At 49.7% G+C, this 142,283-nt stretch overlaps 3 protein-coding genes across 5 annotated transcripts; 1 reads left to right on the top strand and 2 right to left on the bottom strand.

Annotated features, from left to right (window-relative positions):
- Positions 1 to 39,783: 39,783 nt before the first annotated feature.
- LOC130044189 (chemokine-like factor) lies at positions 39,784 to 52,175 on the bottom strand. Of its 2 annotated transcripts, XM_056136819.1 has the most exons (4): positions 52,011 to 52,175; positions 48,848 to 49,006; positions 42,120 to 42,215; positions 39,784 to 39,956 (listed from the first exon to the last, which is right to left on the bottom strand). In XM_056136819.1, exons 1-4 carry the CDS (start codon positions 52,071 to 52,073, stop codon positions 39,870 to 39,872), a joined length of 405 nt encoding a protein of 134 aa, XP_055992794.1. In that variant the 5' UTR covers positions 52,074 to 52,175; the 3' UTR covers positions 39,784 to 39,869. The 2 variants fall into 2 exon arrangements, with proteins under 2 accessions (XP_055992794.1, XP_055992795.1); XM_056136820.1 differs by lacking the exon at positions 48,848 to 49,006.
- A 4,150-nt stretch (positions 52,176 to 56,325) lies between these two features.
- Positions 56,326 to 88,174, top strand: TK2 (thymidine kinase 2). Of its 2 annotated transcripts, XM_056136755.1 has the most exons (9): positions 56,326 to 56,405; positions 57,062 to 57,099; positions 63,371 to 63,445; positions 70,917 to 71,006; positions 72,841 to 72,914; positions 81,832 to 81,920; positions 82,662 to 82,741; positions 83,691 to 83,771; positions 84,840 to 88,174. In XM_056136755.1, the coding sequence occupies exons 4-9, from the start codon at positions 70,923 to 70,925 to the stop codon at positions 84,936 to 84,938; spliced, it is 507 nt and encodes a 168-aa protein (XP_055992730.1). In that variant the 5' UTR covers positions 56,326 to 56,405; positions 57,062 to 57,099; positions 63,371 to 63,445; positions 70,917 to 70,922; the 3' UTR covers positions 84,939 to 88,174. The 2 variants fall into 2 exon arrangements, with proteins under 2 accessions (XP_055992730.1, XP_055992729.1); XM_056136754.1 differs by lacking the exons at positions 56,326 to 56,405; positions 57,062 to 57,099; positions 63,371 to 63,445 and adding an exon at positions 70,402 to 70,480.
- A 16,366-nt stretch (positions 88,175 to 104,540) lies between these two features.
- On the bottom strand, positions 104,541 to 130,630 carry BEAN1 (brain expressed associated with NEDD4 1). The gene is made up of 7 exons (XM_056136121.1): positions 130,585 to 130,630; positions 129,627 to 129,730; positions 128,526 to 128,661; positions 128,227 to 128,448; positions 109,662 to 109,910; positions 106,758 to 106,899; positions 104,541 to 105,039 (listed from the first exon to the last, which is right to left on the bottom strand). The coding sequence occupies exons 1-7, from the start codon at positions 130,628 to 130,630 to the stop codon at positions 104,619 to 104,621; spliced, it is 1,320 nt and encodes a 439-aa protein (XP_055992096.1). The 3' UTR covers positions 104,541 to 104,618.
- Between the last annotated feature and the right edge of the window lie 11,653 nt (positions 130,631 to 142,283).

Below are 142,283 nucleotides of genomic sequence, written 5' to 3'. Positions count from 1 at the left end.
ATGTTGGAACTCTGGATTCTTTCTCTCATTTGAGTGAAGCGTGATACTCCAAGCATAACTCTTTTGATTCCTCTTTGAGAGACCTGAATAGCATTCTCATCCTGTTTTCGTAGAGCCTAGGTCTCTGAGGCGTATATTAATGTAGGAATAACAGTGGAATCGAAGAGATGTGTTCGGAGCTGGAGGTTCTTCATCCTCTTAGTTATTTCTTCGACGCTCTTGAAGGCATTCCAAGCCGCTCTCTTCCTCCTGCGCAACTCAGGTGCCAGGTCATTTGTCATGTTGACTTCTAGACCTAGGTACACATAACTGTTGCATTCAGAGATGGTCATTTCGTTGAAAGTGAATGGAACATCAGGAACAAGACTGTTTCTCATGAACATTGTCTTCGTGAGATTCGACCTTTCCACACTCATGGTCGAAGTCGGTCAGCATTTGTGCCGCTTGGCTGATGTTTGGTGTTATTAGAACAATGTCATCAGCAAAGCGAAGGTGGTGTAGTTGCCAGCCATCTATCTTCACTCCTATTTCTTCCCATTCCAGTCGTTGCATGACGTTCTCAAGGGTGGCACTGAAGAGTTTCAGTGAAATAGTATCACCCTGCCAAATTCCTCTCTTGACATGGATGACCACTTCTTTGTAGAATGGTGAGATCCTGGTAGTGAATCCGTAATACAGCTCACAGAGGATCCTGAGCTGTATTACGGGATGTATTGAGTTTGAATGCCCTAATTGGATAGGACTTCAACGACCACTTCCATCTCAACAGAATCAAAGGCCTTCTTTAAATCAATGAACGTTAGACAGAGAGGCATCTTGAACTCCCGAGAAACCTCAGTGAGCTTGGTTATCGTGTGGATATGGTCGATGGTGCTGAATCCTTTGCGGAACCCAGCTTGCTCGCATGGTTGTCCTTCATCAAGTGTTCTGCCAATCCTATTCAGGATGACTCGAGTGAACAGCTTGTAGATGACAGACAATAGGCAGATTGGGCGATAGTTGCCAATGCCGTGGATGTCTTCCTTCTTGTATAGTAGTACAGTCCTGCTGGTTTTCCATTGGGACGGAACCTTGCATTCAGACAGGTAGCGTGTGAAGAGCCGAGCCAGTGTATTGGTGAGTACTGACAGTAGGTTCTTCGGGTGTTCAGGTCTGACCTTGTCTGGGCCAGTTGCTCTTTGTTTCTTTACTGATGAGATGGCATGTCGAATTTTGGAAGGGAGAACATTGGGAACAACATATCTATCCTGCGGAATTTGGTATGTGAGCAGGTGGATGTGGCTATTAAAGAGATCTGAGTAGAAGTCATGAATAATCTTCTCCATTGCTCTTCTGGAAGATGTGATAGATCCATCAGGATGTCGGAGGGCAGTCATCTTGGTCTTGTAGTTGGTGAAGAACAAGTGGGATTTACGAAGTGTTTTCATGTTTGAGTCCCTGAGATAAATATTTAAAATTTTGGGGGGATATTATAGCACTGTGATTTACCAAGTTGTTCATAACACTGTTGTTTCAGGCATTAAATGTTCCTGATAGGATTAAACACCAATCCTATTAGGCGTGCCCTTCCCACACCAACCTCCCCAGTTCTTACCTAACACAGCCTGCAAACACAAGTAAATTTACTTCACATTGTTTGTTATAGTACAAAGGCAAATGGAATTATTAAAACTTAGATCAATAAGAGTCAGTTTGTGATGATTGCTAGATCTCACAATGATGTTATTAAGCCATTGTCTGAGAATCTGCCTTGCTACTTAGTGCTAACTGAGCCTTCCGTGTTATTGTTTAGGCTCATTGAGCTTGGTGAGCTTCTATCCAACTTTCTAATCAGATTTGCTCTGATCTTAGTAGGCTGACAGTACTATGAAATTTTGAGGTGTTGCACAATCCAGGAGCTATAGTTTTGGATCAATTTGGTGACTTGGCTGTTTGATGGAGGCCCAGTTGTGGAGCTTGGGTGTTTCAAGATTGGAGGTTGTCAGAGGTGGCTGCAGGCTGCTGTACCTTGGAGCATAAAGGGGAATATATCTGCCCCATTCTGAGAAGACCCCAGAGTTCTCAGCCGGACCAGTCTACTCAGATGATTTGGTGATACCGTGTTCTTTTGGAGATTTGATGCTCTGCCATTTCTCTGCCAGCAGATGGTGGGGGTGAGTGGTAGCTGCTGGGTTTTTTATGGCAGAGGCAGTTTGGAGGGATTTGGCCTGCCCCCAGTCTGAGAATACCCCAGAGTTTTCAGCCTGTAGACTGGTCCCACCTGGAAATGAGACAAAAATCTTTTTTTTTTTTAGTTTTTTTTTTATTGAATCACTGTGAGATATAGTTACAAGCTTTCGTGTTTGAGTTACAATCACACAATGATCAAACACCCATCCCTCCACCAGTGCACATTCCCCACCACCAATATCCCCAGTATACCCCCCCTTCCCACCCTCTCACCGCCTCCATGACAGACCATATTCCGAATATTCCCTCTACTTTGGGGCATTATGGTATACAATACAGATACTGAGAGGTCATCATGTTTGGTCCTTTATCTACTTTCAGCACACATCTCCCATCCCAACCGATTCTTCCAAACCCTCATTTTCTTAGTGATCCCTTATCTATTCCAGCTGTCTTCTCCCCTCTTCTCCTGAGGCAGGCTTCCAACTATGGAACAATCTTCCTGGCCCTTGTATCTACTCTCCTTGGGTGATGAGACAAAAATATTAACCTCCCTCATCTCACCCACTGGTCCAGCTTTTTTTTCAGTTTATAGGCTATACTCAGAGGTGTCCAAGGCTTACTCCTGGCTCTGAGCTCAGGGATCACTCCTGGCATGGCTCTGGTGACCATATGGGGTTCCAGGGACAGAACTTGGGTCCACCATGTGTAAGGCAAGCATTCTATTGCTGTACTATCTCTGTACATTCTTCATTTCTTAAACCAGTGCTTGCTTTTGCCACAGTGCATGCAGCCCCCTTGCCTAAGATGATCTTTATCCACCATGTTACCCACTTGCGTCTACTTGATCCACACTTGTCATCGTGCTGGGTCACTTCCTCACAGGCAGTTTTCCTCAGCTCTCCAGTTAGGTGAGAGACCTTGATTGGCTCCTGTTGCTTCTAACCACAGCAGTGCTCAAAGCCTGGGATGCAGTGAGGACCTGGCTTTCTGGAGGAAATGGGGTTAGGGGAGAGGTTGGGTTATATTCAGGGGTGATCAGGGGTTATTCCTGGTGGGGCTCAGGTAAACAGGCCTTAAAACCTGTACTGTTTTTCCAGGCCTAGTATGGTTTATTCCCAATTCCTTGGGAGGAATTAGATGAGGGCTTTAACACAGCAGGACCTGGTTCTCATTGTGTGTTCATTGACACTTGGTTCAGGACCCAATAAATAGTACAGCAAGGGAAGACGATATGCTTGCCTTGCTCACAGCTGATTCATATTCAATCTCTGGAACAACATTTGGTCTGTGAATCCCACTGGAGTGATCTTTGAACATCAAGTCAGAAGTAAACTGAAAAAAACTGGTATGTCCCTAAAAACCAAAATAAATTAAAAAATAAAATCATAGTACAGAACTGTGAGTAAACGGGCACACATTTGGGGTTAGATATCCTACTGTAACATTATTTCTTTACCTAGGTGCTTGCCTATTTAAAAGATCAAAAAAAATTTTGTTTTTGGATCATACCTAGTAGTATTCATGGCTTTTTATTTTTTTGGCTCTGACTCAGGGATCACTCCTCGTGGGTTCTGGGAACCTAATAAGGTGCTGGTGACCTTATAGGATCAAACCTGGGTTTACCACATGCAAGTACCTGCAAGTACCTACTGTACTATAACTCTAGTCCCTGAAACTTAACATTTTTCATAGCTCCTTTGCCCCTGTCTTCAGTCAGTGCTTTCCGGTCTCTGTTCCTAAAATAAATTCATTTTAATTAATTTAGATTTTTCTTTTTGACCAGGGATTAAACCCAGGTTCTCACACGTGTAAAGCTCTACTGCAGAATCACATCCATATCCTCTAATGTGTTTAATTTTGGGTGTCTTATTCTCTTTTGGGGGGTGTTTTATTCTTTTTTTTCATTCTCTTTTTTGACTCTGTTGTTGTTTTAAGTCCATATCTGGAAGCTCTCAGGGTGATTACTCCTGATGATTCCTGTCTCTGTGCTCTGAAATAACTCCTGGTAGGTTTGGGGATCATATGGGGTGCTGGGGAATGAATCCAGGTCAGCCTTAGGCAAGGAAAGCAACCAAAGCAACCAGCATACTGAAATATGTCTGCAGTCCCTTTCTTATTTGGTTTTATTTTTTATATGCACACACATGTATATACACTTATATATACACATATACATATATATACCTTAATAATTAATAACTACTCATCCCTGTCTTTATAACTTTTTTAATTGGAAGCATATGTTGTCCGATTTAAGTATGGCCACACAGGCTTTTAAAAAAATTTTTTTTGAATCACTGTGAGAGCATTACAAGGCTGTTCATAAGTGGGTTTCAGTCATACAATGTTCCAACACCCATCCCTCCATCAGTATAATTTCCCAGCACCAATGTCCCCAGTTTCCCTCTCACCCCCCAAAAAACAACCCCACCTCAGCCTGCCTCTATGGCAGACACCTCTCTTCTCTTTCTCTCTCTCTCTCTCTCTCTCTCTCTCTCTCTCTCTCTCTCATTTTAGGCATTATGGTTTGCCATACAGATGCTGAAAGGTTATTATGTATATCCCTTTACCTACCCACAACACTCAGTTTTTGTACAGAGTGAGCATTTCCAACTATTGTTGTCATAATGGATCTTCCTCTGTGTTGCCCACCAACCCACAGGCTTTTTATAATGAAGAAGTTTGCTTGAAATTTTTTAGCCTTGACTCCGAGTCTGTGTTTTCTCTGACTGTTACAATATGTCCCTTAGGCAGCAGAAAGTTGGGTTCAGTTTTCTGACCCGTCCTGCTACTTTGTCTTTTACTCGGTTTGCCCCTTGGGTTATGAAGGGATATTCAGTCCATTGACAGAGCCAGATTATTGGCATAGAGATTTTTTGCCACCTTTCTGCACCAATTAGGGGTGCCTGTGAAATTTATCTTGTCTGAATGAAGTCCCTTAACTGCCCCTATAAAGTGGAATTCAAGCCTATAAAGTCCTGGGCCAAAGCAATATTACAGTTGGGAGGGTATTTACCTTGCATGTGGCCTACCTGAGTTCGATCCCCGGCATCCCGTATGGTGCCCAGCACTGCAAGGAGTGCTCTCTAGGTCTGGTCCCAAAACAAGCAAATGAAAAAGAAATAAAATCCTTACTGAGGGCTGTCAAGCTGTTTAGTACTGTGGAGTCTTCTGAGCTGCTGTCTTCACTCACTCCACATTGCCGTGTTCTATGATTCCCTCCCCCGCTCCACTTTCTCTCTAGTGCAGTGTAGGGTTGAGTCTTCCTAATTTACCACTTGTACCCCTGCTAGAGAGCTCTCTGGAGGAACCAGCTGGGTGTTGTCTTCTTTCCCTGTTGAAGCTCTACCAACCACTTTTGTCGTTACTGATTAGTGTTTTGATTTATGGGCGAGGATTCCTATAGGCTTGCAGTGTCATTGACCTTGTCACTACTCTGTTGTAGTTTGAGGTCTTATGTTCTAACTCCCAGCCACAAGCCAGCTTTGTTCTATTTTGTGGAATAGGTGATTGGGGTTCAGGTCAAGCTATTGTTTGCACAGTGTGCTTGGGTATAGACAAGCCACTCCAGTGAGAGTTCAGTGCAAGAGCTGGAGTTTGCCCCTGGGCTGATGAAGAGGTAAAGTAGCTAATGGGGTCATGGGCGAGGTGCCCATTCCCAGCAGGTGTCAGATCTTTGCTGGGCTCTGCTCTCCCCAGGACTGGTGCTGAGGGTGGGGAATGTGCCCAAGCAAAGCTCCTCACTGGGCTTTGCTATTCTGAGCTGCGGGTGGGCCCAGGGATGGAACCTGGGCCTCCTATGTGCACAGCATGTGCTGTGCCCATTGAGCCATCTCTCTAGGCCCTGAGTAGCTGCTTGTCTTTAGTGTTTCCTCCATTCTAGGACTTCACAGAAACTCGATCTGATATGCCCCCATGTCTGGTTTCTCATTAGGTATAATGTGACATTTCTTCAAGCATTTCATCTTTTATCATGAATTAGTAATATTTTATTTTTGCAAATATAGAACAATTCATCCCTTTGAACATGTGTCCTCTTTTGAGCTTTTGGTGAGGTTGGGATTGGGCCACAATGGTGGTGCACCGGGGCTATTCCTGTCTCTGTGCTCAGGAGTGAGTCCAGGCTATGCTCAGGGGGCACCATATGTAGTGCTGGGCATTGACCCAGGGCTAGCTGCATGCAGCACTAGTACTGTCTCTCAGGCTCTCTTTCTAGCTCTTTGACTTTCCCATTCTGCTCCACCACTCAAGGTCAAGGTCAAGGTCTAGGTCTCAGGGAGCAGCTGCAGATCATAGTGAGGCTAGTGAGTTTTGAGTTTTTCTCTGCACTCTGCAACCACTCTTGCTTCCACTTGCTTTATGACTTCCTTAGACTGTCTGGTCAGTGTGGTGATGCCAGAGGTCACACAAGGCTAGGGCCGAGGGCAGACATGCCAGTTCCAGCTTGGCTATGTCACCCTCATTTCTTCCCTGCTGCCATCTTCTTGCCTGGAGGACAGGTATTGGCCTCTGTTCATTCTCTCCTTTTTGGGAGTTGAGGATCTTTCCTCATTGTTCTCACGAAACTGAGGACAAAGGTTCAGACTTTCCATGATAACCAATATCCAGTTGGCTTGAGGCTGCCAGTTACGTGAACACATACACACACACACACACACACACACACACACACACACACACACTTGCACAGACATTTTCCAGCTTGGCAGTTAAATGAACACATATAGTTTTCTTCCCGTACTTTTCTTGTTTTTTAAAATTAAATCACAGAATAATGTCTGCCATGGAGTAGAGGAAGGATGGGAAGGGGGGACGTATACGGGGGATATTGGTGGTGGGGAAAGTGCACTGGTGGAGGGATGGGTGTTTGATCATTGTGTGATTGTAACCCAAACATGAAAGCTTGTAACTATCTCACAGTGATTCAATAAAATTAAAAAACAAAACAAAAAAAATTAAATTAAATCACAGAGACTCACAAATGAATAATGGAGAAGAACAGCACCCCACAGATATGCCTCCAGACCCCAAATATATAGAAAGTTTATAATTCGAGGAATGTGTGGTCACTTTCACAGCTGCAGGACACTTCACACTATTCATTGCAAGCAATACAAAATAAGTTATTTAACATCTGCCTAAGGGGCAGGCTGGGGTGGTGGTGGTAAGATTAAAAGTAATGGTGGTGGGAAGGGCAATGGTGGTGGGATTGGTGTTGAAATAATGAATGTAAACAATTATTGTGAACAATTTTATGAGAAGTTAAAAAGATAAAATAAAATTTTAAAAAGTAATGCAGAATTTACGCCTGCTTTAATCAGCTTAATCAGTGACTGAATAGCAGTACTCCTACATAACAAAAGGTTAAATCACCATGATACAGTTACAAATTTATTCATGATTGAGTGTCCTGAGTCTCAGTCATACAGTATTCAAACACCCATCCCTTTGCCATTGTACATTTCCTACCAAAAATATCCCCACTTTCCCTCCAACCTTCCTCCTACCCCATCCCTACAGCCTCCTTCTATGGCAAGCACTTTCTCTCTCCCTCCCTACCACTTTCTCACTCTCTCCCTCTTTCTCTCTCTCTCATGCATTGGGGCTCCAGTTTACACCCAAATACACCTTTTACCCTCCCTTTATTCTTATTTACCAGTTATCACTAAATATAAACACATACATACCATACCACTCATGCATGGTGTATACCACACACCACACCACACACACACATCACATCATCACACCACATCACATATATCACACTGTCATACACACACATAATCATAAATGCAAAGTCCCAATTCCAGCAAGAACTGTGGCTGGTGGCTTACTTGAAGCTTACCCGGCTTCCAGGGAACAGTCCCCAGTTCCTCCTTCTGCTCTTCCCTCACCCAGCCTCACTCTGGTTCTTGGAAGTCTTGAGCTCTGAGGAGAGATCCCCAGATGCTTCCAGGTGAGTGTATGAAGGCCACAGCCATGCTTCTTCCAAAGGGATGGATTTGATACTTCTCCAAACTGTGGGACATGCAAGAACCGTGGAGTGCCAGGCCCTGCTCTATCCCCAGCACTTCAGACTCTCCCAGCACCACTCGGTGTGAATCTGGTGGCCCCTGAGTACCACCAGTGGGTTGATATCTCTCACACCACGAACTGCCAGGTATGGTCCCTACAACATTTGTCATATAAAAAAAGAAACCCAAACTGGAGATATAGCCTAGTGGTGAAGCACTTATCTTGCTTGGGGAAGACCTGGGATCCATCGCAGCCTCCCCGCCACCCCTCAGAGAGCAACCTATGGGACTATCATATCTGGTTTCTTCTGACTCCTTTGGCAAGACAGTGTTAACAACTGACGTTACCCACATTGTTGGTCACTAAGCCCTCTGTGCCTTGCAGCCCATCTTTACCTTACCAGGTCACACTGCAGATTTGCCCCACACACCAAAGCTTTCAGAAGGCTTTGCTGAATGACAACAAATGTCTCCATCAATTTTAGGCTTAGAAATTCATTTACAGAGTTGTTTCTCCCAGGTGGTGATTAAAGGTAGCTATTAAAATTGAATGAATGAGACCCATTGTAATTACTGGTTTTGGCATATCGAATACACAACAGATAGCTTGCGAGGCTCTGCTGTGCCGGCAGAATACTCTCGGTAGCTTGCCAGGCTTTCCGAGAGGGATAGAGGCTTTTGGGGCGACCTCTAATCGCCCTCGTAGGTGTTACCATATTTGAACCCTATCAAATATGGTACGGCCACCCACCTGCCAGATGGTCAGACTTCTTCATCAAGATCATGAATGATCAGTTTGAGGCTCTTCGTGTTCCTAGAGCAAACAGATGCCATTGGGCTACACTAGCACGCGACAGGGACAAATGGAGACGTTACTGGCGCCCGCTCGAGCAAATCGACGATTAACGGGAAGTCGAGTGATCAAGTGATCAAGTGATTAAAATTGAAAAGAAAGCCATGCTAGAAAGAAGACCAGGGAGACAGTAGAAATACACTGTTGTAAAGATCACTGTGATTTCTGAGAAGAGTCTCTTTTCTGTTACTTCTTGGGATTATTTTCTAGTCTTTGTGGAGCGACCAGGAAATTACCTTTCATATATTTTATGTTGAAGAATCTATACTGAAGACATGTGTCAATGGTAGTTAAAAATATAGCCACGCCAAGAAGGATCTGAAAAACACATGGATCCCTGTATTACTTTTTTCTCTTCACCCCCAAACTAGCACTATTTCCTTCTTGCTGTCACCTTTGATGCCCTTCCCTCCCTTAAACTACCAGACCCAGGGATAATAAATCTGGAATGTTCCTCTCCCAGAAGTGTGTGTGCGTGTGTGTATGTCTGTGTGTGTGTCTACATGCACATTGTCTAGGGATCAAACCCTGACCTTCATATATGAGACCTATGCTCCTCTGTGGACCGACCACCCCAGATATCCCTGGATTACACCTTTATTTAATTGACTTCGCCTTTTGATGCTTTTACCCATTTTAATGTTAAACATTGATTAATATCAAGATTTTGGCAAAGGAAAGAAGCCCTTTCCTATGTAGGGGAAAATTTTTTATCCTATAAAAGAGATGATTTCTGAGCACAAACAGCTCATCCAAGAAACTCACCACAGATGCAAGATAGGTATCTGAAAAGGGCTTTCCTTCTTCCACAGCTATAATTGTTATTCCCGATAGGAAAACAATAGCAGATAAACTATTGAGAATATCCTGCAAGGGAGAGGGAGAGGAGACAGAATTTTATTTATTTTTATTAGTGAAATACCATGAGGTACAGTTGTAGACTTACAAATTTCTGTGCTTGGGTTTCAGTTATACAATGATCTAGTACCCATCCCTCTACCAGTGCCCATTCTCTACCACCAATGATCCCAGTATCCCTCCCACTCCCCATCCCCCCATCCCACCCTGCCTCTGTGGCAGGGCATTCCCTTTTGTTGTCTCTCTCCTTTTGGGTGCTGTGGTTTGCAAAAGAGACATTGAGTAGCAATCATGTTCGGTCTATAGGCTACTTTCAGCATGCATCTCCCATACTGGGAGGATCCTCCCAACCCCCTTTATTTGGTGCTCCCTTCTCTATCTGAGCTGCCATTTCCCCTAGCATGTGTGGCTGGCCTTCAAGCCATGGAGTGAACCTCCTGGTACTTATCTCAGCTATTCTTGGTCGTTCGTCTCCTATTTTGTTACTTTATGTTCCCCAGATGAATGCAATCTTTTTATGTCTGGACGAGACAGAATTTGGTTGTTGCTGTTGATTTGGGTATGAACTTTTTGGTCAATGTGGAGGTGCTCAGTGCTACTACTATGGACTCTGCGCTTGGGGGTCTCTTCTAGCAGTGTGGAGGGAACTTTGTGGTGCCAGGGATCACCATGGCTCCTGCATACAAGCCATGTGCTCCAGCCTCTTGAGGCAATTCTCTAGCCTCCCCAGAGTCTTAATGAAAGCCCCTGTCTATCCTGATGTAGCACAAGTTGCTCCAAACTTTTCAAATTTTGGCCTGATTTTAAAACTGTTCTGTGGACAGGAAGGTGGCTCAAAGGTCTAGAGCATATACTTTGTGTGGGAGCCCAAGGATTGACCTGGAGTACCACCTCATCCATATGTGCAGCAGAGGCACTGGCTGTTTCCTGCCATCATGGGCTCTCTCGGCTACCAGCTCTGGGAGCAGCATTTGCTTGGGACTCATGTCTTCAATATGAGCCACTCCCTGTTGTGCCCAAGGAGGGAGAGCCAGAGGTACATTCCCAGACACGCCCAGCCTTTCAGTGCAGACCTGATGGTGCAGTGCTTGAGCCTGGCAGCTCTCAGGGGACACCAGGGCCACAGGGTCACATCGAGTGGAGTTTGGGGATCACAAGTGCTGGAGATTGAACACAACTCCTCCCACTCCTGCTAAGTATGTGGCTCTTGTACCTGAATACCCAGCCTCAGTTGTTGTTTTCCCTTCCACTCCTCATTTACATACGTGCCCAATTAGACAATGCAATGGCGTCCTCCTTGAGTCCCAACCAGAGATGTTCTCTCTCAGCGCTTGCTCTTCCCTCAACATCTGGGGTGGGCAATGTTGCTAGCAGGAGGCTCTGTTGGATGCTGCCCCCCACATGGATAGTTTGTGGCTGCTTCTTTACCTCTGCTCTCACCCCTCATTTCATCCTCGCTCTCCCCGCCCCTGCAAAAATCTCTCCTTGCAAGACTGCACTATGTCCTCCATCATAAGCTTCCCCTATCATCTCTCTTGGCTTCAGTCTTGGCCTGGTCCTTGATTTGTTTCCCTTTCTTCACTGACAATATCCAGCTCTTCCCAGTGTCACACAGCATGAGGATCTCCAGCACAGTACTGAAGAGCTGTGAAATAAAAAATGCTTCTAAAGTTCTGCCATGAGATACAAAGTTTAGTCTAGGTTTGTGTAGAAACCTCTTATTTATTTGATTTAGTGGCTCACCTGACAGTGCTCAGGGACTACTCCTGCTCAAGAGTCTCAGTGGTGCTCAGGGGACCAGGTGATGCTGGGAACTAGTCCCAGGCAAGTTCTATCCCACTGAGCCACATCCCTGGTTCTAGATACCAGTTCTGTATATGTGTGTATATGTGTGTGTGGTGGTGGGGTGGTGGGTGAGGATAAATGTTTTGGGTCATATTTGGAGGTGCCAGGGCTTATTCCAGGGTCTGTGTTCAAGGATCATTGCTTGCAGAGTTCAGAGGACCAACAGTGTTGCTGACAGTTGAACCCAGGTTGACTGCTACAAGGCAAATGCTTATCTGCTGTAGTCTCTCTCTAGGCCTAGATACCTATTATTAAGATAAGGACACTGCTTTACTTTCCAAAGGTTTTCTGAGCATTGTTAGCATTGAATATTTCTGAGTAATTTGTGTGGCTTTTGAAATGGTAAAATGATTTTTCCCTTTAAAGAAAGATGGTGCACGGAATGTGGCTGAGTGGTAGACCACATGCCTGGCATGTGTGAGGCACTGGATTACATCATGGGCACTGCAAAAATATGTCAAGCAAATCATTAGAAACAGCATTTTGTATACAGTCCCCAAATAGACTTAACATTTAAGTCTATTTAATTTTTATATCATTTGTTATATGTTTAATATTTAATTTATAAAGGATTTATAAATAGCAAACATCTTAGAATATTTTAACAATCTTCTCTGAGAATCTGCACATTAGAATATATGGCATTCCCAAAGTCTCCTAATTTTGTTATTTTTGGGTGGCCATATCTGGTGGTTCTCAGAGGCAAGTTTCTGTCTGTGCACATGAATCAGTGCTCAGGAGACCATGTTGTTCTAGGCATCAAACCTGCATGCAAAACGGACACTCATCCCCGTGAGCTATCTAACCAGACTCTTAATTTTTAAAAGTGCTGATTTGAAATTGTTATCTAATAAGTCTATATCTGTGCATCCTTAGAGACAGTTTCTCATCATTTTTTTTTCCATTCTAGGGACCATATTTTCTTTACATTATTCTTTGCTGAAACCCAAGCATTTTGCATATTTTAGTGTCATTACTCTGGAAACCAGATTCTAGCTTCTTCCCAGAGTTGGTTCGTCATTGGAAGTTAGTTATAGGAACTTGTGTGTTTATTGACTTTTTAAAATCTATTTTGTATAGAGACTGTATTCTTTCTCTTATTTGGTACCTGACATCTGTTTTATTAATTTTACAGTCAGGTAGAGATTAACATAAAATTTTCAATATCTTGGGAAGAGGAACAAAAGTATTTTTTATCAGTCTTTGCAGGACTTGTCGATGCTGAGGCCACTCCTGCACTGTCCAGGCTATGTGTAACTCTTAGCCTTCATCTGTTGATGGGCAGTGCCTAAAGTCTCCAGAAATTAAAGCTGAGATCCTTCTGAGACCTTCTCTGAGCAAGTTTTCAGTCCTGGGCCTGGACCTGGGCCTGGGCCTGGACTGGGATTCTGGGTTCCCTAGGAATGTGAGTGTATTTCAGAGCTCTTGATCTCCTACTCTCCTTAGACCTTGTGATTATTCCCCCCTTGAATTCTCTTGGGCATTGGGAGGCTGACAGGTATTCATTATACAGGGATTAATATTTATGGTCATTTGGAGGCATGAAGGAGTGCCTTGCTGCAGGAAGGGTTCTGGGCTTGGTGCTTGTACAAACCCACACCCTGTGTTTGATATAAAGCACAGGCACAGGGTTTGAGTCTCAGGCCTTTCTTGTGCTTCTCCTCTTCATGCTGGGGCAGAGATGAATTGTTTCTCAGGATGGTGGAGAACCTCACCTCTGCCTTTTCTCTGCGGAGTCACCTTTGCAGGATGCTGCTTCCTGTGAGCTTAGTGTTAAGTGCTAACTCTGCCTGAAACTCTGGCATAACCTCCAGATTGTGGAGCATAGACAAGGCCCTTTGCCCCTCCCCCCCCCCAATTCCCCACAGACACACACCTTCTTTCACTGTCTTCAACTCCGGCTGCTTCTTTTGGTCAGCTCAGTCCTTAGTTTAAGAACCAGCAGTTAATTTCTCATGGAGTTTAAGACAAATGCATCTGGACCATGTTGTGTTCTTTGGATTTTCCTTCTTGGTGGCTCTCTCTCTACCTCAAGCTCCATGGCTGGGAAATTGTCCTGACTTTCCCCCCAGAGTTTTATTTCACTCTCTTTCCTTTCTCCCCATACTGTCCCATTGAGAGCACCAGTTCTCTGAATCTTAATATCTTTATACAAGGAGGAAAGATAGAGAGTAGCTAGGGACTCAGAGGACAGACAAAGCTGGATTTGATTCCATTTTTAGTCACTAGATGAATTACCTGGAGGCAAATACTTGTCAATTAAACAGAAGCAGTGAGCAGGGGACTCTGTTGGCAGTTGAGTACATTAATAGAGAACTGGGAATCCTTGGGGCTTTGGGGAAGTGGGAGATAGTTGGGCCTGTTCTGTGGTTACACCAGTTATGGGCACATATTCATTCCTGTGAGTCTTTTGAGAAATGTTGGTGCATTTCATTGAATCCTCGGCAAGATTCTGGAGAGATCATTCCCAGTCCATCCCAGCACCACCAGCAGTGATCTCTGAGCTTAGAGGCTGGATATGCCCTGAGCACTATGCATGTGGCACAAAGCACCATCATCACCTCAAAAAAAAAGCCACCTGGAGAGATGATACTGTCCTTGTGTTTCTGAAGAGAAAACCGGTTGGAAATGGTTGGGCAACTTGACCAGCAAGTCCAATGCCAAAGGATAACTTGTTTTGGCTGAGCACCTTTGAAGGGAGCTAAGGCTGTTTTCAAAGCAATTAAGTAGAAATCCCATTTTACTGATTTATGGGAAGGTTTTTGTTTGAATTGTGAGGTGATCTCCCCCAGTCAGGGGAGGCAGTATCAGGGGCTGAAGGAAAAGCTGGTTGCTACCCCATCCTGACTCCAAGAAGTGCTGAACTCTCTTCCTTTGACTCCCATGTTAAGAGGGGTCCCATCCCCAAGTTGGTCATTTATGATTTTTTTGCTAGGTCCCCTGAACAGGATTATATGAGATTAGGGTCAGTCTCTTCCAAGTGTCAAACAAGAGTGAATTTACCCCAGTCACAGACACCCCTCCCCTCAACCCAAGCTTCACTTACAGAAACAGGCCATAGAATGAAGGTTAAGTATCTGTTCATGGCGAAGAAGTGGAGGAGGAGGAAAAAGATGAGGAATGATGCTTCCATCAGTATGACATCCGTGATGACAGGGTTTAGATTGACATCGCTGAACTTGGTATAGGCAGTCATCAGGCAGCCCTGCTGGGGTACATGCTTCTGGGCCAGGGCCAAGTGCTCTCCCCACTCCCGAGCCACTACTGGACCCCTAAAGACTCCCCCACCTCTCCCGCTCCACCTCTCCCGCTGGGATCCTCAGCGCCTCCCTTGCTCTTCCCCAGACCATCCCCACTCACTAGGGTCAGGATCTTGAGCTGGGCATGTCCCGTGTACCAGAACTCTTTGTTACTCTTTTTGAAATTCGTATAGTAGCGTGTATCTTCTGCGGGTGATTGCTGCCCCGCAACAGGTGGTGGAGGAGGTTCTTTGGGCTTTACCTCAGGGGGTTGTGCTTGGGTCTTCCCCGCAGCTGGAGGGCCCTTGGCAGCCTTCTTAGCATCAGGGCCCTTGGCAGCCTTCTTAGCATCAGGGCCCTTGGCAGCCTTCTTAGCATCAGGGCCCTTGGCAGCCTTCTTAGCATCAGGGCCCTTGGGATTCTCCGGAGGCTTTGTTGCCATCTGGACGCGGGGGGATCTAACGTTCTTAGGGGCAGCCCCGTCTCTTCTGCAGCCCCGTCAGGTCTGGCATCCACGGAGCCTGGTGTTCACCGACCTACTTCCAGGTCACCCGTGCCAACGGTTGGGACCAGCGAATGATGATGCTACCCTGCTTGTGTTCTAGCCAGGGCATGAGCTGCAATCCTCGCGCCAGCCCTTACCCCTTGCCCGGCCGGCGCCCCGCCCCCTGAACGGAGCCCCGCCCCTCCAGGTGCCCCGCCCCCTCCCGTGCTCCGCCCCTACCCCTTCCCAGGCCCCTTGCCCAGCACCCTAACCCAGGCCACACCCTGGCTCTGCCCAGTGGCCGAGGGCCCCGCAGAAGCTGGCACTAGAGAGCTTCTTCCCTTCACCCAAATACCAGGAGGCAGAAGCATTCTGATTGGGCAGACCAGATTTTATGACCACAGGCGGGTCCCAGTGGGTGAAGGAGGGGGGGTCCAGACTTGCGAGGCCAGCTCACTCATGGGGCGCTTCCTTGGACCCCTGAACCGAGGGGGCCAGTAAGGAAGTAAACGATGGGGCCTCCGAAGGAGGCTGCGAGGGAGCCCGCGAGAGATTCTGCGAGGAACCCACTGAGGGGACCATGGACAGTGTCGAGGGGCTGGACGCCAAACTGATGGAAAACTCCTTCGGTTTTTCTTCAAAGCAAAGCAGGTTTCTCAGTTTCTTTGTCACTTTCTTGGAGACCAAAAAGGCATGAATGGCACTCAGGACTGCTACTGCGATGCACAGACTCTGTGGGACACAAAACCCAAAGTGAGCATAACAGGCACATTGTGCCGCCCACCCAGAGAGGTCTGCCCTAACCCCCCTACGCTCGGCTGCAAACGCTGTTGGGTTCTGCTAGTCTTCCCCTAACTGCTTCCAATCACCCTGAGAAAAACAGCTTGGAAATGGCGGGCTTGATGGCAGGGATGACCTCCCCTGATGCCCAGTCACTGGACAAGATCCCAACAGGGCCCAGAGAAGTTTGGAGTCCTGAGGCAGTGGAAAGGTCTCTACTTACCCCTCCTATGTAGAATCCGGGTTCTCTTCTGTCTTGGCTCACTGTCACAATACCAACTACGGAAAGGAACACAGCTGTGATGAGATTATTGGCAAGATCCTATAATAGAGAATCGAAGACAGTCAATTTTATACCAATATGTAATATTTTAAATAATTTAGTCAATTATCTACCTAAGGGGGCTGGAGCGATAGCACAGTGGGTAGGGTGTTTGCCTTGCATATGGCTGACCCAAGTTCAGTTTTTCCATCCCTCTTGGAGAGCCCAGCAAGCTACGGAGAGTATCCTGCCCGCATGGCAGAGACTGGCAAACCACCCGTGACATATTTGATATGCCAAAAACAGTAACAACAAATCTCACAATGGAGACGTTACTAGTGCCTGCTCAAGCAAATTTATGAACAGCAGGAGAACAGTGCTACAGTGCTATCTACCTAAGGTATAGATATGGATGCTCCTCTCACCTTTTTTGGGTGGAGCTGAATTTTGGACCACATACAGTGGTGCTCAGGGCTTACTGCTGGTGTGCTCAAGGGAGCATATAGTGTGTCAGGTACCTAACTTGTCTTGATTGCATTTAAGACAAGCACATTAACCCCTGTACCATCTCTCTGGACTTCAGGATGGATACCTTTCTTTTATTTTATTTTATAAGGTAGTTCATAATATTTGATTACACTTAATATTCAAACGGCCGAGCCGGGTTTGATTCCTTCACCCCTCTTGGAGAGCCCAGCAAGCTATCGAGAGTATCTCGCCCACACGGCAAAGCCTGACAAACTACCCGTGGTGTATTCAATATACCAAACACAGTAACAACAAGTCTCACAATGGAGACGTTACTGGGCCCGCTTGAGCAAATCAATGAACAATGGGAGGACAATGCTACAATATTCAAACACCAATCCCACCACCATTACACTTTCCCACCACCAAATTTGGGATGTTTCCATCCCCAGCCCTAATCCCTAGCCCGAAGCACAACTGAATTAATATACTTTGTATTGTCTGTTATGAAAAACCGCTGAAAATGCTACAAAAAAGTATTCATAGAGGAAACAGTGTGAAGATTATTCTATTTTTGCAGGAGCCATTAAGACATTCTTTAGTATATCACTAACATGTTGTTAAAGGTTGAGTGATGTGAGCTTTCGTATATATATCTGAAAAGAGGTATATATGCATATATAAGTATGTATTTCTGTCTTCCTACTATTTGAACCCCATCAGATGTGGTGTGATACTTATGAAGAATAGGTAGGGAGTGTCCTATGATGTGTCGCGCGGCCCAGGAATATGTTCAATCATATGTGAGGTTCGGGTTGAGCATGTGGAAAGCGGCCTTGAGCATGGCAGCAGTTGGGTTCTGGAGGTTTTAGGCTTCTGGGGGGGGTCCCTTGGGGTAGAGAGGGCTCTCATCCGCCTCGTTCCGGGGCACCCCGAGTGAAACAGCCTGGCGCAGAGTCCGGTGGCATGGCTATGGTGACTGTCATGTTGTTCCTTCCTGGGAGAAAAAGCCATGTGATCTGGATGGTGGCTGACAATGAGATTATCTGGCATTGGCCTTTTTGATTTAATAGTTTGAGAAGCCGCGCCCGGCAGAGCTCAGGGTGTGTGTGTGTGGTGCCCAGCACCAGCCTAGAGCTTTACACATGGGCTCTACCGCTTGAATCATCTCCTCAGCTCCTAGGGGCCTTTTAATTCCATTTTATTTAATTTTGGGTTTGTTGTTGTTGTTGGAATAATGAGGTCTTCAGATGAAGAGGTGCCCAAGGAATCATATATGGTGTTGGGGATTTGAATTAGGATCAGCGGGATGCAAGGCAAGTGCCTTAAGCTCTGTCCTAATCTCTGATTTTCAAAAGCATTCCCTTGATTAAGCATCCCCGTTGGCTCTATAAGTCTTATATCTTCCAGAGAAGCATGGCTTCGTGTGGGTTTAAGGTCCTAGCTTCAATTATGTCCTTGGAAATATGATGGATTTCATTAAAGAATACTGTTTAGAAACTTGGACAAAATTTTCCAACTTTAATTCACACGTATCTTAGAGGGACAGGGATGTGGCTCAATGGTACAGTACTTGCCTTGTATGTGCGAGGCCCCCATTTAATTCATAGTTCAGCAAAAATTCAGACTTGTAGAGAAGAGAAGTTTGTGCCATAGAGGCAGCCTGGGGGTTGGGTAGGGGCAGCTAGTGGAGGGAGGAAAGTTGGGCATTCATGGTGGGAAATGTAGATTGGTGAAAGGATGGGTGTAGGAATATTATGTGACTGAAACCCAGTCATGAACAGCTATTTTAAGTGTGTATCTCAGGGAGATTTGATTTTAAAAAGAAAATTACTTTAAAAACAATTAGATTGTCATTTATTTATATACTTATTTTTATTCACAAAGATATTCATAGTTGAGTTTTAGATTTACAATGTCATAGCACTAGTCTCACCTTCTGTGCCAACTTCTCTTTCACCACCATGGGTAGGGAGTGTCCTATGATGTGTCGTGCAGCCCAGGAATATGTTCAATCATATCATCATCACCAGGTTGCCACACTGTCACCCGGCATGCCTCATTGACAGGCACATTTTATTTTTTATTGAATCACCATGAGATACAGTTACAGAACTTTCATGTTTGAAATAAAATAGCAATGATCTAAAACCCATCCCTCCACCAGTGCACATTTTCCACCACTAATGTTTCCAGTTTCCCCCCCCCCCACCATCCCAATGCTCCCTCACCTCTATGGCAGATAATTTCCCCCATATTCTCTCTCTACTTTTGGGCATTATGGTTTGCAATATAGATAGTGAGAGGCTATCGGGTTTGGTCCTTTATCTACTTTCAGCACACATCTCTCATCCCTCCAACAATTATTGACTTAGTGATCCCTTCTCTATTCCAGTTGCCTTTTCCCCCCAGCTCATGAGACAGGCTCCCAACTATGGAGCAATATTCCTGGCCCATGTGTATACTGTCCTTGCGTATCAGTCTCATAATAGCACAGTGGGTAGGGCGTTTGCCTTGCATGCAGCCAACCTGGTCAGCCCAGGTTCGATTCCTCCACCCCTCTTGGAGAGCTCGGCAAGCTATTGACAATATCTCGCCCGCATGGCAAAACCTGGCAAGCTACCCGTAACATATTCAATATGCCAAACACAGTAACAAGTCTCAAAATGAAGACGTTACTGGGCCCACTCAAGCAAATCGATGAACAACGGGAGGACAGTGCTATATTCCACAAATGAATGCAGTCATTCTACGTCTGTTCCTCTTTCTGACTCATTTCACTTAGCATGATACTCTCCATGACTATTCACTTTTAAGCAAATTTCATGACTTCATCTTTCCTAATAGCTGCATAGTATTCCATTGTGTAGATGTACCAAAGATTTCTTAACCAGTCATCTGTTCTTGGGCATTCAGGTTGTTTCCAGATTCTGGCTATTGTGAACAGTGCTTCAATGAACGTACAGGTACAGATGTCATTTCTACTGTGCTTTTTTGCACCCTCGGGATATATTCCCAGAAGTGGTATTGTGGGGTCATATGGAAACTCAATTTCTAGTTTTTAAAGGAATGCCCATATTGTTTTACAAAACTTTCCAGTCAGCATTCTCACCAACAATAAAAAAGAGTCCCTTTCTCCCCACATCCACACCAGCACTTGTTGTTCTTGTTTTTTTTGATGAGTGCCAATCTCTGTGGTGTGAGATGATATCTCATTGTTGTTTTGATTTGTATTTCCCTGATGATTAGTGATGTAGAGCATTTTTTCATGTGCCTTTTGGCCATTTGTATTTCCTTTTTGAGAAAGCTTCTGTTCATTTCTTCTCCCCATTTTTGATGGGTTGGAAGACATTTTCTTGTACAATTCTACTAGAGTCTTGTATATCCTGGATATTAACTCCTTATCGGATAGGTATTGGGTAAATATTATTTCCCATACCGTGGTCTCTCTCTGTATTTTGGTCACTGTTTCTTTTGAGGTGCAGAAGCGTCTTGGTTTAATGTAGTTCCATTTGTTTATGTTTGTTTCCACTTGCTTGATCAGTGATGTTTCATACTTAAAGATGCTTTTAGCTTCAGTGTCATGGGGGGTTCTGCCTACATTTTCCTCCATATACTTTGTGGATTCAGGTCTGATATTGAGGTTTTTAATCCACTTTGATCTGACTTTTGGACAGGCACATTTTTAAGCTTAGTTGTTGTAGTTTGGATCTCAGACTTTCAGTATTACTGACTCTGGTTGGATAGATAGTTATAACACTTCTCTATAGCCCCATGTGCTAGGCCCTCACCTCTGCCCCTGTTACTTCCTATCCACTTCTTGCTCCTACCCTTCCAGTTATACCCAAGTAGCAATGACTTCATCAATCCTCGCAGCTGCATAGTTGTTCATTGAGTATACCACACCTGCATCATTCACTTATCTGGTGTAGGATGCCTAAGTTGATTCCATATTTTAATTATTGTACCAAGTGCTGCGATGAATAATGGTGGCATGTCCTTTGGAATGAATGCTTTTGTTTTCTGGGGGTAGATGCTCAGGAGTGGAATTCTTGGGTCTTAGTTCTTATTTTATTGAGAAATATGCATACTGTTTTCCATAGGAGCTGAAACAGACAACATTCCCACCAACAGTTGATAACAGTTTCTTTTCACCACATTCCTGCCAACACATATTGTTCCAGTATTTTTTGATGTTTTTCCACCTCACTAGTGTGAGATAGTATCATATTGTCATCTTGATTTGGTTTTCTCTAATATAAGTGATTCCTCCGCCCCTCTCGGAGAGCCCAGCAAGCTACCGAGAGTATCTCGACCGCACGGCAGAGCCTGGCAAGCTCCCCATGACGTATTCAATATGCCAAACACAGTGTCAACAAGTCTCACGATGGAGATGTTACTGGGCCTGCTTGAGCAAATTGATGAACAACGGGAGGACCGTGACTGTGAATATAAGTGATAATGAGCACTTTTTTCATATACCTTTCACAAACCATCCATATGTCTTCTTCAGAAAATGTCTGTTCATTTCCATTCCCCATTTTTTAAAAAACTTTTATAAGTGAGACACCATGAGGTACAGTTGTAGACTTACAAATTTTTGTGCTTGGGTTTCAATTATACAATGATCAAATACCCATCCCTACACCAGTGCCCATTTCCCACCACCACGGATCCCAGTATCCCTCCCACCCCCCATCCCCCCCTTTCCACCCTGCCTCTGTGACAGGGCATTCCCTTTTGTTCTCTCTCTCCTATTGCTTTCCCCATTTTTTGGAAAATGCTATTGTATCTTTGTTGTTATTGATCTTTGTGTATATTTTATATATCCTGAATATCAACCCTTTAGCTGATGTGTTGGGTGCAAATATTTTCTCTCATCAGTTAGGTGATTTTTGTTTGTTTGTTTTTTAGCTTGTGTTCCCATTTGTTTATTGAAACTGTTGCCTTTGCTATTGGTATCTTATCATCAAAGAACTTTTTGAGGTCCAAATCTTGGAGGGTTCTGCCTATATTTTCCTAGGTATATTTTGTCAATTCTATCTGTTCTCAAGGTCTTTGACACTTTGAATTGACTTCTGTGTAAGGTGTGAGAGGCAGAGGAACACAGGCATGCAGGTCCCGGGACTGAGATCTCCAAGCCTGCTCGGATCGGGGCTGAGCATTCTCCACTCAGATCCTCCATCTTCCAGTAGGCAGGGGTCACACCCACCAACTGCCCCTGGCGCCAGGTAATCCCATCAATAGCCAAGACCCAGAGACTATAAAACCCAGCTCCCGGTATGCCTCCCACCCTCCCCCCCCCCCCCGCCTCTGTGGCAGGGCATTCTCTTTTGTTCTCTCTCTCTCCTTTTGGGTGCTGTGGTTTGCAAAAGAGGCATTGAGTGGAAATCATGTTTGGTCTAGAGTCCACTTTCAGCATACTTCTCCCATCCTGGGAGCATCCTCCCAACACCCTTTATTTGGTGCTCCCTTCTCTATCTGAGCTCCCTTTCCCCCTAACATGTGTGGCTGGCCTCTAAGCCATGGAGCAAACTTCCTGGTACTAATCTCAGCCATTCTTGGGTGTTAGTCTCCTATTTTGTTACTTTATGTTCCCCAGATGAATGCAATCTTTCTATGTCTACCCTTCTCTTTCTGACTCATTTCGCTTAACATGATACTTTCCATGTAGTACCACTTGTATGTAAATTTCATGACTTCATCTTTTCTAACAGCTACATAGTACTCCATTGTGGAGGGATGGGTATTTGATCATTGTATAATTGAAACCCAAGCACAAAAACTTGTAAGTCTACAACTGTACCTCATGGTGTCTCACTAATAAAAATTAAAAGAAAAAAAAACCAGCTTCCGGAAACGTGAATGCGGCCGCACAACATCTTATTATCTCCTTACTTTGGACAACCTGGCAGGCTACCGGATGTAGCCTGTCCACATGGCAGAGTCTGGCAAACTCCCCGTGACGTACCCAATATGCCAAATACCAGTAACAATGATGGGTCCCATTCTCCTAACCCTGAAAGAGCCTTGAATATGGCACTTTTTAAAAATCTCAGGGCTAGGATGAAGGAGACGTTACTGGTGCCTGCTTGAGGCAATCGAGGAACAACAGGATGATCGTGATCGTGATCGTAAGGTGTGAGAAACGCACAGGGTACAGGCTCAGAATTAAAGAATGGAAAACAACCATGCAAGCAACAGTAAGTTAAGAAAAGATGCTAGGGCAGCCATACTTCCATTAGACCAGCTAGCATCAGGCTGTGTGCAAGGCAAATGCCTTACCTGCTGTACTAGAGCTCCAGTTTCGTAGAGCAGTCATTTTGACAATATTGATTCTTTCAGACCATGAGCATGGAATATGTTTCCATTTACAAAAGTTTCCTACTTTGTATTTCTTACGTGATTTAAAGTTTTCATTATATACATATAATGGGATTTCTGGTGAGTAAGGTTTGTAAGTCCTCTCTTAAGTTTTGATAGAACTCACTGGAAATCCCACCTGGAGCAGGATTTTTGTTCTTAGGGAGGTTCTTTATTAATATTTTGATTTCCTTGCTTGTGTTTGTCCTGTCCAAGATTTCTACTTCCTTTTTATTCAATTTTTGAATGAGTACTTATTCTAAGAATCTATTCATTCCTTCTAGGTTGTCCATCTTAACAATGTTATCTTCATTGTAATGTCTCATAGTATTTTGAATTTCTGAGAAATCCCCCTTCATCTCCAATATTTGGATATTTTCTCTTTTTTCACTCATGAGTTTACCTAAAGATTTATCTATCTTATTTATTCTTTCAAAGAACCAGCTTCTGACTTTATTGATTGTATTGAATTATTTTTTTAATTTTTAATATTTTATTTTAATTTTTGTAGGAGTATTGCTATTTATTCAGCCATTGATTAGGCTGATTGAATTGGGCATGAACCCCACCTTACTTTTTTTCCCTTTTTTATAATTTTATTTATTGAATCACCACGAGAGCAGTTACAAAGCTTTTGGGTTTAAGTCTCAGTCACACAATGAAACACCGATCCCTTCACCAGTGCCCATTTTATGTCACTAAAAGCCCTAGTATATGCCTCATCCCACACCCTACCCCTACCTGTGGGGCAGATGATTTCCACATTACTCTCTCTACTTTGATTACATTCAATATTTTGACACCAGACCCACCATTATTATTTGGGTTTCTACCCCAACACTCAGATCTGCCGAAAAGGCAACAGTAGACAATTTGTTTCCTATTGCTGGTTATGAATAACATCTGATGTCCCGTGGCCGCAGTAGTGGTCACGCAATTTTGGAATTCCGAAATTTTAACAATTAAATCTAGAGAGATTTCTGCCAAAACCTGCTGGGTTCCAAGATTTGTTCCTGAGTCTCTTGGATCATGGCTGTTAAGCAGCTTGATCAGGAGCCAGAAAGGCCGTTTGTGGGGACAACTAGGGGTCTCCTTGAGGCGGGGAGGAAAGGGTTGACTCCACCCCCATCCCATGAGGCCCCATGTGTCTCATCAATGCGGGTCCAATCTTGACTGTCCAATGACCTCTGGAGGATGGTGGCCACCAAGCCACCCAGGTGGAGCAAGTGGAGGGACAATACCCTTTCCCCCTTGGGATGGCCTGTCACTGGTAAACTACTGCAGAGACCAGAAGCATTTCACCAAAAGTCGCTGGGTTCCAAGATTTGTTTCTAAGTCTCTGGGATCATGGCCATTAAGCAGCTTGATCAGGAGCCAGAGAGGTCGTTCATGGGTGGTGACTCAGGGTCTCGTTGGGGTGGGGAGAAAAGGGCCGGCTCCACCCCCATCTCGTGAGGCCCCATGTGTCTCATTACTGGGTGCCCAAACCTGACTGTCCAATGGCCTCTGGAAGATGGTGGCCACTGAGTCACCAAGGGGGAGCAGGCAGAGGGACAACACCCTTTCCTCCCTGGGGTGGTCCTGCGCCAGTAACCCATTGCAGGGACCGGATACATCTCTGCCAAAGCTGCTGGGTTCTGAGATTTGTCTCTGAATCTCTGGGATCATGGTTGTTAAGCAGTTCGATCAGGAACCAGAGAGGCCATGTCTCCAATTATATAGCTGAGCCGGAGGTGGTTTGTGGGTGTGTCTCCCACATACCTAACTTTTGGCCATTTACTTTCTTGGTAAACTTTGCCCCAAGTTTTTGGGATCTGGCCAAAGGCACAGCAGCAATTTTGGGGTACCTGGAAATCTGAAGGTGCCATCAGGCTGCTGATGCACTTGCCTCACAGGTACAGTGAATTCTTGGTTTCTATGTTATTGATTTATGATCTAGTTTTTTTCCCTTCTTTATACTACTTTTTGTGTGTTTTTGTTTTTCTTTCACCAGATTTTTGAGATGTGTGTCTAGGTTGTTGATTTGAGCTTACCCTACTTTCTTAATATAGGCCTACATTGCCCTAAAGTTTTGAGGAATCCTTTCATTTCCTCCTTGATTTTCTCTTTCATCCATTTGTTATTTTGCTGTGGTTTGTTCAGCTTTCAAATGTTGGAAGTTTTCTCCATCTTCTTTTTATGCTGAATTTCTACTGTCGTGTACTGTGGTCTGAGAGGGTACTTTATGTAGTTTTTATTTCATAAATTTATGCATGCTTGAGTTATGTTCTCATGTGTGATTCATCCTGAAAAATGTTTCATGTGCTCTAGAGAGACATATGACTCCAACTTTTGGGGGTTGGATGGCCCTACATATTTCCATTAATCCCATTTCTAGCATCTCACTTAGGGATCTTGTATCTTTGCTGAAATTTCATCTGGTTGGTCTGTGGGTCTTACTAAAGGTGAAAACAGAGTGTTGAAGTCTCCCATTACTGTTGTATTTCCATCAATGTGCTTCTTTATATTTGTGATTAGAAACTTTGTAAACTTTGCTGATTCTTAAATTGGTGCATAAATGTTAATAAGAGTTAGTACCTTAAGCTGTTGTCCCCTTAACCAATAAGTAGTGTCCACCCATGTCTCTACTTAGTTTAGGTCGGATGCTAGTTGGTCTAATGGAAGAATGGCTGTCCTAGCATTTTTTTCTTAATCTACTGTTGGCTTGCATGGTTGTTTTTCATTCTTTAACTCTGAGCCTGTACCCTGTGAGTTGTGGTATGTTTATTGTAGGCAGCAAACAGAGGGTTTTTTTTCCTGCTCCATCTGGCTACTCTCTGCCTTTTGATGGGAGTTCACCGACATTTAGAAAGATTATTGATATAAAGGGATGTGCTACCATTGTGTGTGCGTGTGGGTGGGCAGGGGTTAGTTATTTTTGCAAGTGGCCATTTGTGTTTTGTAAGAACAGATTTCAGCAGCCTTTGTGGACAGTCCCACATGTGCTTTTATTTTAGGAGTGTGGATGGGCCACAACAGGCAGTGCCCAGGGTCATTCCTGGCAGTGCTTGGACACCATAGGCAGTAGGTCTGCATTGCCCTAAATTCAGGGGCTGAACCAGTGTTGGCCTTCCCCTCAGGGAAGTGCCTTAACCCCTTTAGTAAGTTTCTCTCAAGTCTCTCCATCACATTCTTGAAGAAGGTATCTTTGGGTTAGCTCAGTAACCACTAATCCCAATTTAAGGTAAGGAAAAGTGGTATGTGGAATAGGCTTCACCCTGGAGTTAGGACCAGTCACACTGCAAACCAAGACTTGGTAAAAGCCTTTCAGCTACCCCAGGTGGTGGTGATGGTGGTGGTGGGGAGGCAGGGGGTGGGGGGAGGTATGTGGGTGTCTTATGAAAATTTCTCTTTGGACACTTGGTAGAGAATATTTACTTGTTCCAAGCATTATGCTTTTTCTTTAAACACCTTTTAATGTTACCTATTTAATTACTCTTTATCTTCATTGATTCCTAGATGGAAAAACTGAGATTAAAGTTCATACAGCTAGTGGAGTTTAAGAGGTAATATAGTGGTTAGGACACTTGCCTTGGATGCAGCTCACCCTGGGTTCAATCCCTGGCATCCCATATAATCCTTCAAGCACTGCTGGGAGTGATCCCAGAGTGCAGAGCCCAGAGTAAGCCCTGAACATCACTGGGTATGGCCCCCAAATGAACAAACAAATAAAGTTCATCCAGCTAGGATTTGGAGATATAACAAGGTTGAAGCCACTTGCCTTGCATGTGGCCTACCCTGTTTTGATCCTCGGTATCATATGACCCCTCAGTAGTCTGAGAACACTCCTCCTGCTGTCAAAGAGCTGGGTTTAACCCCCAGCAGTACGAGGTGTGCCCTATGCCTTCTCCCTCAAAAGAAAAGTTTATTCGGTTAGTAGGCAACCATGATCAAGAACTGGGTTCCCGTACATGAGGGCAAAACTGCAGCTCCTTGCTAGTCCGTCTGAGGTTGCAAAGCCGTAGACTCATCTTCAAACAGAATTCAACCAAATTGTGTTAGCTTTGGGAGTTTTTCAATTGGTCAGGAATAGGAAAGTGAAGAGTTTTGTTTCTGATAAACAGGTGATGACTCTGTATTCTATCAGGCTAGACGAGTCCATTGACTAAAATTCTGCCCTATCCATATGTGCTTTGGGGGTCTGTATGTTGATAATCTTTTAGAGAGGGTGGTTTGCAAAGAAGCATGTGCTTTTTTATAAGCAATGGGGCAAATATGCATTTCCTATGAATATGCTAATCAAAATGTTCTATAGGGGGGCTGAAAAGATAATATAGCAGCTACTGTGCTTGGCTTCCACATGCTGACCCTATTTCGACATCCAGCATCTCATATGGTCCTCTGAGCCCTGCCAGGACTAAGCCCTGAGCACAGAAACAGGAGTGTGCCGTGAAAACTTCCTGTTGTTGAGCAAAAACAAATAAAATGTTCTGTACAACATGCTAGAAAGCACCATACAGTGCTAATTGCCATAATGAAATGGAAAACAGGTGTGTGTATGTGTGTGTGTGTGTGTGTGTGTGTGTGTGTGTGTGTGTTGGGGGTAGGGAGAATATCCTATTCACAAAGTGTCTAACAATTATTCTGGGTATTAGATTAGTTTCACCCCTGGTACCGGAGCAACACCTTGACTGTCACAGCTCATTTCTGTCCTTGTTCTGTGGCCACCCTATCATTTTTACTTGAGAAGATTCTTTCTTTAGGACTGAGGCTTATATCCAAATAATGAAAACAAACACTTACGAATAAGGGCCAGTCTAAACAATACATCAGTTGGTGCAGGGCTAGCATGTCTATCATCGTAAACAAGAAAATGATGCCGATCTCCAGAATTGTGATCACAATATAGGATTCAGGGGCTTCAGAAATGATGAAGAAGATGGCAGCTCCTATAGTTAAAAACTGTGATAAAAATAACAGTGTTTTTAGTGCATACAGGTATTTTTCTTTAACGCATTAATTATATGATTAGACCATCATTGCATGCGTTGTTTTGCATGTGCATGTTCACACACATAAAAACACACACAAGTTGATTTCTTGTATATTTCCAGCAGGGAGGGGATTGTTGGGGCCATACCTGATAGTGCCCAGGGTATACTCGATGATTTATGCTCAGGGCTTACTTATGGTAGTGCTCAAGGGCTGTATATAATGCTGGGAATTGAATCTGGGTATAACACATGTAAGGCAAGTGTCTTAGTCCCCATACTATCTCTCCAGCACAATTTCTTACATCTTATAGAAGCCAAATGATGCATATGAAACTAATAAAAATGTACACACTAGAGAAAACTTTTAAGAAATGAAGTCGTTTCCCTCTACTCCTTGGATCCAACCGTCACCCTTTTCCTTAAAAGTAAACATTGTTATTAATTTACAATTCTTGTCATAGAGAAATATGTATACACTAGTAGAGTGAAATTTATATATATATATATTGACTAATAGAGTGATATATACTATCTGTATATACTAGTATATATATATACATACTAGATAGTATATACTAGTATATATGAGAGTATACTAGTATATACTAGTATACTCTCTCTCTCTCTATATATATATATATATCATGATCATGATCACGATCACAACCATCCTGTTGTTCGCCGATTGCCTCGAGCAGGCCCCAGTAACGTCTCCTTCGTCCTAGCCCTGAGATTTTTTTAAAAGTGCCATATTAAAGGCTTTTTCAGGGTTAGAAGAATGAGAACCATCATTGTTACTGGTATTTGGCATATTTGGTACACCACGGGGAGTTTGCCAGACTCTGTCATGTGGGCAGGTTACATTCGGTAGCCTGCCATTTTGTCCAAAGTAAGAATGTGATACTAAGATGTCGCGCAGCCACGAATGCGGCCACACGCTTCCGGGAGCTGGGTTTTATAGTCTCTGGGTCTTGGCCGTTGATGGGATTACACGGCGCCAGGGGGCTGTGTAATCCCGTGTAGCAGTCATATACTAAGACAAAACAAAATCAAAAAAGATAAAACTGAAGCTAGTAGTGGGAAAGAAGTGTTGAAATTCAGCACATACATAATCTTCATGCCGATCCCGGAGAAGCTGGCGGGAGCCCCGGGGAGAGTTCTCATATATATATATATATATATATATATATATATATATATATATATACACATATCTCATTATAGAGCAAGATATTTAAAGCAACTACTGATGCTCAAACACCACTTATTAGGACATAGTGAACTGATGTTTAAAGTTAACATATATTAAATCCTCAGAAGTATTCAGATCGAATCTGACACCCATCATCTGCAGCGCACCTTTTCCGGCCTGCTCTTCTCTGGGAAAGGGTTCTTGAGCCGAGCATGTGGCTCAGTGGGTGAGTCTTGCATGTGTGACACTCTGGATCTGTTTACTGATGATGTCAGTGGGGCCTTGGGAGCCACCAACATCACCAGCACCACATAGTTCCCTGGGCACTGCCGCAACTGACCCCCAAGCAAGAGCCTGCCAGTTTGCAGCCCTGCCAGTGTGTTGCCAGTCACTCTTTCTCTTTGGGGCCAGTGTTCAGCCACACCAAGCAGTGCTCAGGGGTCACTCCTGGTTCTGTGCTTACAGCTCATTCTTAGTGGTGCTGGGGATGGAACCAGGTTTGGCTGCGTGTGATGGCTCTCCAGCCCCAGTCAAACTCTTTTCTTCTTTTTAAGGTACACCTGGCTTCATTGGGGCTTACTCCTGGCTCTGTGGTCAGGGATCACTCCTTTAAGACTTGGACACCAAATGGGTGGTGGGATCACCCCAGGTTGGCTGCATGCAAGGCACGTACCTTACTCATTGTTCTGTCCTCTAACCCTAAAACTCTATCTTGACCTGTTATCATGTCTCTTGATGGAGTTTTCAAAAAGTGGCAGTGATGGGACCTTCGAAGTTTACCTTTTAATACCATTCTCACTTGTTTATGTCTCACATTTTTCCTGCTCAAAATCCCAGAACAATATCTGTAAATATTTTAATTTGAGCTGTTATATTTCATTTATATTTCGGAAAGATTTCACAATTTTCTCCTAACTCTTGTGGCCAAAAATCGGCATTACCAACACAGAGAGGAACTGAGGATTTGTAGTCAGCTATAAAATAAAATATCTCTAACTTTAGGCTTGGTGGATTCCTGCAGGTCTCCTGCTTCTTACATAACAGCGCCCCCAGGTGGCAGCAAGAGATTTCCCCACCCCCCACCCCACCCTGCCCTAATCGCAATTAGCCTGTGAAGACCTGAGTTACATGGTTCCCAAAACAAGACACCTGAGGATGGCTTTGCCTCATGCATCTCTTCACATGGTTTCTGTCTCAGCAATCTTTTTTTTTCTTTTTGGGTTACACCCGGCGATGCACAGGAGTTACTCCTGGTTCATGCACTCAGGAATTACTCCTGGCAGTGCTCAGGGGACCATATCGGATGCTGGGAATTGAACACCTAGGTCAGCTGTGTGCAAGGCAAACACCCTACCTGCTGTGCTATTGTTCCAGCCCCTGTAACAGCAATCTTAATATCTTGAGTTTGAAGTATGTATTTTCTAGGGCCAGGAATAGGGCTTAAGTGGTAGAGCACATGTCTAGCATGTGGGGGAGGGTGAGAAGGGGGAGGCACACCTACTGATGCTCTGCAGGAATTACTCCTAGCTGTGCTCAGGGAACCATATGGGATGCTGGGGTCAGCCACATCAAGACAAGTGCCCTACCTTCTGTGCTATCTCTCCCACCCAATGTCTACCATGTGAGGCCCACGTTCAATCCTCTGCACTGCAGTGTATACCCAAGTCTCCTAAAACCACTATTACAATTGCATATCCTGGGTCAGAGAGATCCGTCAACAGGGTGAAGACATGTATTGCATGCATTCAGGAGGCTTACAGGGCTTGTTCTGAGCACCAGGACATATTCCAAGCACAGAGCCTAAGTTGCTGCTCTGTATTGTGTCATGTGGCCTCCTACTACCCAAATAGAAGCATCTCCTTTGCTTACTGCTACAGTAGTATACAAAATACATCTTTCTTTATTCAGCCTGGATGTTGGATATTATCAGTCATTGTTATGGTTCTGAGATGCAAGTCAGCATCATAGTGCATGTCTTTCCATCTGCATTCTTTTTTTTTGTAGGAGTACTGCTATTTATTCAGCCACTGATTAGCTGATTGAATTGGACATGAACTCCACCTTAATTTTTTAATTTTTATTTTTATATTTATTTATTGAATCACTGTGGGAAAAGTTACTAAGCTTTCAGGTTTAAGTCTCAGTCATACAATGATCAAACACCTTTCCCTTCACCAGTACTCATTTGTCACCACCAAGAACCCCAGTATACCCCCCTCCCACTCCTCCAAATGCTTGTGAGGCAGATGATTTCTACTTAACTCTTCTCTACATTGATTACATTCATTATTTTGACAGAAGATGCACCATTATTGTTTAGAATTTCCCCCCAAACAATCAGAATTGCTGAAAAGGCTTTGTGAAATATTTTGTGTTCTATAGCTGGTTATGAGAATCATATAATGTCACACGGCCGCGATTTTGGATTTCTGCTAAGAGCCAGATAATTATGAGATTGGTTTCTGTGTGTCTGGTGTTATGGCCGTAACTCGTGACTCGGTAGGGCATGAAGGATGTGCCGGTACCGCCCCCCTTCCCATGAGACTGCAGTTGCCCCGTCACTGTCGGCTCATACCTGGCTTTCCTATAAGCTCTGAGGCTGTGGCCACCTTGCTGCCAGGGGGGAAAAAGGCGGAAGGGAGCAGCACCCTTTCCCTCCTGGGGAGGCATGGCACCATAGTTTAATGCATGGTCCATTCACTTTTCTTCTGCAAGCTGCTGGGCTCTGGACTAAGTCCTTTTGCCTCTGGAGCCATGGCCGTGCCAGAGAGCAGCTTGTGGGGGGCAACTCATGACCTCGGTAGGGTGTGAAGGATGAGCCAGTACTGCCCTCCTTCCCATGAGACTGCAGTTGCCTCATCACCGCTGGCTCGTACCTGGTTTTCCAATAAGCTCTGAGGTGGCAGCTACCTTGCTGCCAGGGGGTAAAAGGTGGAAGGGAGCAACACCCTTTCTCTCCCGGGGAGGCATGGCGCCATAGTTTAACGCATGGTCCATTCACTTTTCTGCCGCAAGCTTCTGGGTTCTGGATTAAGTTCTTTTGCCTCTGGAGCTATGGCCATGCCAGAGAGCCGCTTGTGGGGGGCAACTCGTGACCTTGGTAGGGCATGAAGGACGAGCCGGTACTGCTGTCCTTCCCATGAGACTGCAGTTGCCCTGTCACTGCCGGCTCATATCTGGCTTTCCAATAAACTCTGAGCCAGCGGCCACCTTGTATGCAGTCCAAGAGCATTTCTGCCAAAAGCCGCTGGGTTTCAAGATTTGTTTCTGAGTCTCCGGTATCATGGTTATTAATTAGCTTGATCAGGAGCCAGAGAGGCCGTTTGTAGGCAGCGACTCAGGGTCTCGTTGGGATGGGGATAAAGAGTCGGCTCCACCCCCATGTGGTGAGGCCCCATATGTCTCATCATTGCAGGCCCAAACCTGACTGTCCAGTGGCCTCTGGAGGATGGCGGTCACCAGGCCACCAGGGGGAACAGGCCAAGGCATGAAACCTATTCCCACCTGGAGTGGCCCAGTGCCAGTAAACTACTACAGGAACAGGATGCTTTTCTGCCAAAAGCCTTTGGGTTCCGAGATTCTGAGATTCTGGGATCATGGCCATTGAGCAGTTCGATCAGGAACCAGAGAGGCCTTGCCTCCAATTATATAGCTGAGCCGGAGGTGGTTTGTGGGTGTGTCTCCCACATACCTAACTTTTGGCCGTTTACTTTCTTGGTAAACTCTGCCCCAAGTTTTTGGGGTCTGGCCAAAGGCACAGCAGCAATTTTGGGGTATCTGAAAGTCTGACATTGCCATCAGGATGCTGATGCACTCGCCTCACAGGTACAGACTGACCTGCTGGCAGCACCATACCCCCTGCCATCTGCATTCTTAATGTTTATTGCAGCACTCTTCACAAAAGACAAAAATCTGGAAATAACACCAAATGCGTCCAAACAGATGAATGAATAAAGAAATTATGGTTCATCTATCGAATGGAATACTATGCAGCCACTAGGGAAAAACGGAAGTCATAAAATTTACTGATACATGGAAGACATGGAGAGTATCATGCTGAGTGAAATGAGTCAGAGAGAGAATGCAGACATAGAATGATTGCATTCACTTACAGGATATAAAGAAACACAGTAGGAGAATAAGACCCAAAGACAATATAAATGAAGGGAGGACTGGTCCTTTCTATAAAGTTTGCCACATAGGGAGAAGACAGAACAGAGAAACAAACACTATGATAATGACAGTGGGAAGTGATCACTCTGGAGAAAAACTGGATGCTAAAAAGACGTAAAGTGATATCCATCAGTAACAGTATTACTACTATTTTTTTCTTTTTTGGTCACACTCAGCGATGCTCAGGGGTTACTTTTGACTCTGCACTCAGGAATTACTACTGGTGTTGCTCGGGGGGCCATATGGGATACCGGGGATTGAACCTGGGTCGGCTGTGTGCAAGGCAAACGCCCTCCCTGCTTTACTATAACTCTGTCCCAGTAACAGTATTGTAAACCACAGTGCCTAAAGAGAAAAAAGAGGCAGACTGGAGGGCGAGAGAGAAACTGGGGACATTGGTGGAGGGAAGTGGACACTAGTGAAAGATAGGTGCTCCAACACTGTATGATTGAAACTCAATCATGAGCAACTTTGTATCTCAGGGTGATTCAATAATTTTTCTTATAAAGTGCATGTCTTTGGTGTAGGAGACCTGAGTTCCATCCCTGGCACTGCAGGAAATAAAATATCCCCACATTGGGGATATTTGGAAGAGGGAGATAGCTCAAAGGTCTAGGGCTATGCTTTTCAAGCAGTAGACACCAACACCCCATGGTCCCCAGTGCACCAGCCTGGGACTAGCCCACACAATACTAGGTGTACTTCCCAAACAATAAACAAAACAAACCACATTCTCCTTAAAACAAAAACTTTAGGTACAAAGAGTAATATAGGGGTTAAGGCACTTGCCTTGCATCCAGTTGACCCTATTAGAAACTCCAGAACCTCATTTGGGCTCCTGAGAACATACAGGGGTCATGCCAGAGCAAGATCCAGAAATAGCCCCTGAGCATCACCAGGTGTGGCCCAAAGGCACCAACAACAGATGCTAACTAAAATACAGTGACACCAAAGCATGGAGGAAAGGAGAGTTTTATTTTTCAGTGTCAAAGGCTGAGAGAAAAGCAAGCTGATAAAGAGTTCTGATTAGTTGCTTCTCTGCCCTTCTATTATAAACTCCAGTTTATAAACTTATCATCTAGTTCTTACTCTGGAGAACCTGGCAGGCTACCAAAAGTATCCTGCCCACACAGCAGAGTCTGGCAAACTCCCCGTGGCGTATTCAATGTGCCCAAAACCAGTAACAATGATGGGTCTCATTCTCCTGACCCTGAAAGAGCCTCTAATGTGGCACTTTTTTTTTCCCTTTATTTTATTTTTTTTTTTAAGTTGTAGATTTACAATTTTTTGTGCTTTGGTTTCAATTATACAATGATCAGATACCCATCCCTCCACCAGTGCCCATTTTCCACCACCATGGATAATATTCCTCCCACCCCCATCCCCCCATCCCCCCTGTCTCTGTGGCAGGGCAATCCCCTGTGTTCTCTCTCTCCTTTTGGGTGTTGTGGTCTGCAAAAGAGGTATTGAGTGGCAAACATGTTCAGTCCATAGTCTACGTTCGACATGCATCTCCCCTCCTGGGAGGATCCTCCAAACATCCTTTATTTGGTGCTCCCTTCTCTATCTGAACTGCCCTTTCCTCTAGGATACCCAACTGGCCTCTAAGTTATGGAGTAATCCTCCTGGTGCTGATCTCAGCTATTCTTGGGTATTAATCTCATACTTTGTTACTTTATATCCCCCAGATGAATGCAATCTTTCTATGTCTATCCCTCTCTTTCTGACTCATTTCGCTTAGCATGATACTTTCCATATTGTACCACTTGTATGTAAATTTCATGACTTCATCTTTTCTAAGAGCTACATAGTACTCCATTGTGTAGATGTACCAAAGTTTCTTTAACCAGTCATCTGTTCTTGGGCATTCAGGTTTCTTCCAGTTTTAATGTGGCACTTTTTAAAATCTCAGGGCTAGGATGGAGACGTTACTGGGGCCTGCTTGAGGCAGTGGAGGAACAAAAGGAAGACAGTGATACAGTTTATAAATATTTGCAACTGTACATTATTCTTGGTGGAGAATAAAAAAAAGTGTGACAATTAAAGTGAAAAAAAATTTCATTTTAATTGTCACAAGTAAAGCATCTGTTGTTGGTGCCTTTGGGCACTAAAACTCAAGAAGAAAGTGTGTCTTCCCTTGATTTCTAATGAATATTTATGTCGTGTTTGGGTAACACCAGTGGTTATCAGGGATTACGCCCAGCTCAGTGCTGTGGTGCTGAAGGGGAGGTCAGCTGCTTCCATGCTGAGAGAGTATGGTGGGGATCAACCCTGGGCCTCCTGCAGTGCCAAGCAGGTGCTTGTCCTTTGAGCTGTCTCCTGGTTTCCTTTCTAGTGTTTTTGTTGTTGTTGTTGCTGTTGTTTTCTTTTTGGGTCACACCAGCAACGCACAAGGGTTACTCCTGGTTCTGCATTCAGGAATTACTGGTGGTGCTCAGGGGACCATATGGGATGCTGGGAATCAAACCAGGGTCAGCCGCGTGCAAGAAAAACTCCCTACCCGCTATGCTATCGCTCCAGCCCCCTCTAGTGTTTTTATAAGTATCTCCCAGTAGAATACTGGTGTTTTTTGCATACAGATCTTTCTAATATATTTTACTTAATCTTAGATATTTTATTATTTTGATGACTAAGGAGAAATTTCTTCTATTCTAAATGCTTGCTTAATGATAAGAAAATTTTTAATTTATTTAACTCAAGAATCACTGTCTTGTCTCTGTTGTTCATCAATTTGCTCGAGTGGGCCCAGTAACATTGTGAGACTTGTTACTTGTTACTATGTTTGGCATATCGAATACCTCATGGTAGCTTGCCAAGCTTTGCCACGGATGAGATCTTCTCAGTAGCTTTGCCAGGCTCTCTGAGAGGGGCAGAGGAATCAAACTCGGGTCGGCTGTGTCGGCCTCATGCAAGGCAGATGCCCTACCCGCTGTGCTATCGCTCCAGCCCAACTCAAGAATAAGTCACCTAATTAAATTTCCCTTGGAAATTGTATCCCAAATGATTTTTCATTTTGTAGATCTATGTATGATCTGGAGATGTATGATTATCATATGACATGTGATTAACTGAAAGAGTGCATTATATATTTTATCCCTTTTCAAATGTTATTTCTTTATTCTGATTGTGAGAACTAATGGTGCCAGTGAAATACTGAATGATAGTAGTGATAGCATTTTCTTTGTCCCTCATTTTATCTTATTATTTTTTTCTTTTTATTTTTTGTCCCTCATTTTATTTACATAAATCTTTAAAAATAATTTATTTAATCTTTGGGTGACATCCAGAGTGCTTGGGGGCTATTTCCTGCTCTGTACTTGGAGCTCCAGGCAGTGCATAGGGACCATGTGGTGCCAGGGAAAGATTCCCAACCTCCCTGCCCTGCATCTGCAGAACCCTTTGAGAGGCAGGCTCCTTGGCCTGGTGCCTCACTTTAAGGGCAATTCTGTTGTTTATAGATAATATTGACTTTGATTCATTTATATAATGTAAATGAATTACCTTTGTATTGCTATTTTGTTGTTTCCCTCTGTCTCTGTCTCTCTCTGTCTCTCTCTGTCTCTCTCTGTCTCTCTCTGTCTCTCTCTCTCTAAGATCAGGGATGAATGTTCAATATTGTCAAATGTCTTTAGCACTCTTTTTTTAAAGTATGGGAATTTAAAAAGTACAGGTTATCCCAGAATGCACTGAAGTAATATACTCATTATTGTTTCTGAAGGAAATTGAAAAGCATCCAAATGAGAATGATATTTTGGCTAATCATCTGTCTCCCTAAGATCAGGAAATAAATCGTTGCTGTGGTTCAGGAGGTGAGTGTGAGCCTGATCACTCAGACTAGTGCTTGGAAGCTCTGCTTTAATGCTCATGTATATAATCCTGCAAAATTCATTCATTTATATTACAAGCTCCTGGCTCTGTTATGGGGATCACTCCCGCTGGTGCTCAGGTATCAAGCCCAGACTACCTGTTTGCAAAGTATGTGCTCAGGATGCAATGTATGAGCTTTCTCTCTGGCCCTCCTTTCTGAAAGCCATAAAAACTCACTGAAATGACCAGACCATAGGTTCCATCAGTTGATGTATGGGTCTCTGTGCACATGTAATTAGTCCTTTTCTCTTGTTTATCTGTCTTGAGTCATTAAGAAATTTTTTTCTATCATTCTTACAGACCTAGAAAGTGAAGATTACCTTCTTCCCCCAAAATATAAAACTTCTATTATTCTTTTACTTCTACTTTTTAAAATTTATAATATAGTTACTGTTGCGAACCATAATATGGTAAATACAGGAAATTAATAGTTATGATGGGCTGGAGTGATAGCACAGCGGGTAGGGTGTTTGCCTACCTGGGTTCCGACCTGGGCTCAATTTTTCCGTCCCTCTCGGAGAGCCCAGCAAACTACCAAGAGTATCTCACCTTCACGGCAAAGCCTGGCGTATTCAGTATGCCAAAACAGTAACAACAAGTCTCACAATTTGTTGTGAGATGTTACTGGTGCCCGCTAGAGCAAATCAATGAACAACAGGAGGACAGTGCAGTGCAGTACAGTGCAATAGTCATGGTGTTGTCATTCATATAGTTCATATATATGAACTATGCTCGAGAAGAATGTATATATATAAGAACTTATATATATATGAACTTTTTCATATAGTTTCAAAATTTTTAATGAATACTATCTGGTAATGAATTAACATTGTTGCTTTTGATACAATCAAAACTTCTAGTTTTAATTTTATTGTGCTCCATGTCACACTGACTTTACATATAAGACCCTGAGTTCCAGCCCAGCACCCCCACAAATAAAAAACCAAACACTGAAAACTGTTTTCCTGTTTTTTTAGAAAGATATTGGTAGGTTCTTTTATTGTTGTTTGTATTGTTTTATTTAGATTTTTCTCTATTCTGGGGTCATTTTTCTTCAATTGTATTTTCCTCATAAAACCATCATTTCATTCAGTCATTCGCATTTCCTTGTTTTACAGAATTCAGAACTCAGAGTTTTTGATTATTTTCCTTTTGAGGTTTCTAAGTTTAAATATTTATTTTCTTCCTTTTTCCTGAGTACAGTGACTAATGGTTTGCATACGTTCAAATATACAGCTTATATCATGTATTTAAACTGGTGTTTCATCAATTTTATTGGTTCTATTGTTCATCTACTCATTTCTGCTATAATAATTAATCCCCCAAATCCTTTAGTGAGATGAAACCTGAAACCTGAGCCATAGAAAGTGTGTGTGGGGGGGAAGGGTGTTTAGTAATAGAGTCATGGGGGTGGGGAGGAAAAGTAAGCCCAAAGAATTGCCTGGGGCCAGTGGGTGTGGGTGGGGCGTGTTCCCTGGGAATCAGGCCTGCTTCTGCTTACCCGCTCCACCCAGCTCTCTGCTCACCATCCTGAGGAGTTTCAGCAGTCCTGTGGGCCTGACGAGGAAACTTGAGATGTTCTTCAATACCGATTTACGGACTCGGGGCTGTCCAAGTGGCTCAACGCGCTGTGGGGCTGTGGGCTTGGGCTTGGTTGTGCGTGCTGGCATGGGTGGAGCCGTGTCTGCAGGCGTGGATTGTGCTGTGGCTGCTTCCTGGGGTGTTGGATTGGACCTGGCATGCTGCAATCCACCGTGTTTGACAGCGTCCCTGGGGGGATTCATGGTGGGCTCCCAGAGTTGGGTGATGCAGGAGCTCAGGACGCAGCCAGACCTGGGAAACAGCGCCTGACCCAGCGCCCCGCCCAACGGCTGCTGATCCCCGCCCCCTCACGCGCATCCCATTCTCAGAGCAGTTCAGACCAGACCATGCAGCACCCCAGTGCCACCCGGTCCGTGGCACTGCCGCTCAGCTTGGGGACAGACACCACCTCCCTGCAGCCCTCCCAACCTCCAAGCTGCCGACCAGAGGAGGTGGCTTCTAAGTCCCTCAAGGCTGCTCTGCACACTGATCTTGGCCTCTCAGGACTGTGAAGGGGATTAGCCCAGCCCTGGTGAAAGCTGCAATGCTCTCTTGGAAGTGACATTACTGGGTGAGCACAGAATCTGGAGTTCCCAAATCACGTGCCCCAGCTCCCCTCTAGAGATGAAAATGAGAACTGCAGCAGAAAGCAGGAGTGAGAACAAAGACACTTAATATATAGCATCAACTAAAAAGGAGAGTATAATCACAGCACTAATCATTTGTCATGATTTATTTTCTCTTAAGGACCACTTGGGTTCAGTCGAAGTTTCCGGTAGATAAGGGCCATGTCCACCATACAGAATACCGCAGCCACACACCCCGACACCTGCAAACAAAGCCGAGAGTCACTGCTGGGCCCATGGCTAGACTCCCTCATCCACACAGGACCTTACACTTTATTCATTTTGGTTTGGGATCTCACCCTGCCATGCTCAGGAATCATCCCTAGTAGTGCTCTGCGGACTATATGTGGTGTCTGAAATTGAACTGGGACTGAACTCATGTGAGGCAAGCACCTTACCCCCTGTACTATCTCTCTGGCCTCAATTTCTTTATTTATTGATAGTGTCAAAGATCAAACTCTGGGCCTCAGAAAATTATGCCTTGTTCCTTTTGGTTCAGAGTATAGGAATAAGATTATTCTTAAAGATACATGGAAGAGGGAGGGATACTGGGATCCGTGGTGGTTGGAAATGGACACTGGTGGAGGGATGGGTATTCGATAGCACAGCGGTAGGGCGTTTGCCTTGCACGCAGCCAACAGGGCCGACCTGAGTTCGATTCCTCCGCCCCTCTCGGAGAGCCCGGCAAGCTACCGAGAGTATCTCGCCCGCACGGCAGAGCCTGGCAAGCTACCCGTGATGTATTTGATATGCCAAACACAGTAACAATAAGTCTCACGATGGAGACGTTACTGGGCCCGCTCGAGCAAATCGATGAACAACGGGAGGACAATTACAGTGACAGTGACAGTGATAATTGAAACCCAAGCACAAAAATTTGTAAGTCTACAACTGTACCTCATGATGTCTTAAAAAAAAAAAAGATACATGGAAGAAATTGCTGTTATACTATCTTATTTCTAGAAGAGCTTCTATCTTTCATGATATTGCCAACAGTCTATTAACGGCCACGGAAACAATGGATTCTTACCTGTATGACCATTGTAACAGTCTGAAAGTGGTCCCTTCTCATAAGTAGCTATTTCTGGCCCCATCAAATAATTTAGAATTTCCAGTGAGGAATATCAGAAGAATATCAAGTGGAACTGTAAGTTACTGACTTTTTTTTTAATTATGGTGCCTTCCAGGGGAAAAAATCTGATTAATCTAATTTTCTCCTTTTCAAGCAATGCTCAAAATATTTGTCAGAAGACTTCCTATCACCATTTCCTGTCATGAGACATCTACTATACTTTATCTGAGGAAGAATCTGTACACAAAATAACTTGAGGGTACCAGAGAAGCAATACTTTGGGTAGGGCACTTGCCTTGCACACTGCTAATCTAAGTTCGCTCCCTGGCATCCCATCAGGTCCCAAATCCTCCCAGGAGTGATTCCTGAGTGCAGAGCCAGGAGTAATATATATGTATATGCCCATATATTCTATAATAAATGTATTTTGTTTATATATTATGTTTATATAAATATAAACCCACACATTCATATATGTATATATATTATTTTACCTATTTTTGCAGGGTTTATCTCAGAAGGGCTGGAGCAATAGAACAGTGGTAGGGCATTTGCCTTGCACGCAGCCAGCCCAGCTGAGCCAGGTTCGATTCCTCTGCCCTTATCAGAGAGCCCGGCAAGCTACTGACAGTATCTCACCCACGTGGCAAAGTCTGGCAAGCTACCTATGAGTATTCGATATGCCAAAACAGTAACAACAAGTCTCAAAATGGAGATGTTACTGGGCCTGCTCAAGCAAATCGATGAACAACGGGAGGACAGTGTATATTTTTTGTGTTTTGTCTCAGAATATCTGGTGATGTCCAGAGGCTATTCCTGGCTGTGTACTCAGGAGCGACCAGAGATTCCAACCAGGATTGCATCTGATGCATATGGCATCTGATGCCACATGTGGGGCAAGTGCCTTTCCCCTGTGCTCTCTCTCCATCCCTATCCCTTTAAGAGAGCTATTCATATTCATGTTTCACTTGAAATTCTTTCTCAAAGCTGTGCTGTGCCTGATTCCAGTAGCATATCTCCAGTCCAGCATAGCCTATCTCAAGCCTAGTCTAACTCCATGAGAAAAATACATAACGCTCCTATGAGAAAAATAAAATGTCTTTATTTGACTACCTTCAGTTTTATAGTGAACCTTATTTCTTCACAGACATGTGCTCACATGCAAAAATAAGACACTAAGTACAATGTATTGTAAACTGGTCTTGGAGCTCAAAGAACAAATATAGTATAGTTTCTATTCTTATGCCTATTATTTGAGTAACAAAATCTAAAGAAATAAAACACTGCCACTTACCCCTCCAAGAACTGTAATTGTTGTGTTTCCTGGTATCAGTGCCAACACAGATACAATCATTGTGAATATTGCTGATACCACTGAGTTGATAATATCCTGAAAACACAGAAGGATCAGCTTTATTTATTTTCACATTGATGTCCTCTGTGGTTGTGTTCAGATGCTTTTTTAAGCACTGTGCTTGGGATTACTCCTGGCAGTGCTCAGGGGACCATGTGGATCAGTTTTTTTATGAAGATCACACACACACACACACACACACACACACAATCATCTTCTTAAAGATATTGCAAGTTTCATTTAATTAAATGCATTTATTTGGTGTTTATCATTTTTGTTTTTTGGGTCACACCCGGTGATGCTCAGGATAACCACTGGCAGGGCTCAGAGGACCATATGTGGTACAGGGGATCAAACCTAGGTGAGCTGTGTACAAGGCAAGAGATTTAACTGCTGTACTATCTCTTTGGCCCTGCTGTTTATCTTTTTGTTTGTTCTATTTTGGGGTCATACCCAGTGATGCTCAGGGGTTAGTCTTTGCTCTGCACTCAGGAATCGCTCCTGGTGGTGCTTGGGAGACTATATGGGATGGTGTGGATCAAACCTGAATTGGCCACAGGCAAGACAAACACCGTTTCTCTGGTCCTCCTGGTGTTTATCTTTTAGGAAATCAAACTGCCACAGAAAAATGATGCTTCTACTGTATTTGGGCTACTATGATACCCAGTGCTTCTGGTGACTTCTGATATACCCATCTTTTAATCAACAGGTATAATTCTCTCTTACTTAACTGCAGTTGGAGGGAGATCCGACCTAGTTAGGAAAGTGGAAAATTATGAGGATGGCGGAAGATAGAATGGCATACTGGCAAGTTCGAATGCTCAATTTTAATAATGAGAGAAAACATGTTCATTGAACAACTTCATAGCGTTACTGTGATGTAGGTGGTCATTTTCAGGAAAAAAATCCCACCTGTCTGCAGCAACTGGCCAGTTTTAGTATTTCTATTGATGGAGTTCATTTATTGTATAAGTTCTTGCAATAAGGCATTTTCCTCCTAAACAGTGGCTTTAAGAGGTGTAACTTACATTTGAATGGTTGTATACAGAGCTTGGGAAAGGCAAATTATCTTTATTCTATAATAGTTTCTGTGCACTTGTAGCCAAATGCAGGTAGGTTGTGAATAGAAATATCAAACGATAGAGCTCTAGCAATTTAGCAAAGTTGTTTTAAAGAATATAGGAAGAGGAGGACAGACAGGACAAGAGTAGAGCCATCTTGCTCAGAATGGAGTTAATTGAAGGCAATATTGAGACTGGCTGTCAGTGCCAAACAATGGATATTTTTGGCATTGTGCTGGATATTTTGCTCGGCTTCCAGGCAGCAGGCCCCACCTCCACTGCCTGTCCAGGCAGTCCTGCCTCCTGAGATGATTTGTGCCTATGAAAGGCTTTGGATAAAAGTGGGGTTCTGGGATGTGAGATCTATGGGAGAGGTGTAGAGGTGTAAGGGGATTGAATATACCATCTCTGAAGCATCAATAGCTCTCAATAGGTAAAAGGTAAAGGCCCTCCCGTTGATCGTCGATTTGCTCGAGCGGGCCCAGTGATGTCTCCATTGGAGACTTTGTTGTTACTGTGTCTGGCTTGGTAGCTTGCCTGGTTCTGTGAGAGGGGAGAGGACGAAAACAAGTTTTTAGATTCAAAAGTGAACGTGGATTTGTCATGGAGTAGAACACAAATATGATTATTAAAAACTGGACATTTTATAGTAGGTACTCAGATATCTGTGCAAAGCCTGGACTGGGTCATTTTGTGTTTTCTGTCACTCGTGTACTAGAGGGAGCAGTCAGAAAAAGATTGTTTGACAGTCTGGGCTCTTTACTACAACTCTGGAATGCCAGAGCCTGTGACAGAGTCAACGGGAGCCAACCGAGCCCTTCCTGAGTAGCACAGACTGTGGCCCTCATAGAGGAGTTCCTCCACTGGAAGATTCAATTGTCTTTGTGTCCTCTTGCCCATTTCCCAGCTGTGCCCCACCCCCATTGCCTCCTGCCACTCTGCCATTCTCTTCTTTGCTGCCTCCAACTCAGTCATGGCCCAAATTACAGCCCTTTCCTTCCCTGCACTGCCTCTATTCATAGGAAATATCTGTATCTGTGACTCATTTTTCTCTCTATGTGATATGATTCACCACTTTTTTCTTCTTGAGTTTCCCTTCTACTCCTGTGCCAAGGCTAAATCCATCATTTTTTCTTTCTAAGGGGTAGCAGGATTTGGGCCACCCCCAGTGATGCTTAGGGATCACTCCTGATAGGGCTCAGGGGCTATAGGGATTGCTGGGGACCAAATTAGCCAAGGCAAGCACCTTACCCACTGCACTCTCTCTCCAGCCCCTAAATGCATACTTTGTGGGGTGGGGGAGGGAGAGGGAAAGGGCCATATTTTGGCAGTACTTAGTGGTCGCTTCCAGGAGTATCTGGGGGGCCATGTGGCCCTGGGAATTAAAATCAGGACTTCACATTGCAAAGCAAGTGCATCATCTCCAAATCACAGTCCCGGCCTTCCTTTTTGCACTGCTTTCCTCACTCCTGTGAATGGGGTCTCCCTTGAATTCTTCAGTCTCCTCCATGTTGGTATTTCCAGTTTTACTTTTTAGCTTGTTCTACTTTCTCTTCGAGCCAATTAGGTCAGTTCTGAAGCTCTTTTACTGTGTCACAAATTGAAGAGCACCAAAGCTGCAGTATACACACCACAGATCTGTTCTGAACATTTCATTTCTATCTGTATCTCCCATTAGTAGAGAAAAACCCAGTATTTCACAAACTGACTCCCATATGACTTGCCTGACCCCTGCTTAAACCTGTTCTTACCTCATTAGCCTATCAAGATAATGAAATAGAGAGTATCTTCGATCATCTTTAGTTACCCAGTTCTATCAATTCTACTTCATCAACACTCCCATTCTCTCCAGTCACTGTTATCAACTTAGCTCAGGCCTTTATTGTTTTCATGCCTGAATTATGCCAGCAAACTTTTCTGTGATCTCTGAGACTTACCTCTAGTTTTGTTCTTCAAACCATTACTGATAGTGCCACCAATGATTTAAATTATCAACTGAAGGACAGAGAGACAGTACAAGGGATTAAGGTGTTTGATTATCTTGCATATGGCTGATCCTGGTTTTGATCCCCAGCACAGTATATGGTCCCCTGAGCACAGAGCCACGAGTAAGTCCTGAGCACCACCAGGTCTGGCTTCAAACAAACAAAAAAACAAAAACATAACAAAGCACAAATAAAAACTGTTAAGTTGATGATTATGCCAAGATCATGCTACTCTCTTACTTAAAATGTTACAAAGTTTTCAATGGTCTTTTGGTTAAAACCCAGAGCAGGGTACAAAATCCTTGAAAGTTCAACAGCAAAAATACTCAAAATGGGGGCTGGAGCAATAGCACAGCGGGTAGGGCGTTTGCCTTGCACGCAGCCAACCCAGGTTCAATTCCCAGCATCCCATATGGTCCCCTGAGCACTGCCAGGGGTAATTCCTGAGTGCAGAGCCAGGAATAACCCCTGAGCACCACCGGGTGTGACCCAAAAAGCCAAAAAAAAAATACTCAAAATGAAAAAAAACTTTCCAAAATGAAGCCATTTATGAAGGGTAAAGTGTGTTTTTAGTTTATGCAAATTATTTTGATTTATATACTTTATGATAATCACTTTATATTGACAAAAATATCCTTGCCTGTTCTGACCTGCTCCCTACTGCCTCTCAGGTGTCCCTTGATCTTCACAATTCAGTATTCTAGCCGTTCATAGCTACCTTGCATGCCCCTTAGGATCGTGCACTTTCTCCCTTGAGATGCTCACACATACTGCTTCCCCTCCCAGGACTACCAAAGCCAGTCTGTGGCCCACTGCTCTCCATCCTCGGGGCCTCAGGATGAAGGTTTATTATGACTTTGTTCCCTTCCCTGGCTGCTCATCTCCTCCTCCTCCTTGGTATGCAGCTTATGGCACAGAACTGCTCACTGATCTTACTTCTTGGCTCCATTGAAAGCTACCCAGATGCAAGGCTTATATTCTGTCTGACAGACATACCCTTTCAAGAACCCAGGACTAGCAAATCCTTAACATCTTTTGAATAAATGATTTCATTAGATCAAGAGCAGGGAGGAATGCAGATTTCCTCACAGGGTATTAACTTAGCTGACTATATTAGCACCATTTCTGCAAGATTGAGTGTAAAAGTCTGACCTTCGAGGGATAGTATTTCAGCATGCTATAGTGATCTCTTCTGCCCCTTATTTATTTATTTATTTATTTATTTATTTATTTATTGCTTTTCTGGGGGAGATAGGCCATACTCAGCAATGTTCAGGGCTTACTCCTGGACTGGCACTCAGGAATTACTCCTGGCAGCTCTTGAGGACTATATGGGATACCTGAGTTCACCTTGTAAAAGCAGGTGCCCTATCCATTGTACTATTGCTCAGTTCCCCTTTAAATCTTGTTAAACTCAAGACTCCAAGTGTACTGCCTGTACAAGTAAAAAGCTCCAAAGAATTATTACCATTTAGAGCAAAGGCAATCCTAAAATGTGTCATTTTATCATCCCTTGAAAAATCAGAATGCAAGGAGCTACTACACAATTTTAAAAATACAAGGTGAAGAGGATATGGACCATATCCTTCAAGTAAAATTTAGATCAGCCCTTCCTGCATCTAAAATGGGATTATGTACTCTGAGGGCCAACTAAGGAAGGTGTTGCAAAGCTTCCCTTAAACCTCCCTCTAGGTAGAGTGGGAATTTAGAGGAGATCCATTTCCCAGTTTTTCCCTCTGAGGATTTTCCCAGTTTGTAATTAACCTGAAATGCTCCTCCTAGACTTTTAAAGGTGGCCTAGATGATAGCATCTGAAGTTACACTTATGTTTGAGAATTGCACTAATGTTTTCTCCTCTTAGGGGTCATTGGCTTGGCTATTAGCACTTAGGAACCGAACAGGAAGAGAGTGCAGCAGAGGAGGAAAAGCGAGCAGCCAGTTCAGCCAATGGCAGCAGAGGGTGAGTCTATGGAAATGAGGTGCTGGAGGTTAAACCAGAAAGAGAGGTGAAGTTGTTCAGTTTCTTCCTAGCAACAGCTTCAAGTGCAGGCTGAAGGGTCCTGTAAACCTTTACTAATATACCTTCAACTTGCCTATTTTTTTAAAAGTTTTTTGGCGGTAGGGGCACACCCAACCTTGCTTGGGGCTTACTCCTGGCTCTGCACTCAGGAATATACTCCTGGTAGTACTCAGGGGCCATATGGGATGCAGGGGATCAATTGCAGGTCAGTCACATGTAAGGCAAGCCCTCTACCCACAGTACTATTGCTCTGTCCCCATCAATTCGTCTATTTTGTTTCCAGACCATTTGGGCAGTTCTGACGGGGCAAACGCTGTGGATATGACAAATGAAGTTCATATGCTACTAAATAAGGTTTCCCAGATGAATTAAAAATGATTTATCATTATTGATTATAGGTATCTATACAAAAATCTGTGCTTCATATCCCAACATCACCAGGCATAGCTCCAAAACAGAGAAACAAACAAACCCAAACCAAAAGATTAGGTTGTGCTTTATTCAGTCTCCTGACTTTTGATTTTCCGAGCATAGCACAGCGGTAGGGCGTTTGCCTTGCACGCAGCCAATATGGCCAACCGGAGTTCAATTCCTCCGCCCTTCTCGGAGGGCCCGGCAAGCTACCGAGAGTATCTCGCCCGCACGGCAGAGCCTGGCAAGCTACCCGTGATGTATTCGATATGCCAAACACAGTAACAATAAGTCTCACGATGGAGACGTTACTGGGCCCGCTCGCGCAAATCGATGAACAATGGGAAGACCGTGACCGTTATTGATCAGAGATGTGCAAGATATAGATACTTGTATACTTGCCTCCAACTCTATTCCACAATTTTGAAGCCACATCAACACGCATTTAAAAAGATAAAAAAAAAAAACAGCAAATAACAAAGGAAAAGGGAGACAAAGAATGCTCTGTAATTTTATTAACCATGATATTTGGTTGTTGTTGGTTTGTTTGGAAATTGAAAGGTTAATTAGAAACCAGAGGGAAAGAGAAGGAAACTCCCCAACTGAGGAGGAACTTAGTACAGGACTAAGTTTAACTGTGATATTTTGTTTTGGGTGTTTTTTCATGCCCTACCCAGCTGTGTGCTCAGAGGACCGCGTGGGGCCGGGAATAGAAGCTGGGGCTCCTGCATGTGACTCAACCCATCTGAGTCAGATCCACAGCTATTCATCATGATCTTAAACTTTAGGGACCAGAGTGATAGTACAGCGACCAACCCAGGTTCAATCCATGATACCCCATCTTTGCCAGGAGTGATCACTGAGCAAGAGGAGCCAGGAATAAACCCTGAGAAATGCCAGGTGTGCCCCCAAACAATAAATAAATAAATAAATAAATAATTCTGGATGACCTAGCTTGAAGTGAGTTCTCCTGAAAGATCAGTCAGATCTACTTATAGGTACTAGTGGGAGGAAAAAATATGGTCAGTGGCTGTCCTGGGGAACATTCCGAGCATATGATCAGAGGAGAGAGTTCCTCCTTTTTAAGCCTATTGGAGAGGATCTTAAAAGCTTTAGAAACCAAAGTTTCTTTAAAGGTATCTTTACAGCAGGAAAAAGTCGTTAATGTTAATGATGAAACGAAATACTTACAAGCAAAGGCCAAAACAAACAGTCCATTAAGTGATCAAGTCTGAGCACATATAAAATTATGAAAAATAAAACAGCAGCTGCTTCAAATCCTGTGACAACAATGTATGGTTCAGGGGCTTGTGCCACGATAAAGAAGATCATAGATGTCACAGTCAGTGCCTATGAAGAAAAAGATTTACTCAGTTATTAAATACAAACTGAAGCTGCAAAATAACTAAATGAGTGTCTGCATATACACAACCATCGAAGGATCAGAATATCTGGTGTGCTGTGCACGCTTGCGTTTAGTGTGGGGCTTTGTAAACTTGGTCCACTCGCCACCCCTTCTCATCTGGGAAATTCTTACGTGGGTACATAGGTCTATACAATAGGTTTACAAACTAAAAATTTACTAATAACAGCATAAGAGAATTTATTTTAAAACAACATTTAAAGACTTTTTTGCAACTCCCACAATTTTATGTGACCCTATCCTTGGTTGTGACCCACTTTTAAAAAATAGGCTTTAGAGAGCTTGTGCATATGCAGACACTCATTTAGTTACTTTGCAGATTGTTTGTATTTAATAACCGAGGAAATCTTTAGTTTCCCTTTGTGTGTGTTTTTAAAAATTTTACTTAAATTTTTTTTAATTAAAAAAAATACATCATTGGGTTATGCTAGCACACGACAGGGACAAATGGAGATGTTACTGGCGCCCCCTCGAGCAAATCAATGAACAACGGGATGACAAGTGATACAGATGATTATTTTTTGGTCACATCTAGAGGTGCTCAGGGTTTACTCCTGGCTCTGCATGCAGGGATCATTCCTGGTGGGGTTCAGGGGGCCGTATGCAGTGCCAGAGATGGAACCTCTAAGTCACATGCAAGGCAAGTGCCTTACCCACTGTACTATTGCCCCGGCAACCCTAGGTAAATTTTTAAGCTAATCATATGTTAATTTAGTCAAAACCTTCCTCCATCTCCCAACCTGTCCCTCTGTGATTAGACACTTGTTTTGTTGATTCTGAATCCCTCAGGTACACACCTACCAGAGGGCACTGCGCTTTATTATCCTTGTGTCTTAAAACCTTCTTCCTTTAGGTATTCTCATTGCTACCTCACTGAATTATTGCTTTGATGGCATCTCAAGAAGGCCTAACCTCAATCCTCTTGCCTCCATATCCTCCCTGATCTGCCATTTCTTTTCTCATGGGTCAGAGCACCTGCTGCCTTCTAGAATATGGACATGATTCAGTCATAACGATTGTATTGACTATAAATTCTATGAGTGCAGCCATCTTGGTTTGTTTTCCCATTGCTCTTTCTCAAGGCCCTGGAATAATGCCTGGCCTGTGGCAGACTTTGCTGAGTTTGCTGAATGAAAAAAAAAATGCGATACTCAACATAAGAAGTGGATGCCTAAAGCCTGGCGTGTTTGGATTCCAGGATTTAGCTCAGGTGACTGTCTCTAAAGCATCAAGCTAAGTTCCTCTAGGAAGTTTCCTTATTTGTTTGGCTTTTTGGATCATACCTGGTGATGCTCAGGGGTTAATTCTGGCTCTGCATTATTGAACCACTCCTGGTGGGGCTCAGGGAACCATATGGGATGCTGGGGATCAAACCTGGGTCGGCCGCATTCAAGGCAAGCACCCTCCCCACTGTACTATTTTTCCAGTCTCCTGGAACTTCTTGACTTGACCTCTCTGTATCTCTTCCTTGGCTAGATGTCCCACACTGGGCACCAGCTCCCTCTTCTCATGAATTCCAGCTCTCTTCTCCTCTGCCTACAGAATCAGAAGTGTCTGCATTGACTGTTTTTCTTTCTACAAGTTTGAACTCAGATCTGGGTGTGCATTAAACACTCAAACTATTGAGAGAACCAATATGTCGAAAACAAAACCTTTCTCACCAAATCCTCTTTTCTTGCTCGAGTACTTTCTGTCAGTACTTGGGCATAAAAGCCCAACCTTCCTGGTGACTTCTTCCGTGATTATTTACTCCCAACTGAAGACACTGCTGCATCTTTTGTCATGTGTGATGCTACAGTTATTCCTCTAACTTCAGGCTTTGGGTGAGAAAAGAACTTTGGATGAGATTTGTTCTCCAACTTGAAGTTGGACTGGCCTATACAACAGAAGCACTACTGTGCCTGGTACTTTTGCTACTTTTGCTACCTGGGACATGCCTGTCTTCTTATGTGGCAATTTCATTTGGGGAACTTCCCAAATATAAGCTGATGCTTTCCCCAGGTCACCACTTATATCACTGTATCACTGTCATCCTGCTGTTCATCGAGTTACTCGAGCGGGCACCAGTCATGTCTCCATTTGTCCCAGCCCTGAGATTTTAGCAGCCTCTCCTTGGTCGTCTCTCCCAACGCTGCCGTATTGGAGGCTCTTTCAGGGTCAGGGGAATGAGACCTGTTATTGTTACTGATTTTTGGCATATCGAATACGCCATGGGTACTTGCCAGGCTCCACCTATAAAGAAAGAAAAGTACTGGACTGGAGAGACAGTACATTGTGTAGGGCCACTTGACTTGCACATGGCCGGTGACGTTGGAGAGAGGGGTCCTTCCCTAGCAATCCCAGGAGTGATGCCTGAGCACAGCCAGGTGTGGCCCCCAAAACAAAAAAGAGTTACTGTCTTCCTCTTTTCTCTTCTGGCATCTCTGGTCTCCTGGGATGATTTGCACTCTCCCCAGGGACCAGCCTACCTACCTCCAAATGACGATTCATTTCTCTGCAAAGAAGCAGAGGTTCCTCTTTCCAGAACTTAGTTCCGGAGCAGCACCAGCTCCTGCTCTGTCTGCTGCCCCGAAACAACCTGGAATCTCCTAGGACCTGGGTTCCATCTCGCTTCTTCCTACCGTAAGGACACTAGGCACCAGCCCCAAACTTAGTCTCTCTTGGTTTTTTTTTTTTTTTTTTTTGGTTTAAATCTTGTTGGCTTCTGAGTTATCCCACTCACTGTACGGGGGCAGTTGGTCTTGGTACCTCTGAGATGCTGCTTTCTGGGTATGCCGGTAACCTGGACCGGCAGAGCCTCTTTCTCTCCTTCCCCCAAGGTGCAGAGCCGAGTGCCCGGCCTCCTGGGCCTTGACAAGGCGACTGCAAGAGGGGGCACCCACTTTCGGGGCACAGTTCAGGCGTGATCGGGCCCTGCAGGTTGCCCCTTACCAGCCGCATCATCTTCATGCGTCCGTTCACGCTGAAACAGAAGGGCCGCAGCTTTCCTTTCATTGTTCGTTTCCCTTGCTTTCGAGGCTGCAGAACCTCCGCGCCAGCCTCTGAACTTCCCCTTAGGCTCGCCTCCAGCAGCCTGGCGGGTACGGTGGACCCAGCCTAGCCGCGCCGCAGTTCTCGCATCCCGCCTTCACGCGCGCATGCGCGCCCCGCCCCGCCCAGCTCAGCCGCGCACATGCGCACTGAGCTCGCGTCCTCGGCGGCTGCTGCCGGCTTGAGAATTAACGGGATTTCTACCCGCCCAGTGGGCATCGTGACAGTAGCCTTCCAGACCCAGAGACTCTTCCCTGCCAGGAACCGCCTGCGATGGGAAAGAGGGAGGAAGGACTCATGCTACCCCAGATCATCGGAGCATCTCAAATGCCACCTACTTAGGATGTCCCTGGCTCCCTGCATCCGGAGTAGCCACCATCGCTCCCTCTTATGTATTTTGTTATTATTAGGGTCCAGGGACTGGCTTTGTGCTTGGGGTGACCCCTGACTGCTACGGGGAAGAGCCGTATGCAGTGCTGGGGTGGAACCCAGGCTGGCTGCTTGCAAGGCATGTGCTTTATATCCTGTACTATCTCTCTGGCTCCTAGTTGATATTTTTATGTTTTGCTTCCCACTGGCGCATTCTGACCCATAGCATAGTGGCTCTTAATGGTCACGGTCACGGTCCTCCCGTTGTTCATCGATTTGCTCGAGCTGGCCCAGTAACGTCTCCATCATGAGACTTGTTACTGTGTTTGGCATATCGAATACGTCATGGGTAGCTTGCCAGGCTCTGCCCTGCGGGCGAGATACTCTCGGTAGCTTGCCGGGCTCTCCGAGAGGGGTGGAAGAATCGAACTGGAGTTGGCCATGTTGGCTGCGTGCAAGGCAAACGCCCTAATTCAACCCAGATTTCTCACAAGTGTCCTATGAAGCTATGGTTCCACCATCTTACAACTTTTTTGTTGTTGGGTGGGGGGCACACCTCGTGGTGCTCAGGATTTACTCCCGGTTCTATGCTCAGCGATCACACTTGGCAGTGCTCTGGGGACCCTATGGGGTTCTGGGGGCCCAACCAGAGTGGGTCGTATGCTAGCAAGAACCTTAATTATACAGCTGTCTTGCAACTATTCAGGAATATGTAGTAGGCCTGCTTTGATGTATGCCAACCAAAATAAAGTATCAAGGCTGCCTGGAGAAGAAGAAAAACAACGCTTTATTTTTCTGAGTTTAATGAGCCGACAGGAGGAAGGAACCAACCCAGAGAGAGTTCCCCTTCCCCTGTTCTGGGTTTCATTGTAAAGTAATTGTTAGAGTAACAAATCGTTTATCTTTAAGGGCTTGGGGCAATTGCTAACATCCTGGTTGCACAGGAATGCTTATTTTGAATTTGAAATTGTTGTCTCTGAACCAGGAACCATTCTATGAGTGAGGAAATGAAAGTGGAGCTATATATGATTTTTATTTTTGGTTAAGTGGCTGTTGGTCAGCAATTTGGCTATTGGTTTCTTCAAGTCCTTTCCTTGAGTGTGTGTGTGTGTGTGTGTGTGTGTGTGTGTGTGTGTGTGAAATTTAAATGTAAGTAGCCTGGGGTGACACTACTTTTCACAGCCCAATGGGGGCAGGCTTAAGCTCTGAAAATTCAACTTGTGCTCAACTTTATTTCACAAGTGATTGAGATTCGGTTTTGGATCACTTGGACATCACCCCGTATGTGCAGATTTCAGAATCCTTACTGTTCCAGCCATAGTCCATTCCACACAATTAACTGTGGCGAGCAGGTCCCTCACTCGCTGTTGAACTAATCCTGAAGTTGCCCTGTAGGTCTGCGATGCATATCACAGGAAGTACAAGAGCTGAGGTTTTCCGGTTACAGATGTAGAGGTGAAGTGGATGTTTTTCGGGTGATTTTCTTCACTCTAGGGACTCAAGAGGTGACTGCTACATATGCATCCCCAGAGAGTGCATGTACGAGCATGCACATACAGACACAGACACAGACACATAGACACACAGAGATAGAAGAGACAGACATGAGGTGGGATGTGGGGGAGGGAGGGAGACCTGGTGATGAGCTCTCAGGAAGTAATAAAACCAAGAGATGGAATTGAAGTTACTGTCACTATCCCTAAGCAGCTAAAAGCATTGTTGCTGGACCTATTTTGTGTACACAGAAACTGAGACATGATAAGACTTTAACTGGCACCAGTGCAGGTCTGGAAAAGGAGATTTCTCCCTCAAGAGAAATCTGAGCAGTATTAAGAACATTGAAGAGGGCCTTCGAAAGTTTCAAATTCTTCTTGACAGCCACCCTAGCAACAGGCTTATCAGGTAGAAAGTGCAGTTTGGGAGGAAACCTACAAAGTCAACGCAAATGCATGCCTCACCAGTTTGCATCTCCACCTGAGATGTGTACTCAGCTCTCTCTGCCCCGGGAGAAACCCACGTTCTCTCTTGAATACCCTTCTCCTCCTTCCCTCTCTCCCTCCCTCTCTCTCTCTCAGACACAGACACACACACACACACACACAGCCCTCTTCCTCAAAAATCTGTAAATAAAAGCTGCTTAACTATTCTAAAATTTGTTGTTTTGGGGCCCCACCCAGTAGTGCACAGAGCTCACTCCAGGTTCTAAGCTCAGGGCTTATTCCTGGCAGTGCTCAGGGAACCATGTGGGATTGAACCCCAGTTTGCCGTATACCAGGCAGATGCTCTACCCACTGTACTGCTGAAATTCTTTCCTCTGAAGCCAAGACAACAGACCCCAAATGCCTGGGTAAAACTAGGAATGACTCGTTTCCTGCAAAGAGCAATTCCTCATTCAACCTGAGTCCACAGTTCTCCAAGAAATCCGGTGGCAGGGGTCATCTCCCAGGCCACGCAGACCAAGTGGACATCAAGCGCAGCTTGATGGCTGCCTGGTGGGGCTGGCATGAAGTGAGCATTGTCAGCGCAGTGCAGGGGTCTCTCACTACAGCAAACTCAATCTGTCCTAAATTTCTCAGGCACTTCCTGGTGACAGAGGTGGGCAGAGGGAAGCAGCAGACTTCCTCCCCCAGGCTGCCATGTTTCTCCTCCCCACTTCACAGAAGCCACCTGGGCACCTTCCCTGGCAGCAACACCTTCGTGCTCCAAACACATCATCACACTTGGGCTGCATTTTAAAAATGACTGTGGAAGGGATCCACATACTTCCTCACTCCCCCTAATCCCTTCATTTGCGATGATGGTTGTGTCACGTACATTTCAAAACCCTAGTCATGTCATGGCTGGAGGGAGGGATAGCACAGCGGGTAGAGTTCGATTCCTCCGTCCCTCTCAGAGAGCCCAGCACGCTACCGAGAGTATCCCGCCCACATGGCAGAGCCTGGAAAGCTGGGGGGGAGGGGGGTGTTATTCGATATGCCAAAAACTGTAACAAGTCTCACAATGGAGATGTTACTGGTGCCCGGTGGAGCAAGCTGATGAACAACCGGAGGACAGTGCTACAGTGCTGCAGTCCTGTCGTGTCTAGCATATTTCCAATTCAGGCCACGGCTGTGAAGCAAGACTCCATGATAGCGGGTCACACTATACCCCACTCCCCAATGAAGGCTTCTGATCATTTTAATTGATTTGGGGGTGGGGCACACCAGGTGGGGTTCCATGCGCCCCTGGAGGGGTGGGCCAGGGAGGCTTATAAGAAAAGCACGATGGCAAAGTTTGTGATGCTAACACTACCCACACACAAACCCAGCTTAATTAATTAATTAATTGCCATGCCGGGGAATGGAACCCTGGGCCTCACACATACGGGGCAACTGGTATACCACTGAGCCATATCCAGGCTCCCCCGGCATCTGGCCGTTCTGAACTTAAGCGAGGAAGGGGCGGGGGTGAAAAAGTGGGCTGGGGGGGGGGGGTGTCGGGGGTCGGAATAGACGGCACGGCAGGGTGCTAAGGCGCAAAGGGCGGCCGTAAGGAATCGCGAAGCCCGGGTCTCACTGATCTCCGCCCGGCCTGGGCGGCGGGAGGCGGGTCCGGGCGAGCGCGGCGGCAGGAGGCGGGTCCGGGCGAGCGCCGCGGCGGCGGCGGGTCTCTTTAAGAGAGCGGCGGGCCGGAAAGGAAGCGGCGGCGCCCGCAGGACCCGCCCGCCGCCGCCCGCCATGCTGCTCCGGGCGCTGCGCGGGGCCGGGGCTCGGGTCTTCGCGCCGTCGGGTCCGGCCGGCCCCGCCGCCCCGCGCCGCCTGCGCGCGCACCTCCCGGCCCCCCAGCCCGGGCGCCGGCCGCGGGGTTTCAGCGCCCGTGGGCGTGGAGTGGGGCGGGGCGGCCTCGGCCCGCGCCCTGCCCCGACGCTGGGGTTGGTGGCTGCTGGGGGTAAGAGCCCCAAGGAACCCCCCGCTACCGACCGACCGGCGGGGTCGGCCCCACGCCCGGCCCCATTCCCCGGTCCCCGCAGGGTGGGTGGGCGCTGCAGTTAACCAGCCACGCGGCGGGATGTGGGGGGGGGGGGGCGGGCGGCTCCGGGTGCGGAGTGCCTCGGGGTTCACCCCTTTCTGGACGGGGACGCTGCCGCCCGTTCACTGAGCGCTCTGGCCCGAGCTGGTGCAGAGGCGCCTATTCTGAATCACCTGTGGGTGGGTGGGCACCCACGGCCTAGAGGAGACGCCCCAAATGCAAACGCCGCGACCGCCGCCGCCTTGTCCTGTGCCCGCGTCTCTGCCAGTTAACTTCTGTGCCCGCTTCTCGGAGAAGCCTGGCTCTTCCCTGGGAACTGAAAAAGAAGATCTGAGCACAGAGAAGGCGCAGATGTGCCACTGTCATATAAGCAGACCCCCCCCCCCCCCCACCACGGCGCCCCCTTCACCCCCGCCCCGCCCTCCCGCCTCCGGTATGGGGGAAGGGAGAAACTTTTCCTTGGGGGCTGACTGAAAACCGTGTGGATTTAGCACCTGGGGAGAAACACAAGTTCGAGCCTAGTTAAAAACTGATTTTTTGTTTTGTTTGTTTGGTTTGTTTTTTGTCTTTTGTAGATGAAGACAGAGGAAATGAGAAAGAAAAAAAGTCAGTGGTAAGTGATCTCTTTCTTACTCTCTTACACACACACACACACACACACACGCACACAGACCTCTCCAGAGACCATCTCTGTCGCCAGCTTCTTGCATGCCCCTCCTGAGTGCCTGCATATATGTGTTATGATCCTCTAGATCAGTATGGACTGAAAGCTTAAGGTTTGAGGACCAGTTTGTAACTTGCCAAGAGTTTGTAACAAGCTGTTTGTGGAAAGTTGGTCTCAGATTGGCTTTGCAGGTCGTGGCCTGTGTGTGAGGGACATGCTGTCCCCTCCCCTCAGAGTGGTGAACAAGAGAATCTAGACAGGTGGGACTAGAGCAGTGTCTGAGCTGCCAGCTCTGGGTAGCACCTGTGTCTGGCAGGAGAGGAAGTCAGAGGAGGGCCAGATGGGACAGGCCCGTGGTGATTTGGGGGACCTGTAACAAGCTTGCATCAGAGAACAGTGTTTCACCTGGAAGCCCTGATTGTTAAGGGAGCTGGAAGTCAGTGGGTCCTGTGGCTCGGCAGATGAGCAGGAAGAGCAGGCCGGAGCCCTGCAGATGGTGGGTGGAAGATTTGGACAGGCCCACAGGAACTGGTGTGACGGGAAAGTGAAAGTCTAGGTTGAACTGGAAGGACACTAACGCATGAACACACTGTTGATTATTTACTGTCCATCTCTGTGCCAGCCTGCCCCAGGTGTGGTCTGGTGTTCTCCCAGACATGGAGTCTGGCGGGGGTGGGGGTGAGGGTCTGCATTCAGGCCACCAGGATGACTCTTAATTGTCGGAATCCTCTGAGTTGCCCCGTGGACCTGGGAACCGGAGCGCTCCTGTCATTTGCAAGCTGTGGTCGGCGGGGAGATGGCAGGTATCACATGGTGGGGTGCCAGGGGACAGGAACTGGGGGAGCTTTGGAGAGCCTCAGGCCACCTGGGAGCCGGGGGAGAGAAGGGAGGAAGGGGCAGAAACCCTTGAGCAGAGTGAACTGCCAGCACACATCACAACAGAAGGAGATGTGTCCCCCAGAGAGGGAGCTGACAGGTGGGCGGCGGAAGTGCAGGTGGACTGGCGACTGTACTGAGCGGCTCTGGAGCACTTCACCTGGGATATGGGGTTTACTCTCGGGAAGAGGGTGGGACATGGGTCAGGCCAGCCTGGAAGCAGAGAGGCCAGCAGGGAGGGGCAGACGCCTTACCTCTGGACCCAGAACATGGGAGTCACTGGGGTACTAAGTCCAGGGCAAGGACTTCCAAGGGGTTGAGGGTGCTGGCTTGTCCTTATCCTACGTAGTTTCCTTTTTTGTGTGGAATAATTCTGTTGTGAATGGACCATGCTTCCCTTCTCTTCCCCCCCCCCCCCCCTTGCTTATTTGCTTTTTTGGCTACACCCAGTTCAGGACTTCCCCCTGACTCTGCTCAGGGATCACTCCAGGCAGTGCTCAGGAGGGACCACATGCAGTGCTGGGGATTGAACCCAGGTCAGCTGCGTGCAAGGCAGCCCCCTTAACCCTGCACTGACTCTCTGGGTCCGCACCAGGCTTTTTCTCAGGTATTCGCCATTGGCCATTGGTGCAGGTCTCGGCCTGCCTTGTCAGCATCTCTCCCAGGACAGTGTGTGTTTTGATTCCTCTAGCAGGGGCTTTGGAGGTCAGCCTGTCTGCCCCTGGAAAGACTGCTTCTCCTTCAGCATCCCAGACGATGGCGGTCTTGGGACGCTGTGGTTTTTACTTTCTCCTTTTCATTCTCTGTATTTCCGACTGTAAAAAAATACTGTAAAAAATACTTAGCTCCTGTTCTCAGAAAAGAGGAAAATGTTGCTGCCCAAAAGTCAGACTAGGAGAGGCCTCACGTCGCCAGGTTAGCTGTAGTCTTGAGCAGCTGGAAGGCAGGACTCAGTGCAGAGTGAAGGCGGGGGCGGGGGGGGGGGGGGTGCGTCATTGGCAGACTCAGATGCCACAACCGGCAGGTGTTTCCTGACCCACACATGGGGGCCATTTTTCCTGGTTTCCCCTTAGCCCTGCTACATTCTCTCATACACACTTTTTCTTGTGAACTCTGGTTGCTGGGCCTGACTCCCAAGTGCTTGGGCGGTTCCTCCGGCCAGCAGTTGGAAGACGCCTGCCAAGAAATCTGTACAGATAATAGCCACTGCCTGAGCGGAGTGGAAAGGCTTTCCTCATGGTCACAGGGTTGTGGGTGGTGGTTTTCACTTCCATCATTTTTTCTCTCTTTTCTTCAATGAGTATGCACTTCTCTTAAAAATCCCTTTTTTCCCCCCTATTTATTTATTTATTTATTTTAAATCAATGATCAAGATCCCAGACTAATCCTAAGTTAACAAGGTCACACATGTATATCACTGAATGTATATATACAATATCCATGTAGCAAAATTTAATTTTGGATCAATTCATTTTCAATAAGGCTTATGTAATTTGGATGCCTTAGCTCAGTTGCTTTTTTTTTTTAATTTTTATTTCTTTATTTATTTTTGCTTTCGGGATCACACCCAGCGATGCACAGGGGTTCTTCCTGGCTCTGCACTCAGGAATTACCCTTGGCGGTGCTCAGGGGACCCTTTGGGATGCTGGGGATCGTACCCGGGTCGGCCACGTGCATGGCAAAAGCCCTCCCACTGTGCTATGGCTCCAGCCCCTGAATTTTTTTTAAAGGTTCTTGGGAGTGTGTGTGTGTTAAAACCAGCTGTGCTCAGGGATTTCTCCTTACTGGCTGTAGGCAGGGGAGTGTTGGAGCCACCAGCTGTGCTCAGGGATTACTCCTGGCTCTGTGCTCAGAGACCCCTGCTGGAGGGATGCAGTGGGGAGCCTATGCAGAGTTGGGGGCTCATGCCTGGGTGCACCGCGTTGATGGCAGGCACCCTAACTCTGTACTATCTTTCCCATCCCACCCCTCACCCTCAGAAAGAACATTTTTAAAAGTCACACGGAGTCACGGAAATGGGGGAAGAGGTGGGCTGTGAAATGCCCCCCTGCCTATTTATTGAAGCAACAGCCGCCTTGCCTCACTAATGCCACATTAAGATGCCTTAATGGGCCCCTCGCAGGGAGATTTGAATTCAGCACTGTGAAGAGCTTCCAAGATTCTTTTTTTTTTTTGCTTTTTTCTGGGGTCACACCTGGCCATGCCCAAGGGCTCACTCCTGGTTCTGCACTCAGGGATCACTCCTGGCGGGGCTTGGGGGACCCTATGGGATGCCGGGGATTGAACCCGGGTTGGCCGCATGCGAGGCAAATGCCCTCCCTGCTGGGCTTTCGCTCGTTCTAAAGCCACTTCCACTCAGTAGCTTCCTAGTAATAGCGGGGCTGCCAGTCTTATGTCATCCGAGTGAAACATCCACCCCACGGGGGACCCACAAGCCACCTGCGTAGCGGCTGGCAAGGTGCAACTGGCATGGGTCTTGCTGGCCATAGCTCCAGGAGGCTCCGAGGGACATGGTGGGCACCTCCTGGCATCCGGGAGTGTGTGGGGGGGGAGCCCCTGGCCCCTCAGAGCCCTATTCGCGGGGCTCCCACCAGCTCCATCCCCCTGCTGGCTTGGCCTCCTGTGCACGCACAGACCGGGGGAGAACTGAACCTCAGTTGCTTTTTTAAAAAATTTTATTGAATCCTTTTTTTTTTTTTTCACCCAGCCTGTTCTCTCTGGAAAACCAGGAAGTAGCTTGGCTGAGCTGATCTTTCTTGTTTGTTTGGTTTTTGTTTTTTGGCCCACACCCAGTAGTGCTCAGAGGTTACTCCTGACTTTGTGCTCAGCAGCCAAGCCTGGCAAGCTCAGGGGGCTATAGGGAATGCCAGGATCGCCCCTGGGTCTGCTGCATACAAGGCATACACCTTAACCGCTGCACTATCTCTCCACCCTAGCTGAGATAATCTTTTTTTTTTCTTTTTTGGGGGTCACACCCAGCGATGCACAGGGGTTATTCCTGGCTCATCGACGATCACGACCATCCTGTTGTTCGTCGATTGCCTCGAGCAGGCCCCAGTAACGTCTTCTTCATCCTAGCCCTGAGATTCAAGGCTATTTCAGGGTTAGGAGAATGAGACCCATCATTGTTACTGGTATTTGGCATATTGGGTACGCCACGGGGAGCTTGCCAGATTCTGCAATTTTTTAAAAATTTTTATTTCTTTATTTATTTTTGCTTTCGGGATCACACCCAGCGATGCACAGGGGTTCCTCCTGGCTCATGCACTCAGGAATTATACCTGGCGGTGCTTGGGGGACCATATGGGACGCTGGGAATAGAACCCGGACCGGCCACATGGAAGGCAAAAGCCTTACCCGCTGTGCTATCACTCCAGCGCAACTATCACTCTAGCCCAACTGAGCTAATCTTAAGCCTTTGAATCCCAAGGATTTCATGGTGGGAATCAGAAGGGTGATTGATTTAATTGTTTTATTTATTGGGATGGTGGCTAGGTTGAATCAGACCTGGCAGTACTCAGGGCTCAGTCCTGGTAGGATTCAGGGGACCCTATGAGGTGTTGGGGATTGATCCTGGGTTGGCAGCGTGCCAGTGCAGCGCCCTATGCACTGACCTATCTCTGTCCTCTCCCACCTGCAGTCTCTCTGTTTTTGAAACTGTGGCTCCCGTTTTCTGCTTTTTCTTGGTGGGCAGTTTTTCTTCAGTCCTTCAGGACTGAGCTCCTTGACATGGCTGAGGGGGAGGCAGAGGGCCAAGCGGTTTGGAATGACAGGTGTCATCATCTTTGACTTTCTTCAGGGAGGTGCTGGGAACTGAACCCAGGACCTCACTCATACTGCTTAGCCACACCCATGGCCCAGACAACGGACTTCTTTCTGGTCCTGTCCTCGGGCACTCCTAGGGCACAGCTGGTACCAGAACGCGGCTGCAGTGGGCGCAGCACAGACGTCATGCTGTCTCTTCTCGGTCGTCCTGGAAGCAAGGACCCCAGAGAGGAAACGGTTGCTTTTTTTGGAAGGTCTTGAGCTGAGCATCACATTCTAGCAAGGGGCAGGAAAGAAAGGTCTGTGGCGAGTGTCTTGGTTGAGTGCGTCTCTCATTTTCTAGAAGAGGAAAAGCGTCCTCTTCAGGAGAATAGGAAAGTGGAAGCCAAATCTCTCCGTTCCCTGGTGGGCTCTGCCTCTTGTGGTCCCCTGGGAGTTGTTTTGTGGTTTGCGGTTGTAAAGGAGTGGGTGATGGGGTGTGAGGTTAGAGTGGGGTGGAGGATGCTGCCAGTGTTGGACGTGAGGTGGTTCAGCCCTCCTGACACCCTTTGGCCTTTGTTAGCAGGAAACCTGTGAGCAGGTGGGGGAGAGTTTGTCGGGGGCAGGCCACGTGAAAGGCCACAATCACCCCATGGGTTTTGTTTGGTTTTGCTTTTCGGGCCACACTTGGCAGTGCCCAGGGGCTGCTCCCCGTTCTGTACTTGGCAGTGCTGGGAGACTGTGTGGTTTGGGGATTGAATCCAGATATCTTGAGTGCAGGACCTGTGCTCCAGCCCCGGGCACCCCAGGGTTATGTGGGCTGTGACTGAAGCTCCTTTGCTGTCACCAGAAGGTGTGAATTCCAGCTCACCTGCCAGGCCTGATGCCTTGGCTCTCACCTACAGGATCCGCTTCTCTTTTGCCAGTTGCTCATGGTACGAGTTAACCTGTCGTGGGGCCTGCCTGGCACCCAGGTGCTTAACCCGGCCACCCTGGTCACTGCACAGAGCTCTAACGTCTCTTCCAGATCATATACTTGCTCCCCAGCCTCACAGCTGTTAGGCAGAGTGTGTTGGCTTGAAGTCAAGTAGTCTGGGGCGACAGAATGGATGGGCTGAGGTGGAGGAGGGCAGGCGAGGTGTGGTGGACAGTGTTTCCCAAAGTGGGTGACCACCCGCTACCCACTCTGAAGAGACCTTAGAATGACCTGGGTTGGGGAGGAGACAGTCGGAGCTTCTGATAGAGGGACAGGCACGGAAAGAAGGTCGATTTCCAGGGTTCACTGAATGATTTTGCTCTGAAAAGGGGTCAGTAGGCGGCCAGATAAGTTTAGGACCCTTAGGGGATCCCAAGGGGCTGACATAAGGGAGGTCTGTGTTGGAGGGCGGGTGGTCGTTTAAGAGGGAGGTTTATGTTATTATACTACGATTATTATGAGTGGTGGTACCTTGGCGGGGGTCCTGAGGAGAGCGTTTACTTTGTACTCTGAACTCTTGGGCTGACCTGCTTTCGCTTCTATTGAGCCCTTCCTTCGAAATAGTTCCCTGATGCTCCCTAAACAATTGGTGCCTGGTTCTAACTTGCTTTTGTCTTTTGCCAGATCTGCATCGAGGGTAACATTGCAAGCGGGAAGACAACATGCCTGGAATTCTTCTCCAACACAACAGATGTTGAGGTATGTCCATTTCCCTGGGCTCATCGGAACCCGCAAAAGCTTGATAGTGTAGTTGATAGAATACATAGACTGGCCAATAGAAATACAGTATGAATTGCAACTTCAAGCCTTATATAGAGGGTTCAACTTCTAGTAGCTTCAAAAGAAAAACAAAGGGCATTTTATTTATTTTTGTTTTATTTATTTAGTGTGGGGGGGGGTGCATCTGGCAGTGCTCAGGGCTTTCTTCTGGCTCTGCGCTCAGGGATCACTCCTGGTGGGACTTGGGGGACCGTATGGGGTGCTGGAGATGGAAACTGTGCCACATGCAAGTACCTTGCTTGCTGTACTACCTCTCTGGCTCCAAAAGAATGTTGTATCTAGCAAAATAGATATCTAATATTTTCCCGTTAACCTGAAATCTTACAAAAACCATCACGTAGCTCTCCTGTCATGTTTCTAGATGAAACTTTGGTTGTCTGATGGGTCATTTTCGCGGCAGCCTCTCTCCAGGGCTACTTTTTGGGACAGTGCAGGCCCAGAGCTCCCATTCTGGTTAGGAAAAGAATCTTTATGTGAGAAAGGTCAGCGACTGAGCATGGCCAGAGCCCACACCCAGGCAGGAGTATTAGTCTGCGTCACCTGTCATCATAATTTCTTGACCATTTGTAGTCTAATCCCTAAAAATTTATGGTCAGATCTCTAAAAAGTGCCCTACAGGTGATAAAAACCTATTTTTGCACAAGCCACTGACCCTTCTTCCTTGTTCTACACCTGAGTCTGTTGATGGCTTTTTTTTGTTATCATAGATTTATATACAAATTATATACAATTATATGATTTATATTTGTCATTTTTTTCTTTTTCTGTTTTCTACTTAACATGTGTTTGGTCTGGCAAAAAAAAAAAAAAGTAAGCAGCATAGTGGGCTGGAGCGATAGTACAGCATGTATGACTCTTGCCCTGAATGTAGCCAGTGTGGGTTCAATCCCAGACTCCACATATGCTACCCCGAGCTCTTCCAGGAGTGACCCCTGAGCGCTGAGTTAGGTGTAAGCCTTGTGCACCGCCAGGTGTGGCCCCAAAACAAAACAAAAAGGAAACAAAAATTAAGCAACATTAGAGGCTTGGGAGATAGCTCATAAGAGCTGGAGCTCATGATTTTTGCATGCAGGATAATAAAAAATAAAAGTGAACACTTTAGAGCCTTTATCCTGTGCGTGTCCCTCTCCTGCTTTGCAGAGAAGTATTGCCACAGGAGGCCTGAGTCTGCTGTCCTTAGGCTTGTCAGTGAAGCTGGCATGTGGGAGTTCCCGTCCTCCCCTAGCTGCTGGCTAGGCTCTCTGTGCCTGCCCAGATGCAGAGTTTTCACTTCACTGCTGTAAAGCAGGCCAGAAGGACAGTTGTGAGAAGCAGCACAGAGGTGTGAGGGGAGAGGGGAGGGGTTACTTCAAGGCCCTGTGCCTTGATCCTTCATGAGCCCTACAAGGCCCTAGGCAGTTGTGAGTCATCTCAAAGTCTTGGTCCCACAAGGACAGAAAGAGAGCACAGAAGTTAAGGTGCTTGCCTTGCTGGCTGGTTCAATACCCAGCACTGCATGGGCTCCTGAGCGCCATCAGGTGTGAGCCCTGAGCATGGGATCATGAGCATGGCTGGTTGTGGCCCCCACACAAAACAAAAAATCTTGACCTTGGTGGCATGAACATTTGCACCCTTCCCAGCACAAACCTAAACCCCAGGTTTTTTGAAGCCTAGGAAAAAGATTTGAGGGGCTAGCCAGAAGTCTTCAAACTTACCTGGCTTACTGCTCATTTTTCAGAATCAAAAGTACTCAGTACTCCTGGAAATCTGCCTTCTTAAAGCAAACTACAAGTCTGCCCCTCCTCCCCAGCCCCACAATTGCACTAGCAATTGTCTCAGTGGCCACCAGAGGGCAGGCTTGCCCACTTTGAAACCGGGCTTATACCCGTGTTCTGCCTGCCCTGCAAGATTGAACATGTGGACAGCAAAATAAAACATTGTTTTGTTTTGGAGCCACACCCCAAAGCCACACCATGCTCAGAAATCACTCTTGGAGGCCCTGGGGGACCATATGTGATGCTGGGGATTGAATCTGGGTCAGCCATGTGCAAAGCAAGTGCCCACTGTACTGCCTCTATGGCCCCTGAAAAATACATTGACAACAGTCAAAAGGTTTCTGAATGTGCAACAGCCAAAATCAATTCAAAATGAATCTGAGGTGTTTCTGGTAGTGCTCACTCACTCCTTGCTGGGGAAAAAGGGAAAAAGTTTAAAACCCCTTGGTTTAGACCAGAGATGGAAGACCTGGAAATGCCCAGTGGCGAACTGACCTGCATCTGAGGTCAAGCAGGGTGTTGGTGAAGCTGGTCCTCAGAGGGTAGGGCAGGCCCAGCGGGAAGAATGCCTCCAGCTGGGAGCTGCAAGGACAGGGCCGGAGAAATGTGACTGTTGGCCAGGAGATGGCGCCAAAGGCAGGCGCCCCAGCTCCAAATGGATGGTCTCAGATCATTGTATAACTGAAACCCAAGCACAAAAATTTGCAAGTCTACAACTGTACCTCATGTTGTTTCACTAGTAAAAATTAAAACACACACACACACACACACACACCAGAAGCAATTTCCAGCACTGAGCCCAGTAGCCCCTGAGCACGGCGGGGTGTGACCCCAATGCAGAGGTGCAGGTGAGGAAACGGAGACAGAGCAGGCTCCAGGGTCCTGGGCAGGCTCCTATGTGGCACTTGGGGTTTCAGGCGCCCTGACCTGTATACCTTTCCTGGCAGCTTCTCCCACCTCCATGCCCAGGGCCACGGGGTGAGGGGTGGAGAGCTGGAGAGATGGTATGGAGCCTGCTGAGAGGAACTGGAAGGACCCCTGAGGGCTTCCCAGGGCTGCTGAGCGGAGTTTATGTAAGAGGTGGGGAGCTCCTCTCAGTCAGTCCTGGAAGCCGTGGCTAGGGGGCACTGTGGCCTCACAGAGATTACACTCTGTCCGCCTACCACCCACCCTGGGCACCAATCTCGACTCTCCACCTTCCACAGCCCCTGAGCTCCTGGTGCAGGAGCGGCTGCTCTCTCATTCTCTGGTTTTGTTTTGTTTTTGTTTATGTTTTTGTTTTGGGGGGGGCGCACTCTCGGTGATGCTCAGGGCATCCTCCTGGCTCAGGGTTCAGGGATAATTCCTGGCAGGTTCAGGGTCTCATGTAGTGCCGGGGATCAAACCCAGGTTGGCAGCGTGCAAAACAAGCACCCTGCCTGCCGTACTATGGCCCCGGTCCAGATGGCGAACTTCTAATCCTTATAGTCATCAGCGTGGGCCTAGAGAGATAGTATAGGGGTTAAAGCATTTGCCTTGCACATGGCAGACACTCATTCGATCCCTGCACCACTTGGTCCCTTGAGCACTGCTGGGTGGTGGTCCAAACCCTCCCCCCAGCTCCTATTCCTGTTACCAAAAGAAATCCTCAAAACCCTAATCCTGCAGAGGAGAAAATAAATAAATAAAACCAACCCTGGGTTAGTGGTTTCTTGGGAAAGTAAATTAGTATAAAGTCTTGTTTTGTTTTTATATTTTGGTCTTCAGCCACATTTGGTGGCACTCAGGGATCCCTCCTGGTGGTGCTCATGATGTGCAGTGCCTGGGATGGAAACCCAGTCAGCCACGAGCAAGACGGTGTCTTTACCCCTGTGCTACTCTCCTGCCCCTTAAGCATGCTCAGAGAGGGCCTGGCCTGGCGTCCCCTGTCCCCCTAAGCCCTCTTGCCCCTCGGTCCCCTTTCATCCACAACTGCACCTGCGTGGCAGATTCTTTTAAAGGATATTTTATTTTTTATTTTTGGTCTCTGGGCCACACCTAGCAGTGCTTAGGCTAAGTTACACCTGGCTCCACACTCAGAAATGGCTCCTTGCAGGCTCGGAGGATCATAGGGGATTGAACTCAGGATGACTGCGTGCAAGGCAAGGTCCTGGATTGTCTCTCCAACCCGTACATGGCAGATTTCAGTGGGGCTGCCTCTCCTCCTGGAGATTTTGACGGCATTTCTTCACTTTCCTCCCAGGATGCCTTCTCAAAATGTGGAGAGGGCGGAGTGTTCCAGGGTGTTCAGCACTAGTGACATCAGTCAGTTCCAGTTTCCACCCGAGTTCCAGCTGTTTACATTGTGGAAAATGCTCTCCATAAGAAGGCAGTGGAGTAAAACTGTGTTAGTTAGTGGACAGGAGAGAGACCAGACGGAGCCTTATGAATGTGAGGAAAGAGCTGTGCACCCCAGCTGGGCGTGTTGACATTTTCCCTCCCTGCAGGTGTTAGCGGAACCTGTGTCGAAGTGGAGGAACGTCCGTGGCCATAACCCTCTGGTGAGTGGGTGGCTTCCTGGGAGAACCCCCAGTGCCCCGCAAGCGCCTGGGAGTGGCGGTGCTGACACATGGGCCTGAGCCTTCCCAAGATTCACTCATGATGGGCCCAGTCAAGGGAGGACAAGGAGCGGTTGGGGGTAATGGTGGCACATTGGTGTTTGAGGCTCAGGCTCTTGGGGACCTGGCTCAGGGCGTGCAGAGCTGGGCACCTGCTGTCGGCCCTCCCTAGCTGTCCCACCTGGTGTCCCTGTGGCTGCAGGGATGTCTCTCCCCTGCTGCCCTTTCTACCCCCTTAGCCTCTCCTGGGAAAAAGCCATTGGAACCCAAATTTCTGAGGCCAAGTGGGCCAGGACTTCCTCTAAGAAACGAGCCTCCTTGATATCCCTCTGAGGTATATATGGAGAGAATATATGTTTGCCAGTGCCCAGGGGCTGCCCCGTAACCCCTAACTTCCTTCCGTGTTCAGGGGTCCGGCTCTCGCTGCTAGAGCGAGAGGGGTGGATTCTGGATCTGCAGGAGGAAGCTAACGCGTGTTGGGTCCAGCCTTCAGCCCCGTGATGAAGGGGGTAGTTTTAGTTTCATTCTGCAGCAGAAATAAGTTCTCCCAGATCACACAGCTGGGCAGGGACATCTAGGTTTGAGCCTTAGGCTTGGGAGCTGGGCTGTCCCCGCATCCCCAGTGGTGCCCTTAGTGTCTCAGGGTCCGCCCAAAGCCAGGGCACCATCTGAGCAGCCCACAGTGGGTTCTCCTACAGCTTCTGGCTCTGGCCTCACGTGCCGTTGCTGTTCCTGACAAGGGGTAGCCTCCAGGCTCCTGCCCCTGGTTCCAGGGAAAGAAGGGGAGGAGAATACGATGAAATGTCTGCCCTGGTGCGGCGATCAGAGAGTGCTGGCAGGTGAGAGGATGTTAATATCACATCGACGTTGCTGTTGATGCAGAGCACTTGTGACACGTGAATGTGGTTTCACTAACACAAGTTAAAGCAGTGCCAGCATCAGTGTGCTCTAGCAGGCGAAAACTCCCAGAGTCTCTGAGTAAGGGATCTCAGAGATGTGAGAAGAATCTCACCAATACAGCTGTGGGAGAGGGTGGGAAGTCAACCCTTCTCTTGGGCCCAACGAAGAAGCCCGGCAGCAAGCCCATTCCCCAGGCACCAGGGCTGGGTGCTTAGAATCAGACAGCGGCCAGGGTGGAGGTGACACTTCAGAGGATACGGTCCCAGTCTCTGGACTCTGGGCCCCCTTAGCACAAAGAGCATTGCTTTGTCATGAAAACTAGAGTTAGATGTGTGTGTGTGCAAGTGTTGGCCTTCTTCTGCAGGATGAGGTGAAGGGAGGGATGAATTTCCAAGCAAGCTGACATTTCTTAGCCAGCCCAACAGGCAGCTCAGTGTGAGAGCCTGAGGATGTGGTGCTGCTTGGTCCCTGCATGCTGGGGATTTCCTGGGACACCTCCGTAGTGTGTGGGGGCCTCCCGAGGCTACACCTGGAGGTGCTTGGGGCTCTGCGGGACCTGGGGTCAGACTGGCAGTTGGCTGCATGCAAAGCATGTGTTTTAAACGTCTGTATAATCTCCTGTTAATCTCTCTGATTGTCCTCACTCCCCATTTATTTTGGTTTTGGGGCCACACACAACTGTGCTTAGGACTTACTCCTGGCTCTGAACTCAAGAATTACTCCTAGCAGTGCTCAAGGGACCATATGGGATGCCCAGGATCGAACCTGGCTCCATTGTATGTAGAGCATGCATCCTACTCATTGTACTGCCTCTGCTCCCTGGCCCTTATGTTTTATTTTATTTGTTTGTTTGTTTGGGAGCCACACCCAGTGATGCTCAGGGGTTACTCTAGGCTCTGCACTCAAGGATCACTCCTTTTGGTACTTGGGGGGCCGTATGGGATGCTGGGCGTTGAACCTGGGTTGGCCACATGTACAAGGCCAGTACCCTCACCCTACCAGCTATACTGTCTCTCTGATCCCTGGTCTCTGTTTTTTTAAAAGAAAGTTTTATTGAGGTAACATCATTTTATAATTTTATATATGTTACAGGCATATGGTATTACAAGAATTAGATTTTCTTTTGGAGAGCTTTGGGCCATACCCAGTGTTGCTCAGGGTATAGAGGTCACTCTTGGCAAGGAGTGGGGTGTCATAGATCAATTCTGGGTGGGCCACATAGAAGACAAATGCTTTAACCACTGTGCTATCTTTCTGGCCTCAGAATGAGATGGTTTTACAGCCTTCCACTCTGAACAGAAAAGCAAGATTGACATTTTAGCTTGATTTAAAGTAAAAATGTGCCTTTTAGGGACTAGAGAGATAATACAGCAGATAAAGCACTTGCCATGCACACAACCAACCTGGATTTGATCCCCCAATATCCCATATGGCTCCCTAAGCACAGATCCAGGAATAAGACCCAAGCACTGTTAGATGTGGCCCCCAAACCACCACCCCCCCCCCACCAGAAAACATCTTTTTTTTTTTGGAAAACGTCAGTTTTCTTTGACCCGGGTTCTCTCGGAGAGTGCCTGTGTGGGAGCATCTCTGCTAAGCTTGCTGAAATTCGCTTCCCTTGAGCTTAGGGAGTCTGTGGTTTGGCTTTCCCTGCAGAGCCCTGGGCTTTCACCACTTAGCTGGGAGGCAGTCAAGGAACAAAAATGATGAAGAGCGGAAGGATGGTAGCTGGGGGGAGGGCCTATGGAGGGTGTCTCTAATAGGTGGTATTTGAGCAGAGGCCAAGAGAGGCTTGAGCAGGGAAGCTCCTGTAGCCAGGAGGGGATCAGATGAAGGCGCTGCCTGTGCAGAGGCCCTGGGGGACTGCCTGGACCTGACCTGACCGTGCAGGGTGAGTGGCAGCGGAGTGGGAAGGTCTAACCGGCTCGCTTTGGCTGCTAGGCTGAGAACAGTCTGCAGGGGGCGCAGAGTGAACATTGATGGACCATGCCTCGGTGCTCTCTGTAAGCCCCCTGGAATTGTTCAGTGGGGCCTGCAATCATGTTGGCTTCATTTGTGCCCCAACCCATCCCCGTGGGGCTTTCCTGAGATGGTCAGCGGAGACAGAAGAGGCCAGGGTCCCAGGACAGTGTGTGAATGGCCTGCTTTGTGCTTCCGCAGGGTCTCATGTACCGGGATGCCTGTCGCTGGGGCCTCACGCTGCAGACCTATGTGCAGCTCACCATGTTGGAGCAGCACACACGTCCTCAGGTACACGCCAGCCTTCACATTTCTGCAAGTTCCAGAGAGAGACTTCACCTGAGGGGACTAGCCAGTTCGCCCTTCACTGCTTGGCCTCCTATAATCCTGGGTTCAAGGTCCATGTTTCTGTAGCTTCGAGAAGCTTCTTAATCACTCACCAAGCTCAGATAATGAGAACTTATTAGAATGTCACTTTGCTGGGGTCTTACCATTGTAATGCATTTCTTCCCAAAGCATGCAGCACCTGGGACCTGGTTACAAGTGTATGTTTTCTGGCCCCCACCTAGACCTACAGAGTCAGAAATTGTGGTGATGAGCCTTGACAGTATGTTTTTATTGAGCTCTTCAGGTGATTGGAATGCATGCTTGGTTTATTCCAGTGACTGAGAATTTACTGAGCCATCTAATCTATTGCCCTGGGGCTGAACACTGAGGGCAGATTCTGGAGGTAAAGACTTTTTTGGCTCATCTGGTCACATGTCCTGCCTTGGGCCAGTCAGGAGTTAGGGCAGATCTGCAAACATGTCTTGCGTGGGCAGGTGTCTCAGGGTGGAGAGGCTGCCCTGGAAGAAAGACTGGCTGAGGGGATCCTGGTTGGCCCCCATGGCTCAAACCTTCAAGCACAGCCTTGGAGATCCATACGGGAGGCTCTCGTTGAAGGAGATAGCTCCAGTTCGGCCAGCACAGCAGCTTTGCTGGGCTGGGCACAGCAGCTAATGACTACTATGCATCTCAGAAGTGGAAAGACAGGAGCAGAACTGCTCAGGTTTCTGTCTCCTTAGTGTCTGCCTAAACGATGCAGATCAGAGGGACTGGGGTCAGAATACCCCTCCTGGGTATGCCCTGTTTTTTGAAATGATTACAAGCCTAATTTTAGCCCTTACTTAAAATTCAAAGAACCAGATCCTCGAATACTGTTTAAATCAGCTAGTAGTTTTTCCTCTCATCATTTTGTTGTTCCAAAAGGATGTCTATAGGTGCCAGAGAGATAGTACAGCAGGTAGGGCACTTGCCTTGCACAAGGCCTACTGGGGTTTGAGTCCCATCTCATATGATCTCCCAGATCTGCCAGGAGTGATTCCTAAGCGCAAAGCCAGGAATAAGCTCTTGAGCACTGTTGTGTGTGGCCCCAAAACAAAATCAAAAATTGAACAGAGCGATGTTTTCAGAGGACCAGTTGTACATCTGGCTGTAGTGGGATGTGGCTGTTCTTCTGTTGAAGGAAATCTATCATGCAGGCAGAGGGAGAAGGATAAGGAAAGGTAGAGGAACAGGCAGAGCCGGAGTTCTTGCCTTTGAATCTCCCCGTGCTTTGCAGGCCCTGGGCCTGAGGTGGGGTGAGAGTGTTTGCTACCTGCTTCCCAGGGGAGCCCTGTGGGTAGCAATGCCACATGCTCCTTGACCCTTGGCACGGGCCGTCCCAGTGTTCCGGGGTTGCTTGAGGAGCACCTGCTCATGAGTTCCAAAGAGTCAGGCCCTCTGGTACTGCTGCGAGAATGACACCCAAACCCTGGGCCCCCTGGATTTCTGCTGGGGCACACGGGCACGTTGGCACCCTGTTTAGCTGCAGAGCTGTCATCACACTCTGTGGGACTGTACTAGAGCACGTACTCTAGCGTTCTCCGTGCCCACGATCCCGCTGAGCTGTGCGTGTTCTGACGGAGACTGCCCACCCCAGCTTCCTTGGAGCAGGGGAACCAGACTCAGTTCTGTGGTGACCATGACCTCCCTTAGCCTCTTCATTCCGGTACCCAGTGTGAACCAAAGCTGGGGCACCCACTGGCATTGCCCAGGGTTGCCGGCATCAGCCTGAGTTGATGAGGTATATTTTCTTTCTCCTCAGATGTCACCCGTGCGACTGATGGAGCGGTCGATTCACAGCGCGAGATACATTTTTGTTGAAAACCTGTATCGAAGGTACTGAGGATGTATTAAGCCATTCTTGGTTTGGGGGTTGACCCATCAGTGCTCAGGCACTGATCTTGGCTCCATGCTCAGGAGTGGCCCTGGGTGTGCTTGGAGGACTGTGTATGATGCTGAGGATTTGAACTGGGCTCAGCGGGATGCAAGACAAGCCCCTAAACCATTCTTAGAGTTTTTATTTTTGGCCTACCCCCAGTGGAGCTCAGGATTTACTCTTGGTTCTCTTCTTGGATCATTTCTGGCAGGGTTTGGGGACCTGTGGTATGCCTGGAATCATACCAGGAATAGTCATGGGCAAGGGAAGTGTCCTGCCCTCTGTAGGGTCACTCTAGCCCCAAACTATTTATTTTAAACACTAAGTAAAGGATGTTTGGAGGATTTGCTCGGGATGCGAGATGTGTGCTGAAAGTAGACTATAGACCGAACACAATGGCCACTCAGTACCTCTATTGCAAACCACAACATCCCAAAGGAAAGAGAGAGCAAAAGGGAATGCCCTGCCACAAAGGCAGGGCGGGGTGGGGGTGGGGTGGGGGAACAGGAGGGCTACTGGGATCATTGGTGATGGAAAATGGGTACTAGTGGAGGGATGAGTACTCGATCATTGTATAACTGAAACCCATGCACGAAAGTTTGTAAGTCTGCAATTGTACCTCATGGTGTTTCACTAAAAAAAAAAAAAAAAAAATTCAAAGGTGGAAGGAAGAAAGGAAGGAAATAGGAACTTGTGGGACCACAATGGTAGTACAGCAGGTTGACACTTGCCTTGTACATGGACAACCCGGGTTCGATCCCTGACATCCCATATAATTCCCCCCAAGCACAGCCAGGAATAGCCCCTGAGTACCACTGTACCACTGGGTGTGACCCAACACCCCCCCCACCCCCTCCTGGTCCTCTAGACTGGCTCACTGATGTATCTTGGGGGGACTGGCTGGTCTAGGGTAGCCCCCTTCGCCTGATTGTTGGGAGTGATTTAGCTCTCTCCCTCTTGCCTTTTGGCATTTTGGGGACCCTCAAGCCCAGTGAACCTCTGCCTCATACTAACATCCCACAGGCCATCACAGGTCCCTCAAGCCCACCCAGAACTGAGAGGTGGGTGACATGGCTGACTGGGGGTGATTGTATGGGCAAGCATGGTGCTTTGGGAGTCTGGGGGGGGACACTTCTGTTGTGGTCTCCACTAGAAACTGCCTTGCTCTCATGGGCTCAGAGTTGTCATAAACCCGTGACCCTTTGTGCCAGCACTCAGCTGCTGAGTGTCTGGGCTCTCGGGGAAGTGGGCCTCAGTCTGCTTTCCGAGCCCCACTTCTGGGTTTCTGCATACCTTGTCCTCCTTGCCCCACTCTGGTTCCCCCCCCCCGCCCCCGGAGGTTGTTGCTGAGTTTCTGGGTGCTGCTGCCACTCCCTTGCAGAGCTGGTGCTCGTGGCTGGCAGCCTTTCATGCTGTGCACGGAACACTGTCATCTCAGCTGCCTTCCTAAATGCCATGCCCTTCCCTGAATTTCCCACTCTAGAGGGATTAGTCCCCATGAACCCAGAGCCTCACACGTACAAGGCATGTGCTATGCCTCAGAGCTGCACCCCAGGCTCAAGACAGTTTTCTAGTGGGGTCAAATCGTATGGAGCACTTAATCTTTTGCCATTTCTGATGGTGTAAAAAAAAAGTCGGTTTTGTGTGGTTCATTTCTATAATCGGATGTTATGTATCCCCGCAACTGCCCATCTACACATGGGGGTACAGACCTTGTGGATTGGTTCCAGCGCTCATTTGCGATTGAGTGATGATGTGCCTTGGCTGCTCTGGGTTAGCAGGACTCCTCTGGGCTCTCAGCAGCACGAGACCGGTGCCAGGCTCCGGCCGCAACGCCCAGACTCCCAGGCTCCTTTGGAGACCACTGAAAAGGCTTGTCCCGTGAGTTCTCTCAGGGCAGGAGCTGGGCTGGGCCTGCGCTGGGTGCCCGAGGAAGCGCTTCCCTGCGGGGTTGCCTACCCTTCTTCTTCATGGCCTGTGTGTGGCCTGAGGTTTTGGTTTTGGGGGAGTGTTGCTGAGTTCTTGTTTCAGGGTGTCTGGGTTCTTGTTTCAGGGTGCAGGCAAGGGGCAGCCCTGACTTACACAGGATTTCCTTTTGGAGACCCTGAGAAAAGTGCTCAGCCCGAGCAAAAAGAAGTGCCTAATGGAGGGAGGTCCGAGTCACGGCCTTCCTGTGGCTGCTGTCCTGACACAGCCCAGTGCTCAGTGTGGAGAAAGGAGACATTTTCTAGAAGTTTCCGTGGCCTGAGCCCATTCACTACCCTCTGAGCCAAAGCCAAACAGAGCCTGGAATTGGGTTGGGCTACACTCTTGCCATTCCTCTGGGGCTGTTCAGCTGAATCCTGGGAGCCACTTGATGAAACATGTGAGGTGTCAGCTTCTGCCTGGGCCCCAGTGCTCTGGAACCCTAAGGTGGGCTGTCTTCTCTGAGGATCGCCAGAACAGCCTGAATACTACAGTTGTAGCCCATGCCAGAGCGCTGAGCTCCCTAAGCCCTTAACCTTTCAAGCCTCAAACATGGAAGAAACTGCCCCCTAGGGAGAGACCCACCTCTCCCCATCAATGCCTAGTGGGTTTGAGGTAGGCAGAATGTCAGAGCCATTATGGCCCCAGGGGACATGCCAACAGCTGAAGATCCCACAGCCTCTGTGGTGTGGGCATGGGGCGGGAGGTGGGAGAGGAGAACGCTGAAGGATGCCAGAAGCTGCGCAGTGATTGTGTGGCTTGAGCACCGCAGGCTGCTCAGGGGACACAGGAAGCCTTTGCGGCTCGCTGCCTTGTGGTGTTTTCTAAGAACAGCAGTGAGGGGGCAGGGGCCTGGCAATGACTCACCGAGGTGGGCCAGGGACAATGATTAAGACTGTTCACTGACTGGCGTGGCCTGGGGTGCTGCCCCCGCTCGATCCATCCCTGGGCCTGAGTCATGGGCTGTCCTTGGGCTGAGGCCGTGGAGGCAGTGGGTGGAGAAAATCCCTTGGTGGACAAGGTGGGGTGGTGGGCGGTAGGTAGAGCAGGTGGTGTGTGGGGCGCTCCTGAGCCCTGAAATGGGGATCATCTTGAGGACACAAACAAAACCCAGGGCCACAGAATGGAGAGAACAGGAGCAGAGGCTCCGTCAGGCAGCTGGGCTGGGCTGGGCTGCTGTGTGGGGCTTCTTGCCACAGCTCTGGGCATGACCCTGTCCTTTGAGGCTTGATTGTACAGTGGTATCTGCAGGGGCAAAGCCTGACACCCATCCCACCATGGGAAGACCACCCTGGAGCCAGACCCTTCTGGCTGTGTTTGCTGGAGGCGAGACTGACTTGCAGACTTATGTTCCAGGAAGGGAGGTTTGGCTGATTGAACATCAAACCCTGCAGGCACCTGAACGCGCTCTGCACAGCTCTGCTTGCTCACAGGCTTCCAGGGACCACTTGCACAACTTCTCTCCATTTTGCTGTTCTGTGTTTTTATGTTCTCAAGATTATTTCTGTGGGGCAGGGCAGATAGCCAGACCTTACCGAACTGGCACTGCTTGACTTCCCCTAACCCCTACAAGCACTTAATGGGTGTTTTCCTGGAAGCCCCCAGCACTGCTGGTCCTGAGAAGCATCACCCCACCAGCCCAAGCATTGAACTGCTCAGGCCCCCTGAACACTACTCAGGAGCGTGCCCTCCACCCTGAGGTGATTTTCCCTTGGTGACAAAATGACTGGGGCAGTGCCAGCACTTTCATTTGCTGACCGAAGAGTAGCTGACTTGCTGATGGTTTTCCTCTAAGCCCATCAGGAAACCTTGGTTTTCCAGGACCTCTGCAAGCCTCCCCCACACCTCACCAGCACAAATGGGCTTCTTGTGGCCAGAGTTGTCCTACCCCTTTCAGCTCAGAGTAGCTAAAGGAGATGATTGTAGTGTCTCACAGGATGCCTGCCCTGAGGTGTTCTTTAAACACTGAGACCTGTGGAAGGGCCCAAGCTAAGGAGACTGTGGGAAGGGGAAGAGAAAGAAACTGGGCACTCACCTGTCCTCACCCCACACCAGCCAAGACCCTGACCTTTGGTATCTGAACTCAGTGGGCTCTGAGTCACCTCTGTGGTGTGATGATATGTCCACCCCCTCCCCCACACAGGTGTTCCCACGGTACACACACACACTTCTCTGGGAAGCTTCCAGGTTAATTTCTGCCCTACTGACTGAGGTCTGATGCCTGGCAGTTCCCTGTGTATGCCCTGTGTCCCAGAGCCCCTGTGTGATCAGTCTCTTCCAACAAGTGAGTCAGTATTCAGGATCTGGCAAGGACCAAATCCCAGCCAATCTCCCTCTGAAAGACTCAGCCTGTCGACTACCTAGAGCCAGCCAAACCCAAAAGGAATCTGAGGGGATATCTGAGGAAGGATCTAAGGGTAAATCTGAGGGAGGACCTAATGGGGGATATGAGGGATGATCTGTGGGGGGAACTAAAGAAGGATCGGGCAGGGGGGAATCTGAGGAAGGATCTGAGGGGGATGTGAAGAAGGATCTGAGGGGGGAATCTGAGGGAGGACCTGAGGAACGATCTGAGGGAAGATATAAGGGAGGATCTGAGAAGGGATCTGAGGGCGATCTAAGGAGAAATGTGAGGAAGGATCTGAGGGGAGAGTTGAGGGAGAATCAAATAAAGGATCTGAGAAGAGATCTAGAAGGATCTGAGGGGAGATCTGAGAAAGGATCTAGGGGTATATTAGGAGGATCTGAGGAAGGATCTGAAAAGAGATCTAAGAAGGATCTGAGGGGGATCTGAGGAAGGCTTTCATAGGTATCTGAGGAGGATTTGAGGAAGGATCCGAGGGAAGATCTGAGGAGAACAGTGAAAGAATCTGAGGGGAGATCTGAGAAGGAATCTGAAGGGGGATCTGAGAGGGACCTAAGTTGAGGTCTGAGGAAGGATCTTAGGGATGATCTGAGGGAGTATCCGAGGGGGCGACTGAAGAGGGAACTGAGGAGAAATGTGAGGAAGGATCTGAGGGGGATCTGAGGAAATGTGAGGAAGGATCTGAGAGAGGATCTAAGGGGAGGTCTGAGGATGGATCTGAGGGGAGATCTGAGGGAGGATCTAAGGGGGGATTTGAGGGATCTGAGGAAGAATCTGAGGAGGAATCTGAGGAGAAATGTGAGGAAAGATCTGTGGGGGGCATCTGAGTGAGAATCTGAGGGAATATCTGAGAAGGGATTTGTGGGGAGATCTATGGAGAAATGGGAGGGAGGATCTGAGGAGGCATCTAAGGGAGCATCTGAAGAAGGGTCTGAGGGGAGATCTGAGGAAAGATATGAGGGGGAATCTGAGAGGAGATATGATGGGAGGATCTGAGGAAAGGACTGAGGAGGGATCTGAGGGAAGATCTCAGGAGGGATCTGAAGAGAAATGTGAAGAAGTATCTGAGGAGAAATATGAGGAAGGATCTGAGGAAGAATCTGATGGAAGATCTGAGGAGGGATCTGAGGGGGCATCTGAGAAAGGATCACAGTGGAGACCTGAGAAAGGATCTGAGGGGGATCTCAGGAGAGATCTCAGAAAGATTCTGAGGGGAGATCTGTGGAGGGATCTCAGAAAGGATCTGAGGGAATATATGAAGAGAAATGTGAGGAAGGATCAGAGGGAACATCTGAGCGGGAAACTGAAGAAGGATTTGAGGAGAGAGCTGAGGGGGGAATCTGAGGAAGGATGTGAGGGGGTTATGAGGAGGGATCTGAGGAGAAATGTGAGAGAGGATCTGAGGGAGATCTGAGGAAGGATCTGCGGAAAGATCTGAGGGAGGATCTGCAGAGGTATCTGAGGAAGGATGTTAGGGCTATCTGAGGGGGGTTCCAAAAAAGGATCTGAGGGGTTGTGAGGAGAAATGGGAGAAAAGAACTGAGGGTAAATCTGAGGGGGGAGCTGAAGAAGGATTTGAAGAGAGATTCCTTGAGGAAGGATCTGAGGGGGTAATCTAAGAAAGGATGTAAGAGGAATCTGAGGAAGGATCTGAGGTGACATCTGAGGGGATATCTGAGGAAGTATCTCAGGAAGATCTGGGGGAGTATCTGAAGAAGGATCTGAGGGGGTATCTGAGAAAGGATCTGAGGGAAGATCTGTGGCAGTATCTCAGGGGTATCTAAGGGAGCATCTGAAGAAGGATCTAAGGGATATCTGTGAAAGGATCTGAGAGGAGATCTGAGGAAGTATCTGAGGGGGATCTCAGGAGAGATCTGAGAAAGAATCAGGGGGGATCTGAGAAAGGAACCAAGAGGATCTGAAGGGGAATCTACGGCAGGATTTGTGGGAAGATCTGAGGAGAAATGTGAGGAACAATCAGAGGGAGATCTGAGGTAAGATTTGAGGGAAGATCTAAGAGATGATCTGAGGGGAGAAGTGAGGGAGAATCTAAGGGGAGACCTGTGGAAGGATTTGGGGGAAGAATCTGAGGAAGATAGATGGAGATCTGAGGGACAGTCTGACAGGTATTCTGAGGGAAGATTCAAGGTTGGATCTCAGGGGAGATCTGAGGAGAAATGTGGGAAAGGCCATGAGGGAGGATCTGAGGGAGATCTGAGGAAGATCTGAGGAGGAGTCTGAGGGAGATCTGAGGGAAGATCTGAGGAAGTATCTCAGGGTACCTGAAGGAGGATCTGAAGAAGGATCTGAGGGGGTATTTGAGAAAGGATCACAGTGGAGATCTGAGGGGAGATCTGAGGAGGGTTCTGAGGAGAAATTTAGGGAGGATCTGAGGAGAGATATGGGGAGGGATATGAGGGGAGATCTGAAGAACTATCTCATGGAAGTCTGAGGAGGATCCAAGGAAGATCTGAGGAGAGATCTGAGGATGTGGGTGGGATCTGAAGAAGGATCTGAGGGTGATCTGAGGAGAAATGTGAGGAAGGTTTTGAGGGAGAATTTGAGATGAGATCTGAAGTGGGGAACTGAGGAGGGATTTGAGGGAAGATACGAGGAAGGATCTGAGGGGGGATCTGAGAAGGATTCTGAGGAGAAATTCAGGGAGGATCTGAGGGGAGGAATGAGGAAGGATGTGGGTGGGATCTGAAGAAGGATCTGAGGGGGATCCGAGGAGAAATGTAAGGAAGGTTCTGAGGGAGAATTTGAGATGAGTTCTGACGTGGGGAACAGAGGAGGAATTTGAGGGGAAATAGGAGGAAGGATCTGAGGAGGGATCTGAGGCATAATCTGAGGAAGGTTCTGAGGAGGTATCTGAGGAAGGACCTGAGCAAGGAGAGCCAATCTAACTGTGATCTGAGAAAGATTCTGAGGGGATATCTGAGGAAGCATCATGACGAAGGATCTTAGGAAGGATCAGAGGGGAGATCTGAGGACAAATCTGAGGGGAGATCTGAGGAAGGATCTGAGGAGGTTTTCAAGGGGGTTCTTAGGAGGAATCTGAGAAGGAATCTGAAGGGGCATCTGAAGAGGGATCTAAGAGGATATCTGAGTAGGAATCTCAGGTTGTATTTGAAGAAGTTAAGGTCGGACCCAAAATTGGATCTCAGGAGGGATCTGAAGTGGGCACAAGATGTTCAAAGATTGAATTCCTCTTAGGAGCTGTGGTGGGACCCTCCTCATTCCTATTCCTTCCCATTCACTTCCTGATGCAGAGAAAGCCATGGGAGCAGACAGGTACATCTCACTTGTGCTCTCTTCTGCTCTGGCCTCTCCTCTCCTCCGCCTTCTGCCCTCCCTTCTTTATTCCACTTAAAAAGGTATAATGCTGCCCCACTCTGGATTAATGACTAATAGTTTGCTGAAGTTTGGAAAAGACAGAAAGGTATGGTATTTTTTTCCAAAGTCCCCATAGTCTTATGACTCAGACAAAGCACTATTGACATCTTAGGTGTTTTTCTTTCTAGTCTCCTTTTCAAAACGAATGGCCGAGTACTCCTGAGATTGTGGCTGGGCTGTAAATACACTCAGTGTTGTATTCTGCTGTCTGCTTTGAACATTAGGTTATGAGCACCTTTCACGTCATTGGTATTATTTTACAGCTTCATCTTCCAGTTGCTGCGTGGGTCTGTGTGATAATAGATGTTTCGAGATTTAGCTCTTCATTATTTTTAATAGGGCTGCCGCAAGTTCCATGATAGCTTCTACAAAATTAATGGCAAGAGGTGAAATTGGTTTGTTGTCCTGGTTCTCAGGGGACAGGCTTCAAAGCCCCTTTCTCTGCTTGTTGTGGAGGTGGGCACATATCCACCTGGGGGTGGGGGGGATGCAGAGATACTGGCTACCTTTACCTCTGAGCCCATCCCCAGGCATGGAAGTTGGGGGCTGAGACCCCTAGCCAGCACCACACCTTCTGCATCACAGGGTTGCATTTTGGCCGGCATTAACCCACAATCTACTTTTGAAAGGAGCCACCCACAGAGGCTGGATGCCCCTTCCCCTTCCCCCCACCCCACGCCCCAATGATGCTTGGCTTGGAGATGCAGACATTATAGTTAATGGTCCCAGGGTGATGTAGCCCTGGGGTCACCAGTGGCACTGGGGGTACATGTGGTGCTGGGGATTAAACCCAGTGTCTCACATACACTGTACAGCTGTGCTTCCACTTGAGTGAACTCCCTGACCCAAAGGACAGGGAAATGCTCTTTGTGTACGTGTCTGTGTCGGAGGGGGAGGGCCCAAGCAGTATTCGGGGGGGGGGGGGGGTCAGTGGTATATCTGACCCGACTGTGTGGACCAAATGGCTCAGTGCTCGGAGATCAACTTGGGGGTTGAGCTCTGCCATGTGTGCACTCCGGCTGTTTGATCCATCTTCCTGCCCCACAGGCAGTGCCATTTGAATGAAAGCTATTTCTGGGTTCTTTGTGGGGAGACAGGGCCACCGGGAGCTTTCTTAGGGGTGAGTCACCCTTTTTCAACTCTCATTGCAGTGGGAAGATGCCCGAAGTGGACTACGTGATTCTGTCAGAATGGTTTGACTGGATCAAGGCGCACATAGATGTGTCTGTGGATCTCATCGGTGAGGGGCCCCTCTGAACTTCCCCTGGGCGGGGCCAGGCCCTCCAGCAGGATGGTGTCAGACACCCAGCATTGCTGATACTCTTCCTTGGAGAAGACAGAATCTGGGGCTTATGTGCTTGGGAGGAGACACCTACAGCTGTTCTCGCCTGGGTCCTCGCACCCTGAGGGCTTTCATGAATGCAAGGGAAGTGCACTGACATCAGCTGGGTTCCAGGACTCATTCAGCCTTCCTGTGCCCCCAAGATGGCTGATGTGGACAGGAAGGACAGATTCGCTAACGGTCAGGGGACCCTGCAGACCCCGCAGCGTGCCCCTGCCTCAGCTGTCCGGGCAGGGAGCTGCTATCGAGGTTTTTCCCGCCATCTCCTCACGCCTACCTGTACTTCTCCTGGCCAGTTGCCAAGGCCCAAGCAGGATTCACAAAACCACTCCTTTTTTCTTCCTTTTTTTGCAGTGCTGAGGATCAAAGTAGCTCATCTACCTGCAAGGCATGTTTGCCACCATCAAGATACCTCCTTCCCCTCATACTTTTCTTTGTTTCTTTTTGTTGCACACCCATTGGACTGGGGGTGGCTGGGGACGGGGGGCTGATCTTGCTATGTGCCCAGGAGTTCCTTAAGTGGTGGTTTGAGGGAGGACCACATGGTGCCAGGATCAAGCCTGGGCTTCCTGCCTGTGGAGCACATGCTCAATGCCGTGAGCCAGCGCTCCAACCCCCCCTATTTTCTCGAACCCGCAGTTTATCTCCAGACCACCCCTGAGACTTGTTACCAGCGGTTAAAGATGAGATGCAGGGAGGAGGAGAAGATCATCCCGCTGGTGAGCGCCCCCGGAGCCCTGTCCCATCCCGGTGGAGGCTGGTGGGGGCCAGACTCATTCGTCTTGGTCCTCGCCTCCCCTCAGGCCTTGGTCACCCCGTCCTGGGGCTGCTGGTCTTTATGCTCTGCTCTGGCTCCTCACCTGGGTGCCCCCTGCGTTCCCCAGCGCTTGACTCAGGGCCAGGCCTGGAGGTGGCGCTAACCTCTGCCTGGACTCACCCTCTGGGTTCCACAGGGACTGGCAGGCTGGGACTGCTGTCCTGGTCACCTTCCACCACCACCAGCTCCTGAAATCCGGCCCCCGCACTGCCACTTGGAGAAAGTTTCCGAGGGCTGGTGAGAGGCTCGGGTGGCCTCGGGGCCTCCTGGGCCCTCATCCCTTGAGTCTCGCCTTGCTGGACTCTCCGGGGCTGGATCCTAGATCACCAGCCCTCAGCAGCCATACCCCGGGTCCGTGCAGGAAGGTGGAGAGGTGGAGAACCTCAATCCTTGCCTTGGCCATCCCTGCCGCTCCCTGACCCGGAATACAGGGCAGGTGCTGGGCCGCGGGTGCGGGAAGGTCAAAGGCTGCTGTTCCCAAGGATCCTGGGTCACAGCTGGCAGGTGAAGGCCACGAGAGCTGCGGTGCGCTTGGCGGGAAGGTCAGAGGGAGAGGCAGAGGCACCTGGGGCTGGGCAGCCTCCCACGGAAGGACGGGGCAGGAGTGAGGAAGGCGGGTGTCGTTGGGTAGGGTGTGTCTGGGATGGGGGTGCACGCCGAGTGTCACAGGCTGTGGCCGTGCGTGTCCAGAGTTACCGCTGTCCGTCTGGGCCCAGCTGGCTGCTACCACGCCTGAGCCACTGTCTCTGGCCGTTGCTGTCCCCTTGCCTGCTCCTCCTCCTCCCCCCCCCCCCCCCCCCCCCCCGGAAGAGACCTGCTCTGACAGTTCCCGTGTGTCTGTTTCCCCACAGCAATACCTGGAAGCCATCCACCACCTGTATGAGGAATGGCTGGTGAAGGGAGGCCCGTTCCCAGTGGCGGCTCCTGTTCTGGTAAGTCCCCTTGCTAGGGCAGGAGAAGTTTCTAGAGGGAGGAATGGCAGAAACAGGTTCTGAAAGGCCGGGTCCTTCCGCGCTCTGGACTTTGAAGGAGGAAGTGGGAGTCTGGGAGGAAATTTTGTCTCCCCTTTCTGGGCTGGAGAGTGAAGATGGGCACACAGGGAAGCCTAGTGGGTGGCCACGGCCCCGAGTGAGTCTGGCCCAAGCAAAGGTGGCACAGGCTGTGTCCTATAACTGCAGCAGCTGCGTCAGCGCAGGTGCGTTCTCAATGCCGTTTTGGCTTTGGTTATCAGGTTGGCCATGGCCTTTCTGAGCCCACCTCCCTTCCTTGAGGCGGGCCTGCGCTTCCCACCCACCTTCCCTTGGTGGCCCGGAGCGCCGGGAGCAGCCACTGGCATGGACCGTAACGCGCTCCTGTGCTCTCGCACTCGCTGCTTGCGTTCCTGCATCACCCCTCTTCCTTGTCTCCCCCACTCCCTTCACTCCTGTTTGCGGCTTTGCCGTAGCTGAATTTCCTGGCACAGACAGACGGGTGCCAGAGCCTCTGAGGAGTGTGCACCCGATGTGGGTCTGAGCGAGGCTCCTGGGGGTGCCTTTGGGCTGCCCTGACTTGGGCCTGGGATGCTTCCGGGCAGCAAGGTTGCTGGATGGGGAGACGTTAATTCCCGCAGTGGGTCTTAAAGGAAATAAAGCCAGGTTCCCGAGAAGGAGCTTGGGGTGGACCGGACCCAGGTTTGATCCCCAATACCCCAGGGCCCCCTGAGCAACCATCGGGGTCCCCCCTGTGAAGATATAACAAGAAAAAAAGCAAAGTTCAGTGGGTGGTGTACGGTGAGACAGAAACAGCATGAGCTCACTGTAGGGACAGCCACCGGCCTTCTCAGAAATGTGGAGTCAAAAAAGAGTGTTCGGTTGGTCTCGAACTGGTGGCCGTTTCACTGTGACCTTCCTTTCACTCTGCCTGGGCCCTCATGTTTCTGCGCCTCCTGTCCAGTCTGGGGGGGCGGGGGAGCGTGATGTGGAGTCCAGCGCAGCCCTCTGACCCCTGTGTTTGTTTCTCAGGTGCTCGAGGCTGACCACGACATGCAGAGCATGTTAGAAATCTTGGAGCGAAACCGGGAGCGGATCCTAGCTGCAGGGAGTGGGCTGCCTGCGCCGTAGGACAGGAAGGGCCAGGCTAGGAGCATGCCAACTGCAGCTGAGTTGTGAGGGGCCCCCCGGGGAAGCCCCTCCCAGACTGCCCTTCTGCCCTTGTGGGGAAGTGTCAGCGAGGACCCAGTGGACTTGACTTGGCCTGTGGGGTTCACCATCCTGCCTTTCCCCTGACACCTGTCCAGTGCTGCTCCTCGGCTGCGCCCCTTTTGTTCAGAGAAGACCCACCCCGAGATCTCGCTGAGCTTCTGGACTGACCCTCGGCCCTTCCCACCAGGGGGCCAGGACTGGAGGCTGAAACTTGGGGAGGCCCTGGGCTCAGGGACACGGGTGGTCTCCTGGACATTCTCTAGGCCCGGCAGAACTCAGCCGGGACACCAATCCCCTCCCCCTGACCCCCTCCCTGCTGGGGACCCTCACAGCTGTGGGGAGACCCTGGAGCATAGGGTGCCAGGGACCCTGAGTCTCTTCTTATCTGAGCCCCTCTCAGCAGCCATCCGCATCTTCAGACTTTGCCCAATTTGCAGCTGGATCACCTCCCGGAATTGCGGGGCCGGATCACTGCCCAGCAGAACGTGGTGTTCCCATGACGCCCTCTGGACCCCGTGTCCCCAAGAGCGTCATGGCTGGGCTCCTGGCTTAGTCTCCATGGTGACCAAGGACGTGCGTGAGCAGCGGACTCTGTGGCCAGCATGGGGGTGGGGTGCCTGGCGTCAGGCTTCCCGGCCCATTGTGCCCTGCATGAGGACCTTCAGGAGAGAGATGGCGGTGGCACCACAAGTCTTTCTGACATGTGTTACCAGTCAGGACATGGGCAGGGAGCACACAGCCATACATTAGGTCAGAAAAACCCTTTGCTTCCTTCAGCTGTAACAAGTGAGGCACAGACCGTGCAGTTCCCTCACCGCACCCCCATCCCTCAAGGGACAGAGGAGAGAAGAGGAGCCTGCCCCCCCCCCCATCCCCCTGAGGCCTGGAGCCTGGGGTGGCAGTGGGGGAGTGTTCAGGAGAAGGAGACTGTGGAGGAGAAAGAAGGGATAGCTGTGAGCTTTGGGAAACAGGCCTTGGCCTCCTCAGGCTTGGTTGTGTGAAGGTTGGAAGGCCTCGCCTGCTCCCAGTGAGAGAGTAAGAGCAAAAGTGAGTGAGTGTGAGAGTGAAAGTATGTGAGAGTGTGTGTGTGTGTGTGAGTGTGAGTGAGAGAGAGAGAGCAGAGTGTGTGAGAGTGTGTGTAGGGGGAGAGGGAGAGAGAATGAGTGTGTGTGTGTGTGTGTGTATGTATGTGTGTGTGTGTGTGTGGCCTGCCGCAGGAGCGCTAAGAGGGCTCCCTGCTCCTGCTCCCTCCTGTTGGGACCAGTTTTGGGTTTGTGTGCACAGGCTAAGGGCCAGCAGTCCGGGGTGTTGGGGACTGAGGGACCCAAATTTCAGTGAGTGATTGACTAGAAACTTGTGGAGGCAGGAGCCTCTGCCCTAGAGTAGCGGGTCCATCCCAGTGGGGTCTCACGCTAAGAGCTGGGGTTAATGAAGTTAATGGTTAATTCTGGATTGCTGAGTTTTAGCACCCTGCCACCCCTGCCATTTAGAATCAAGCATTTGCACCCCTTTGGGACTATACCTGGCAATGTCAGGGGTTACTCCTGGCTCTCTGTTCAGGAATTACTCCTGGCAGTGCTCGTGGGACCATATGGTCGGCAAGGCAAACACCCTACCCCTACTGTATTATCTCTCTGACCCAACATTTAAAATTTTTAAGTGTCCTGTGTTTTAACGGGCTGTGGGTGTGGAAATGGGGCTCTTGTTGTCCTTCACCCCCCCACCTGTCACTGCAGAAAAGACACTGTGTTTAGCAGTGATGGGGTGGGCTGCTGACCACAGGGCTTGAGGTCAGGAGACAGATTTCCGGATTCCCATTCCACTCTGACTGCTGTTGCTCCCTGGTGGAATCCCAGCGCAACTCTGAGACCCCGTGTTGCTGGGGAAAGGGCAGCTCACCTTGCTGCCCTCCCTCCGGTGACCTGCCACGCTCAGGACGATGTCCTCAGCCCCAGCTACCTCTCGGGGCACTTATACATGGGCAGATGCAGTTCCTGGGGAGTGACAGCTTCCCCCTGCCCCTTCCAATAGCACCTGAGCACCTCACCTGAACTCCAAGCTTCCCCGCCACCCCACGTCGGTTTCCCCCACCCCCGCTGTCTCGCCGAGGTGCCTCCCCCTCCCGGTCCCTGGAGCTGCTTCAGCGGCTCTCCTGTCTGTGCGATGAGTAATAGTCGCCCCTTGGCCTGCCCACCCGAGGAGCTGCAGTTATTAAAATAATTGGCGAGCTCTTGGAAATGTCAGCGCGCGCCGCGGCGGGAGGGGCACCGTCACGAAGCGCTCCCCCCGAGCGGCCCGAGCTGGGCTGCCGGGCCTCTGGGTAATCGCTGCCCGCCGCCCCCGCCCCGCCGGAGCGGAGCGCTGCTCCCGCTCCCCGGGAATCCAGAATGTTCGTCAGTGTTTACTGCAGTCTCCAGTACCTGCGCTAGTGGCTGTTTTTTTCCTCAAGCCCAGCGCCCAGACCAGGTTCCATGGGGCCAGGCAGGCTGGGAGAGCCGGTGTTGCCTCCTAGACACTCCCTGACAGGCTCGAGGTGCAGTGGGCAGTCCAGACAGACCCCTTTAGAGTTGAAACCCGAGACACTGCAGTTCTGCACCTCTCCACAATCCCCACAACTGTGGGCCAACCAGTCCCAGTCTCCAAGTGCATGTCCGTTGGGTACCTGGCAGCTGAGAATTCTCTCTTCGGGCTGGTGTGCCTGGCTCCCCTGGGTGGTGGTTAAAACTGCACCTCCCTTACCCCCACAGACCTGAGAGTTTTCCCCTGTGAGCGCCATCCCCCCACCCCCACCCCTCTGCAGCTTTGGGCTCTGCCGGCCAGGTTGTGTGGGGAAACGGGCCTGCTGGGGAGGGCTGTGGGGTTGCAGGCCACGGGGATGCAGGCAGGGGTAACCATGGTAACAGAGCTTCCCAGCACGTCATCCTGGCTCTCACAGTTCTCAGGGGACCCTTGCAGACCTGCTCCTATGCGGCGCCCCCACACCTCTCCTGTGAAGGCTGACCCCCTGGGAGGGCCCCTCTGGCCTCTTCACAGGTGTCCCCATTTCTCTTGGGACTCGGGGGTCCTGGGCACATGGATGAGGGCTCTCTGGTCTGTGACCTCATTCTCTAGTGGCCCTCCCCTGAAGTGGGGCTGGATGAATGGCGACATCCCCCTCTCCCCAGCCCCCCCACCTGCTGTTACACAGAGCTGGCTGACCTATACCCAGACAGGGCAGATGCTGACAGTTCCAGAAAGACCGAGAAAAACAAGCCGTGACCAAACAAACGTATGTGCGTGTGTATGTAGCTGATCTGTCCTTTGGGGGATTCACTCGGCTTTGTGGGCGGGCACCAAGAGCTTGGGCAGCTCACCTCTACTCTCTGGGTCCATTTCTTTTTATTGGTGTCTCCCAAACAGTGCTCAGGGGGCTCCACAAATGTGTCAGCCAACGTGGGGTTCATGCAAGAGCCCCAGGGTGCCTGGGTTTTGGTGTTGCTCTGTCCCTGTGGTGCCGGGAACACCAGGCCAGCCACATGGTGATTTGGTGGGCCATGTGTTGAAGATACTGTCTCAGCTCCAGACCCAGTTTCTCACCTTCCCTGGGATGCAGGTTGTTTTGCTTTTTATAAGAAAAGGGGCTGCTCAGAAGAGGAGAGGGCTAGAAGTCGGCCTGGCTCTGCTGCTCTTCCGATCTCCTTCTCTCTGTCCCTGGCTTGAGAGGCTTTCTAGCACCTTCACTGGCAGAGTTCCTGGAGTGGGGGACAGTGGCTGGGATCCCGCGGTGCTGGAGGTGCTGAGTGTTTGTTTTGCAAAGGAGCATCTCCATCCAGGGACAAAAGTCTTTGAGCATCTGTGTCTGCACTTGGCTCAGTCTGGAGTCTATGTAGCCCAGTCTCGCCTGACTGACCTGCCAGGCCAACTCTGGGGGAGCGGCCAACTCTGGGGGACCCTCCACTCAGAAAACTGCAAATTTCTTTTTTTTTTTTTTTGCTTTTTGGGTCATGCCCGGGGATACACAAAGAATAATCCTGGTTTTGCACTCATAAATTACTCCTGGTGGTGCTCAGGGGACCATAGGGGATGCTGGGAATTGAACCCAGGTTGGCTGCGTTCAAGGCAAATGCCTTACCTGCTGTCCCCGGCAAATTTGTTTCTTAACAACGGTCTCCTTTCAAAATGGCCAGGCCAAAGAGCACCCACAACACCACTACCCCCTTCCTGGGAGCCAGGAGTGAACCCCCCAGAAAATGAGAACCCAGAATCAACAATGAGACCAACTTGGGGTCTCTGTGAGGCTTCCGGTCAGAGAACACGAGTCCGGAGAGATGACAACAGCCGCCAACTCCACGTGCCACTGTCCCCAGATGAAATTATCCAGAATAAACTTAACAAGGAATGTACCAAACCAGACCAATGTTGAAAAGGCTCCTAAAAACTGAACAAAAAGGACTCGAGCAGATATAGACATCTTGTCCTTTGCCTGGGATGACTCAATATTATCAAAATGTCAGTTTCCCTAAGTTAATTTACAAATTCACTGCAGTTCCAATAGAAACATCGCGGGCTATTGTTCACAGAGAAAAGCAAACATACAAAAATAGCCAGGAAACCATTGAAAATGAAGCACTGACGAGGGCCAGCCATTCCAGCCATCAAAACATAATATAAACCCTCTAATGAAAAGAGTGTGATTCTGGTGCCCAAATAGACAAACAACTCGGGAACAGAACAGCCGCTACAGATGGACCTAAGTGAATGCAGGTGGGGCGGTGGCTGAGATAATGGGGGTGTGGGTATTTGTCCCCCGCTCCAGTTCAGGTGCCCATCCCCTGGAGTCTGAGGGGTTGCTTTGAGGCCAAGGTGATGAGGTCAGAGGCTGGGGTCTGCACAGGTGGGATTCATGTCCCTGAAAGAGACACCTCCCCTACACACACAGAGCTCCCTGTGTAGGGGTGATGGGAAAGCTGGGTTTGTTTGCAGCCCAGCACGGGTGGTCTGCGTGGGACCCGGCCCTCAGCTTGGACTCTAGAGCCCAGAGGTGGGAGAAGTCCCTTCCTGTGGCATGCAAGCCCCTGACACTTTGCCTGTCAGATTTGGGTACAGTCCCCTTCAATGGACCCAGATCGCATATGAAATAAACTCTGGTCCCCACTGTTCACCTGCCACACCGGACGCTAAGCTCACCTGTCAGGGGCCAGTACCAGGTACACCTCCACCCATCGGGGGGCCTGGTGGGAGGGGGCTACGCTCTGGTGGGCCCCAATGAGGAGGCCTCAGGGTGCATACATGCACATCGGAAACTGAAGATGGAGGTGTGGGGTAGGGGTGCTGGATCCACAGTCCAGTGGGTAAGGTGCTTGCCTTCCATGCAGCCAGCCTGGGTTTGATCCCTGGCACCCCATATGGTTCCCCAAGCCCCTCCAGCAGTGATCCTTGAGCACAGAGCTAGGAATAATCCCTGACACCACCAGGTATGACAACTCCGAAAACCAAAAATGATAATGACTGATGGAGGGTTTCCACCCTCCAGACTGGCCTGATAGGGTGGAGACCCTGACCCCAGTCCCAGTAGAGGTGTGAGAGCTGATTTAGGATTAGCTCTGGTCTAGCTCCCTGTTAGCCAGAAGACAGAAAAGGGCCCACAGCCATCTATGTGGGTCAGGGAGTGAGCCATCTGCGCCAACGTTTCTCCAGAAGTAGCAACTACACCAGGGTTTCTCAACAGGGTCTGTGTGGACCCCCAGGATATTCCAGGTGGGGTGAAAATCGCATAGACCACAGTATGAGAAAACGGGGCAACCAGTAGGATGGGGCTGGTGGTGGCAGAGAGAACACTTAGTCCCACCTCCCTGAATAGGTGACAGTGGCCTGGGACACCTGCCCTGAGGATGCACCCTGAGCCGGGGTGTGGAGGGACGCCCCCACAGGGTCCATGCATGCCTCACTCCTTTGTCTCCCCTGCCTCACCAAGGTGAACACTGGGAGGTCTGACCTGAAGGTGACAGGGTCCCTTGAGACAAGTGGTATGTTGGGGCCAGAGGGAGAGTGCAGAGGATAAAGTGCTTTCACATGGCCAACTCAAGTTCAATCCCAGGCATCCCCTACAGTCCTCTAAGCACTGCAGAGCCAGGAGTAGCCCCTGAGAAACCAAAACCAAGAGACAAGTGGTGTGTTTTGTGTCTGATTACTGTCGCCACCAGCACAATAGGGCCAGCTCCTAGCCAGATTTCATCCTGTGTCACTCAGAGGGCGTTTGTAGTTGCCAGGATGAAACCCCTGTGGTAAAGCGAGGAGGGGGTGCGGGGGGGAGGATGTATCTGAGCCGGAGTCCCCTCAGTATTGGCGCTGTCCCCACAAAAGTCTCTGATCCCTTCAGCCCAGAGCCTGAACACTTCCACTGTGGATGGTGGAACCTGGGGGTCCAAGGAGATGACCGGGGGCGGGGGTGGAAACGGGGACCATGAAACTGCAGCTCTGCCTCTCCTCTGGTTTGGGTGCCTGAGACTGGGGTCTGTGGGGGTTGTTGCCGCCGCTGCTGCTGTTGCCTGATGTGGGGTGGGGGGCACAGATGTGGGGTGGGGGGCTCGAGTTGCTTGCTACAGGCTACTCTTGGGGCTGGGGTCAGGAAGCTGGGGCATGAGGCTGTTGAGATCCCAGCAGCCGTGATAGATATCACCCCCTTCTATGGGTTGCCCCTCCAGGCTGTGCCCTTGGAGCGGAGAGGCGGGGTGACGTAAGCACCTGTTGGCGGGTCGGTCTGAGAGCTGCCTCATGCCTCATTGGCCAGCAGGATCTCTCGGAGAGCCTCTCTCTCGGAGCTGCCCTTGCTGAGCCTGGACAAGCCAGCAGGGGGCGCAGTGAAATTTTGTAAAGCAGAGCGGCTTCCAGCCAGCAAAAGCCAGCATCTAAGGAAGGGGGAGAGGAGAGGCAGGAGTGTGACATCTCGAGAGGGGGGATACGGGGCGGGGGGGGGTGGTTTGCGGAATCTGTGGTGGTTCCATTCCGAATGTTCTCCTGCCCTTCCAGAAGTTTCCGGTGGCATTGGTCCCACTAGCAACCTGTTCCTTACCCCCTCCCCTACCCCCGACCCCACCTGACTCCTTTCTGTACCCCAGGGATCATCTCCCCCCCAAACTCTTTGTCCCCACACTCTTGGTCAAAAACTAAGGGACACTTCTGTAAGTCTCATCAGCCTCCCTTATCCACTCTCGCCCCTCCCTCTCCTTCTGCTTCCCTCTCTCCCCTCCATGCTGAATTAAGCGACAGTGACTCATCCCTGCCTCAGTGACGCACTCTTTCCCCCGTGGGTCTGCGTTTCTCAGAGCGCGGCTCTTCAGAGGAGCACTTGTCCGACTTGTTCATCTTCTGAGTGGAGATTTCCTGTTTCGGCCAGTTACATCTGGGCACCGCTGGCAAGCTTGGCCCCTGCTCCCTGGCTACAGGGCACCTCCGCTGCAGACTGCAGCGTGGATTTTTAGGAGGAATAAGATGTGTGTGGCATAGCCCCCCAATCTTTCCTAGGCCCGGGGTCCCCTTTAGTCTCTGGGCTGTATGGCATTGGGGAAACGCAGTCCTCAAGCCACCAGCCTGTGCCCACCAGATGCCAGCCTCGGGGCTTTAGAGGCCCATGTGACACGGGGTTTCCCCTTGGGGCCCAGCAGCCCAGGGAGTCAGAGGTGGGAGGTGGGATTGGTACAGAAGCTGACTGTGACCTTGTTCAAAGTAATGCAGCCCAGCAACTGGATCTCAGTTCTTGTTTTCTTTCTAGAAGATTTTACTGGCCTCCTGCCCTGCCTTTCACCAGTAAGGGCATCTTTTGGTCTTGGCTTGGGAGCTGCTGTAGATCTGAGCTCACTCCACCTGGGGTTTCTGCTCCCTGCCCCCCAAATCCACAGCCCTGCAGTCCTTCCTGAGTGCCGATGCCACTTGTTTGAACACAAATCTCGCACAAGCAGCACCTCTTTCTCCAAATCCCACGCAAGCAGCCCCTCTTTCTCTGCAGGCCGTGCACCAAGGGGGTACATCCCGTTCGGCACTGGGGCTGCTGCACCGTCCCACGAGTTCATCAGATCCTGAGTTCATCAGACAGGCGATGTGCCCTCCCCACCCTCGGCCTTCCTTGCTGACCCCTGTGCAGTGGACATAGTCAGGGCTGGTGCAATCTCCTCAGCCTGGGGCCAGAGAGAGTCAGAGGGCCCTGCCCATTACCTCCTCCTCCCATTTTATGAATGAAGAAACTGAGGCAGAGATGGGGAGAGCTGGGATTAAAACCAAAGGATATTAAAAATTAGTTTAAAGCAACACAAGTACATCCTAATTCTGGTCAGTGGTTGGAAGTTTGCCACAAGTGTGTGCTTGTGGGGGGGGGGGCTGGGGGAGGGCAGTTAGGATAGAGAAGGACTGATATGACAACAACAGTTGGAAATGATCAGTCTGGAGAATAAGAACTGAGTGTTGAAAGTAGGTAAAGGAATATACATGATAACCTTTCAGTATCTGTATTGCAAACCATAATGCCCAGAAGGAGGGAGGGGGGATGAAAGGAGGAGAGAGAGAGAGAAAGAGAGAGAGAGAGAGAGAGAGAGAGAGAGAGAGAGAGAGAGAGAGAGAGAGAGAGAAGCTCCTGCTGTTAAGGTAGGCGTGGAGGATGGGTGGGGGCAGGAGGGAAACTGGGTCTACTGGTGGTGGGAAATATGCACTGGTGAAGGGACAGGTGTTGGAACTATATGTCATTGTGGTTCAATAAAAAAGAATAAAACATCTTAAAAAAGTACATCCTAATTTTTGAAGTCTCAGTGGCCAGGAGCCAGTTCCTTCCAGAGGTTCTAGGGGAACCTCCACCCCTCCATTTCCTTGCATTTTCCAGAGCTCTGCCCGAATTCTTCAACTTGTAACCTCCTTCCTCTACCAGTAGCAAATGTATATCTCTCCTCTCCTCATACTACTCCCTTATGTCACTTGTATCTCCAAACTGCCTCTTATTTTTGTTTGTTTTTGTTATTTGGGCCAGATCCAGCATTGCTCAGGGCTTACTCCTGGCTCTGTGCTCAGTGATCACTCCTGGCAGGGCTAGAGGAACCATATGGAGTGCCAGGGATCAATTCAGGTTAACAAACAAGGCAGACACCTTAACTGCTGTGTTATCACTCCAGCCCATACCTCTTATTTTTGGAGATGGTGGAAGGCGGGGGGGGGGGGGGGGGGGGGGGGAGGGGGGATGGTCGTGTTGGGCCACACACCTGGAGGGACTCAGGGGACCATATGTAGAGCTGGGAATTCAAACTAGGGTTAGTGGCATGCAATCCTATCTCTTTGGCCCTTTTGTATTCATTTTGTTATTCATTATACCCAACTGTGGGCTAGAGCAATAGCACAGTGGGTAAGGCCTTGCAAGGCCTTGCAAGCAGCCTACAGGGGCGACCCGAGTTTGATTCCCCCGCTCCTCTCAGAGCCCGGCAAGCTACCAAGAGTATCTCGCCTGCACAGCAAAGCCTGGGCAAGATACTCGTGATGTATTCGATATGCCAAACACAGTAACAATTGTCACAATGGAGACGTTACTGGGCCTGCTCGAGCAAATCAATAAACAATGGGAGGACAGTGACAGTGACAGTGATACCCAGCTGTACTCAGGGCTTATTCCTGGCTCTGTGCTCATGAATCATTCCTGATAGGCTCAGGGGACCATAGGTGATGCTGGGGAGTGAACCTGGCTCAGTGGCACTCCAGCAATAGCAATTGCTCCAACCGTCTGCCCTCTCTCTTAAGAGCCCTTGTGATTATGCTGGGCTCACCTGGACGCTCTCTAGTGGCCTCGCCTCAAGGCCCTTCTCTTACCACCTCCTGTGAAAGGTGACATCACAGGTCCCAGAGATAAGGACACTGACATCTGGGGTAGGGCAGTATTTAATTCAGGCTGGAGCGATAGCACAGCGGTAGAGCATTTGCCCTGCGTGCAGCCAACCCGCCCGAGCCGGGTTCGATTCCTCTGCCCCTCTCGGAAAGCCCGGCAAGCTACGGAGAGTATCTCGCCCACACACCAAAGCCTGACAAGCTCCCCTGACGTATTCGATATGCCAAACACAGTAACAACAAGTCTCAAAATGGAGATGTTACTGGGCCCACTCGAGCAAATCCATGAACAATGGGAGGACAGTGTTTGTATAAGTCTATCAGATACCCAAAGCTGTGATTTCCCTCCTAAAAATCTGTAAGAATGCCCCGGGCCGTGGCAGATGGGGGGAGGGGATATGCCAGGCTCCAGGCCCTGATTGTCTTGAAGGGTGGGGATAACACATCCTGGAAAGGAAATGAGGTATACACCAAAATATCTCTGTCTCTCTTTTAGTTTTTAAAAATATTTCAAACTTTTTCTTGGGTGGGGGGCCACACTTGGCGACACTCAGGGGTTACTCCTGGCTCTGCGCTCAGGAATTATTCCTGGTGGTGCTGGGGGGGGGGGGGGGGCGGGGAAACATATGGGATGCCAGGGATCGAACCCAAGTTGGCTACATTCAAGGCAAATGCCCTACCTATTGTACTACCCTCCAGCCCCTCTCTGTCTCTCCTTGAGACTAAGGAGATTTGCTCCCAGAGGGCAAACTGGAGCACTGTTCTTTTTCTCTGTAAATAACCAAAGTCTTGTGAAATGGCCCAGCTCCACAACTAATATCCAAAGGAGCATGATGCTGTGGATCTTCCCAGTACACCAGTCTGGTCTGAGAACTCTGGGGCTTTCTCAGAAGGGGGCAGGCAGATTCTTCTTGCTGCCTGAAGGCACAACAGCCTGCAGTCACACCCAACAGAAACAGCCTGGTTCTACATCTGAACCTCAGCAAACTGACAAGCCATCAAATTGTTCCAGATCAGAGGGTGGAGTGACAGCACAGTGGGAAGGGCATTTGCCTTGCACACAGCTGACCCAGGTTCAATTCCCAGCATCCCATGTGGTCCCCTGAATACTGTCAGGAGTAATTCCTGAGTGCATGAGCCAGGAGTAACCCCTGTGCATCACCGGGTGTGACAACCCCCCCCCCAAAAAAAGAAGCCCAAATTGTTCCAGATCTATAGCTCCTGGACCATGTGACACCTCCAAATTTCAGAGAACTATCAACCCAGTAGGATCACAGCAAATCTGATTGTAAGGTTGTATAGAAGACCACCACGAGTCAGAACAAGAACACAGAAGGTTCAACCAGCGGTAACCAGCACAGCAAATCCTCAGACAATGGCTTTGGAAACACCATTGTGAGATATGATTATCACAAATGGACTCGATGATCTAAGTTTTGATCATTCCATTTGCTTTGTGTCGTAACAAATAATATGAAGTAAATTTGTTTGTGCTTGCAAGGAAGCAGGCTGGGATGGTGGGTGGGAAACTGGAGACACTGGTGAAGAGAAGGTCACATTGGTGGTGGGATTGATGTTGGAACATTGAATACCGCAAACAACTGTAATACATGGTAAATCAAAATGTTATAATAAAAATATTTTAAATAAGTCTCACAAATTGGGACACACAAATTAATTTGCTCTTCCTATGGGGTTAGCTATGGTTTTTTTTTTCTTTCTTTACCTGTTGGAAGATTGAACCCAGAAGTACTCTGTCACTGAGCTCCATCCCGATCTATTTGGGGTTCTCTCTGACTGAGCACTTTGCTCACCCTGGCCACCTGTCTGCAGCTCCCACCCTCATGTTTGTGAACTTCCTCCCACCATTTCTCCTAGGATGGCACAGGATCACTGGGATGAAAGCCGGGCAGGGGGTCCTAGAATCTTCTCCCTCCTGCCATCCACTACCAGCCTCCTGGAGCGGTTGGGTTTGGTGTTAATTGCATTATTCACACTTCCTGAGCCTTCAGGGGGAGTCACTGGCTCAGTGAGAACCTGCTTTCGGTGTTTGCCAGGAACACAACTTTGGGGAAAAGGGGAAAATGTGGGGCAGGATGGTGGGGTGCACTGGACACTCCCGGGGGCTACTCTGGCTCAGGGTAGGCTGATGGATGGGGGGTGACCTGGGACTCAGACAAGGAAAGGGTCTGGTCCAGGGGCCCTTGGTAAACTGATGACAGAAGCAGGGACTTGCTGGTGTCTGGGTCCAGACATGAGCCCTCACTCACAGCCACCTCTGCCACCCAGAGGCCCAACTCACCGAGGAACTGATAGGGCACGACTCTGTATCTCCGACCACAAGCAAGGACCACACAGGAATGCAATCAGCAAGCAGGTAGTTCATTGAGCTGGCTAGCCAGGGTCAAGCCGTCAGGCAAGATCCTGAACTTCTTCAAAGGGGGTCTTATATAGGCCTTCACTGGCCATTACAGCAGAGCCAGTGCATTTCATGGGCAGCTAAGCGGGTATCTCCTAACTCAGACATTTGATTATCTTCTCTGTTTACCTGGCACCCTTTAATTTACAGCTCATGGCACCTGCAGTCCGGTGGAGGTGGATAAGGGAAAAGTTTCTAACAGAGGTACAGATAAGGAAGGGTCAACAAATGGAGACAGAATTTACATCCCAATTAGGAAGAGTCAACAAATGGTTTCACAGCTAAGGCTCTACTGGGAGGGGGCAGGAAAGGAAGGGTTACTAATTAGCAGAGTTTAGCTCTGGAATTTTCCTCGGGGTCCCAAGGGACCTTACAGAACCAAGAGCTCAAAGGCCACCGAGCACAGGAGAAACCTGGGTCCCCGCTACAAACATAGTGTGCTTGTTACTTGTTCATGCCTTAATCCCCACCACAGGAAAGGAATGCAGGCTCTGAGTCTGGAAGGGCTGGTTCACCCCTGCAGGGGAGGGCTGGGAGAAGGGAGAGCAGCTGGAGCCCAGCACTGAGCCAGCTGGGCCAGGCCTCAGGTGTGACTCCAGGGGCCTCTATGCCTTGGCCCTTGGCTCTCATTCTTTTTTTTTTTTTTTCTGGTTTCTTTGGTTTGGGGGCCACACCTTGTGGTGCTCAGGGCTTATTTTGGCTCTGCTTTCAGGGATCACTCCTGGTAAGCTCAGGAGACCATTTGTGGTAATAGGGATCAAATCTTGGTTGGGTCCAGGCATGAGCCCTCACTCACAGCAAGTGTGAATAATGCAATTATTCATAATATGCAAGATAATGTGCAAGATAAATGCCCTACCCTCTGTACTATTGCTCTGACCCCTCAGGCTCCTTTTGGGAATTTAGACTAGGTAACAAGCCACCTTTGTTACCCAAAGACTCTTTGAGAGTCTTTTGTTTGTTTTTTGTTTTTGCTTTTTGGGTCACACCCAGTGTTGCACAGGGGTTAGTCCTGGCTCTGCACTCAGGAATTACTCCTGGCAGTGCTTGGGGGACCATATGGGATACTGGGAATCGAGCCTGGGTTGACTGCATGCAAGGAAAACACCCTTCCTGCTGTGCTTTGCATGCAAGGCAAACGCCCTTCCTGCTGTGCTATCACTCCAGCCCTCTTTGAGAGTCTTCTATATCTACAAGTGTGAAGTCTGGTCATTGTTGCTAGCCTTTGTCTCTTCCTCTGTGCAATAGTGGAAAAGGGTCCCCACTCCATATGATGTCCCAAAAGTCAGGTGCCCATGACAGTGAAAATTGCATGGGCGGGCGGCGGGGGGGAGGTCTGGTACCCATGATACATTCAGGATGGCGGCCCAGGGGTCAGGCTCCCAGGACACATTCAAACTGGTGCCCAGGTGGGTGGTGCCTAGCGGAGGGTGCCCAGGATGCACTCAAGATGGTGCCTAAGCTCCTGTGACAAATATAAGGTGGCCCCCAGGGCTGGTATCTAGGATGCTTTCAAGATGGTGCCCCATGTTGCCCGTGAAGCAAACATGGCAGAGCCTAGAAAGATAAAACATCAACCATGTTCTTGGAGCCTCTGAGCACAGCTGCACCTGAATGTAGGACCATCGCTTGGAGAATGCAGTTACAGGAGCCAAGAAATGATGCTTTCTTGTTTAAGTTGGGTTTCTGCCACTTGCAAGTAAGTAATGGGGGTAAGGTGGTATCAGACCACGTGGAGATGGAAGACTCCCCCCCCCTTTCCAGAACTCTTCCCCCCCAGCCCTCTCTCTAGTCCAGCTTCATGGTGGGTGGTGGGTCTGGCAGCCATCAGCTGTGAGGCTGAGAGCGGGGAGTCCCAGGACCCCCAGAGTCAGGCTGTTGAGGACAGGCTGTGGCCTCACGGAGGCCTGAGGTACCTGCAGGCTGGAGAGAGCCAGAGAGATGAGGCACAGCTGAGTAGCAGCCTGAGGGTCAAGGCTGCGGGCAGCAGGCCGGGCTCCAACTCTGCAGTCACCTGGGCGTGGGACACGCCCCCCCCCCCTCAGCAGCCTTGCCTGCATGAAGCTGCATCTCGGCAGCTCTGTGAGGATGACGCCAACTTCCGCTCGCTTCCTCAGGACACAGGGGTCCCTTTCCTGGCGCTCTGGGTCTCACACTTCACTTAGGTTTGGGGTGCCCCCCCTCTGAGTCACTCCACATCTTTCCCATCTGCCCCTTCAGTGGTTCCCCAACCCACCCTCTTACTATCCTATTCCCTCCTGACCTCCCAGTGCTCAGTCCCCTCACCGTTCCCTGGCACTCACCGCTCTCCTGAGCACACATGGGCGCAGGCCACAATCACCGCTATACTGAGCACACCTGGGTGCCTAGTGGTGCCGGCACACGCCGGCACACCCCGAGAGACGCTGCCTTGGACATGGTCCCACGTGTCTGTCTCCTGTGTGTCCATCAGGTAGGCACCGAGAGGGGCACATGCATATGATAGGAGTGCAGGAGGGGGGCCCTTGTGTGCGACCACCAGAGTCACCTGAGTCTGTGTGGATGAAGCCAGGGTGCGGGGGGTGAACGGAGGTGTCGGTGAGTACCAGGTGTGTGGGGGAGGGGCGGTGGTTGGGCCTGCACAGTGGCACTCGAGAACATTCCCCGACGATGGGATCGAGATCTTTGAGAGTCTCCAGGCAGGAGCCTTCCCAGGAAGGCTGGGGGAGATTTAGTGCAGCAGGTAAGGAGCTTTTGCCTTGCACATGGCCAACCCGGGTTCAATACCTGGCACCCCATCATCTGTTTCCCTAAGAGCACTGTCAGTCAGCACTGAGTGCAGAGCCAGGAGAAGCCCAGAGAACCTCTGGGGGTGCCCCTGAATGGAAAGATGTGGGCTCCAGTTCATTCCTCCCTCCCTCCCCCACCACCCTACCTAATCCTGCCCCTCCATGTTTCCACCACTGGGAGTGGTGGTCTCACACCCATCATTTTGGGGGGTCCGTGGAATCAGTCCCACTGCCTACCCTTCTGGCCCCGGCATCCCTTGAAGGTGCAGGGATGTGTCTGTGTGACTAATGGCATGCCCAAAGGAGGAGGGAAGCCGAGAGGCCCGGACTGGCAGCATCTTTATGTGTTTGCTGTTGAGGGTCTGTGTGGGCTTCCCCCAAGGCTCACTGTGGCCCCCGATCGTGAAGATGGTTTCTGAGCCAGGCATGCTGGTGGCTGGGGACAAACTAGGGGTAGTTTTTGTATTTTTGTAGCCAGGAATGGCTACAGAAGCGGTGATGGTGAGGTAAGTGTGGAATTACCCCCAGGTACACTCAGTCACGGTGTCACAGTCACGGTTCTCCCATTGTTCATTGATTTGCTCGAGCAGACCCAATAACGTCTCCATCGTGAGATTTGTTGTTACTGTGTTTGGCATATTGAATACGTCACAGGTAGTTTGTCAGACTTTGTCGTGGGGGTGAGATACTCTCGGTAGCTTGCCGGGCTCTCCGAGAGAGGCGGAGGAACACAACCCAGCACGGCCGGGCCGGCTGCACGCAAGGCAAACGCAATTTCGGGGGAATTGTGGAAGGCATAGAGCTGTGGAGGGAATGTAGGTAGCAGTGTGTGTGTGTGTGGGGGGGGGAATATGACAGTAAGAGGGTGGGTCAAGGAGTGGGATGGGGAGTGGCTCAGGTGATGCACCCCAATTCTAAGTGTGGGGGTGACAGTTGGAGAGGCAGAGGGGTCAGGAGAGTGAAGCTGGGGTGTGTGTGCACTGACTTCTGCAAACAAAACACTTGAATGGGCTAAACCTCATAGAATACGACCAGGGTGACACATAAGCCCAGAACTTAAGTGGCATTTTTTTGTTTACAACTATGGCTGGGTTTGAAGGTGGGAGAAAGTCACTGGCTTTTTTTGTGTGTTTTCTGGGGTTGATGCTATGGCCTGGACTATGTCGACAGATGGGCAGCAGATGGCAGCATAAGCTTAGCTTAGAACTGCTTGCCCCACTCCCAGGGCTGGTATAGCTTCCAGCCTTGCTCTCCCGACCCGCTCAACGGAAAGAGAGGTGACAAAGGAGGGTCACTTGGTCCATATCAGATCCATGACCGAAGTGTCATTTGGAAAGAGAGCATTTCTGGAGAGGGGGGAAAAAAAAACAACAACAACCATTCATTTTGGTCTAAATCACCAATGTCCCCACTTTCGTGGGGTTGGGGGTGGGGGAGATTAGCCATCAGGGTGCTGAGAGCCCCCGGTTATTACAGTACAATCTGTGGGCTCTGGGGTTCCTGAAGGCAAGCCGTGAACTTGCTGGTGGTCACGGGGACGTGAACGTGGACAGGGCTCAGAAATGACATAAGTTTCAGTAAAGCTGGGAAAACTATTTCCAAAAGCTCTTGGGGCTGGAGATAAGCTCAAGGGAGTGAGCAGATGCTCTGCATAGGAGAGAGACCTGAGCACCAGAGGGAGCTGCCCCCCAACACTAGTGTGCCCCCAGACTCCCCCCACCGATATGATAACTAAGTAGCTCTTGAGTTGGGAAGCTGCTTCAAGGGGCTGGGGAGCATGGGGTGGGGGGGATGGCATGCCTGGCACTGCATGGTCCCCCAAGCAACGTAGGGCATAACTCAGGCAGCCCTCACCTATCATGGGAGAGTTCCCCAAGTACTGGGGGGGGAAGTCCCGCCCTACAAAGTAACTGGTAAGTCACTATCTCCCTAGATATCCCTATCTGCAGGACAATGACAAAACCCGGGTAAGTGAACTCTTGAGATTTTCAGTCACTATTTTGCATCAAGTCTCACAATGGAGACTTTACTGGTGCCCGCTGGAGCGAATCGATGAACAATGGGAGGACAGTGCTACAGTGCTACCTTCCTTAGGGATCTGCAAGGCCTGGTGGCCCAAGAATCAGGCACCCGGAGAAGCTTATTTCTTGCAACATTTAAATCTTTATTGAGATGATACATTTAGTTTGAACACAGAAAAGATACATTGTTGCTTAGTTAGCACTTAGTCCAGGAACGGCCAAAGCTGTTGAGCTGATCACACAATTGACAAGTAGCAGGGGTTGGACCTTTTGCCCCGAGCAAGCTCAAGGGGTAGCAGTAGCAGGGTGCGTTAAAGGGGCTCATTCCTGGAGTGCGTGAGAAAGGCGATACAGTACACCAGACAGATAAATATATTTTTTGCCTAGAAAACAGTAGAGCACGGAGGTGGACAGAACTGCGTGTAAACAGGCCCCTCCCCTGCGGAGTCAGACACTCCCGCCAAGGGGAACACTGGGCGGAGCCCTTTCAGTTCTGCACCCAAAATTCTATTCTACAGAAAATAAATGCACAAGTGTCATCTGGGCCCCCCTCTTCTTAAGAAAGGGAGCGCTAAATTGTTTTAGCCCTTTACTGGAGACAGTGAAATGTGAGGGAGAGGATCTCTGCAGGGGGGAGGGGGGAGGGGGGGCACCCGAGGACTGGTGACGCTGGCAGGGACTCCCCTCAAACAGGCTTGGCTCTGCCTGACAGGCTGACCCAGGGAACACCATCTGTGCCCACCAAGGGCCCTTCTCTTCCCCGTGGCAAGGGTAAGGCTTCTGAGCCAACTCCGCTAGCGCACCAGACTGAGAGCACTGGGGTGGGGGGCAAACAAGGTGGGCTGGGGTCCTCCAGGTTGTACCTGAGTTCCCAGACCAAGTCCCTCACTCCGTAAGTGGCAGGGCAGTGGTGCTGTGACTCTTCGGTCCTGCAGTGGGAGAGGAACAGCCAGTCGCTGAACCTTCCCAAGGACACGCTGCCTGAGGTGGGGTGGGGATGGGCTAGGTAGTCAGAGCACTTCTAAGTGCAGCATCAGAACTTGGGCACAGCCTGCCAGCGGACGGCAGGGACAACCAGTGGGGATGGGGGGGGAAAGCAGTCCCCCTACAGAGCTGGCCCACAGGCCAGAGGGAACTTTGTGGTGATAAAACCTTCACATATGAGTGTATGTCCCCATGTCTGGGTATATGTGTGTACTAGGTGTGATATGTGTGCATAAATCCTGAATGCATGTGTGTGCACCAGTGTTTATGTGTGTGCATGTTTGTGTAGAGTGTGCATGTGTGTGCATGCTTGTGTCCAAGTGTGTTTGTGCACCTGTATGTGTACAAGTGAGCACTCATGTGCTTGTGTATGCATGTATGTGGACCAGTACGCACCTTGTGCATGCATATGTGTAGTATCAGTGCATTAGTGTGTGTGTTTATCAGTGTATGTATTAATGTGTACCAGAGTGTATGAGTACCACTGTGTGTATGTGTGTACCAGTGTCTATGGGTACCAGAGTGTGTGTATATGTTTACCAGAATGTGTGTGTATGTGTATCAGTATGTGTGTACCAGAGTGTGTATATGTGTATAGTGTGTACCAGTATGTGTATATGTGTATCAGTATGTGTACCAGAGTGTGTGTGTATATGTGTATCAGTTTGCGTGTACCAGAGTGAGTGTAGATGTGTATCAGTATGTGTGTACCAGTGCATGTATATGTGTATCAGTATGTGTGTACCAGAGTGTGTGTATATGTGTATCAGTATGTATGTACCAGTGTGTGTATATGTGTATCAGTATGTGTGTACCAGAGTGTGTACGTGTACCAGTGCGTGTATATGTGTATCAGTATGCGTGTATCAGAGTGAGTATAGATGTGTATCAGTATGTGTACCAGTGCATGTATATGTGTATCAGTATGTGTGTACCAGAGTGTGTGTGTATATGTGTATCAGTATGTATGTACCGGAGTGTGTGTGTATATGTGTATCAGTATGTATGTACCAGTGCATGTATATGTGTATCAGTATGTGTGTACCAGAGTGTGTACGTGTACCAGTACGTGTATATGTGTATCAGTATGTGTGTACCAGAGTGTGTATGTGTACCAGTGCGTGTATATGTGTATCAGTATGTGTGTACCAGAGTGTGTATGTATACCAGTGTGTGTATATGTGTGTCAGTATGTGTACCAGAGTGTGTGTATATTTATCAGAATGTGTGTACCAGAGTGTGTATATATGTGTACCAGAGTGTATGTGTACCAGAGCAAGTACATGTATGTGTATATGTGTATCAGTGTGTATGTGTGCCAGTCTGTATATGTGTACATGCATGTGCACAGTGCATATCATGTGCATGTATATGCACCACTGTGTGCGAAAGAATGTGCATCTGTGTAAGTTAAGTGTCTTTGTGCACACATGTGTATCGTGTGCCTATGTAAGCCTACGTGTGTGCACAGGTGTGTGTGCATGCATGCGTGTGTGTGTGTGTGTGTGTGTGTCCATGTTCTGAAAGATGAGGTGAGGTTCCCTCAGGCACTGACAGGGCCTAGCTGGCTGGCTCACTCAGTCACTCCTCCCGGGGCGAGGCTGGGTGAGTCCAGGGGGCTCATGGGCCCAGGCCCCGGCAGTGGCAGCAGGCTGGAGCGGGGGCTGCTTACCAGGACCTCATAGGGGGGCAGGGCATCCATGGAGATGCTGTGCACCTGCTCATCTCTGGGGCGGCCAGGGCCACTGCCAGGCTCCAGGCCGCCTGCACCCAGAACCCCAGGCACCGGGGCACCTGGATTGAGGATACCAGGCTCCACGGTGCCTGGATTCAGGATGCCAGGCTGCACGACAACCGGATTCGGGATGCCAGGTTCCACAGCACCTGGATTCAGGTTGCCATTCGGTGGGTAGGCATCGGTGACCGAGTAGGGTGGTGGAGCATCAGTGGGAATGTAGAGCTGGGTGGCCCCTGGCCCTACGCAGTCCTCGTAGCTGTAAGAGAAGAGGCTCCCTCAGTGCTGGGTGGAAGCCAGCCTTGGGCTGGACCCAGCAGCAGCTCTGTGTTGCCCTGGCATGAACCTGGTCAGGCCTTTGTTGTGTGGGCACCTCCTGCCCTGACCCCAGAAGGCCCCAGCCATTGGGCCCTGGGTTCTGGAGCTGAGTGTTTCAGAACACCAGCTCTGAGACCTGGCTTCTGGCTGCTCAGCCCTGGTGACTAGAGGAGAGCGGGCACTGCATATGGGGGAGCTGCTAGGAGCAATCTCATCACCCCCACACTCCTTTCAGGTTTACGCAAGATTCCCTGGTTCCTTCAGAACCCCATCAATTTGGGCACAAAAGCTCCCAGAGTGTTGGGAAGATGGAGGGGGTCAGGGATGTCAGAGATTCATCTCCCCAGCCCCCACTCGCTAACAGGGGAGGGGATCTATCTGGGGGTACAGACAGGACTCCCCAGGAAAGGATTTCCCCAGTGAAACAGCTACCCGATGACCAAATGCTGTTTGGACACAAGATCCCCCATCCCAAAGGGTGGGATGAGGGTTTGGGGAGGGGGATACACAAAGGAGTTGGGGCCTGGCCCTACTGCCCCATGCATTGACCCTTCTTCCCACTGCCACTGGCTCAGGGACCCTCAGGGCCTGTGACCCCACCAGGAGAAGCCTGTCCATCAGAGGCTGCTGCTGAGGCCGCGCACAGCCCCACCCACATCTTATCCGTCTCTCCGGTACCTCGGTCTGGACCCCACTATGCTGTGCTCATCTCCCCGGGCCCAGCAGTGGGTGGGCACGTCCTCAGGTGCCCACTGCCCGCCACAAGGACAGTAACATTGGGAGGGGGGCTTCTCAAGCCACCCCACCACACAGTGTCACCTTCCCACCCAGGAAACCCCAGAAAAAGGGAGCTGCTCGACTCTGGGGTACACTGGAGTATGTGGATCCTTCCCAGGGTCCTGCTGGGTGAGGAGAAGCAGGAACTTCTCACCTGAGGTCTCTGACCCTCCCCAGGTGCCCCCACATCTTGGAAGGTGAAAGTTCCTCCCAGGCCCATGCACACCTACACTCCCGACTCCCTCTCTCGCCTTATCCTCCTGCCTACCCGGGACCTTGTCACATTTGAACTTTGACCTGGAAGTGGACAAGACCAGAGCAACAAGACAGAATTTTCCCAGGACTTGCGATGCAGAGCTTCTGGGCCCACATCATCCACAGAGCAGCAGGCATCCAGAGAGAGGGGACCCTCCTCCGGGCTGTTTGGGAAAGAGCCTTGAGCATAGCCTCCCCCCCACCCCCCGGGTCATGAGCTGCGGCCTCTGGGTGCTGCCCTGTTCCCACTCACCCCGCTTGGCTTTCCTCCTTCCTGCTGTTCCTCAGAGATGCTGGGGGGTGGGGGTGCTGCATTCCCCAGGACCCCAAGGTCTTTGCAATACCTTCTTATTCCATCTTTAAGTGGGGGAGAGCCCCAGGGTACCCCACCCCTGACTCCCCGCCACCTTGCCAGGGCAGCTCTCTGGGGAAGCCAGAAGAGCAGCTGGGAGGCCCCGCATCCTCCCCTCCCCCACCCCCCGGGCCTCTCCCATGAACTGTGTGCCCCTCACTGAACCCTCTGATCAGGGCCCACGGAGCAGGTGTTTTCCGGAGAGTTTGCCTTGAGGACGGGGTATGTGCTTCCACATAGGCTATGTGCCCTCCTCCCCCATGTGGCCCCCTTACCGGGGAGGAGAGTCTGGGTACATCCTGTGGAAAATCGCGGGGTTCACATCCCCCCAAGAGTTGAGCTCTAGGTTCCTGGGCCATTCGTCAAGGGTGCCGCACATGGAGCGCATCCGGCGGCCGAAAATGTGTCCCTCCGACACTGCAGGGACAGACAAACAGCCCAGGCCTCAGCCAGCGCCCAGGGAGGGGCCACACAGCCCTCCTGGAGGCCCCCAGGCTCTTTTCTCCCCCCATTTCACCGTGCATAGCTGCTTCTAATTACCCCCCTACCCACCCATGTGTGTGTGTGTGTGTGTGCGCACACACACACACACACACACACACACACACACAGTGGCAGTCCCAGGATGTGGGTCCCATCCTGGGCTGGACACTGGTGTCAGGCACTGCCCTTGCAAGACTCTCAGAGTGGTGGCCAGACTGCCCTAAGGAGTCTAGTGCATTGTGAGAACAGGGATGGCCTGCAGGTCTGGGAGGACTTCTTGGAGGAGGAGATCCCAGAGCAGAGTGATTAGGAATGATTGAGAGGAAGAGGAATAGGCTGGGCAGAGGGACCACAGTAGCTGGAACCAAGGAGGGAGATGAGAGAGAAGATTGTGGCATGAGGACAGGTGCATGGCACAGGGGTAGAGAACAGGTTTTGTGTGTGAGAGGCCTGGGGTTTCTTCCCTGGCATCGGATAACTGAAGTGGGGTGTGAACCTGAAGCTTGGAGCCGTGGAGCTGGGCTAGGAAGACCCCCAAATGGGGAGGAGAGTGCTGGGCAAAGAGGACTGCAGAGCGCCCTGTGTCCCCCACACTCTCCCCACTCTCGAACCCAGGGGGCTTCTGCATGTTCTGGCCTGGCCCACACCACCTTCTGTCCTTGATTCTTCTCTGCATCTTCACCTCAAAGATGCGAGGAAGGCCTGTAGCCAAGCGACACAGCACCCCACACTGCACAGACTCCTCCACGAGGCAGGTGGGGCGCAACCTTCTCACTCCAGCCTGAGATTTAGTGAAGTCCCCCTGTGCGCAGGCTGATAGTGTTACTGCAGGGGCCAGAGGGCAGCAGGAGGCCCTGTGAACTCTGCCTCCCCCCCACTTTCTTTGAGGTTGAGGGGGCTTCAGGCTGAGGCTGGACCAGACCCAGCAGCAGAGACTTAGGGGCTCCCCCCTCACCCGCAGAGCTGGGGTTCCTGTGGGTCTGAGCCCCAGACTAGCTCCCCCATGTCCCTCCTCTCCTTCCCACCGTTGATACAAGGGGGAGCGAAGCCTCTGGCTCGGAGACTAAGTGTGGGGCTGAGCGGAGAGTCCTCTGTGGGCGCCTGAGCCCCCACTTTCTTCCATTCCCACCATCTTTAAGCTTCTGCATGTAAACACGTGTCACTCTCCCAGACCACACACTGGGGAGCGAGGGAGATGAGACCCGTGGCCCTGCAGGGCACCAACTGTAGGAGTGAGAGCATCTGGTAGAATTTGGGGGAGAAACACAGGGAGACCGAGGGTATAAAGCAAGGTGCCCCTCACCCCCACAGTGACCCCCAGGGGAGAGACTGTGGCTACCAGCCCTTGATGGCTTTTCCAGAGCAGGGGCTGCCTACCCTACTGGGCAGACATCCCAAACCCCACTCTTCACTCCATCCCCACTCTGGGGGGTCACTGTCCCCTGAGAGGGTGAGGCTGAGGTGTTCATGTGGCTCATATTCCAGTCCTGGGAAGAACAGGGTCTGTTTCAGGCATCCTGCCAGACAGATCCCCGAGGACGGTGCAAAGCCCCTTCCAGCACCCCCACCTGTGCCTTCCCTCCTTTCCTGCTTCCCAATCCTGCCCAGACCTCAAAGGTTCAGAACCCCAGAAGCCCCACCCCCATTCCCACCGCAGGGGAGAAAAACCTACTCTCCCCTGCCTCCCCACAAAAGGGAAATGCCTTGGACCCCAATTCTGGATAAACAGCCCTTATCTGGCACCCACAGCCCACACCACCTCACTCACCTTCCCAACTTGTGACCCTCAAACCGCATTTGCCCCTCTCAGCCTAACAGAGGACACCAGGTCTGCCTCTGAATGCTCCAGACCTTTCTAGGAATGGAAAAGCTTCTCTCCCTTGTTCCCTTCCCCTTTTCCCTTCTCTCCATCCTCACCTACTCCATCCATCCATCCATCCATCCATCCATCCATCCATCCATCCATCCATCCACCCACCCACCCACCCATCCATCCATCCATCCATCCATCCCCCCACCCACCCAGACACCCAGCCACCCACCCTTCCATCCATCCATCCATCCATCCATCCATCCATCCATCCATCCCCCCACCCACCCAGACACCCAGCCACCCACCCTCCCATCCATCCATCCATCCCATCCCATCCATCCATCCATCCATCCATCCATCCATCCACCCAGCCACCCATCCATCCATCCATCCATCCATCCATCCATCCATCCATCATCCATCCATCCCTTCCTTCCTCCCTCCCTTACTCAGATCCCCACTCTCCCCACCCCTCTGCCCTCCTGCCTATCCACCCACCTCCCTGACCCACACACCCACTCACCCACTCACTCCTGCACCCACTTCTGTCTCCATCTTCTGCCACGAGCCCCAGCCCAGCTGTTAGTCACCCCCACCCCCACACCTGTCTCTCTGCCCATCCTTTCCCCAGTCCTTCCCCACCACTCTGGGGACAATCTGCACACAAGGTGCCCAGGGCTGGGTAGCAGCCCCCTGGCCTCCCTCTCCTGCCCTCAGAACATTATGGGGGTGTGGCTGTGAGCATGCCCTCACCCCACTCCACCCCCCCACCGTGCGCTCTTGAGGCGCCTTCCCTGAATGCTTTTCTGCCTCCTTGACACCTTCCGGCTGGCCCTCAGGATGCAGGAGGGGGTCCCAGGCTCCCAGGCAGGGGGTGACTCACTGAAGCCATACTCCTCGTCGCGCTGCTGGCGGCGCTGGCGGCGGCGGCGACGGTTTCGCTCTTGGTGGTACCACTGCAGCCGCGCCTGCCGCTCCCGCCGGAGGCTGCCCACGATGATGGTGATGCAGGAGAGGAGGAGCACCAAACCTACCACGGCGCTCGCCACCAGCACGGGCGACACGAGCAGGTGGCTGTGCTCCTCATTCTCCGAGAACGTGGAGTAGTAGTTGCCCGTACTGTTGTACGGGGCTGTGGGGTGGGGAGAGAGAGGGCAGGGGAGCTTTTCTGAGAAAGGGGGGTCTCGAGTGCTGCCACCAGCTTCCCCCTGTATCCCTGCACCCTGTGAGTCAGCCCCAGAGGGAAGATGGTGGGGGTCAGGCTCCTCCGCGGGATTTGTGGGCAGCAGAGGCCGATGGGGAGCTGAGAGCAGTGAGGGACAGTGGGGGCTGAGGCCAGTGGGTGGGAAGCACCCCCTGCCTGTCTCCAGGATGATCAGCGAGTGAGTGCCTTGAGGTGTCAGCTAGTCTCCTTGTTCAGCTGGGTCGGACCAGGGCTCCCCCTTTACAGATGTGTGGGATGGAGGCTCAGTGGCACAAATGATCACGCGCATGCCCAGTGACCCCTGGCAGTGCCCGAGCCCAGGACCAGCCTGAGCCTCGCCTGACCACTAGCCCCGTCTGGGCCTCTGTAAGTAAGATGAGGAGTTGGAAAAGTTCTTGAACACCTAATAGCAGCAGCGCAAGCAAAGGGGGTGGGTGGGTGAGAATTATCTAGCAGGACCTCTAGTATTAAGAGCTGGAATTAACTTCTGTGTATATAGTACTGCTCTCTAGTATTAAGTATTAACTTCTGTGTATTGCTCTCTAGTATTAAGAGCTGGAATTAACTTCTGTGTATATGGAAAGTTCTAGAAGAACCTCTAAGGCACTAAGAGTAAAAAAAAATCACTAAAAAAATGAATGCAATAGAAAATATTGATTGAAATTAGAAAAACAGAGAAACAACAAATGCTAAGTAGAAAAAAGAAACTAAGTAAAATGGTGGATGTTGATCTAATATACGAATGACCCCAGTCAATGGGTTAGGCTTCCCAATCAAACTGGAGCAGCTGCGTTAATATTAGAGAGACAAATAAGACTTTAAAACAGAAGACGCCATTCAAGGTTCAGAGGGACATTTTGTGAAGGTAAAAGGACCGATACTCTTGGAACTGCACAATTAGAGGCGTGTACCCCTAAACACAGTCTCCCTGGACCCATGAAACACAGGCTGACAAGCAGGGAAAACAGGGAGCCTCGCAGCCCCAGAGTAGCCAGGCATGTACTTTCTGCTTTTGGGGGTTCCTCTCTGCCTTTTGACCTGGGGGAAGTGCTGAGTCTGAGGTGAGGGGCCCAGAGTTCATTTCGATTCCCTCAGCCACGGGCCACTCTCTGTTACACTTTCCTGTTTGTGGACCAGAGTTATAGTCCAGTGGGAAAGGCTTTGCCTTGCACACAGCAGACCAGGGTTTGATCCCCAGCACCCCATATGGTCCCCTGAACCTTCCAGAAGTGGTCCTGAGCACAGAGCCAGGAGTAAGCCCTGAGCACTGCCAGGTGTGACCCAAAATAAAAAAAGCTTTCCCATTAGCCTTCAGCACCCACAGTTAACAAGGGACACAGTAAGATGTCCCCTTCCTCTCTCTCCCCCTGAAAAGTGATCCATGTTTAAATGACCAGGTCCAAGCTCAGTGCAGGAGAAATGTCATCCTTGGTGGGTGGCCAGAGTGCACGCTGGCCTCTGTCACCTCATGGATGCCCACGGTGGGAATTACTGCTGGATGCTGGTTCTCTTGCCAGCTTCAGTGTACCTTTCTGACACAGCGCCAGAGACAGAGGCCATGAAGAGGCACTGCAGGCCACATTCCTCTAGTGTGACCCCTCTGTGACTCTGGAGTCACTGGCCAAGGCTAGGGCTGGAGCTGGGTCAGTGGTCACTTTGCTTGCCGGGGTGCTTCTGATCAAGTCCAGACCTGCTGGCTCTCCCAGCAGTGCCACCCTCATCCTGCCCTCCAGGTGCCAACAGTTAAAGAGGCATCCCCCTTCCTGGGGACAGTGGGAGTATGTGTGTATGGGGTGGGGGTGGGGTAATCTGACAGTCCAAGTCTGTGGGTCCCAGCGGCTCCCATGGATGACACACCGCTCACCCAACAGTCCAAGGCATAAGTGCTACCATGGCCACAGACCAGCCTCAGGTACCCAGAACAAAAATTGAGGGTCAGCTGAGTGTGTGCGCCCAGCACTAGGTACCCAGATGCCAGCCCTGAACGGTCTCCTTGAAGATGCTCCCTGCTCTGCCAGCCACCATGGCAGATGAGAGCCTCACCCTTCTGCCAGTGTTTTGGTACCAGGTTCAGTAGCAGCCAAGCGTGGAGTGGCACCTCCTGTGCTTGCCAACAGAGCCAGCTGGCCCAGGAACCTCCCTGCATGACTGGCTGGGAAATTCATCGTCCAGTTACTGCAGCCTGGCAGAGGTAGGCGCTGCTTTCAATTTGGAGGGAAGCTCCCAGTTCCCAAAGGCAGTGACTCCTCTAGCACTGGGATAAATATGGCAGCAGGGAAAGCATGCCAGCCCCCTCCCACCCAAGTCCCCCTGCAAGGACAGAGCAAGAAATTGGTCTTGCCTCAGTGGAAGTGTAGAGGAAGGGGCACCTCAAGATATAGTCGTGGACCCTCTGTGCTCTGTTTTAGCACAAATGGACACTCACTGTGGGTGACACACCAGGCCTGCTACTTTCCACGGACTCTGTCATCCATTGAATTCTGATTGCTGTCACAGGAGCCCCATGTCACAGGTGGGGAGCCTGAGCCTCAGAGAGGTGGTCACTTCTAGGTCAAGGTCACAGGGTTTTGTCATTGGGTTATATGGCCTGTGGAGGGGAACCCAGATTGAGGGTGGCTGCCACCTGACTTCTTAGCCTAGCAGCTATCCTATGGTACCAGATGCTGCAAGACTGTCATGTCTTGGATCTTGCTAGAGTAAAATTATTCCTAAAATGATGCGTTGCTTCTCCAGAGCCATTTTATGTAGAGCTTATGCACATAGCAGGTCAGGCCCCATGGTTCATTCAATGTGAAGGTATCTCAACAGCTGAACATACAGGGAAATCTCCAAGAATCCAGAGGGGAATCCTGGGTATGGCTCATGGGAAAGAGGCCCCGGCCATTAAGGGTTGAGCAGGGGGCATGAACATGTATCTCAGCAACTGTGCTACGGATGATGTTGGGGTTGCTGGAAATTGGGGTGGTTTCTTCTCTCTCTTTCTCTATCTCTATTTCTTACTCTTTCTTTCATTTCATTTTTTTTGTATACTGAGGATCAAGCCCAGGGTCTCACACCTGCTGAATCATACCCCAGCCCCTCTCTGGAACAAGGTCAGAAGAAGGAGCATGTGCAAGGGCATAAACATGAGGCCCTGGCAGGGCTCAGGAAAGGGCACAGTGCTTCTTGTAGGGCAGGGCAGGGCAGAGGGAGAGAGACTAGGAGGATCATCTTGATGGCAACTAAACACTGGGATTATGTGATGAAGGACAAAGCCAGTTGGTGTCCAGGATTCTTCTTACAATGGGAATGTATCTCTGTGAAAAATTAGCTCAAAATACATGCCAAGGTCCTGGCACCTTTAGTGACCATTTGTAGCTTTATGAGTGGGGCAGATTATGGTCTACAGGAGGAGTGGGATGTGAACACATCTACATATTTATCAATATTCTATAAATTTACTTAATAATTTATTCTTTCAAGCAGGTATTGACCTAAGCATCTATCCAACAGCCATCCATCCTTATATACAGCCATCCATCTAGCTATCCATTCACTACAATTAATACAATTTATCCACTCATTCACCCAAGTAACATTCATCCATCTAGTTATCCATCTCCTCCAATGGATCCATCCACTTTATCCATTCATACACCCACCTATCCATCTATTCATCCATCCCTCTAGTCATCCATCTATCTATCTATCTAGTCATCCATCCATTCATCAACTTCATCTATCCACCAGCTTATCCATACTCTATCCATACTCATCTGTCTATCTAATCAATCACCCATCCACTCCTTTAGTTCATCCATGCTCCAATTTATACACATCCACCCACTCAATCACCCATCCACCTATTCATTCACCCCCACTCCAGTTCATCTGTCCATCCATCCACCCATTCACCCACCCACTGCCAATACCTGTCAAGTGCTATTCCCATGCTTGGATATACTACTGGACATTGGGACCATCACCTAGACTGCAGTGAACCTCTCACACTCTGGAAAGCATGAAATCCCATACAGTGGTCCCAGTTGAGAGGGGCAAGCATCAGGGAGCTCCCTGCCCTCACTTGTTGCAGAGTCAGTCAGCTTCCATCTATTTTATGGGTGAGGGTTAATTGGAGAAAATTCCTCTGTTCACCCACTGCATTAAAATGTAACTGGAAAAAATTTAAGTGACCTCCTATATGCCATTTGTGATTCTATAAATATGAGATGAAAGTAATTTATTCCACTATTAGGATACATTCTGCCACTTAAATAAACCCACTAAAATTAACTCACATTTCCTCTACATATCCCAGTTCCCTGAGTAAGCTGCATTATCATCATTCACTAAGGGTTTAATCTCTGGTTTCATGAACAATTTATTAATTGGCTGGAAAGCTCACTGAGATGGTATTGCAGACTGCTTCTTGCTATTCCTGCAGAGCAAGTGGTGAAATGGCTGACTCCCAAATCAAGTCAAGGCTGAGTGAGACCCCCCTCCCCCACGAGGCTGCCATGCATGGGAGCTGAGGAGGGAGCAGTGGGGTTAGGTGGCGAGCAGATGCTGAAGGGCTGTGGCTTGGGGACCCCATCACTGAGGGACTTACCTCCTACCTTCTGGCTCAAACCCATGACTCAGAAAATAAGGTCCATTATCTACAACATGGGCATCCCAGGAAGTTCATGTACAACTGGTACAACTGGGCTGGTTCAGTTTATGGCGAAATTGCTCATATCAGTTTTTATATACTATGTTGAACATCTATGGGAAGAATTGAGGCTTTGAGGTCAAAGGGTAACTGTAGAAATGTTCAGGACTGAGAGGTGAGCGGACCAGGGAAGGACTGGGGCAGGAGGGGTTGGAAAGATTTTCTTAATAGATTCCATGGTGACAACCTGCCCCAAGACTCTGGCTACTGTGTCTCAGGGGGCATCTCTCTGCCTGGGTTTCGCACCTTGTGATAGATTTCAGCTCAGAAGGGTCCTTTTTCGTACCTTCATGGCCTCATCCATCTTTCCCCCGAGTAGCTGTCTCACTCTGATAGGTTTGTTCTTTGCAGGATACCCAGGAGCATAGTCACACCCTCAGTTATCACAGTTTAGTGTCAAACCATATAAAGCTAGACTATGTCCTAGGATGATAGAGGAAAACAAATTTTGAAACATAGGTCTGGTTTCAGCGAGGGGACCCAGACCAGCCACTCATCGAGTAAGTGCTCCGTGAAAATTCTCAGAAGATTCCTTTCCTCATACAGAAAACAGACAGGCAGAGGGGGAACTCCCTTCCGTACCTCTGCTGCCCCATGTTTCCATATTAGCCATACTCAAGAGCATCATATCCTGCAACAATTTCACAGTTGGAGCATAGTTCTTAGTTTCCGAGTTAAACTTAGAACCAGACCCTTTCTGTTGGAATGTGTGTGTACTTTTTAGTCAATTCAAAACTGACAGGAAGCATCGGGAGATAGCACGTGTAGCTTCCCCCCGCCTGAACATTTCAGCAGCTTCCAGCCCCTTAATTCTTGTGTGGATGAGACTCCGGGAGAGAAGGGAAAGGGAATATTTCATCTTCCTGCACTTAAATTACATCCCATCTCACGAGAAAAGACCCCTCCGGACCTGGGCAGGAAAAGGTCGGCGGATGTGGGTTAAGCTCCATACTGAACTTCAGCTCCTGTTTTTATTTAATGCTCAATCAAATTTCTGTTTTAAAGAGCACACATTTCTGAACATGCAAATTCAGTTATAACTACGTGCCTTCTGGGAATTTGATAGTTGTGTTGTTTTAGATAATTGGATTTTCCGCTTGGTAGCTTTGCTGGGGTTTGGGGCTGGCACGGGCGTAATGGGCCATTGTAATTCCTCACCAGGAGTGCCTGGGACCCAGGCCAGCACACTTGACTCTTACACAGACACAACAACAGTCTTTAAACTCTTGGGACCACTGTCAATATTATCAAGTATTGGAGGTGCTATTTGGGGGGGGGGCACACCTCATCCTACTTAGTGGTCACTCCTAGCTCTGGACTCAGGAATTATTCCTGGCGTGCTCTGAGGACCATATGGGATGCTGGGAATTGAATCTTGGTTGGTTGCGTCCAAGGCATTACCCACTGTACTATTGCTCCAGCCCATATTGTGACACTTAGGAAAGGGGTCCCCTGCCTTTCTCACAGGGGAAAGAACACAAAGATCTGTTGGTCATTACTGTGCTAACATGTCTACAACAGCATTCTTCATTCATGTTCCCAAACTAAAGACAATCCATTGTAGTAGACACCGAATAGAATCTGTTGCCTGAGTCACACATATCACTTTCAAAAATAGACAAAAAGGGGTCAGGGAGAGGGATCAAAGGGTTGGAGAAAATGCTCTGCATGTGGTGGTCCGGGCTTAGATTCCTGGCACTGCATGGGTACCTCTGGGTGTGTCTTGGGTGGCCCCTAGCGCCACTGAGCCTGAGTGCCAAATCTTCAGGCTTGCACATCTGGGCTGAGTATCAAAGGGCTCCCCCAGGTCTTCTGAGCATGGCTCATGAGAGCCACCTACACCCCTAAATCACCAAACTATAAATCTAGACAAGAGGGTTCAGAGAGAGGCTGGAGCAATAGTCCAGTGGGCTGGGCACTTGCTTTACATGTGGCTCACCCAAGTTGGATCCCCGCACCCCAAACAGTCCCAAACAGTCCTCTGAGCTCCACCAGGAGTGCTCCCTGAGCACAGCCAGGTAGGACCCACAAACAAGACAAAACCAAATGGCATCAGAGAGACTATTCAGCAGAGTGTAGTGCATGGATTGCGTGTCCAAGGTCCCACATTCATGCCCCAGCACATTATGGCTTCTCCCTGGCATCCCTGGGTGTCTGGGTGGCCTTGGCACTGTCCAACCTGAGCAGCAACTTGTCAGGTTGGGTATCAGTGGCTCCTGGGTATCAGTGGCTCCTGGGTGAAGTACAAGTAGGGGCCACTCGGCAGTAGGGGAGACTCATGTGTGGTGACAGAAGCTAAGAGAATTTGTGTCACTGGCCTCGGGCAGTGATGGGGGGGGGGTTGGGGCAAGAAAGTGTTTCTGCATCTGTGCATGTTCCCAGATGTGAGCACTAAACTGAGACTACCACCCCTTTCTGTATGTTTCTCACAGACAGCGGGGGGCTGGGCCACCAGCTACCCAAGATGGGAGAGAGGGCACCCTGGTGATTGGCTCATGTTTGCCAAATTCCATGGTGAAAGCGGTTCTGCCACGCTGACTTGGAGCTGGTGACCCATAGTTCCACAGCCAGCTCAGAAAAACTCTCAACAGACCAAACTGCCCTCAGGATCCTGTGAAGGAAGCACCTCAGTTCCCCAGCTGGTCAGAGACTCCCAAGGAGTCCTGGGGTCCAGACAGGAGGGCTTTGAAGGGAAGGAATGTGATATGGGGGGGGGGGGGTATCTGCTCAGCTAACTGTCTCTAAGCAAGGCTCTGGGAACCATCTTGGGGCATCTTTTGTCATTTTGTTTTTTGGTTTTGGGGCCATACCTAGCAGTGCTCAGGGGTTACTCTTGGCTTTACACTCAGGGATTGCTCCTGGTGGTGCTCAGGGACCATATGGGGTGCCGGGGATTGAACCTAGTCTGGCTGCACGCAAAGCAAATGCCCTCCCAGCTGTGCTATTCCCAACCTTTTGTCATTTTATTTTTTTCTTTTTGTGTCACACCCAGCAGTGCTCAGGGGTTACTCCTGGCTCATGCACTCAGGAATTACTTCTGGCGGTGCTTGGGGAACCATATGGGATGCTGGGAATAGAACCCAGATCGACAGCATGCAAGGCAAGTGTCCTACCCACTGTGCTATCGCTCCAGCCCCACCTTTTGTCATTTTAAAGTCAAAACTTGGATGACTTGGGGGGGCATGAGGGGCTTGTGGGTCACACCTAATGGTTCTCAGCGTTCACTCCTGGAGATACTCAGGGGACTGTGTGGTGCTCGGGATCAGCCCTGAGAGGTCTTGGGTCCCTACTGTGGACGTAGGTGGGGAGGCCTGACATTCTGGCCAGGGTGGCTGTAGAGGGCTCCCCGCCTTTTGGCATGAGGCAGTTGGGGCAGCAGGTGCCCTGAGAGACCTGAGAGCAGCCTTGCAGGTAGGGTAGCCCTTTCTTGAGTGATTCTTTCATGTGTCTGGGCAACTGGCTGGGAAAGGGGGAGAAGATGTGTGTTTGTGTGTGTGTGTGTGTGTGTGAGAGAGAGAGAGAGCGAGAGAGAGAGAGAGAGAGAGAGAGAGAGAGAGAGAGAGAGAGAGAGGGTGGCCTCTGTGCAGAACCACTTGGGTTTAAGTGCGGAGGAGAAAGGAATGGACAAACCCTCACAGTCCTCTCTGGATCTTGTCACCCCACTTTAACATGAATAAATAGGGGTTAAAATGAGTGAACATACGTGGTTCTGTGGTTGGGGAATAGCCTTTCGGCTCTTGTTAATTTGGCTGCATCAACCTAGGTCACTTAGCCCCCCCTCCCCAACTACCCTGATACCCCATATTCTGAGGGGACATAAGAGTCACCCAGTGGCAAAAGGCCTGGGATGTGGATGTGGGCAAAGAAAGTCTCTAGCAAGGCCTGGAGCTCCAGAATTGGCTTCCAGGTGGGATCAGGCAGAGTCAGAGGGAACCGCCCCTAGAAGCCACTTTTTGGGGGCGCAAAGCAAATTGTGGGAATTCTGGGAGATGAGAATATACTTAAGCACTGGGGGGACCAAGTGGCTTGTACCTCAAAGCCCTTCTGCTCTGGTGGAGGGCTGTTTCAGGGTCCCACACATGCGATGGTGAGGACCCCAAGGATGATGGCCTCGTGGTCATTCTGGCCACAGCCAAGGGGAGTGCTAAGCTGGGAGCAGCTAAGCTGAGGCACCCTCACACTCAGACCAGTGCCCATAGGGGACTCTCCCAAATGCTGGCTTTGGAGGCTGTGGGTGACAGCTCCCACATCAAGCTTCCCTTGGCATGTGAGATTCCTGCCCTCAGGGGAGCTCAGGAGAGCCCAGCCCCACCCACCTGCAGAGTGCTCCCTTCCACCCTCCTTCCTGCTGTGCTATAGCCTCTGTCTCCTGCAGCCCCAGTGTCCCTCCTCCCTCAGCCCTCTGGGACCTGGGGAAACACTTCTCAGAAGCTCTGGGATCCCCGGCAGCTGCAGAGGAGAGGTTGGCAGAATCTGTTCCTGCAGCCTGGTCCAGGGGGACCCTGCGAAGCCCTGTCCAGAGGGGGCCAGGTGGGGGAGACTCCCAGCCTCAGCCTTCCCTGGGAGGAGTGGGACTACCCCCACCCCCAATCTCTCAGCACTTCCCCCTGGAAAGCAGCTCAGGTCTGGCATTGCAGGCAGATGTCCCTGCTGGGCTTCCTTAGAACTGGGGTTCATCTTCCTCCCCGTTCCCACCTTTTCAGGCTTCTGGCCCACCGTGGGGAGGAGAGGTGGACAGGCATGCAGTGCACTCCCTAAGAGGCATTAGATGCGGTGTGGGGTACCTTCTCGTGTGTGCCTAGTCCCTGTTTCTACCTGCGGGGTCAGCTGGGCAGACTCCGACAGGGGCCTTCCCCTCTCCGTCGCCGTTCTCAGCTGGCACAGGGCAGTGCTGTGAACCTGGGAGTGGGGTAAACTGTGTTCTCTTGGGACTTCTGGGTTTCCTGGTTGGGAGTTTCTGGAGTTTTCGGCAGCTCCCAGGGATCAGCCACATGTGACTTTGAGGCTGTGGTTCCCTGTGTGGGTGGGGCGAGACCCAAGTGGCAACCTGGAGGCCCAGTTCAGAACCCTTGGGGTGTCCTTGGGCTGTTGGATGTGGTGGGTGAGTGTGAGAGGAACAGGGTACCCCCATATTTCTGGTTGGAGGGATTGAGGTGTTGACAGTGCCTTAAACCAACACAGTGAAACCAAGTTAATTCAGCCTGGAGGGGAGATGATGGGGCTTGGGACGAGCTGAGTTTAGGTGTCAGAAGTGGCAGGAGGGGTGAGTGGAAGTTGCTGAATGTGAGGCTGCATCCCAAAGCAGAGGGAGGACGAGGAAGGAAACTCTGTGAACAGTTAGGGCCAAGGACGGAGGGAGCATCAGCAGGTGCAGGGGGGAGGCCCTGGCAGGTGGGGGGGGCGCCTGAGGGCTGAGTCAAGGAGCCTTGAGGGGCATCACCAGGACTCGGGGGTGGATCTGGGGCCATGAAACTTGATGAGGGGGTAGGAGGCCAGACTGAAGAGGACTAGGTGGGCACCCAAGAGGGCTCAGGAGCACTTAGACAAGGTCAGAGGAGAGGGCTAAAGTCAGGAGAGCAGGAGTAATGACCAGGCAAAGGGTGACCCCAGACAGCCCCAGCACCCCTGTACTCAAATGCAAGTACAGCTGCTCAGGTTAAAGCAGTGGTGAGAGGTCCTGGAGCTCTGCCTACCGGGGGTCCTCTCACCTCCCATGGGCCCTGAGGGCAGCACCAAGCTCCAGGAGCCTGGGAGATTTAGACCGTGAAGTGCCAACTGGCCACAGAAGGGAGAGACACCAAGGTCAGACAGATGCTCCATTTGGTTCCTTTGGTCCCACTCCTCATCCATTAGCTCCACATATACTGAGTACCTACTATATGGCAAGCACTAGGAGTGTGTGTGAAGGGTCAGGCAGAGGGTTAGGAGATGTGCAGGAACCCCACCTGGACATCCAAGGAGAGCTGCCACCACACCCTGGAGCCCTGAGGGGTAGATGGTCAGCATTCTGGGGGGGCAGTGTTCTTGGGGTTCTGGAAAGCCTGTTACATTCAGCAAGCCTCAGCCTTGAATTCTCCCCACCTCTACCACGTGGCGTGACGAGGCCAGCATAGCCTCTTCAGGGCAGGGTCTTAGGTGACTCTGTCCAGAGCAGCAGCACTGGGCCCAGTATGGCTGGGGGAGTCCTGATCCAGGCTTATTAACCGCCCCCCCTTTTCCTTCCTCGGTTGCTCATGGGAGCCAGTGGCCCCAAAGACACCACCCTCTGGACAGATCCTACCAATAGCTTAATTCCCTGGGGCACGCTGGTAACCCTGACCCCACAGGACAGGGCAGTGGCCCCTGGATATTCCCAGCTCTACCAAGCGGGGTTCTGCCCTTCGGAAGAGATGCCCCCAAGATAAGAGGCACCATATGTGTCACCAGTGTCAGAAACTTGGAATATGGGGGATCAGGCAGGATTAATCAGAGGGAGATGGGTGGGGGAGAAGGTATATAGATAAAGGGGTGCTCATGTGGGGTCCCTGGCTCCACACAGACTCGTAGTCCAGACTTAGTTAGCAAGGATATGGAGTGGGGTGATCATGCTTGTCTCCCAAACCTCCCAACTCCCAAATTGATGGTAAATTTGGGCACGTTTGCAGGTCTCATGGGAGAGGGCAGATGGCAACGGTGGGGAGAGGGAAAGAGGATGATTGGCCGGAGGCAACATGATGTCCTGAAGGTGGGGCTGCTGGATCCTTGGGCATCCGTGCCCAGATGGGCATCAGGGAGTCTGTCACCCCTCTATGGCTGCAGCGTGGGCAGGCACCAGCAGGGCACCTTAGGACAGAGAGCTCTCTGGGGCACCCCGATCTTGGGGGCATTTCTGTGGCCAGTTAAACTGGGGGAGATCACTGGTGCTTCTCTTTCCTCTGGGGACCTCACAACACAGAGTAGCTCCTCAAAGGTACAAACAAGTTGGGGGGAGGGTTATGAAAACGGCTCTTCTCAGTCATCATTTCTATATCCCATTTGTCAGGGTCCCTTTGCTTGCTTGCTTTGAAAAATTGAGCTGTGAAGGCCACACCCAAGGGTGCTCGGGGGCAGGAGTGCTCCCGTCGGAGTGGAGAGCTGCTGGTGGTGGGGTGTGTCTGGGGGGGGGGACTGCTTCTGTGGCTACTCAGGGACTTTTTGGTGCCAGGGATTGAACCCAGCCTTGAATCCAGCCCCAAACGATGCCAGCATACACTCCACCCCTAACCTAGAATCTTCTATTTTCTGTCTCCCCATTAATATCCCTTGATAGAACCCTAACCCACTCCATGACATGTGCGTGGCAAAAGCATCTTCTTGCAGGAGGTGGGGGTCTCCTGTCAAGCACCCCCCCCACTTCCATGACACAGCCTCCCAGGCCAGGTCCAAGACCCTCTGTCACCCCGACTCCAAGCTCTCCCCTCACCTCCCCGAGCCACAGAAGAATGCAGCGAGACTTACTGGGGCAGGGGCCCAGGATGGACGGGTAATCCGATGTACAGGACAGTTTGCCCATGGTTTGACTTCACACAGGGCAGGACCCTGTACTCCCTCACCTGCAGAGACACAAACGGGCAGGCGATTGGGCACTCACCTGAGACTTCGGGGTCCTGCAGGCGGAGCCCTCACATCCCATGGGCTGCCAAGTGTGGAGAGAGGACTGGCCATTGGGAGTACGTGCTGATGTGTGCTGGGACCTGGAAGAGCTCAGGGCTGTGGAATATGGGGTGTGTATGTGGGGGGTGGGCACAGCGGCAGTCTCTCTCCAGGGTGGACCCTGGAGTGGGAATGACAGAGGCATAATTCTGGGTGTCAAAGAGGTGAGGGGCTAGTCCAGGGTACTATGGCATGGGGTTCAATCCATATTTCCATATTTCCATTATCATCAGAACTTCCCAGGGAGGAGGGTTCATTTTCATGTTATAAAATACAGCGAGGATCAGAGAGGTTGGAGAGTTCTCCAGGGTCACAGAGCGTTTAAGCACAGGCTCAGAGCAAAGTCTCCAGATAAGGAGCTGACCGGCAGAGACATAGATGTCTGTGCCACGGCTGGCGGCGCGCACGTATGCACACACCATCCGGGTCCCTGGCGGTGTGACCAGGGCTGCGGCCATAGAGGCACTGCGGCCTGGATTGCGGGGCTGGGGCTGTGCCCACTGAGTGATTTGCTGCGAAAGACTGCAGGGGTGGGAGGGTCCACGGGCCAGAGTTCACGTCATCGGCCTGCGTCACTGGCTTGCGTCAGAGGTGCTCTCCTGGCTGCTCGGACTCATCTTCGCCCGCTGGGAGCGGGTGGGCGTTTGCGCGGGGGGGGGGGGGGAGGCAGGGGGGGCGTTGGAGAGGAGGGGGGGGTCCAAAGCTCTGTGCTAAACAAATGTCCACCCCAGGTCCATAGCAACACGCAGACGGGCAGGGGCTGCTGGAGCAACCACGTGATGCCCTGTCCGTGCCCGCGCTCCGCGGGATAGTTGGCGGGGCTGGGCCGGTGGGCAACGGGGTCCGGGGCTGTGGCCGCTACAGAGGCTCATGCCTGAGATGCTGGATGGAGAATGGCAGTGTGAGAAAATGACCGGGAAGCTTGCAATGCACATGGCAGCGCGGGGCTAGGTGGTGTCCTGGGGGAGTCTTGGCGCGGGTAGGTAGCGCCATGGGGCTGGTTAGCCGGGCGCCATCGCGCCATCGCGCGCCACTGCGCGCCACCGCCACCGCAAGCCACCGCGCCACTGGTCGCACAGGCGGGGGCGCGCCGGAGCGCGGGCGGAGGTTGTGCAGGATTGCCTGGGCTGGTGCGCGGTCACATGGCACAGACGCGCGCGCAGCCCAGGGACCCGGATCACCCACTGCAGAGGTGTGGGGGGAGGTGACTCCTGGATTACGTGGGTCTGCTCAACCCTGGTCGCATGTTGTCTGCTCACAGCGTTTCAAAACAGAACCCCCACCCCCACCCCCACCCTGGACCGACCATACAGAGGCGGAGAGGGTTTTTCTTTCGGTCCCCTTTGGAACATATAAGGGGGGAAGGGATGGGGGCGGGGGTCCGGGTCACAGTGTAGGAGGCGGAGGGATGGGGGGGAGAAAGCTGGAGGCCGTGGAGCATGCGTGACTTGGCAGAAAATGAACTCAATGACTGAAAAGAAAGCCCCTGGGTACCAGTATCGGTAGGGTGAAGTCCACGTACAGCACACATTTGTAACACAAAAAGCAGGTATGGAGCTACCTACATGATGATTGTTTTTGTTTTGTTTTATTTTTGGTCCAAATTCAGCAATACTCAGGGGCTACTCCCGGCTGTTCTCAGGGGACCATATGGGATGCTGAGGATCGAACCCCAGTTGGCCGCATGCAAGGCAAACACCCTACCCTCTATGCCCCCTGATTCTCATCTTTTTTTGAAAGCTGAGACCAGAGGAAAAAATGTTTGTTCATAGTAAAAGATTAGAAAGGAAATAAAACAGGCTATTCACAGGGGCTGAGGGCGCCTGTGTGAGCCCTCAGAATAGGGAAGTACATGAATCTTCATGCTGCTTTCTGGGCAGTGCTGGGGCAAAAAAGGGATTTTTTTATGTGCTTAGCTTTGTCTTTTCAGATTTCCCACCATGATCATATATTAGTTTCATAACATAAAATTATTAATGAAGATATTTTTAAAAAAATGCCCTTTGTGCTAGCTACATAGAGAATAATTAAGTCAGGGATAGCTAAGTTCATTGAAAGGGTTGAGAGCTTACATAACTGCCTTTGAATATGTCACTTGTTGCAAAGATTAAAAACATAACTTGTCTCCGAATTTACTAATAAGAAACTTTATTAAAATATTCGGAAAATAATTTCTACTGTTTTTAATGCCCATCGCTTTTTTTTTCTCTTTTAGGGAATGGTTTCTGCCATAAACTTGAATGTTTTTCTGCAGAACTTTCCAACTGCTGTTGCCAGTCCACAGAAATTTCCTGTCTGTCCACGAAGATGTTAATGCCTTAACATACAATGTGCCTAGATCATGTGTTGGTGTGATTGTCAGTCTTACTATCTGAACAGTCTCACTGTGAATAATGGTTTTTTGTTTGTTTGTTTTTCTTAGCAATATGCAAACTATTGCTGCTCTTTGGACAGATTGTCAGGTGTGAAAAGGTTGAAAACCACTTGTTTTTTATTCCTGAGTTATTCAATAGTTTGGACAATGACAGACAATATGTACTATGTGATTCCAAAAGGGTCTACCTAAATGCTTAGGTGTGTTGCAGGCAATACCCTCCTGGTTTGTATAATTATACCCCGTGATATTCACACCATGACAAAGATGACAAATGATGCACTTCTCAGAACATATTCCCATACTTAAGCTACATGTGACTGCTGTCCCAACAAATATATTTGGCGAAATGAACACTATTGGACCTCAGGTTTAGAGACCCTTCTTATTTGAACACACATTGTAAGTGCTGGGGGCTCTTCTAGATGCTGGGAATATCATAGTGAACAAAATGGTCAAAAGCTGTTGGAGGGTTTACAGTGAGGAGAGCAGGCAATAAAGAAATGAGTGAAGCATCTACATGTCAGGGGTAGGAAATGCTCTGGAGGAAAATGAAGAGAAAATGAGGTGGGGGCTGCTTTTTTGAGCCCGTCTACGTACTAAAGTTGTTTCCTATATAGCTTCTGGGCAATGAATATGTAGATATGAAATGACCAAACATATACATTAGAGAATTGTCATAGTTACTAATTATCTAATATACAGTGCGCTAATTATCAATTTTGCCAACTTGAAATTATGATGAGTCACAGTGATTTTTCAATATTCTAGTTCTGGCTAAGTTCAAGAGCCAACTTTCCAAGCCTCAACAGTCACATCTAGAAAATGGAAACAGTGAAAACATCTAACTAAAGGGCTGTTAGAATTAAAGAAACAAAAGAGAGAGAGTGAAAACATACACACAGCCAGGTCCTTGGAACTAGGAGCTCCCTTTGCCTTGCAAGGCTCTGTGTTCTCCTAGCTATATTATCCCATTTGCATAACTGTGGAAGGAAGTATATTGTGTTTGTTCCCATTTTCAAGAGGAAATTGAGGCTCTGAAAGGTCCATCTGTCCAGAATCAGGGGCCATAAACCCCAGAAGAGCAACTCTAAGAAATCCAATATACTCAACCCCAACTCGTATTTTGTGCTCAACTGCTAAGGATACCCCAGCCTCAGTTTCTCCCTTTAGGACTCAGAGCAGATCTGCATCTTCCTCCCATCTCTTCTCCTGCACTCGGAGCTCTTCCAGGTCAGGCTTCAGGTTCAGGCTCCAGAGATCCCCTCACGGACGTTCCCAAAGACCAGGAATGCCCAGTCCCCCATGCTGTCTCCTGTCAGCTGCGTCATTTCAAAGGCTCTGCAAACCAGCAGTCACAAACCTCTTCATTAGCTTCTGATGAGTGGGGTTAGGAAAAAGAGATGAGGGTTATACAAGATGTGGGGGGAGGGGGTGACATCCTAGTGAGTGATGGGGAGCTGGGTGGGAGGGTGGGATGGGGGAGGGGTGACGGAGGCTATAGAGGAAGAAGAGAGGGGGTGCTCTATGTAGGAGGAGCCCCCAGGCTGCCATTCATCCTGTCCAACCAGAACCTTCCCGAAAACCCTCTTCTGCAGGGCAACTGAGTCACAGGTGGCTGGGACTATCACAGTTCACAGGCTGGATCTTTGGTTAATCCACACAAGAATCTTGATGACATACTATGACATGGTACCTCCAAGAACACTTTATGCCCCCCTAGGTTCCTGGGTGGAAACCCCCAGCCACACAGACTGGACCTTTCTTGGGGGATGGGGGTGACTTTTTGTTCTGGCTTCTACCTACTAATCAAGGCTCCATTTCTGGTGCCTCATGGCTCAGCCACTTAGAGAACCAGAGCTGGCACCACCTCAGACCTCCCAAACCGCCCCCCCTCACCTCCCCCCCCCACCACTCTGTATGGCTGGAACCTTCTAGTCACTGCCGGGCAGCCTGGCAGCCTGGGCCTCCCAAGGGAAAACAAGCTTCCTCTTCCCCCATCCCCCTGGAAGGGAGGCAGAGGTGCCAATTCCCCAGTGGATATATTGGGGGAGCCCTCTGCCAGGGCAGCGGACCTGACCAAAGGCCCTAGGAGAAGCCATTCAACTGCGTCATTGTCTTTTCCAACCTGGAGAGGGATGGGGAGGGGCCGGCTGCTGGGAGGAGGGAGTTGGAGGAAGGGCAGGAGAGCCTTTTGCGTCGCAATGAGACGTCACTGAGGCACTGAGGGGGATGCTCAGAGACCTCCGAGGAGGGGGTGTCACGATCCTGTCAACTGGGGAACTCACCCTGTCCCAGCATCAGCAGACACACTTCATCAAATGACACCTGTAGCCAGGGAGAATTGCCCGTTGACAGCAGTCACCATGCTGGACCCCCCAAAACCGCAGTATCTGATTCCAGCCCCCCTCCCACCCCTCACCCCCAGGCTCCAGGTGGGGGAAAGGAGGCTCAAGGGCTGATGAGTGTTTCTGCTTAAGCTCGCAGGGCTCGGAATGCAGCTGCGCGCGCCCTCCGGTCCTGAAAACCTTCACCGTCTGTCTGCTCACAACCAAATCCTGACTGCTTGTCAGTCGAGGAAATCGAGGCACAGGCTGAAGTTAGCGCTCAGCATGTTGGAAGAGAGGGGCCCGGGTGGGGGTTGGCGCCCCTCCCCAAGATCAAGGCCCAGGTTCCTGGAGAAACCCCCTCCCGCCCCTGCCTCCACCTGTCACTTATGCGCTCTCCTCAGCCTGGGGCCGGTTCCTCGCGCGGTCCCCCCCCAGCAATCCGCGCAAACGCCTCCAGATTGCGCAGCGGGGATGGGGTGTGGGGGAGAGGAAGGGGGAGATGGGGTCTGGGGGAGAGCAAGCCGGCCCGGGTGGAGGAGGCGCTCCCCAGCCTTCGAGGTCGCGTGCGCAAAAGAGGAGCCCGAGCAGCCGCCTCGGACTCCGAGCGCACGATCACGTCCGCCCCGAAGTGGGAAAGGGGCGGCGGGGGTGACCCGTCAACACCTTCCCCCTCCCCGGGTGGGGACCCAGAGAGGCCAGCGCCGCAGGCACCGAAGCGGGGGGTCTCGGCGGCCGATCCGTCCGTCGGAGGGTCAAACTTTCTGGCTCGGGGCTGGGGCTCGGGCTTTAACTTCAAACTCCGCACACCCGGGGCCCTCCTCGTCGGCGCTGCCGGAGTGTGTCCCGGTTTCCCCTTGGCGCGGGGGTGACGGTTCCGGGGTGCCCGAGGCCAGAGACGCGGGGGCGGCGGAGACTGTCTAACGCCCGCCTCGGGGAACACGCCCCGGGACGCGAATCGAGGGGAGCCCCCGGAGCCCGCGGGCCACAGGCGCGCTCGGGAGCAGGCGGGACGCGCCGCAGTCCCCTCCGGACCGCACGGCCGCCCTCCCGACGCTCCGTGCCCGGGCGCCCCGCTCCCCAGCGGGGTGCGGGTACCGGGGCCGCCGCAGAGCACGGAGCGGGGGCCGGGACCCCCTCGCCGCCCCTCCCCAGCGCCGCCCCCGGCCCCGCGCGCCTTACTCGGCTCGGCCGCCTGGTTCCGCTCGGTGCGCCGCGCGGCCGGCTCCGGCTTCGGGTCTGCCGGGGTTTCCCGCTCAGGCGCCGGCTCCCACGCGGGGTCCGGCTCGGCGGCCGCCGCGCTCGGGCTCCGGCGTCGCGGGGGGCGCGGCGCGTAGGGGCGGGCCGGGCCGGGCCGGACCCGGACCGGGCCGACCGGGGCGGGGCCGGGCTCTATCCGCCTCCCTTGCCCGCGAAGCCCACCGTCCCTGCCCCGGCCCGGGGGGTCTCCGCGGTCGCCCCGGGTTCCTGCCCTGTCGTACCCTCGTCCGGCCGCTCGCCACGCCACGTCTGCTCCGTTCGCGTGCCCCGCGCGGCCGCACGCTCGCAGCTCCGACTGTGCTGCGCCCGCAGCTCCCGGGCTAAAGCGACGCAGGCAGGACTGGCGCGCGGGTCATTCTAGAGACGGGGAGGGGGGGAGGGATTGGAGGGGGGGAACTCGGCGAAGGGGGAGGGCCCAGCCGCGCCCCTCAGTGCACAGCCAGCCCGACACCCACACAGCAGCAGGCAGGCGGGGCAGAGAGCTGCAGAGAGGCCAGTGCGCCAGCCTGACGCAGGAGGCTGGACGGACAGACAGACCCGCAGAAGACAGACAGGTGTGGATCGAGAACCCAGACAGGCCGGAGCAGAAACAGGAATGCACACACACACACATACACAAGCACACACACACAAACACACGCGTGCGCGCGCACACACACACACACACACGGGTGGACAAACGACATCTCCCAGAAAGGCCGGCCAGACTGGTGGAAGAGAGACGAAGGTGGGATCTTGGAGACCCCTGCCATAGCCCCCCGGAAGGCAGGTGTACCCAGCAAGGTCTCCTGTTCCTAGTGGACAGCAGCCCTGTTCTGGCGCTTGCTCCCCAGATGTCTGCTGGTCCTGGTGAGGCCTGCTTCTCCATAGTGACCCACTCACCAATTTCTAGCCCCCCGAGCCCACTATACACCCACCCCTAAATCCTGCACACCCAGAGCTTGGCTCTGACAAAGAATGCCTGTCCCCGTAACCACATCTGGCTCAAGCCAGGGCTCCTGGCTTCCAGATCTTTCCATCCACACTGTACTTTGGGGCCTTGTGCACTTTGGGGCTCCCTGACACCCCCTCACCTCTGTTTTCTCATGTCAACAGAGTTCATTGCCACCCAGACACTGGAGGGAAGTGTTTATTCAATCCCTTTCAGGGGGACCCTGTTTTGGGCCTGTTCCAATTTTGTTGATGGCAGCTAGAAAATGGCTCATAGAGATCAAACCAGGCCCCAAATGCTGCCTAGGGACCATAGGGGAAGCGGAGAGCTGGGACAGGGGCATGGAATTGGGGGGGGGGGGGTCCTTGACCTGACAGGGGTGAGCAGGTACAGGGAAGCTCTGGAGGAGAATCCAGTTCTCTTCCATCCCAGCCCCGCCAGTTCCTTTGCAGGTCTTGGTTTTCCTGGATAGAGGCAGAGGGAACTTTGTGGGCCCTAGGAGTGAGAAGGGGGTGATGCGGGGGGAGTGAGGCCAATGCCCGGCTTCCCTTGGTGATAGCTCCTTCGAGCCTCCCCCCCAACAGTGGGGGACAGGGTGGGCCCAAGTCTGAGGGTTCCAGCTCCATCTGAGGCTGATGTGGGTACATTGGTGCCAGGCTGGGGTGGGGGTGAGGTTGAATGGAGGCAGAACAGAGGGCGATGGTGCTCAGTCCTGGGAGACCCTCCATCAAGGCCAGGTCTAATTTTATAGATAAACAAGGACCAGAGAAAGAAGGGGGAAATCAGGCCCAGAGGGCTGGGCTTGGGGGCACCAGGGCTCCCAGGTCACGATGGACAATGTCACTGCACTGCTCTGTAAATGTGTCTGACACCTGTAGACTCTTACAGGGGAATGTTTTAGTTGTTTGATGGCAGTTTGTGGTGTGTGTGTGTATGTGTGTGTGTGAGTGTGTGTGTGTGTGTGTGTGTGTGTGTGTGTGTGTGGTGGTGAGTAGCACATGTGGGTGGAGGGCTTACTTGGAGTCCATTCCTGTGTTCTCTACAGCCTTAGAGTTTTTATGTTGGGTGGTTGCACCTAACTTGTTCTTTCTGACTGGAACTGACTGCCACTGGCCAGGTGGTGGCATGTCCAGTTCCCTGGAGTTGAATGAGACTCTCTTCCTACCCATTCACCAAACCATCTTTGTGTGGGAGCTTGGGGAAACCCCGGGAGAGAAGAGAAGAAGGTAAATGCAGGTCACTGCCAGATTTGGACTTTGTGTCCATTTCTCCTGCTCATGTCCTTCCCTCCCCTTTTGCAGGGCTGCTCTGGCCAGGGAGGCCACTTGCTGATGGTCTCTCTGACTCGCTTTGCGTCGGGTGGGGGTCCTTGATGTCACCAAATGTCTGTGCCATCTAGGTTGTGACTAGCTTTGCTCATTTCTAGACAAGGCTGCATTGAGCATCTCTGGGGTAGGTCGGTCCAGCCTATGATTCGTGACACAGTGGTTAAACTCTCCCTCTGTTCTTGTTCTTGAGGCTTCCACAAGAGGTCACACGGACTGGGTGACATCTCTGGGGCACAGAGGTGTGTGGGTTCACTTATTCAAAAGCAGAGTAGGGAGTCTAGACAGAAGAATATCCAGAAGACACACAGTACCCTCTCAGGACTGTGAGGTGTTCTGAGAAACCCCAAAGGACCAGACTTTGGGGTTTGTTGCTAGGATGCTCTAGAGTTGTATGTCTCAATTTTTGGCCCCCTTGGCCCCATTTCTACCCCGTTTCATTCCTGTGCCTTTCTCCCCTCTGTCCTACCAGTTATCCCCCTACTCTTGTGTTGTGGACCCCAATTTACTTGATTTTCACCTGTGACCCCATTTTAGAATATCCTGGGGTCCCCAGGGGGCTGAGTTACACCACCACAGAATTTGGTTAGCGTCTTTTTATTGGGGATGGGGGATCTGATACTCAGTGTGGAGAATGGGAATAGAGGTCGTGGACTGTTGAGGTACTGGACTGAAGCCTACCCCACTGGGAAAGATCCTTTGTCTAGAATCAGGTTGGAAGCTTCCTGCCCAGGCTGGATTTCATTCTACTCTGAGGGCCCTATGCCTGGGATTTGGGGGTTGGGAGCATTTCCTAGTCTCTAGTCTCTGAATCTCTGCACAGATGATGACAATTGAGCCCTCCTGGCTGGGGGCAGGAGGGCAGCTAAATACTGGGTCTCCAGAGGCCACTCTTTGGGGTCTTCTCATCTTCCTGAGTCTTTTAGTTCCCCTGCTAGTTAAGGAGATAAAATCTTTGACATGCTCCTTGTATGCTTGTAGAATAGTCATGGATAGAAACGCTATCCTCAGGGTCAGGGGGCTGTATTGAAGGGATGGAGCGCAGGGTCTACAGGAGTTCCTGGTCCTTCCTTCTCTGTAAGGCACGAGCTATCAAGTACCCCCAGAAAAACCTCCCACCACCTGGACCAGCAACACAGCAGCAGTAGCCCTGAGCCCCAGCAATGTGACTCCCCAAACCTACCCTTTAACTGTGGTGATAGTGGGGTTGCAGACAGGTGGCGCTGCTTTTCCAACTGGGGAGCTTTATCTTTAATTGGAGACAGGAGAGCATGGACCCTTGCAAGACCCTTTCCTTTTGTCGAAAGGAAAGAGCATTGGGGGCTGAGTGAATCCTAGAGGACTTTGGGGGAGAGGGAGGGTGGGGAAAGATTTAGTTGGGGAGGAGTGGGACTGCAGAACCTAGGGCAGGGCATGGGTCCTAGAAGGAGGATCCTCATTGTTCAGATCTGTTTGAAGTCCCCCCCCCCCCCCACAGCCCCCAATCTATCTGCCTACTTCAGGGGGTTGGTTGAAAATTTGCATTTAGTGCTGCAGGTTTGCGTTAGGCTAAGCTGACCAAAAGGTGAGCAGAAACTGCATCCGTTCTTGCTGCTGGACCCAGGCCCATCAGGCAGGGCTGTGTAGTGACTACACCCTCTCTCTGTCAACCATTCAGCCTGCGTTAACTCTGTCCTCCAGAACCCTGTAGAAGGGACCGTGTTTTTTCCATCTTTTTTCATCTGTAGCAGGGAGGTTTATTGTAGCATGCTTAAGATTCTCTAACCAATGAGAGCCAGAACTCAGGTTTACAGCCAAACCTGCCCAACCCTCTCAGAACCAGAGAATGATGATGGACCACTCAGAGAGACATCAGAGATAAAGTCAGAAGGACTTAGCAATTGGACTGGGCTTGAAGGAGTTCAGTGAGTCAAGATGAGTCCTGAATATCTCTTTTTACAAACCATGTTTTCTGAGGAGCAGAACCCTGGAAAGGAGTCAGGTTAGGGGAAGAAGAATCTAAGTTTGATTTTATACATGCTGAATTTCAGAGTTATTAGCAGACAACAGAACTCTGAGAGAAATCCACCAAGATGGCCTAAGGGCTGAACACCAGATTTCAACAGGTAAGAACTGAATCATCTTGGATACTTATCCAAGAACTGATTCATCTAACTATCCATCTGTTATCTCATCCATCTTCCCATTCTTCAAAATATCCTTTCTTTCTTCCTATCATTCATCTACCCACCTAGCCATCTCACTTAATGAGCTATCTATCCTACTCTCTTCCAGTTCATTCACCTGTCTATCCACCCATCTGTCCACCTCTCCATCCATCTTTTCCATCCTGCCTCTCATCTCTGCGGCTCCCAATTCCCTCACAATCCATTTCTTATTGTTCTATTGTCCTAGTTATTCAACCATCAAGTTATATATACAAACCTCCAATTACCACACATCTATTCATCCATATATCTAATTTGCCTTCAATGATTGAGGCATCCTATACACACTAGATACATCCCCTACACACTCGATGCATCCCAAACACGCTTGATGCATCCCATAGACACTTACTAATGCCTTACACAGGCACAGCACTTGCTGTGTGCTGGTGAAAAACTGAAGCAGAAAACCAGGTTGCTGTCCTTAAGAAGCATGTGAATGTTAGAAAATGACAGATGTGTAAACAAATGGTTCCAGAACGGTAAATTTTCTGAGTCTTATGTGTGCGAAGAAAAGACACTTAAACCAATCTGTGGATGTTCGAAGACTTTGTTGAGGTTCGCTCCTTGAGGTCAAGTCCAATTAAGATCTTATCAGGTGGCTGGGATGCTTTGATGTTGTCGGGGAGTCAATCGAGCGCATATGCAGTGGTGATGCTGCTGTTGAGAGATCAAGAGGCTCCAGGGACACAGATATCTTAGAGCATTGAGAATAATGTTGAGTGTGATTGAGTGATACGAGAGAAAACTGGAATAGTAGTGTTTCTGGACAATCTGGAGTGTTTTCCATGTCAATAATTAATTACCTAACTCTCCAGACACCAACCAGAAGTACAGCAATTCAATTCTGACGTTTCATACATGGAAAGGAAAAATATTTGTCCATTTTAGTTTAGAACTTTTAATTTTGGTAGTAATTAATAATAGTCAATGCGAAATGTGTTTTTTTTTTAAATTTGGGGGCCACAACTGACAGTGCTCAGGGGTTACTCCTGCCTCTGTATTCAGGGATTATTTCTAAATACCCCGGTGCTGGGAGGTGTTGACGTTTTGGGGGTTGGCTATGTGCAAGACAACCTTACCCACTGTGATGTCTCTTAAAACCTAACTTGAACTATTTTAAGCAGAAAAGGAGAACTTGCTAGAATCCTATTCTGGGCTCTTTGAAGTTCTGGGGTTAGGGCCAGAGTAACAGATGGGACCCCAGACAGGACTCCTCCTCTGATCTCTGCTTAGTCTCATAATTTTTTCATGATTGCACAAATATTTCTCCATTATTTACTTAAAAAAGTCACACTGCAGCATGGGATTAGTTCACAGTACCTCAATTGTAGCCTCCTGATCATCTTTCCATAGCAAATGTGATTTATTTTTTCTTTTTGAGTCACATCCAGTGATGCTCAGGAGTTATTCCTGACTTTGTACTCAGGAATTAGTCCTGGTGGTGCGTGGAGCACCATGTGGGATGCTGAAGATTGAACCTGGGTGGGCTGCATGCAAGGCAAACATCCTACCTGTGGTCCTATCGCTCAGGCCCCAACAAATGCAAATTTTTGAGAGAAGCTTATTGGTTGAGATGTACTGCTGGTCCAATTAACCAAAGGGGTGAGGCCATAGAGTCAAAATATGGCAGCTGTGGACATACGTATGAGGAGAAATATGTCAGAGAACACAGGGATTTGTGAACTGGTAAAAAATAAAAGGTAAAGGCCCTCCCGTTGATCGTCGATTTGCTCGAGCGGGCCCAGTAACGTCTCCATTGGAGACTTTGTTGTTACTGTGTCTGGCATATCGAATACTCTCGGTAGCTTGCCGGAGCGATAGCACAGCGGGTAGGGCGTTCGCCTTACAAGCGGCCAACATGGCCGACCCGAGTTCGATTCCTCCGCCCCTCTCGGAGAGCCCGGCAAGCTACCGAGAGTATTCGATATGCCAGACACAGTAACAACAAAGTCTCCAATGGAGACGTTACTGGGCCCGCTCGAGCAAATCGACGATCAACGGGAGGGCCTTTACTTTACTTTTACTTTAAAAAATAAAAAAAGGTAAAGGTAAAGGTAAAGGCCCTCCCGTAAAAAAACCAAGGTATCTCTTGTCAACTCAGGTTTGTTGAGGAGATTAACTAGAACAATGAATGTAAACATTTCTGTTTGTTATATCCCACAGACTCTATAAATGATGTCTACTGTTATTCACTGTCCTGTTTAAGAAGCACTCACTGATTATGTGTTTTTTACTAGATCTGCACTAGGTTTTGTGGGAAGGGTTGGCTTGAACTCTCTCTGTCTCTCTCTGTGTGTGTATGTGTGTGTTTGTGTGTGTGTGTGTGTGTGTGTGTGTGTGTGTATTTTGCTCCTCTGGCCACAAGAATGAGATGTTTCTTTGGTTATAAAATAATGTAATCAAATATATATCTGGTGATCAAAATAATGTCAGCTGATAGACTGACAGTTTTCAGTTGCAAGATCTGAGTTTAATTGAAAAGTTTTGAAAATTGATATGGGTATCTTCTGAGTTTTAGCATTTAAGCAGTTTAACAACAAACACAACAAAAATCCAAATGCAGCCTATACCAAGAATGGGTATACTTGCCCATCTGCAGGAGAATAAGTAGTAGAATATACACCTATATCAGAACATAGTTTGAGAATAAATACTACATAGTTTTAGTTCACATTAAATTCCAACATGGGAAAGACACATCTATGATTTTAAATTTTGTTTATCTTTGATGAAGAGTGGTATTGACTGGGAAAGGACTTCAGATAGCTGATAACGCTGTTTTTTTTTTCTTTTTAGGAAGGAAGAAGGGGGAGAGAGAGGGAGGGAGGATATAATTGACACAAATTTATTTATTCTTTTTGTGAATGCTTCCATGAAGGTTTCCTGTGTCTTGGGTATCATAAATAATACCAAAATAAACATGATGTTGAAGAAATTTTTTTATAGTTTTTATTTTAAAATTTTTATCGGGACCCTGTGCAACAGTTCTGGGGCAGGATATTTGGTCCTGGGGAGCTGAAGTTAGACCAGCATGTGCTAGGAACGTGCTCTACCACTTGAGCTATTTCTCATTTCTCCAGCCCTTGCAGAGATAATTCTGAGTTAGTGTCTGTGTTTCCTTTGTACAAATACTAAGAAACGGAATTTATGGATCACAGGGCGATTTTGTTATTCTTTTAGTTTTGTTTTAAGGTAGTGACTGCACCAATGTATATTGCTACCAACAGTATTTGAGGCTTCTCTTCATGTTTTCTTCAGTGAAACTGGCCCAAAGGAATTAGGAAGAACAGCTCATCTGGGCAAGGAAAGTTGTTTTTGCCTTAGCCTACCCACAAAAGCTTAGAGATAAGGACAGTTGTCCCCATTTGTCCTTCCTCCTGCAAAATTTACCCTTTACTTTGTTTAGGTTTGCAGAAAAGATGGAGTGCACCTCTCAAGACTGGTCCACAAGGAAATTTATTGATCACACCAGTGCTCACCAGTCTGCTACCCTCCCCACCCCGCCAATGTGCTTTTCTGTTCTCTTTATCTATAAAACTCATTTTTTTGTGACTATGCAGACAAGTTTTGAGAATGTGAGTCCACCATGTTTGAACTGGCTAGCTTATTGGAAGTCCCCCCCCTTTTTTTTGGAGAGGCCACACCCAGCTGTGCTCAAGGCATAGTCCTGGCTCTGTGCTCAGGGACCACTCCTGGTGGGGCTTGGAGAATCATATGAGGTGCTGGGGATCAAATCTGGGTAGGTAGTATGCAAAGCAAGGGCCCTACTTGCTATATTAGGTCTCCAGCCCTGTAAGCTCTATCTTGACCTGACATCACTGTGTCTTTTCATTGGCCCTCAGTGGGCAGAGGAACTGGACCTTCACAGTGACCACTTGGGGAGCTAGTTAGAAGTAGAGTTCTGCTGTGTGAGCTGTCCTCAGAACAGGAAAGGTTGAAACCAGGCTGAAATCTCAGGTAAGCCCCTCAGACTAGAGGGTTCTCCTCTTTTTCTTTCTCAGCCCATCCCGTGGCCTTTCATGCCATTTTCAATGGGTCAGAGAGCATCTGTGGGCAAGCAGATTGGCCATGCGTGTCAGGCACTTCTATATGTTAGTGGAGAAAGTTGCCTTGGGGCACTCACTCTGACTCCTTTCATCTCTTGTCTGGACTCCCCCGTGGGACATTTATTTTTCTTTATTTTTCTTTAGTCACTGTGAAGTTACAAAGTTATTAATGATTGGATTTCAGGCATGCAGTGTTTTAACACTAATCCCTTTACCAGTGTCTACCTCCCTCCGCCAATGCCCCCGTTCCCCACACAACAGTCTGCCTCAATGAGAGGACACACACACACACACACACACACACACACACACAGAGCCACATCTGGTGGTGCTTATCACTCACTTCTGGCTCAGTGCTTGGGGATCACTCCTGTCACTGCTTAGGGAAAGAGCCATAAAATGCTCTGCCAAGGATTGAACCAGTGTTGACTGTGTTCAAGGCAAGTACCTTAATCAATGTACTATCTCTCCAGCCCCAAACTTACTGTCCTTAAGCTGCAATAAAGTATTACAAATTAACATTTGAAACTCCTTTTTAATTAAAAATAATTATAGTAAACTTAGAAAATACCAAGTTAAGAAGAAAAGAAAAATTTTATTCATAATTCCTTAAATATACTAGTGGTTAATGATATACACCAGTCAAAAAAACTGGGATCTGTCTGTAAAAAATTTGGTTCTCCAGCAGCTTGGAGCAGAAAAGTGAAAGGACTATGCGTTAATCCAGGCCATCAAGTCTGCCCAGAGGGGAAAGGGTGTTGCTCCCTTCCGCCCTCCTCCCTCTGGAAAGAAAGATGGCGGCCACATGGGAGCCTTGTGGACAGCAGGTATGAGCCGGGGGTGTGGGGGCGACTAAAACCTCATGGGAAGGGGGGCGTTCCGGTCCGTCCTTCACGCCCTACCGAGGTCACCAGTCACCCCCCACGAGCGGCTCTCCAGCACAGCCACGGCCCCAGAAGCACAAGGACTTAATGCAGAACCCAGCAGCTTGGAGCAGAAAAGTGAACGGACTATGCGTTGACCCAGGCCATCAAGTCTGCCGGAGGGGAAAGGGTGTTGCCCCATTCGCCCTCTCCTCTCTGGAAAGAAAGATGGCGGCCACATGGGAGCCTTGTGGACAGCAGGTATGAGCCGGGAGTGTGGGGGCGACTAAAACCTCATGGGAAGGGGGGCGTTCCGGTCCGTCCTTCACGCCCTACCGAGGTCACCAGTTGCCCCCCACGAGCGGCTCTCCAGCACAGCCACGGCCCCAGAAGCACAAGGACTTAATGCAGAACCCAGCAGCTTGGAGCAGAAAAGTGAATGGACTATGCATTGATCCAGGCCATCAAGTCTGCCGGAGGGGAAAGGGTGTTGCCCCATTCGCCCTCTCCTCTCTGGAAAGAAAGATGGCGGCCACATGGGAGCCTTGTGGACAGCAGGTATGAGCCGGGGGAGTGGGGGTGACTAAAACCTCATGGGAAGGGGGGCGTTCCGGTCCGTCCTTCACGCCCTACCGAGGTCACAAGTCGCCCCCCGCGAGCGGCTCTCCAGCACGGCCATGGCCCCAGAAGCACAATGACTTAATGCAGAACCCAGCAGCTTGGAGCAGAAAAGTGAACGGACTATGCATTGACCCAGGCCATCAAGTCTGCCGGAGGGGAAAGGGTGTTGCCCCATTCGCCCTCTCCTCTCTGGAAAGAAAGATGGCGGCCACATGGGAGCCTTGTGGACAGCAGGTATGAGCCGGGAGTGTGGGGGCGACCAAAACCTCATGGGAAGGGGGGCGTTTCGCTCCGCCCTTCACGCCCTACCGAGGCCACCGGTTGCTCCCCGCGAGCGGCTCTCCAGCACGGCCACGACTCCAGAACACAGAAACCAGTTTCTTAACTATCTGACTTTCAGTAGAAATACTTCCAGGGTCAATAGGTAAAATAGCAGAAATCCAAAACCAACATTTAATTCTTTAACCCAGCTGTAGAAAGCAAATCACTTCACAATGCTTTTTCAGCATGTCTGATTTGGGGGGGGGGTAAACTCTAAATAATAGTGGTGAATCTTTTATTGAAACAATGAATCTAATCAAAGCAGATAGAGTGTTAACTAGAATTCATCTGCCTCACAGGGACGGGGAGGGGTGGGGGGTGGGGTTTTATTGGGGTTCTTCATGGTAAAAAATAAGTATTGGTAAAGGGAAATGTGTTTGATATTTGCATTACTGAGACATAAACCTGAAAGCTTTGTAACCTTTCCCACAGTGATTCAATAAATAAATTAAAAAAAAAAATTTGGTTCTGCCTTTTGCCTGCCCTTCAGTTCATCCCATGTCACAACTATATACTTCATAGCTGTCCCAGATAGTTTTAAGGATCTTTCATAATTTACCTAACCAATCTCTTACTGTTGTATATTTCTGGTTTTTTTCTACTTATCTTCTGTTTTGTACATCACCTGAAATCCACATTGAGCTGGCTAGACCAATGTGTGTGTGTGTGTGTGTGTGTGTGTGTGTGTGTGTGTGTGTGTTTCTTAGACTTTAGCCCATAGAGGGAAATTACTGTGTGGTGTCAGGGTTTTGACGACCAGACTGAACTCATCAACTCGAGGATAGTAAGACAGATCTTGGCCTTAGGGGGGATCCTGGAATCAGGCCAAAGAGACCTGGTTCCTGTTTCTGACCCAGAGTCAAAGCTCTGGGATCCATTTGGCAGAAGAACCATGGATAAAGCCAGAGGGCTGGGCCCTGGGTGGAGGCTTCTGGTGAAGAAAGGATGATCTGTGTATCACGGTCAGGTTCTCTGGAACCCAGGAAACCTGCAGTTTCCACTAGGTTTCCTGAGTCAAGTTGAGAGCCCCAGCGGGGGTCCTGGAGACTGTAGTCCACTTCTGAAGTGGATAATTAAGTCCCTGACTTTCCCTTCAGAGATTGGTGCAGAAAGACCCGGTAAGAAACTTATGAGGGTTGTGGGGCGCTGCAACTGCCTCCTCATCTGGGTTCTACATCAGGGTTCAGAGTTTGCAGTTTGTTTACGGCCATACCATCCCGAACGCTCTCGATCTCATCAAAGTCTGCGGTCTGTGAGAATACCTGGGTCCATCATTGGGTCCATCACCTCCCCAGCTAGGGGACTGAGTGTTTGTTGATGCCGTGCGCCGCCTAGTGGCCATTCCTCCAGTTTCAGCACAAAGGGACCAGACGCTGTTGTCTACGCTGGGCTGTAGCTTCCAAGTTAGGGGAAAGGTTTGACAGATCCCCACCACATTCCTGGGACTCAGGAGACAGTTTCTAACCCCAGCTTTATTTCTAACTTGCTGTGTGGATACTGCTTCACATGCAGAAGTGAATCCTCTGCCTTCTTGAAGGTCAACCTGAAGTTGGTGGGGAGTGATGGGTGACAGAGAGACTGCTTCTCCCCTCTTGCTTGACCATCCTTGAATATGCTGGTGGGGGGGACTGTGGTAGGCACCCCTACCATCCTTCCCTATACCCAGAGTCCCAGGACTGTCAAAGCCTCCAAGCATCTGCATGGCATCAATGCTAGTGTCCCACCAGCTCCACAAAGCGGCCATGACCTGTGCCTGAGGTCCACTTGGTCTGTGAAGTCTAAGAAGTCATCCCCACCATTTTCATTTTTAGGGAAACTTGGGGTGGGTTCTATGGCTGGAGCCAAGGGGTGGCTCTTTTCAGGGAAAGTAAATTCAGTCCTGACTTCCACCCGGCCTCCCAGATCCATCATCTGCACTGTAGCTCTGTCCTCCCGTTTTTTGTAATGGGATTTGCTTGAGCAGGGCCAGTAACGTCTCCATTGTGAGACTTGTTACTGTGTTTGGTATATTGACTACATCACGGGTAGCTTGCCAGGCTTTGCCGTGCGGGTGAGATACTCTTGGTAGCTTGCTGGGCTCTTGAGAGGGGTGGGGGAATCGAACCCAGGCCAGCTGGGTCGGTTGTGTACAAGGCAAATGCCCTACCCACTGTGCTATCAATCCATCATCTACCTGCACAGAAAATAATTTCAGAAATATAATAATAGTAAAATGAGAGAGAGACAAAGAGAACGAGAGCATGCAGTTGAACATGCACACTTGGATCCTTTCAGGGCAAAGTGTTTAAGAAAACAATGGTAATAAGCTTTGGTTTTTTCTTTTGTATTCTGGATAGTTTGCTGTAGAGAAGTACTAACTCCTGTTTCGGTGGGTTTTCTCAGTATGGGTAGGGAAGTGCTATACCTACCCAGTACAAAGGTGTCAGTAGAAACCAAGAAATACTTGACTCCTGAGTGTTTTGACATTTGCTTAAAATTAGGCTGCTGGTCCTCCCCAGGTATGTTCCTCCACTGCACAGGCTAAGTCAGGAGATATTTCTAGTAGGTTCCTTAAAAGCACATCTCAGAGTTACCTTTTTTCATTGTCCTAGTCATTCTCCTCCATGAAAGATAGTTTTGACTGATGCTGTCACATCTTTTCCTAAGAGGGAAGCTGCTTGTAATCCTCAAACCATTTTCCACCATGCTTCATGAAGAATAAGTGGTTTCCCACATGTAGAAACCACCCCTAATTTCCTTGTGGAGACCGTGTTTCATTGTCCATTGCTCCTTGCCTGCAGAGTATTCTGGCTTAGTAGAAATGCTCTGGATGGTGGGGGCGGAGCGATAGCACAGCAGGTAGGGAGTTTGCCTTTCATGTGGCTGACCTGGGCTCGATCCCCAGCATCCCATATGGTCCCCTGAGCACTGTCAGAAGTAATTCCTGAGTGCAACGCCAGGAGTAACCCCTGAGCATTGCTGGATGTGACCCAAAAAGGAAAAAAAATGCTCTGGATGGCGTATGAATCCCACAATTAAACAAGAATTAAGAGCAATTTTTCTAGCTATGGCATCTGCTGGACAGCTTCCCTTAGTCACTTCCTCCTTTCCAACGATCCCAGCAGCGCACAGCTTTTCTTTCTTTTGGGGACCTGGACAACTTTTAATAGTTTGACAAGTCTTGAGGATCTCTAGGGGTGAGTCTAGGAGTAGGGCCTAGTACTTGGTCATCCTCCTCCTCTCAGCCATTTGTGGACTGTTTTTTCTAGCACAATTTTTATTATATGGGGAGTTTGGATTTTAGTGACTGCCCTAAAGTACACTTTGTGAACTCCTCTACCATCGGAGCAATGGCTGCCACTGCTCCGAGGCATGTGGACCAACTCTCAGCCACGTTGTCAAACTATACAGATAAGATACAGGTCTGGAAATTTCACCTGAAGTCTGGATTCAGAAACCCAGTGCTCTTTCTGGATTCTCGGCTACCTAGAGAATACACGGATTCTTTAGACTGGATAATGCCAAAATTAGAGATAAGATGAAATTTTTTTTTTTTGTTTTTGGGTCACATCCGGAAATGCTTACTCCTGGTTCATGCACTCAGGAACTACTCCTGGCCATGCTCAGAGGACCATATGGGATGCTGGGATCGAACCAGGGTCGGGCCGCGTGCAAGGCAAATG

This window comes from Sorex fumeus, unplaced genomic scaffold, assembly GCF_029834395.1.
Source record: "Sorex fumeus unplaced genomic scaffold, SorFum_2.1 ptg000122l, whole genome shotgun sequence".
In the NCBI taxonomy this organism is placed as follows: domain Eukaryota; kingdom Metazoa; phylum Chordata; class Mammalia; order Eulipotyphla; family Soricidae; genus Sorex; species Sorex fumeus.
Note: the sequence above shows the minus strand (reverse complement) of the source record. Positions and strands in the feature narration are given on the sequence as shown.

Coding starts and splice junctions, on each gene's coding strand:
- BEAN1 (XM_056136121.1), bottom strand. CDS start 130,630: ATGGCACAGACATTTGGTGACATCAAGGACCCCCACCCGACGCAAA. Junction 106,900..109,661: donor CGACGAGGAGTATGGCTTCA/GTGAGTCACCCC, acceptor CTGTCCCTGCAG/TGTCGGAGGGACACATTTTC. Junction 105,040..106,757: donor TACCCAGACTCTCCTCCCCG/GTAAGGGGGCCA, acceptor CTTCTCTTACAG/CTACGAGGACTGCGTAGGGC.
- TK2 (XM_056136754.1), top strand. CDS start 70,460: ATGATGAAGAGCGGAAGGATG. Junction 71,007..72,840: donor AGCAGCACACACGTCCTCAG/GTACACGCCAGC, acceptor CTTTCTCCTCAG/ATGTCACCCGTGCGACTGAT. Junction 83,772..84,839: donor CAGTGGCGGCTCCTGTTCTG/GTAAGTCCCCTT, acceptor TTTGTTTCTCAG/GTGCTCGAGGCTGACCACGA.
- LOC130044189 (XM_056136819.1), bottom strand. CDS start 52,073: ATGAAAGGAAAGCTGCGGCCCTTCTGTTTCAGCGTGAACGGACGCATG. Junction 49,007..52,010: donor GCATGAAGATGATGCGGCTG/GTAAGGGGCAAC, acceptor TTTTCTTCATAG/GCACTGACTGTGACATCTAT. Junction 39,957..42,119: donor CAATTACAGTTCTTGGAGGG/GTAAGTGGCAGT, acceptor CTTTGTTTGCAG/GTGTCGGGGTGTGTGGCTGC.